The 144,179-nt window shown below is 33.0% G+C and overlaps 3 protein-coding genes, 2 long non-coding RNA genes and 2 pseudogenes across 5 annotated transcripts; 4 read left to right on the forward strand and 3 right to left on the reverse strand.

The window, feature by feature from the left end:
- Positions 1-16,565: 16,565 nt before the first annotated feature.
- On the reverse strand, positions 16,566-26,432 carry LOC127712795 (uncharacterized). Its single transcript, XM_052219409.1, has 10 exons — positions 26,269-26,432; positions 24,656-25,102; positions 23,763-24,069; positions 23,105-23,313; positions 21,595-21,870; positions 20,889-21,093; positions 20,423-20,517; positions 17,990-18,161; positions 17,132-17,236; positions 16,566-16,585 (listed from the first exon to the last, which is right to left on the reverse strand). Exons 2-10 carry the CDS (start codon positions 25,058-25,060, stop codon positions 16,566-16,568), a joined length of 1,794 nt encoding a protein of 597 aa, XP_052075369.1. The 5' UTR covers positions 25,061-25,102; positions 26,269-26,432.
- A 16,381-nt stretch (positions 26,433-42,813) lies between these two features.
- Positions 42,814-73,529, forward strand: LOC127712797 (uncharacterized; annotated as a pseudogene).
- Positions 67,470-69,881, forward strand: LOC127710622 (uncharacterized). The gene is made up of 3 exons (XR_007986244.1): positions 67,470-67,589; positions 69,469-69,563; positions 69,769-69,881. It is a non-coding gene; the product is annotated as an uncharacterized LOC127710622 (long non-coding RNA).
- Positions 73,530-78,375: 4,846 nt separating the features above from the next.
- On the forward strand, positions 78,376-85,000 carry LOC127712798 (metalloproteinase inhibitor 3-like; annotated as a pseudogene).
- A 2,808-nt stretch (positions 85,001-87,808) lies between these two features.
- On the forward strand, positions 87,809-101,500 carry LOC127710624 (uncharacterized). The gene is made up of 5 exons (XR_007986246.1): positions 87,809-87,926; positions 95,173-95,282; positions 96,597-96,699; positions 100,054-100,196; positions 101,376-101,500. It is a non-coding gene; the product is annotated as an uncharacterized LOC127710624 (long non-coding RNA).
- Positions 101,501-110,300: 8,800 nt separating this feature from the next.
- Positions 110,301-119,937, reverse strand: LOC127712799 (coiled-coil domain-containing protein 1-like). The gene is made up of 3 exons (XM_052219410.1): positions 119,895-119,937; positions 118,425-118,794; positions 110,301-110,346 (listed from the first exon to the last, which is right to left on the reverse strand). Exons 1-3 carry the CDS (start codon positions 119,935-119,937, stop codon positions 110,301-110,303), a joined length of 459 nt encoding a protein of 152 aa, XP_052075370.1.
- Positions 119,938-138,832: 18,895 nt separating this feature from the next.
- LOC127710610 (heavy metal-binding protein HIP-like) lies at positions 138,833-140,005 on the reverse strand. The gene is made up of 2 exons (XM_052216562.1): positions 139,858-140,005; positions 138,833-139,254 (listed from the first exon to the last, which is right to left on the reverse strand). Exons 1-2 carry the CDS (start codon positions 140,003-140,005, stop codon positions 138,833-138,835), a joined length of 570 nt encoding a protein of 189 aa, XP_052072522.1.
- Positions 140,006-144,179: the final 4,174 nt, after the last annotated feature.

Below are 144,179 nucleotides of genomic sequence, written 5' to 3' on the forward strand. Positions count from 1 at the left end.
ACAGCAATATTGGAATACAATGAATTCAAAATGTTGTCCTGATCAATTTAGATTGCCAGCGTGTCCTCTTTTTATTCAAAATATTGTCTCGCAACAAAATTTTAGTACTTTTGATACCTCAGGCTGACTCGTACAACAAAAATATTTTAACTCATCAACCAAAACTGACAATTGTTTCACTTTATTATGTAAATCTATATAGCCGCATAGTAAATCAGCAATATTTTGACGTCAGGTTGGATTGTATAATGATTATGACAGCAATATTGGAACACAATAACTACAAAATTTTTCCCACATACATTCAGAGTGCCAGCATGTACTTTTTTTATTCAATCTATTGTTACGTAACAAAATTTCAGCAGTTTTGATACCTCAGGCTGACTTGTACAACAAAATTATTTGACCGCATCAACCAAAACTGACCATATTTGCATAGCCGCATAATAATTGAGTAATATTTTTATGTCAGAATGTATTGTATAATACAAATGAGAGCAATATTGGAACACAATGACTACAAAATGTTGTCTGCATCAAATAAGGGTGCCAGCATGTCCTCTTTTTGTTAAAAAATAATGTCTCACAACAAAATTTCAGTAGTTTTGATACCTCAGGCTGACTCGTATAACAAAATTATTTGACCGCATCAACCAAACCTGAGCATATTTGCACTTTATTATGCTTATTTATATAGCCGCATAAACAAGTCAGAAATATATTTGATGTCAGGAAAGATTGTATAATACAAATGACAGCAATATTGGAACACAAAGACTACAACATTTTGTCAGCATCAATTTAGATTGCCAGCATGTCCTCTTTTTATTCAAAATATTGTCTTGCAACAAAATTTCAGTAGTTGTGATACTCAGGCAGACTCATTTAACAAAATCATTTGACCGCATCAAACAAAACTGACCATATTTGCACTTTATTATGTCATGTATGTATATCTATATAGCCGCATAGTAAATCAGCAATATTTTTATGTCAGGATTGAATGTATATATACAAATGACAGCAATAGTGGAACATAATGACTATAAAATTTTGTCCACATAAATTAAGAGTGCCAGCATGTCCTCCTTTTGTTCAATATATTAATACGTAACAAAATTTCAGTAGTTTTGATACCTCAGGCTGACTCGTACAACAAAATTTTTTGACCGCATCAACCAAAACTGACCATATTTGCACTTTAGTATGTTTATTTATATAGCCGCCTTAAAAAATTCAGAAATACTTTTATGTCAGGTTAGATTGTATAATACAAATAACAGCAATATTAGAACACAATGACTACAAAATTTTGTCCTCATCAATTAAGATTTCCAGCATGTCCTTTTTTTATTCAATATATTGATACGTAACAAAATTTCAGCAGTTTTGATACCTTAAGCTGACTCGTACAACAAAATTATTTGACCGCATCAACCAAAACTGACCATATTTGCCTTTAATATGTAAATCTATATAGCCGCATAATAATTCAGAAATATTTCTATGTCAGGATGTATTGTATAACATGTATAATACAAATGACAGCAATATTGGAACACAATGACTACAAAATGTTGTCTGCATCAAATAGGAGTGCCATCATGTCCTCTTTCTGTTAAAAATATTGTTTTGCAACAAAATTTCAGTAGTTGTGATACTTCAGGCTGACTCCTATAACAAAATTATTTGACCGCATCAACCAAAACTGACCATATTTGCACTTTATTATGTTATGTATGTAAATCTATATAGCCGCATAGTAAATCAGCAATATAATACAAATGACAGCAATATTGGAACACAATGACTATAAAATTTTGTCCGCATGAATTTATAATGCCATATTTATCCTTTTGTTCAAAATATTGATACGTTACAAAATTTCAGTAGTTTTGATACCTTTGTAAATCTATATGGCTGCATTATAAATCAGAATCAGAATTTTTTTTTGTGTAAGGATGGATTGTATAATACAAATGAAAGCAATATTGGAAAACAATTAATGCAAAATCTTATCCACATCATTTTAGAGTGCCAGCATTTCATCTCTGTATTCATAATATTGAACTGTCACTAAAGTCGACTCAGTAGTTCAGGATCCTGTATGAAATATTCCACACAGAATGTACACGGAATATAGTAGGAATATTGCATTGAATTCCTACCAGAAAAGAGTGATAATCTAGTCAGACAGTAGTAGGAATCCACACGGAAAATAGCCGAAATATTTAAATTAGCAGGAATTTCATAGTAGAAATATTGTATATTCCTACCAGGAATATTTAAATTAGCAGGAATAATTTGGCGGGAAAATAAAATTCCTACTAGAAAACCTGGCAGGAATTTTTCAAAATTCCACATAGAAAATAATATTTTCTAGTAGGAATCTATAAAATATACAAAATGTAAGTGTAATATATTCACAAATACACAACTAGGTCAATCATTTAAGTTTGAATCTCAACAACAAAAAAACAAAGGAAATGCATGGAATATATTCATTTAAAGAAAATTGACTTTTGAAATGTATGAGGAAGCTGTGATATATCCAAACATATCGGTAGATGGGCAAACATGTTGATTCTAAGATGAAATTAAAGAGTTATGAAAAATGAATAAGTAAAAGTATGCACTATTGCTGAATTAACTGATTACTAAATATATTGGCAAACAGTTAAAATATTTCACCTTAAAAGTATAAAATTTACCTTCTATCTACATCAGCCATATTTTCTCATATTTCAATATTGTAGTTGTATAACCCTTTCAGCATATTGTGTTCCAAAAAAACTTTTCATTCTCCTACCCTCCAACTTTTGAATTTGTGAACTGGAACGTGTTTGCATTTAACACAGCAAAATTTGTGTCATTAGAAAACAGGAATCCAGTTTAAGATAATTAAAAAAGATTCCATGTAGAAAGATTTTCTAGTAGGAATAACTTAATTCTGGCAGGAATCTTGTAGTAGGTTAATGAATAATCTTATCATACTTTCTGTCCAAGTTTCCACTTAAGATTTTCAAAACAGAAAAAAATTCATACAGACTTTTAAAATTCCAGCTAGATGGTAGGATTTTGCAAGTGGAGAAAATAAAAAATCCAGCCTGAATTTTGTTCATTTTTCATGTCCGCCTACTTTTTATATGGAATCTTTGATTTTAGGTGCATTCCTTCTACATTCCTACATGTGTCTAGGTGGAATCCTACTACTTATTTCGTACGGGATGGTTTGTATAATAAAACTATTTGACCGCATCACCCAACACTGACATGATTGATTTTATTTGTACTTTATGATGAAAAGTATGAGAAGTTCTCTTCTGGGAATAGTATACTGTTAGTATATTATGTCGGTTGATTGATTTTGTTGGTAGCTTAACGTCAAGTGGCAAATATTTCATTCATGTTCACAACGTACGTCTCAGATATCTTTTATAATCGGTAAAGACAAATCTGACGAAATTGACGAGATTCTTCATAATTATACAACACCTTATGTATCCGGACACTGATCAAACAAGATGAAATATCTATGTATAAATGCATAGAGTTAAAATTAGGACGAGACTGTAAAAAATGGGGAACGAAGCAACATCAACGATGATGTTGATATCCCATGAAATAAAAATATTGTTCCGATGCGTTGGATAACCTTTCTATCGGCCTTCTAATTAAAAAAAATAGCTGCATGTGATCACAAGTGTGTAATTGTATAGCCATTGATTAATGTATATAAGAATATGAAATGAAAAAACGAATTTTTTAATGTGTATAATATCTATAGAGTCTAACGAGTAAAGTAATTTCGCATCTATACTGGGAAAAAGAACAATGCGATTATTGTTTACATAATAAAAGTTCAGGTCTAATATGAAAAGTCTTAAACACGGAAATCTGTCATAAGCAGACCTGACCTCAGGTCTGGTCAGTAGCAGACCTGTCCACAGGTCTGGTCAGGAGCAGACCAGTCCACAGGTCTGGTCAGGAGCAGACCTGTCTACAGGTCTGGTCTGGGGCAGACCTGTCCTCAGGACTGGTCAATAGCAGACTTGTCCACAGGTCTGGTCTGGAGCAGACTTGTCAATAGGTCTGCAGCAGTCCTAAAAAAGCAGACCTATGTCTGGTCTACCAACGACGACGTTAACTTGCTTGTCTGCTTAACATTTCTCAAGTTAAATTGGAAAGCAGTAAACAAGTCTGCTCTAGGTTAACTTTTGTACAGGTTAGGACTGCACCCATTTGTACCATCATTTCGTCTTCCGTCATGACAAACTGTGTATAGTTATTGTTAAAGAAAATTGTAATGGGATTGAAAAAGAAATAAACATTCTTCGCCGCCCCTTAGAACAGTTTGATCCTTTGGCTCGTCCTGGAGTTATTCTTGCAGCCGGACTTTCACGTGCCAGGCATGAATATCTATATTCAAAAGTCCGTCCATATACTAAGAAGGAATATCAGACTGCATGCATTTTGTCAAGCACCAGGAGAAGAATAAACTTGTAAATGGCAGCAAACTAAAATCGACGACAAAATGTATGATTCAAACGTTATATTGATTTTTTACGTTAGAACAAATTTTCATGTGGAATTAAGATTAAAATTTCTCAACTGGTTTTTCACCGATCGTTGTCAATTTTTTACATTGAGTTGACATTAGTATTATCTGTTTAGGTAATAAAAAATCTGATAATACATAATGTTTGCCATAAGGGTCGTTTTTGCTTATCGGGCGTCATATATATATGATAAATAAAATACCATAAAATAATAATGAAATGAACAAATGTTAAGTATTTCGGATAACAGATATCCTTCATCAGTATGATCACGATGTGAAATGAATCATATCAATCTAGTCTGATTATAAAACTATAACAATCTTGAAATTTATACAATAAAACATTCAAAACTGAACATCATAGAGACGCTTGTACAATTCTAAATGTTTTAAACATGACGTAGGTTATGTAGCTATTTACAACAGATACTGCAAAGATATGCTTCAAATAAAAATAGTAATGTGCGATATGAACTGGTACAACTCTAAAATTTCAAAGGTGACGACAGTTGAGATGTTACAACTGCGATTGCGTGGAAATAAATTCCCAATAAACAGCACTGACCGATCCAAGCTAGTATAATATTTCAAATTTGACAACGGTAGAGAAATTAAAACAGAGGCTGCGTATTTAAACATCCCAAATAGATAGCAGTTTGATAATGATTAAAAAAGTAATAATAAATTTTGACTAAGGTTAAATAATTGAACGTGACTGCGTACTTATACATCCCTCCCAAATGAATAGAACCCTGTAATTTAAACTGGTATAATTAAAAAATTCCTTACAACTGTAAGAGTCCAGTACGGAAGCCTGAGTTACTGTAAACAAGTGATAGTAGGGAAAATGATATATATTGCATTCTCTAATAAAGATAAATATGACACATTTTTATAGACGATGGGTTACGTTTAGCAGTGACGAGAATACAAAATAAATCATCGTGTAATTGTAAGAGTTTATTTCAATGAAATCATCCTCTATAGGTTTAACGATTGAAACAACCCCGGCTTTGAAGCAACCATTGACAAAGTCCAGCATAAGACCAAGACCATTGGCAAGTCACATTAACGATATTTAAATTTATACATATATGTGTTCGAAATTTGAGAAGGGAAAACATTAATGTATCAGCAAAGCAACAGCTGAAAACAAGTATATGTAAAGAAGTCATCATTGCCAGCAGACTATTTATCACTATAAATAATGACTGCAAAAATCTAGACACTTGACAAAACCTTATTATTACCATAAAAGATGCACACAGTGAATATTTGGTATTAACATAACATTCTCTGCACCCCTTTAAACTGCACCAATATCATAACCGATCAATGCTATGCATCCGTAAATAATAAAACACAATACATTTGCCTTGCCTAATTCCCATGGATGTTGTAGAACTGATAAACAGAATATGCATCCGCCTGACTTTGTTCTCAAAAGAAAATATAGCATTAACCATATAGTCGTATCAAACATGTATGAAATATTTGCCATTGCATGATAAACAAACATCAATGAATTAATGAATAACAAGAATGTGTCCATAGTACACGGATGCCCCACTCGCACTATCATTTTCTATGTTCAGTGGACCGTTTAATTGGGGTCAAAAATCTAATGTGGCATTAAAATAAGAAAGATCATATCATAGGACACATGTGTACTAAGTTTTAAGTTGATTTGACTTCAACTTCATCAAAAAATCTTGACCAAAAACTTTAACCTTGAGCGGGACAGACGGACGGAGGGACGAACGGACGGACGGACGAACGGACGCACAGACCGAAAAACATGATGCCCATAAATGGAACATCAAAATAAAAAATTCAGCGAAATATCAAATTATACGCATTCAATTTAATGTACTCTAATGTTTAGAGGTCGTATCAATGGAAACTTTATTTAGGTAAAACAGATGAAAAAGACGTTTCACGTATTTAATTTAATTACCAAATATGCTACATTAGATCTGTATTATTGGTAAACAAACAAACCATATAATCATATTTCACTGACTATTGCATATTGTTACTACAGCTATTATTATTGGATTCCCTTAAGGAGATTAAAACTACTACATTTATATTAATATATATATAAATCGATTTAGGGGCCCTCATCGTATAAAACCATTATAGTGTTCAATCAATTTTTTGAATGGAACTCAAATAAGGTTTTATTTATTTTTTTCTACAAATAGACTCATCTTATGCATATATAGCTGTTATAATCAGTGGACTAGTTTCATCATTTACGCTTATAACAGCTTTCACAGCACTGAGAAAGCTCATCAACACAACGAGTAGAATCAAACAGGTACATTTTATTTTCCTTTGTCATGTTTATAAGACACAGACAGAAACACACGTACATATATACATCTTGACCGATAAAATTAGGGTACAAAACGAAAAACGACTAAGAGACAAATGATTGCTACAGAGCTCTTCAGCGCTCTACAAAAACAGAAGATCGGGCAACACAACCCCACCAAAATCGGTGTTAATATCAGCTGTTCCGAAAAGGTGAGAAGCCATATTAGATATAAAAACACATTACCCGATCCCTCCTTAATTTTCAAGGACATTTGGAACAAAACAAAGACTTTTAAATTTATATTTTCGCGTCTCCACTAAGCACTTGACATGAAGGACTTGTTAGTTTGGTATCATAATATATTAGGAGCTACTACGTAAACAATTAAACACAATGTGTCAGTCTGAAATAAAGTACTTTACAAAAGACTCATTAATATGTTATTGTCCTTCAAATGAATGGGATGTTTGTCACAGAAAATTAAAAACTTATAAAAAAAATGCCTTTATGAATATGATAGAAATGGCAGGTCCTTTGTAAATTAAATAATTACATATGTAGTTAATAAATTATTAGTCTGTTTAATTAATTCAAATTTTGTTAAATCTGAGGTTTTCATAATTGACGGTTGTGTTTTAACCTGTAGATTTCGTTGTAGTTTATCCCACATCTCATGTAAAGATAAATTTTCTGAATACGTTATCAGAACATTGAAAATCATTGTAAATCGGCTATAATGGTTGATTCCCTTTACTTTGTGTTATCCCGTGCACAAAAACATCTTACAACAATGTTGTATTGCGATACTTTGGTGGTTTCAAGATAATTTATTTTTTATTGTAAATTTTCAACCTTAACTTCATCAGTATGTGTTGTGCTTATTTTGGTTGCAATTTAACTGTACGATTGAATTCAATAATAAACATATTTTCAACTGATTTTTATAGTTCGTTTTTATGTTGTACTGTTACACCACTGTCCCAGGTTAGGGGAGGGTTGGGATCCCGCTAACATGTTTAACCCCGCCACATTCGGTATGTATGTGCCTGTCCCAAGTCAGGAGCCTGTAATTCAGTGGTTGTCGTTTGTTGATGTGTTACGTATTTGTTTTTCGCTTGAATTGTTTTACATTTGTCATTTCGGGGCTTTTATAGCTGACTATGCGCTATGGGAGTTGCTCATTGTTGAAGGCCGTACGGTGACCTATTATCTGTGTTATTTGGTCTCTTGTGGAGAGTTGTCTCAAATCATACCACATATTTATATAGGAAACATTTTCTTTTATTTAGTCAGACCTGACTGACACTGAAAACAACAACACAATCAATGATAGTATCGATTTTTTCACAACAATACACTGTAATGAACAGATGGACAAGGAATACAATAACATCCCACCTGAAATTCACAAGCTTCTGTCTTCGTTCATATAATGGTTTCAGAGAGAAATTAAACCAATGGAGAAAAGAGACATATTTTATGTTAAAACTTCCAAACTGTAAACTTGTAAACAAAACATGCATGTGTTTAATATTGGAATTGAACATTGTAATGCAACTTTTTAAAGCGTGTGTGTGTGTTTGTATAAGACAGTGTGATATTATAAATCTTTAGAAAATAGTTTTGTTTGTATTTCACCAAAGGCAAAAAAAAAATGAAAAGCGACAGTGGTTGATCTACGTTTAAAATATCGTACATCGATAAGGAAGGGACAAATAAAGGTTACAAATGAAATCTGAGGGAATTGCATTCACTCTTAAAGGAGCAAGAAATACGGTTGTGTCGACTAGGTGAGCGACTCCTGCTACGGGTGCATTCCCCGTCATGTGAATTCACAATAAAAAAAAGTTGTCACATTCGGGAATATTAAAAATCCGACTATATTACTATCTAACATGTCAAAGACTGCGGAGTCTTGCTCCAGTGAGTTTTTAGTACTTCGGTACTGGCATGAAAATACGGATTTTGTGTTTTTAAATTTGCTGTTTCAAAATTTTTTAAATTATTTAGAATTGAGGAATGTATCTACCTAATGCAAAGCTCTGATTCCTTTCTAGGCTTTGGCTATACTTTTTAGTTCTTTTTGGTTTATAGCTCTTTATCTTTTTCATAAGCTTTGGATTTTCAAATATTTTGGCCTCGAGCATCAATGAAGAGACATTGATTGTCGAAATGCACATCTGGTGCAGAAAATTTAGTACCGTTCATGTTACTGAGTCGTTGACACTTCTTATTGTTTAACAATTTTTTTCATGATTAGCTGAGATATGTGAACGCCCTTAGAACATAAGGTATACTACTGCTGAGAAATGCTAAGTTGACAATTGGAAAGTTGAAAACATCACGTTTGCCATATATTCTGCTTTGATTTCGTCCATTTGTGTCAATAGCGAAATATCAAACAGATTTGTTTTGGTAGTATTCTTAATGTCAAGCTCACTTAGTTAAGCACGCATTGAAATGATGGTTATTAATTGACAAAACATCATCAACATAAAGAAAAACATAACAAAAACATGATTATTTGCAATTGTAAAAACAAATGATCAGATCAACAATATATTAAGCATACGCGTTGTGCATGTTATTTTCCATCTTTTTGTACAATTTGCATAATGTATCAATTTCTTTGAAAATTCACGAAACAGATAATGTTCTTTAGATAAACAAACTCATCAAATATATAAGGTTTATGATTGTGTTAAACCGTATATATAAATAAGTTCGTATGAAACAGTTCTATTCCCGAAGGTGTCCGATCCCGGATTTGCTGGTATCATTAGTATTAATTTATCCAAAGTTTGTTGTGTTCCGGCATTGGGTTTGTATTTAATATATATATTTTTTCCATTTAATCATTTTTTATCGCCTCATTGTTACAACTATCCTCTTACGGTATTGTGAAAAATAACACGAAAAACATGCTTCAATGTGACATGTAACATGAACATACATGTATATCGTTTTATACATTTCTTGAATTAGTCAGTTCGACGACATAGGTTCTATGAAACACATTGTAAAAGATGAAATATAAATTTTTGCATGATACTCCACTCGTAAACAAATACAATTGGAAGGCTAAATAAAAAAGAATAAGATGAAAATAAAACTACGTGTTCCTAATTGTTCAACTTTTGATTTGCGGTAAGTTTGCATAAAATTACGGTAAATGTATCAATATCATTGTATGTCAACACGTTAAATGTTGACACTGGGTTTGTGATGTCGATGCCATTGAGGAAAAAGCATGCAATATAGTTGACCAATTAATTGTTTTCTCATTTATTTCTTCTTCATGACTTTACTACTGCAGTGCACACATTATTAATTTTCATATTAAATTTGCATTTGTTTGTTGTTTTGCCATCTCATATCACATGTCATGTATTATAATATAGGTTCTTATGGTTGTGGCCTGTTATCTATTTCTTCCATGAATAGATAATTCTCGAATCACACTGCAAGGAGTGTGATACGAAAAAGTCATACGAAAATCTGCTTTAATTTGATTGGCTTATCCAGCATCGCAAGAGGATATTACGGCATTTCCATTGGTTATTCGTTAGGTCAATGATGACTTTCAAAGGTTAAGACGATGTACATTTCGTCCATGGCAACAGATATTATGATTTCATCAATAAAGTACAAAACACTAACACATTTCACCTGACAATCTTCTTTTTGTCAATTTTTATTACATTCTGGAGTGTACAAAAAGTCTTAAAATGTCTGATGTTAAAGTTTGACACTGGAAAAGGACATATGACGTCATACAAGAATGTGCAAAAGACTAGATCAACATTTCGCTGGATTTTTTAGTTTTACACATTGAGAGTGTTGACCATAAGAGAAATAGGTTTAACAACTTGTGAAAATTGGATATCGCTTGATATCAACTCTCGTTTTTAATTTAAATAGTAATAATAAACTCGCCGAAGGCTCGTTTATTATTATATTGAAATTAAATAACCCTGGTTTGAAGGGTGTAAAAGCCAAAATGATAAATCAATGTGTTTCAGATCACCTCAAAGATACAATTTTACATTCCGCAATAAAGTACATAAAATGTATTGCATAATAGAAGCTTCAAAAATACCAGGCTAACATCATTTGAAAAGTTACAACGGGTTTGATGAAGAATTATTAGGTTTTCTTAATGGGGTACAGAACACAAGTAAGTTTTATAAAAAAAATCAGCAGAGTATTTTAATCACATACATTGTTTGTGTACTATTAGTAGAGAGAAATCAAGCTCTTCAATGATAAAAACTAGTTTTTGTCAAACTCAATTATATCCAATGAAGTTATTCCTGAAAATTATGTGATTCAAATTAAAAAAAAAGAGCATGAGTCAAAGTAAATATTTTGTAAAAAAAATGGGAATTAAACGAGCTAAATCTATTTTAGTCAAAGTGTTGGTACCCCCTTCATGCAGCCTATATACTTACATTTCTAAATAATATTAGGACATACACTTTCAAATTTTTACATATATATGAAAAAGTTTTATTCGCCCCATTTAAATATATTTTTTATGTTTGAATTATTACACGATATATTTGGTTTATCGAGGTAAAATACATTACATTCATCTTAGTTTGTATTGAAAAAAGTTTAATCACAAAAGTACCGAACTCCAAAGAAAATTCAAAAATGGAAAGTCCCTTATCAAATGGCAAAAATAAAGCCCAAAAACAACAAACAATGGAAAACAACTGTCATATTCCTGACTTGGTACAGGCATGTTCTTAGGTAACAAACAAATGGGAACTAAACCTGGTTTCTAGTCCGTTTCTATGTACATGATGTATGTTGACGTTTGTTTTTGTTGCAGTTCAGTATTTCTGTTGTTCTGTTATTTTCCTCCTATAGCTGATGTGTTTCCCTCGGTTTTAGTTTGTATCCCGCATTTGTTTTCTCTTTATCGATTTATGACTTTTTTTTAACAGCGCTATACTTCTGTTGCCTTTATTTATTGCTATATCAACCTCTCACTTGTATGACAGTCATATAACAATACGTTTTTATAAATCATTATTATACATGGCTTCTTTGTTACATGTGGTAGTTAAAATGATGTTGTTTAGATTATATAATGTGAAGTATGAAAATTGAATGCATGTAACTAAAAAATATCAATACTAAACTAAACAGTATTCAATACATTTATGAGCAGGTAAATATTAGTTCGCTACTATTTAATTCTAACTTTATACGTATACGAATATCTTAAAATATTGATATATCTTAGAAGGGAAAATATTTTCATAACTTATAATCCAGGTGATAGACACGTAGAAGTTTACGCCTTTGAGTTAGATTAATCAATGTTTGCTGTAATTTACTTTAAATATCTGGTATATTCACGTTTACATAAACAACTACTTGTACGGTCATTAACTTGACATGACTTGAATGTGTAAGAATATGTCTTGGGTTATTAGTAATATTTTATACTTATTGACTGGGTATAAGTGGAATATTAAGTTTATTGTCCCCGAGGTCCAACTATTGCTCTGAGAGGTAGCCGAGGGCAAAAGTTGTATCCGAGGGGACAATCAACTTACTATTCCACGAATATCCAGTCAGTAAGTGTTTTATCATACCGAAAGAGACAACAGACAATTAATGTCGGGGCTAAATCATTAATCGAAATTTAAACAAGCTGAAACACAACCATAATGTCGTTTACTTTACGCGACGTCATAGAAAATCATAACTGACGTATAATAAATCATCACATAACAGAGCTGCGAAATCTTCAAAAACACGAAAAGCGAAAAAGTATTAATGAAACGAAAAATCGAGAACCACATTACAGTATCAAACACAAATAGGAAAATTGACATTGTCAAAAAAATCAGCCTGTAGAAAATAACAAATGAGCAACTCTGCCTGAATTAAAAGTAAATACGTACACATCAGGAATACATAGTTAAATTATAGCAACATGTTAAGTAAACATCAGCATAAAGAAATGCAAACCATTAGCATGCTTAGGAAATAAGTCATTGGTAATGTTGAACGATTCTCAATTTTACATATGCAATGAATTTAAGATTTATTTCCACGCAACAATGTTAAATCTGCAAATTTGTGTTCTTCCCTAGCCGGAATTTGAACTCATGCTATTGGGATATCGAGACAACACCGCCTGCACTGTGTGTAGCGCTCTACACCACTCTTCCACCTACAATTTAGACTGAACTACGAAATTCAGCTTCTTGTGGCCTAGTGTTACCTTTCCTCGACAGTATAATCTAAAGTTGTAACACAGTACATGATATATATATATATATCATGTTAAAAATCGTTCTTTAAATATTGCTCTCTAGTGAACAAATCTTCCAACATTATATTAGACTTAATATATTTTCACATATTACATTAAAATCTGATTAAGTGACACGAGGTTGGTGGAGGATTATTATCGTAAAACGTGTTTGTCATTTATTTACGTATGATCGTGCTGTATAAGCAAAGGTCGATTTTAATCGTGAAATAGATTACTTTTTAAAAGCCTACGTTTTGTTTAGAAACAGATAACATTTATATTCGACCGTCTTCTGTGCCAATTATCCGATATATTTTCCTCTGATTTATTTCAAATATTGAAAGATATAAAAATTCAATTTTCCTTATATATGCTATATATTGAATCAATTGAGAAACAATCAGTTAGAATGATTAAGAAAGTACTACAACTAATAATTGTTCTATCATGGATGAAAACTTGTGTACAAAGTTGTTATTGTTCTGGTGGGGACCACCCTCAAGTTCAATTCTGCTCAGCTGATTACGGTAAGTTTTATTATGGACATTTACATCAAGGGCCATGATTAATTTTTTTTTTTGCAACGAACAGGATTTGCATTTTTGCCATTTTAGTTTACGCTTAATCAAAAATCAAAATTTGAATTTTCTCAAAAACTTGCGTGATAGAGACATGAAAACTATATCATGTTTTAATTTCAAATCCTGTAGTTTAATTGTTGACATGTTTAAAGTCAGTATAGTGGATGTTGATCACACGTGACCTTTTCTGGAAAGCATGTGTACAGCTACATGAGCAAGGCATACGGGAATAATTAAGAAAGTTGAACGTGCAAATCATGTCTTATCCATGTGTTATCCATCTACAAGCCTGTTGAATGAGTATAAGAAATACCAAACCGTTGAATCAAATTCAGTTAAAAATTGTTTCCCTAATCTGCTGATCATGCTGATATATGCCTAAAATAGACAAAGCTACGTCGACATCGCCATTGTTTGTAGAAAGTACTTCGGTGTTGACATGAATATGAAGTATATGGTCATTTTTATAAATGAGCTGTTTGCAAAAGTATGAATTATTCGAAATACTAAGGATTTTCTTATCCCAGGTATAGATTACCTTAGCCGTACTTGGCACAATTTTTGGCATTTTGGGTTCTCAATCCTCTTCAACTTTATACATATTTGGCTTTCTAACTATTTTGATCTGAGCGTCACTAATGAGTCTTATGCAGACGAAACGCGCGCCTGGCGTATCAAATTATAAGCCTGGTACCTTTGATAACTATTTGTTGTCAGGTCGATGAATAAGAAAATGCTTGCTAGACTTAATAATGTTCTCGTGAAAGTCTTCCGGACTATTGCAACGGTACAAGCAATTCGGTTCAACTATTGACCGTCACAGTTTTGGCCTACCTAGGATGCCTACATCCGGGTACTCAGTTATGAAACCTGACCGTTAGAGCATCAGATACAGCATCATTTGACCCAGGTCTCCTGTCGAATAACGGCATAGACATTCTGAAACCATATCTTTGAAAACCGCTTAAGCGATCAAACGTCTTTACAATGGCACAGTACTGAGACGCCTACATTGAATTGCAAAGGGCAGAAAGTGTAGCAGATTAAGGGTCTGGTAAACCGCAATATAATCTGGCTAAGCGATGCATCAACATTCATTCTCATTATGAGGCGATATGGCCGTACAAGCGTCAAACGACGCCGCTATTAGTGGTTCCACAAGGAACTGTGTCCTAAGGTCCTTGATGTGGACAATTTTAGCGGAAAGATCAATACTAGTATATGTATGAGCTTTTGATACCACAAACACTGCCCAAAATGAACCTTAAGCGCGACAATACACGGTCGCACACAGCTCGTGCTACTGTATATCCTCTAGCCAACGAAAACGTAACCGGGGCTCCCTGGCCGTTCATTTTCGAAAGATTTGAACTCAATAGGCCATTTATGGGATGATTTGAAGAAACCAAAATAATAAACACGTGCACAGTCGTCATCCAGCGCCGCAGATTGTACTCTTGAACATTTATACATATATGCGTCGTTTGATTGCGTACTTGCCGACACGGGTCCGTCTTGTGTTACAGGATTATGGTGTGTAAAACACATTTTGACTTTATAGTGACGTCATCTAAATGCTATGGATTTTACAGTCGTAAATTTTGACGTTTTATCGAACATGAAAGTCTGAACAACTATTTTGCTAAGTTTCAGTGTAATATGATGCCTATATATTTGTTAATACTACATATGGTGTAGCATTCTACTGTTTTCATTGGATATTACAATCACGTGTTTCAAAGGTTATTTTACGTATCCGTAGCCATATTCCTATTTTTAAGTATATTGACGTTATGTTTCTATTTATATGTATATTGGTGGTTAGCATAAAAAAATCTTGCTAAATTTAGATTTATGACGTCATGACGTCACAGATAACAACCATAGAGGAAGCGCCGCAGCAGACAAACAAAAAGTTTATCAGGATATTTCAAGAATTTTATGTTAAATGCAGACGCTAGGAATACAAGAAAGCTAATGCAACAAGCTATGAAGTTGTTAAAAAAAATATTGATATTTTCAATAACATATTAAAATTCTTGCAAAATACACCTTAAAAATACACAGAAAGAATATTGAACGCCATTTTCCTAATACTTTATTTACATATGTAATATAGAAATTAAGGACTTTCACTCATTCAATACGTTAGATTATATAGACACTCGGACTTCGTCCTCGGTCAATATAATCTAAACAGGTCCATATATAACGTATTGACCTCGTGAAAAGTCCATAATTGATAAATAATCTCTTGACAATGGTGTTGAGCATATAAGTGTATTTTTCACATGTTGCTTTTCTTTTTGGGGGAGAATAGTATATTCCTAAAATTTGCTTCCCTATTTATTATTGTTTAACTAGATTGTTAAATTCGACTTATGAGTTTGAATGTCATTCTGGTATCTTTCGTCTATCTTTTTCAACAAAACATGTAATCATTAGTTGCTAGTTATCGAACATTTGATTTTCCATACCACAACAACCCATATGTTTTATGACACAAGTTAATTCATATCACAATGACTCATTTACACCAAAGAATAGAGATACCCAATTCTTAGATCATGTGACCTTTTAGTAAGAGAAAGATACAATATACCAAAAGGGTATTCGAACTCATAAATCATAGACATATGCAGTGTAAAACCTTCATAACGGTATTACAACAAAATTATTGAACTGTATATTGGTGAAAGTATCAGAATACGACAAGACTCTCGCAAAATTGCCGTTCTTTAAGGTGTGAAACAACATGCATACATGAAACGTATTGTTGCATACAATATTATGTAAATGTGTACATCATGTACATGTTTGGTTTCATAGTAAAAAATCCTTGACTATTGTTATAATATAATATATAATATAAGTATTATATTTATTTCACATGTAAGCAGTCAATGTCGATAAGCTGAATAATTCTTTGTAGAAATAAGAAAATCTGGTATGATAGCTAATGTTAAAGATATCTACAAGAGTCCAATGACCTGGGTGTAATCAATGATATGCCACCATACGTCTGTCATTAAAGGCCCTGACCTGACAAACTATGAAACAATTCAAACGGTAAAACTATCGGCCTGTGTTATGTTAAATCAATTGACAAATCCCAAATATGTATTATTATTAAAGAGTATTTTTAAAATCGCATTATATAATGAGAAAATCACCCTAAATAAAGGCAACAGTAGTATACCGCTGTTCAAAAGTCATAAATGGATTGAGACAAAAACAAATCCGGGTTACAAACCAAAGCCGAAAGGAAACACATCAACTATAAAAGGAAAACAACGAAACAACAGAAATAAGGGCAATAAACACAATAACATTTCCCCAATACAAGTATTTACAATAAAACGTAAGCATTTTATTAAAACTTGCATTACCTTCTATTTCCAACAACTGAGGAGCTGCAATTGTCCAATCAACTTTAACCAACAGATTGGTTCTTTGCTCTGTGGTTCCAATGTTGTCCCATGATATTCGCTTTCCTTCAAAAAATTATATACTAATTAGTCACAATTTCCTATTGTCAAATTGTTACAATCTCATTGTTTTGCAAGAACTAGTTCAAACTTCAGTTACAGAAATACTGTGACAAAATTTGTGAAAATCACTCATGAAAGACAATTTATATTTGAACAGTTGCTCCATAGTTATCAAGATGAAAACAAAGTAACCACTTTAGTTGACATTACTTTAAAAGTATAAAAAATAGATCAAATTGCTTACACTGATAAGTTTCATAACCTAATGTTGTTTTGGTATTGAAGAAATTGACATGCATACAGGAGCAGTATACTGATTTTGATTTAATTTTTGATTGTTGGTATTTTAACGCCACTCTTAAGCACCACTTTAGGGCTATTTTGGGGTGACCAGGTTTAATTGATGGAAGAAGCAGGGGTGCCCTGAAAATACCACTGACCTTCGATAGGAAAACTGACGATCCTATTCAATAGATTGGTGTCTAATGCAGTCCTGTATGATCGGGGTATGAACTCACAACCTTAGTGATGACTGGCTAGTGATTACAGTAGCAACCTAGACCAACTGGCCACCGAGGTCCAAGCAGTAAACTGATGAAGTTTCACCACTATATTGTGTTTAAGCATGAAAAAGTACAATTAACTAAACGTACACCTTAACCATGTTAACCATGGTAAACAAGCAGATAATATCCATTGGGACCTAAAACTCCACTTGTTAGTTTCATAGTTCTGATTCATAATTCTGGTTAATACCTTCTCCTATTCCATATGCCTTCCAAACTGTTATTCCATTGACATCAAATGAAAAATTATGCAATTGTGTAATTCCAGTTATTGGTTTTATCTTTGACTTCTCTGCATCCAAATTAGTTACAATGTCAACGACTCTAACCCTGAATGATCCTTTCTGTTTAACCTCTATAGCCTGTAAAAAAAACAGAAATGAAAAATAGAATTGCTATGCTTATAACTGTGCATAACTTCTTGGGTTTGCCAAATGAATACCAATTCTCTTATCATATAACTATGAATAAAGTCTTGGCTAAAATTAATGCATACCAAATCTCAAATGATACTTTGTGTCCTTAGTGTATTGTTTGTTGTTCATTATGTTGTTCTGATGAGGTATGTCCTTTTTAATTGAATTTTACTGTAGTGTACACACTTTTGATGAGCTGTGTTATATACGAGCTGTAACAGGTTTAGGGATGAACTCGCACTAGCAAGCAATGTTAAACCTTGCTACATACTATTTTTGCCTGTTCCAAGTCAGATGCATTGTTATTTTGCTATTTTTTGGTGTTGTGCATTAATTACCCAAACAGAAAAATAAATGAACAAATTGCTTTCAAATCGTATTCAAATCTCTTTCAAATCGTGATTCTGCGATTTGTTAGTACCATTTGCTTGTGATTCATTAAACAAATTATAAACAAATCAGAATTTGCCAAATTCCCTAAAACTGATTTCTTTGTGATTTCTTTCAATTGTATGATTTGTAAGCAATTTGTTTCTGTTTTTGCGTGATTTCTTTATGATTTGTTTACTTAGAATATTGTATGAAGTGATTTGAAAGAGATTTGTTAACTTTGTTAGCTAAAATGATGTGATTTCGTTATGATTTGTTTACTTAGAATATCATATGAAATGATTTGAAAATGATTTGTTAACTTTGTTAGCTATCATGATGTGATTCATTGATGATTTGCTACAATGAATAAAATGTAAATGCATTCGAATTTTCTTTGTTTATCTATCTCTCTGACTTCCGGTTGAGATCAAATTCAAATTTCAAATACTGTTCTATATTAACTGAACAAAGAAGGTTGCAAGATGAGGAGTTGTACTATCAATGATGAGAGTGGTAAGGAATCTCAGTTATTTATTTATAATTTCACACATTCAATTAATACTATTTAACATGTAAAAGATGTAAAATTTTTAAATTCAGAAACTGTGCATTTAAGAATCTCGATTTAATTTTGTACTGCCAGGATTAATTTTCAAAATAAAAATGTGTAAAAGATGTGTAAACAGATCGAGACATGCAATTAAAGACAAGCTTCCCGAGCCAGCAGACAAAATTCACTGGCAAGTTTCATGTTTTAATTTTTCATGTTTACTGGCCAGATCCCGGGCAGTAGGGGCAAAGCTACATTAGCAAATTTGGACCAAGACTAAGACTCATCACCTATATATATTCGACATGCATCCTTTTAGTACACGTGGTTGCCCAAGTTTTGTCAAATCTCGTTAGAGTCAAATTCGGATGAGAAGTAAGAGAAACCTAAACAGAGGGAACGATTCGTCCCTCATTGCAACCAAAGATAGTATTCCTTTTTACAATTAGAGGAGTAGCTAAGGTAAAATGAAGGCAAATGCACTTCAAAGTTTGGCGGTAGTCAGGGGCAGAAAATATTTTTGATCTGGATGTAAATGATTTAATCTGTGAATTGATGATTGATGCAGATTTATTGACGATTTGCTTGTGATTTGCTTGAGGTAGAAATATATGATTTACTTGTGATTTGTTAAAGATCTGATAACGATTTGTTTATAATTTCTTCATAATTTGAAAACAATTTGTTTGTGATTTGCTTGAGGTAGGAATATGATTTACTTCTGATTTGTTAAAGATTTGATAACAATTTCTTTGCAATTTGAAAACAATTTGTTTGTGATTTGCTTGAAGTAGGAAAGCAATGATCTCTGATTTGTTAATGATTTCAAAACAATTTCTTGACAATTTGTTTGTGATTTGCTTATGAATTGGAAGCAATTTGTTCGTGATTTGTTGTTGTGATTTGTTAGCTCATTTGCATGTGAAATTTTATCACTTTCAAATCATAAAGAAATCATACGATTTGGTTATCATTTGTAACCATGATTTGTTCCTCAATTTTTTTTGTTTGGGTAGGTTGTAAGTTTTCTTAAGGTGTTTATAAAATGTTTTTGTACTAGCTTCAGCCGTGTTAAAGCATGCAATACCTTAATGGCTTTAGCTCTATTTTGAAGGTCATACAGTGATTTTAGTTGCTTATATATCTCTGGTGGAGAGTTGTCTCATTGACAATACAATCACAACACATTATATTTTTTTGTAATTGATATACTTCTTACTCTTTAGCTTTGCATATAAATTGTCATTTACTGAATTTTTTAAAATACTCTTTTATTCAGACTTACCTGTTTCATCTCCTCTGCAGATGTGACATCATGACCCTCATTAATGTATCTTCTAACATATGCCTTGATATGTGAAGCCCTGCGGTCACATGGACCTGCAAAAATGTGTAAACTGTCACTACATAGAATTCAATGGTTGCAATATCAATATTTATATACATTTATTGTGTATGTGAGAAACTACTAAAAAAAAAAGAGTTTTTCTGCATACTAGCCTTTCTATACAAATGCAATGATCCAAATATCAGAAACAGAGGGCAAGACCTTTAAAATTGCTTTAAAATAATTGCCATTGTACATGTATACCATTTGGACAGTACAAAATTCATTTGCAGGTTACAAAAATTAAATTTTGATTATTCTTTTCCCATCTGAGGACAACAAAAAACACAAAAATCCTTCAATCAAAAGCTGACTTGAAAGATTTTTCTTTTGAATAACTGAGTTGCAAACTATGACAATTTACCTTTGCCATCCTGTGCTTCACTGAAGTTGTACGTTTTCAACTTATCCCCCAGTTCAGCTCTAAGGGCTACCATCATCATTGTGTTCTTGTAGCATCCTGCATTATCTGAGAAGAAGTTCACCTCCTGTATGTTTGGTACTTGTTTTGTCAGATCATGGACTACATCACACAACACAGAAGCAGTAACAGAACCATCTTGAGATATCTAAAATAGATCATGACAATGTTATATTACTTGTAACAAGCCATTTGAATCAAACTTAATCTGTGTTGTACAGTGGTTCAAATTTGGTATTTTAAATAAGTTAAAAGAATGCAACTTTGATACAGAAATAAAGAAAAGGGAAATCAGGGTTTATAATTGATTGCAGCAAAAATAATTTATTGTAAATTCAGAAAGTAATTGCCTGCTTTTATTATGAATTATTGTGATAAAATAACCCGGTCACATTTTTGCAATAATTTTTGAATTTACAGAAATTAAAATAGATTACAAAATTTATTTGAAAGTTTTGATATTGAAATTAAATATCTATTAGCCTAACTTATATGCAATGAATATTTTCCAATTATCAAAAGATTTCTGAAAGTTAATAAAATATCTGAAGGAATTCTTTTTCAAAAGCTGAAAACTTGAAATAATAGATAATTATATCCCTTAATAGTTTTGTTCTTTACAAAAAACCTAGCAATATCTTTTTATTACCTGGGATGAAAAAATGTGTACATGTGTTATTGTCTTTAGTTCTTCCCCTTGTTTGTACAAAGTTACTGAAATGTGCCAGTTGATTCCACGTTTGGCAAACCAGTCACTCTGTCCTTCTCTAAATTTGCGTGGTAGAAATTTCATTGCCCAGTCACATGTGATAAGTGCTTGATTTTCATTTAAATTCTTTAATAGATCTAGCCTTGCACCTTCTTGATTCCTAGCTCTCATAGCATGACTTTTCCAATCTTTTATAGCTTCTACAGCATTTTCAACCTGAAAATTTAATTATGGTATAAAGAAAAGTGGTTAATACTTAATTTACACACAGTCTTCCTCTTTTAATACAATTCAACAACCTAAGCCCTTACATACATGTATACTATTGATGTCAGGGCAATTCCACTGGTCATATATTCTTTTCGTGTCTATCAAGGGAGGTAACCGCATTTTATGATGGCTATTTGGAGAAAAAGGAGTTTTTAAATTATTGTTTGTACTAAAATGTATTTGTTTTGGCCAAAGTATTGAATAATTTGCTAAGACAAATAAAAATTTCTTAGTATACTTCTCCATTTAATCAATGAAGTGGAAATTAATTGATAAAAATTACCTGGAATACAATGGAATCTTTATTGTCCCATGTACCATCCTGTGTTAGAGTACTTATTTCAGCTAACAAATCTGCCAAGTCAATACACTGTACACAACTGTGTTTATGCTGGGTGTTACAACTTTGGGAGAAGCACTTTTCACTATCACTTAGAGCAAATATTTGGCAATGATCTGGAACAGCATTCTCTTTTTGGATATGTACCTTTTGATAAAAAAAAATCTAAACCGTTAGAAAGATTTGTCACAAACTGAAGAAAGAAAAAGGATAAACAAAATCATCATAAATCTGTTGTCCCATGCACAACATACAAATAGATCATCATTTGAAAAATGATGAGCAGTTAACATAAATGAAATAAATGCATATTAGGAATTGAGATAATAATAAATTATCCTGAATACATGTACTTGTTTGAAAAATAATAATTTGTCTCATAAAGCAACAATAACTATATAAAAATACACAACTTTACATGACATTTATAAATCTTGTGATGTTTAATTTAGTATCTATATCATTGATACATCCAAAAAAATAAAGAGATCACATGTAAATTACTGAGTAACATATGGGTTAAATTATTAAACACATAGATCATCAATAGCGAAAACAGGAGTCTCTATTGCTCAACTGAACAATGCATTGGTTAAAAGTCCTAGTTATTTTCAATCCTACCAGTTGAAGTGAACTTGGATATTTTTTTATTTTTCAAAGAAGTAATTCCATCCAACATTGGTTCAAATGTGCCTTATGGTATCAATATATAGACAGTGAGGGGTGACAATTACAGCTAGCTCACACTGTAGTTCACTTAAGCTAAAATGTCACAGACAATTTGTTTAATTATAACGTTTCCAATAACATAATTTAGACATTCAATGTGTTTTCAAATACCTTAAAATCTGACTTTATGTATCTCTTCCCATTCAGCAATTTTGACTTCAATTCTTTCTTCTTTTCACTTGATGCACTAAGTTTTTCTATGATTATCTCAAGATCTTGAAATGCCTTTCCACCCTCTGCAACGTAATAATCAAGTCCCTCAACACATTTTCTAACGGAAGCAGCACAGTCATTAAGTATCTTATACATTGTACTTCTTCCTACAATTACAAATTAGTCATGTACACTTTTAATTGATATACACATATAAATTTCAATTTGATAACACACCAATTTTTTTAATGTTATTATGAATAAAATCATATATTAATGACTGCGACATCATTATTTTCTGTGAAAAATCTATATTATCTTTTTCAAATCAGCACACATTAGCTGTCAAGGTTTCCCCATGTTTCTTGTAGCCACCAATACTAGAGTACTAGTTACATGCATATGCAATTTACTTTTCTATGACTGTCAATTTCTTTTCAGCCCTTTATTTTTAATTATTTAACAGCTGTATCTGTGTTAAATACTTATCAAGGGTACCAGGCTTATAATTTTTCCTACGCCAGATGCGAGTTTTATCTGTACAAGACTCATCAGTGACGCTCAAATCAAAATAAATTGTATGTTTAAAAGTGTTTATTTATCTTGATAATCTTACCTAAATGACCAACATTTTCGGAATCACAGAACTGGATGTACTGGTTAACAAGGGATGACGGTGCAAGGCTTCGTATCAAATTTGGAACATTGACTATTTCTCCAGATGTTAGCTTCATAGTCTTCATACCAAAAGGCAGATCTTTTACAACATCTGAGCTGACGATGAAATCTATGAAGTGTTCCAACTCTGCTACGTCTATCTTGTTTCTTGTTAGTTTTTCTCTGGACACTGGGAGGCCACAACCTACTTCATCACTGTGCTGTTTGGCAGCATAAAATCTGTACTTTGTCAGATCCGGTATCATCTAAAAAAAAAAAAATATTAAATAGATATAAAAGCAACAAAAATATTATCAATAAAAAAATATCTGAAAAATTTGGTAATAACTATTAAAATTGAGAATGGAAATGGGGAATGTGTCAAAGAGACAACAACCCGACCATAGAACAGACAACAGCAGAAGGTCACCAACAGGTCTTCAACGCAGCAAGAAACTCCCGCAACCGGAGGCGCCCCCCAGCCGGCCCCCAAACAAATATATACACCAGTTCAGTGACAATGAACGCCACACCAAACACCAAACTGCACACAAGAAACCAAAACCAAAAATAACACAAGACCAACATAGGCTAGAGGCTTAACTGTATTGTATCCTAAGCTTGGCATTCGTAAAATGTAGATTTTACTGTTGCAAATTGAGTTTGCCTAGCAACGTGTAGAGGAGCTAGGTAAACGGATATTTGCGACAGTAAAATTAAGTTTTACGAAGGCCAAGCTTAAAATACAATACATTTATCTCCATTCTAATGCTATATATTAAAATAAATTCCATGTAATAAATATTTTGGCTTTAAATGACATAAATTACTTGCAAAAAAGATGCAGCATACCTCTCTGACCTCATCAAAGCTGTAATTTCTGGATAAGACTGATAGAATTTGTCTTCTTAATGTCCATGTTTCTGCAGAATTATATGTGTCCTTTAGTATTAGTGCTGTTTCATCAAGTGTAGAGGACTTTTCAGGTTTATGTGCCGAAAATACAGACTTAAACATCAAATCTTTCAAAGTGTCTCCCTCTCCAGGGCAGATGGTTTCACATATTACTGACATACACTGCAGTGCTTTTGACACGCATCTCTGCTTGGTTTTATGTGTAGATTCTAATAATGGAATCAATTTTTCCTTCACAGGTGATACATCTGATGTTGCCAGGAAAGAATTCAGCCTCTGTAATTTGTCCATCATACAAACTGATGCCTCCGAATATTGACTGTCACCTGTCTCAAAGCACATACTTTCACTCTCTGTTTGACTATTACCATCTGTTGTTGTTTCCTAAGAAAAATATGCTTTAAGTTATATATATTCTGGATTGGTTGTCTAATCATACATAAAAAACTCAACAGATAACTCACCTTGAAACACTTTTGCAAATGCCATATAACAAGAAAAATATGTCCACAGTACACTGATGCCTGGTTGCAATTTCATTTTTTATTTTTATGATAAGGGAGCCAAAACATTTGGGTCAAAACCCTTATTTGGCATACATTTAAGGAAGAACACATCATTAGGAACATATGTACTAAGCTTCAAAATCTTGAAAATTCAATGTCATTAAAACTGAATCTGGATGGACAGACAGACAGAAGGACAAACAAACAAACAGACAGATGAACAAACGAATGAACAGACAGACTGATGCACAGACCAAAAAAACATAATGTCAGCCTCTACTATCATAGGCAGGACATAACAATCAGTCTAGATTGATAATGTTCATAATAATTAAAGACACATGAAATATATTCACAAAATCGAAATTCTATTAATTTAATGACTAGCTAGCTGCCATTGCTAGTGGTCTAAAAATTACATTTCATTTTTTTTAATATTCTAGCTTTAAAAGTATATATACTTGGACTTCTTTTAAACTGAGTTTTACTGTGCGTATTGCTATGTGTTTCTTTATTCTACATTGGCTAGAGGTTTATGGGAGGGTTGAGATCTCACAAAACATGTTTAACCCCGCCGCATTTTTTTGCGCCTGTCCCAAGTCAGGAGCCTCTGGCCTTTGTTAGTCTTGTATGCTTTTTAATTTTAGTTCATTTATATGTTTTATATATACTAGTACACAATTTTATTTAGGGGCAGGATTTTCTTGCTGCATTGAAGACCCATTGGTCGCCTTCGGCTGTTGTCTGCTCTTGCGTCGGGTTGTTGTCTCTTTGACATATTCCCAATTTCCATTCTCAATTTTATGCAAGAGAAAACTTCTGGAAACTTATAATATGAATAGACTGACAATCATAAAATCTTAAATGAGTATTGTTTATATATGTGTCTGTTTATTTTTTTTCTTCTCTGTAATGGTTATGTAGTATCATTGATATGACTTCATCTTATTGTGTTAATCCAATACACTTCCATTCAATATTTTAAAATTTATTGGTTAATGTTAAAGATTAGATAATCTGATATAATGTTAAAATGAAAAGTACCTTTTGGTGATCATTCAAAAGTTTTTTACATGAATCTGAACTATAACATTTGTCTTCTCTTTTCTCTCTATTAATGTTTAAAGCTAAATTGTTGTCATAGTCAATCTGAAAAGATAAAATTACATATAACAGTGATAATGAAATGAGAGCTTCATTAACATAATTGAACTAAAAACTCTACATATTTGTACTCAAAATTTTATTCACATATTTGTTTTGCTATTGGTATTGTTCATGAAAAACTTGACTTGGCTGCACGTGACAAGGAACCTTTTTGCCTTGGGTTTCTAGAAGGTCTGTGCTATATTCATTTTTTCAGTTTTCATTATTATTTATGTTTAATGCTATTGATTTTTACATTAAGGTAGCTCAGGTGTTTTCCTCCATCTTCGATTTTGAAGAAGCAGATAACAATTGGTCTAGATCTTTAATGAAATGTGCAAATTTTGAGAGTAGTATGTAATTCATGTGTAAGACTTTTAATGTAAATATAGAAAATTATGTGTTTTATCATATTTACGGGCTGTATAATTTCTAAAAAAAAACACCATATTTGTGTTTGATTCATTTTTCTTTCAACTTTGCCAAATAAGGGGAGATAACTTAGATAGTAGGGAGATAACTCAGATAAAGTAGTTTTATAATAGAAAGTGTTGTGAATTTACCTATTTTAATATGCAGCAAGAAAACAAGTTCGGTAACCCCATTTTTTCTTTTTCTTATCTGAAAGCATGTTATAAGAGCTATCTTCTCACATTTTATCTTAACATTCTATGGACAGATGTAGTTTTCTTTTTATCACACAAAATTGGATTTTCCATGCATAATCTATACAAAATCTGACAATTATGCACAACCTGTAGCGTGAAAAAAAGTCCAGTGACCTATACTTTTTATTATATTTTTGAAAAAGGCATGATAAAAACTTCATTTTGACAAATTATTAAAATATTCTATGGATTTTAATTAAGACGCCCCAGCCACCTTAACTAGTTTAATGGTATAGAGTAAAATCAGACAAACATAAAACATTTACATATATATGTATATATATATATATATGTTTTATTTAAATCTGTCTATTTTTCTTGTATGTAATATTTTGCTCTGTGTTGAAAGCCTTATAGTATAACCTTTACTAAATATAATGTTCTTATCAGACATTTGGTTTGAAGTGGTGAGTTTTCTCATTTGCAATCCTATCACAATTCTATTGTACTGTTACTGTAATACTTTTGAAGCAAAGATACTTTAAGAAATACATATATATATTAATAAGAAGATGTGGTATGATTGTCTCTTTGAATATCTACATCAATTCATTCACTAATTCTTTCAAGTTCCAGATGAATTCAAATATCAAGATTATTGAGTAAATAAATATCAAAAGCGAAACTGATACAACCAAATACTGAGTTTATGTCATTATGTCTGGTATAAAATATTGATAACATTATTAAGTATTTTTAAAGCTCATCCATATTTTTTACTATATGTTTTGGTCTAATAATAATACTTAATCAGAAGGTTTTCTAATTGAATTAATGTTGTCTTAATAGCATAAAATGCAATTATATTAAATCAAAAATTATTTATCAATATATATAATATACTATAATAATAATATACAAAATACCTTTAACAATGGCTCTACAGGGATTTGCTCATTTGGCACTGAAACTTCAACATGTTCATCTGGTTTGCCTGATGATAAGTGTTTTCTGCAGTTTGAACAGATAGCTGTTTGTAAAAAAAAAAAAAAAACATGTTACACTCAATAATTTAAGAAACATATATAATATATTCTGATACATTTTATTGAAAGTTAATAAATATAAGCAATAAAACTCAGCAGTGTTGAAAGTTGACTTGATAAATTGTTGCTTCTTATTGTATTAAAGTTCAAAATATTATATGCACATACATAAAATTGCAATAAAAAATCAAAAAGTAAAAGCACTAAGTATGTTAATGATTTAAAATTATTTAATAAGGGAATTTGCTTCCTTAATGGTGATTTACCAAAGAATATCTGGACTTTACACATTTTTATCAAAAATTTCCATAAAATATAGGGGGCGGGGGGATTAGCCCAAAAGTAATAGTATGTAAGGAGGCGCAACAAATAAATTTAATTAAGCTTTTTGTGTTTCAGTTAATAGTTGAGTGCAATTATACTAACTCTACAAGGATTTATTCATTATATAATACAGAAGACAGATTAATTGCTTGATGGCTTTGCCAAATGCTATGGTATTGTTAGCAATTATATTGTTTATCAGTGAAACTCATCAACTCACTGTTTTGTGATGCAGATAATGATATGTTTCATTAGAATTGCACATAATCACATCTATGGAAGTTTAACTATAATATACTTTTTATCTGAAACTATTTTAAGGTAAATTATATTTGCATGCTAGAATAATATTCTAGCAAAATTTTCTTTAAAAATAATTTTTTTTATCAAATGCAATGGTTTGAAGTTTGCTCAATATATTTTATGTCAGTTAAAAGTCAGAATATTTTTATATAACAAAATTTAAGGGAGGCAGCAACAACTTTTGTTAGCCTAACAATTTTTTAAAGGGAGGTAATTTGTTCTAAAAAAATGTTATATCTATGTTTGTGGAAGTATTGTCAGGTGTGTTAATCAATACGCTGAAGCCTTAACTACTGTTTTACAATTTATCATCTAGTATCTTAATAAGTGTTAGTATCACTGTCGGTTCATTCATAATTTCCGAAAATATTTTTGGTGATTCTTCAAGATCTGTTGCCGTGTTGGCGTTGCAAGATGAAATGGGGTCAGAAATATTTATTTAAAATGCAGATCATCCATATATATTATTATTTGAATATTTTGATCAGCCAAAAATTGATTGGTGTTGAATTTTTATAATACTTACGGGTTCCAATAGCCAGTACAATACCAGTACTGCTGTGGATCTTCATCATTGCATCCTTTGTTATGTTTCTCTCCGCCCTTGGAATTGTCTTCTTATGGTGTGAAAGCAGTGTAGGAATAGCACATCGAACAGATTTATTCTTAGACCGGTTTTTAACCAACATTTTCTCCAAATGAACATTGCAAACTGAAAAGTTTCTTGTTCTTTGACAGAAAAGCAGACCAACTTCTGACAATAATATGTCTGATGTTTCCCTATCTATGTCACAGAGGCTTTCAAAAGAACTACTACAACACACAGATGTGTCAAAAAAACTGAAACTACAATTCATCTCACTCTTATCTGATTATTTCTAAACTAGGTGCATACATATTACCATCTTGTGTCGTCTGTTATGTTGTTATGGCTATGGATTGTTTTTGCTTCTTATTAGAAGAGGCAATAAAAGGGAAGTAACTATCTGACAAAAATGATGCTTAATTGAAAGATTTCAATGGTTATTGTAAAAAAAATAATGTTTACCCCACCAATTTTTTTTTTCTTAATTGATTGTCTTTGGTTGCTTATTTTAAAATATCTATACTACAGTTAATGATGTTTGGTGCAATTAATATATTTTTCCTGTGAAAATTCCTAAGTTTTTTAAGAAAAACATCGAAGGGTCCTATACAATGAGCTCTCATACTATCAATCGGACCTCCAAGGTAAATGAAGACAAATAAATATATTCATATGACCATTTCAATATTATTTATTTAGTGCATATTCATTTAATTGAACAATGTCTTTGCAATTTGTATCTTTTATCAAGAAACTGATTTTTTAGTCTAAATTACATTATTAGAAATATGACATGATGTTACCATAGCAACCATAGCAACTCTTTCAGATCTGAACACATTTTTGAATTACTATTGCCAGATGAAGTGTCCCTACAATTTTTTTTAAAAATCTGTGAACACTCATGTCTTCATGAGTTTGATCCTTAGGGAGAACTGGTGTTAACACATGACAAATAATCACTACTAACTTTTACCTAGATGAAAAAGATATCATGTTAAAAAAAATCTGATTTAGAATATATTTCTTATAAAATTATACTATATGAAAAACTGATAGACCAACACAATGTTGAAATGGACATGGAAAAATAAGAGCCAATAGAAATCAAAGCTTTTACAGTAAAAAACAGCACTGAGCGAATTATTATTTTATATCGCAATATGTAAGAAGTTGAAAGTATTTCTAGTTTATTTTGTAAGATTATGGAAATGCATTTTAAAGTCAGGAATTACCTCAGTGCTTGCTGATTACCATCTTGTATACTCATTAATCTACGATCTTAAATATGTTCAACTCTGGATGATTTTGTGTGTGTGTCATAAGACATATTATATTGCACGTGTTATTCTGGTTATGGGATATGGTTATGTTGCACCATTCAGTGGCGGATCCAGAAATTTTCATAAGAGGGGGCCCACTGATTGCCTAAGAGGGGGCCCGCTCCAGTCATGTTTCAGTGATTCCCTATATAATCAACCAAATTTTTCCCAAAAAGGGGGGGGGCCTAGGCCACCCCCTAAATCCGCCTCTGCCATTTTTTTAAATACTATCACCTGTAGAAATGTATAGTATTATGCTAGAATTGTTCAAATTTCCCTTTGGACGAAACAATGGTTTATGTCAACATCAAATCAATTATCTGCTATTCAAATGCTACTAAAATCATAAAGACTAACTAATCAGCTATGATCAAAACGCATGAATCGTTTTTAAATGTGTAAAGGAATACGATGAGCAGTTTAAAAAGAATCAAAAGTCTTTTATTGCAATTACGAAAATCAAACTTTCATTGAAAAGTGCATAATTCTCCAGTCCCAAGATATGAAACTATTTGTTTAGTTGCATAAAAACTCTTCTTCTGATTAGTTGAGACTTTAAACTGTAATCATAATTATCATTATTTTCTTTATTACATTAATGTTACCAAGTTAATCATTTTGACAATAAATGTATTCTCAGTGATGTCCGATGTAAAAATATTTCAAAAACCGAATCTAATACAAACGCTCAAGAGTAGATTTAACCAAGAAGAACCTAAAGCATAGTCAAATCCTGACCGTGAATGAAAGCTTTGGTCCTTTCCAATCGATATAAAAAGAATTAATGAAGTTAAACAAATTGATATAAAAAAAATCCAACTCTCAGCTATATCGGTATGCATTATTTCATGTATCATGTGTATTGGTCCATTTCGTTTTGAAAGATTTATAAATAAACTTAAACTGCACCGAAAGTTCTCAATACTAAATTAAGGTAACATGCATAGTTTATCATTGGAAATTAATTGACGAAAACATTGATAAAAACAAGCTAACTACATACAACTTTTGTTGTCCTAATGACAACCGAAAATCAAATATTAACACCTTGTTGATAGGTATAAAGTTTAGAAACACCAATACATTGTGATCAAAAGCTTTCCAAATCTGAAGTTTGTTCAAAAGAAACTTGAAAAAAACTTTTTTATTCGAGGGTCTTGTACTTTGAACATGTTGAAAATCATCTTAGTTTTACTTCGTTTTATTGATAAAGGACCAGTCTGAAGAACATCTTGATACGCCAGTACAAAAAATGTTAGTTATGATGTTTGTATGACGTTATTAGATATAAACCATGGTAACAGAAACATATAAATTCAACTTAATTTATATATTTGACATGTTTGACGTAAGCCATAATGTAGCAAAATATTTACAGCAAGGTTAATTCTCACATCAAGTATGAAAAACAACTTTTCATATTTAAAAAAAAAAGATACTTAAGCAAAATCATGTTCTAGTTAATTTGGGATTAATACATACATGAATGCATACACAAGTTTTAGTATCTTAAAATGTTAGATCTTCAGATACTAGAAATGTTATATGAATTTGTTAAATATTTTACCCTTCTTGATTGCCGAAATAAATGAATCAAAAAGGCCTTATTCACCCTTCTTATCTGTTATCTGTCTGTCTGTATTTATAAGATTATGTAATAATTCCATGTATTGTTTTACAAAAGCATCATTTGGTTTACAATATCGTATGCTCTTTCAGTATTCTACGGCAAAGCTATCAAGGAGAAGCTTATAGCAAGTCCACAAAATGATTTTTACAATAATTTTGCGACTTGGGAATATACATTTAAAATTGTTTTCAAGATGAAGGTAAGTGTCAGTATTTAAATGATTTTCAAATCAAAATTCAAACTCACGAAATTGTACATGTAATATAAAAAAAACAATAGTGGTATGATTGTCAATGAGACAACTTTCCACCAGATACCAACTTACATAGAAGTTAACAACTATAGGTCAAGAACTATCATGAAAATAGACGTACGTTTTTATTTCTTGCAAATTCACTGGAATATGACTGGTCATTAACACAGGAACCACTCGAAATACAGTTTGCCGAATATCTTTATTCTAACAAATTGGATGAACTATAGGCAAATGACATAGTTGTTTGTTAGTTTTTTGTTTGAGTTTGAACTCTGTTCATACATGTCATTATAAACAAATAAAAACTAGAAATTTTCGTTTTAATTGCCTTATCATTGCTTACAAATTTAAGTTGGTGTTACTTGCATTTAATCCCTTGCATTGATGGTATTTGGTAAACGCTTGTACAATTTAGGATATACAACAGTATAAAAAACTAATGATTGCCTTTGAAAACATTGCAAAGAGTAGTCTTTATTATTAACACGTCTACTAGAAGAAGATTTTTTTAATTAGATCGGACATATACGATTTGGAAAAAGATTTACAAATTGGTTAGAATCAGCAAACAATAACACTTTTCTATTTATTTACACTAGCCAAAATATCTTAAAAAGTAGTTTTTTGCGATGAATATTTTTATGCGAGTTATATTAAAGATCGCAAGGAAATAAGTGAGCCTAAAATTGACTTAACGGTTCCAAATATAACAGGGGAAAGACCAGCAATTAGAATCTTCGTGTTACGGCATTCGCGCTTGTCTATAAAGTCAAGAACCAATCTAAATGCGTGTGTATTGAAATATAAGATTACTGAGTACAAATTATAGAAGGTGTTTAATACCCCTTCGTTAAAGATGTTGTGTATGTTGATATATTTGCTCTTTAATTAGAGAGATATGTCTTTTTTTAATCTTTCGTTATACATGTTATAACGAAGTAACTCTGGAATGAGTTTCGTCTTCAATTCTTCTCATTTGGCCACTTAAAATTGTCTTGACGACATTTTCAGCAATTAGATGATTTTTCAGCTACTGTAGAAACTTAAGATTAAGGAAAATCTACAGGAAGAAGTAGCGTTCCGTGCAGTTCTTTGCGTGGAGACGATTCATAAATATTGATCTGGCGTAAATGCGAACATCGAATGACAAGTTTGGATTAATCAAAATAGTATTATGGGTTTGAGTTCTAGCATAAAAATATCATAATTATTTTTATCCGAACCGGTACAAAAATCAGGTAAAAACTAACTCTTTTTAATCAATCAAATTAAACATGTTAAACATAACCATGTTTTTGGCTTAAGCATATGTGCTTTAAGTAAAACATACATGTGTTCCATTGAAGCTTTTATATATAAATACATTTCCTATTATGATTTATGCATTGCTATGCGCAGAAAAGCGTAAAATAGGCACTGCACAATTACAAATCTTGTACTAGTCTCTGTAACAACTTTAAAGCGACAGATTCTCTTCAGAAGGACGGGACTTTTATTACCAAAGTAAGATACCAAATTGCTTTTAAATAAAACAGGATTTCTGAGTCACAATTAGAAGTCAATGACTGTTCAAAGACAATTCAAGATATGAAAAATTATGAAATCTTTTAAATCTGATATATGTTATGTTTTCAATAATCTGAATTTCGATCTGTATCTCTTTGTTGAAATGGATTTGCTTTTGGAAGACTATGAAATGCATATATAAAAATTTACATCTTTGAAATCCTGATAAAAGTAACATTAGAAAAATAAAATTTAACTCTTTTACTGAAAAGCTTTTGTAAGTACTTGTTTGAACTAGGATAAATCATTGTGCTTTTTGTGCAACATTTTAGTCAGTCTTATGAAATGAATGCAATACACATGATATATTTTCAAATATATATTTTGAACAAATAACATTTTCTTATGTTAGATATAATGTATTCACAAACACATTATTGATTACGTTGATTGAAAAGAAAGAATATTTGACAAATGGCAGTATAAGTACTTTTTTTAAAGTGTACATATTTCATATTAATTGATTGAATTAAGCAAAACCCAACGTCCATGGATTCCCTCCTTATCTTCACTTAATTGCTGTCATTTTTTGTAGAAAAATTTAGTAAGGATGGTTGTTTTGGTGTCCGACATCTCTACAGTTTCCCTGCATATTCTTTATTTAACAGGACAGCCCTGCATTCCAATAAAATTTCGCAGAAGGGAAGAATATTCATAGGTTTATCCTTCTCTGGACTTAGCTATGGCCAAGTTGTTGTTAATGATGCTACTTCAATCTCTAACCGCTGCGGATACCACATCCGTGAAATCACCTTCAGTCAATAGGGTCTTTAAAGGCATTCTATGATGGAGAAAAACATGTTTAAGTCTATTAGTTTCAAATATCAATAGAATGGCAGCGGAAGTACATTGTCTTGTACGATCTTATAAATTTTAAAGGTGAAAGGAGGACTGGCGAATTTGACAAATGTTGCAACTTGATGGAAACTCTTGCGGTTGAAATAATTTTCAAAGTTGTTTTCGAAAGTTATCGGATATAATATGGTTCAACGCGGTTCATCCATAAGTTTATGAAGAAATGCATTAATCTGCAATATAACCCTTAAAAAACTGAACTTTAGACTATATTTTGACGACAGTGTTTAATGGTCAGAGGTCAGATAGTTTATCATACTAGTACATCATTTAAAAGGTAAACACATTAGCAATTCTACAAATATATACATATTTTTAATATCTTTTAGTATGTTTCATTTTACACAGTTTAAAGAAAGTACAAGATTTTACATTTTACTTTAATCTAAACTTATATTCTTAATATCCTTGCTACGGCAACTAAGGAAACAGTCACACAAAAAAGAATTTTGTTTAAATTTTATTGAATAAACAACAAAATATCACAAAATTAAGAAAATCTAAATATTGTCGTGGCCAAACATGTTAATGCTTACAGATAATGCATCATTTCAATAAATCAATCAACACAATGAAATGCACTTCTCACTAAAAAATTACAATTTATGATTAATATCAGGAAAATGCTGAACATTACGAATGTCAATAAAAGTGATTGTGTACTAATGTGCTTAAAATGATTGACAGTTTCTGTTTCACTTTTAAACATGTTAAAATAGTATGTCCTTTCAAAATCAAAATATCTTCACTGATTGAATTATATATACTGCTATACATTTACAATACAGGGATTGACCGAAGGAGTTGGACAAGATGTTGTTATAGAGACAGAAGGAAATGATGCACATTGCGGTGTACGCTTTACTGTCGGACAGTCTTATATTTTAATGGGTAAATACACAGTTCATTTATAAGATTTTTGTTTAAAGCAACTAAACGTACACGATTTATTTGTTTTACAGTTTGATTTAGAAGAAATACCGACATAGCTAGATAGTACAATTAATTATCTAATTACTAACACAATTATATATTAATATTCATGTAATTGTTATAAAATACATCAAATAACATTATTACAAACCTGATCTTGGACTATATAAAATTTTAAGAAATTTACCCGTAACGTCACTTTTGTGGCGTTGACGGTCCGTGAATATTTGCGTCCATTCGTTTTTCATTTTGAAATATCAAAAATAAAAAACCAAAAACGAGAGTGTTTTCATTTTTCGTTTTAGATTTCTCAAAAACCAAAACGAAAAACAAAAGTGTTTTCATTTTTCGGTTTTGATTTCTTTAAAACCAAAACGGAAAATGAAAGTTTTTTCATTTTTTTGTTATTGATTTCTCTAATACCAAAATGAAAATCTAAAGTGTTTCCGTTTTTCGTTTTTGATTTCACTAATCAAGAATTTTGTATTTAATTTTAATTATTTCTCGTTTTATAATGTACAATGTTTTCCTTTCTTGTTTCACAGTCATTGATAGTAAATAATGCCAATGTAAACACCCCGGTGTTCTTTCAACATAATGTAGACAAAATAGACCGCCTGACTTATGAATTGAACTACGGTGATAATTGAATCAAAGCCTTTCAAATTACCTTGTTTATATCTTTAATAAAAAATAAATTATTATATTTAAATATTAAACGAATCATAAATTTAAATTGTACAATACAATATTATATAAAGATGGTACAAATAAATAGATTTATTACAACATCACATTAACAAGGGAGGTTACTTCTTTTTAAAACTTATAAGAAAACTACCCCGGTCGTTAAAGTATACATGCACAGTCTCTGTGGTTATCATATCTTTAATCGGAGATAAGTCGACGGATGCAAAAGACTTTATCAATCTGAACAATAAGGGTGCGTGATCTTTACTTTTAAATTTAGAAAGGTTGATCTCAGATGATTAGAATTCATGACCAAGGTCCATTTTACGAACATTCACGACGATAATGTGTTTTGCTTGATCAATTGATTGAAAAATAAATTTCCGCAATTTCACAGTTCAAACGGGGATTAGCATTCAATCATTTTGTAATTCGGAGCCTACTCGGTATTAGTTTTGCTTATTTTTGAAAGCTATATGTTGACCTTAACTAGAGCCTGTGTGTGGATGGGGGTTTTCGGAATAGAGAATGTAGGGCAAAAAATATGAATAATAGAGACAATGGACCAAGAAATAAAAAAAAATAGAATAATGAGGTGTTAAAATATAAAGAGAACAGAATAATTAGCAAAAAGTATAAAGAAACAAAGAATTGAGAAAAATGGCCAGAAACACTGATTAAAGAATAGAGAAAATCGGCAAAGAATATCTAAGAATACAAAAATGAAGAACCCCGTATCCAGACCATCATCCTACATTTTGTAGTTGCCTAAACCAACATTATTTTGTCTCCGGTAGATTGTTATTGGTTATCATACGTTTTCTTTTTATTGCTATGCCTATCAATTAAGACATGAGCTTTCATAATTTGCCAGCTTATTACATTATAAAAAAAGACTAAGCCGAACATCACTCTGGATTTTTTCTCAAGTAGACCTCAGCTACCCACCCTACCACACCATTACCGAAAAGTTAATAAAAAAAATCTACGGCATTACTTTTGTCCGCACTAGGTGCAAAGGGAAGCTGGGTACCTGAGGTCTTCTGGAGAAAAAATCCAGGGTGTAGGATAAAGCAAAACATTGTAATCCACATAGCCAAGTGTGTGGTTGTTGTTTTCAGGGTATGAATGGTTCTTTTCCTCGTTGAAGACCCTCCAGCTACTTTCAAGATGAAGAACAGGAATAAAAGCCCTGTTCATTGATAATTTGTATTTTTTCTATGTATTGTGTGCGATTTTGTCCCATGCACATCTCTTTATTTTCTATTTTAGGGCCTAAACACGGCTCAATGCAAGTTTAGCCTTTCAATATTAAAGGTCATATGTTACATTTTTTTTTCGGATAAGAGTGAATTTGGTACCTATTAAAACGTTTAAACCTGCTGCATTTAATCGTGCCAAGTTAGGAGCCTGTGGTCCAATGGTTGTCGTTTGTTGATGTCCGTCATATTTGTATAGTCAGGCGAGAAACAAGATATAAACAGACTTGGCTTGGTATAAACATGTATATTTAGTAAATTCGTATAAATTCAAGTCAAATTAATATTTCAAAACAACATAAAAATATAAATGTGTAAAAAAAAATTTTTTTAATAAATCTTGAAAATATTATTTTGTTTGTGTGTAGCCATGGATAAAGGCATGTTTTTCAGTCTGGGTTAAACAAAAATTTTGACTTCGGGTACAAATCCCTGCCCCACCCCAGAGAATCAAATGGTTGCTTCCTTGGGAACAATAGAGATTGAAGATGTTGAGAATGAAGATCAGGTAATAATTTTATGTTCTGCGGCGACGTTAAAGGAACACCAATCAGTCAATCGATCTTTATGACTATGGCTTCCGTTGTGTAATATTCCTTGGTGTAAAAGTTCCTTTTCTGCTTTGTGTAGACTTATTAAGACCTGGAATAGATCTACGATGACTAATGAACGGTCGTGTATGGTTTGGCAATTTTACATGCCTACCGATAATAAAATTGACAGTGGAAATGGGGAATATGTCAAAGAGACAACAACCCGACCAAAGAGCAGACAACAGCCGATGTCCAGATATGATACCATGCTACCGGACATAGAAAAAACTGTCCTTTTTCATGGAAAATTAAATTGTTACAGTATATTAAAGAATACAAAACTAGCTCTGTTTTCTGTAAATACAAATAAAAAAGCTGACATGGGTGAGATTAAAGCCAGAAATCCCAATCTCCCAATTCACTTAAAAAGACCATATATAGATGTAAGAAGATGTGGTATGAGTGCCAATGAGACATTTCTTCATCCAAGTCACAATTTGTAAAAGAAAAAACATTGTAGGTCAAAGTACGATCTTCAACACGGAGCCTTGGCTCACACCGAACAGCAAGCTACAAAGGGCCCCAAAATGACCAGTGCAAAAGCATTCAGTCTCGTGCTTTAACTTTTTTTTGCCACACAAAACTGTTTTGACAAAACATTCTACTTCTGAAACAGTGGATTTCGCTTACTTATGATTCGACGAAAGGTTTATTTTTTGTACTCAAAGTATGGTGGGCAAGGAAATTATTTATTAGCTTTAAAAAATAATCCGTGCTATACCCAAACTGGGAATTTTGATCAAGTAGGCGCTAGGTCTCTAGCTTACGTTTGCATCTAGTGCGGAAAAAAGTATTGCCATAGAATTTTTGTTTGTTAATTTTTCGGTAAGGGTTTGGTAGGGTATATGACCTCAACTGTGGACCTACTTTAGAAAAAAAAACTAAGCCGAAAAATACCCTGTGTTTTTTCTACTGTAGACCTCAGCTACTAAGCTTCCCTTTGTCTTAGTGCGGACAAAAGTATTGCCTTAAAATTTTTTTTATTAAATTTTCGGTAAGGGTGGGGTTGGGTGTCTCATTGGCACTCATACCACATCTTCTTATATCTATATATGGTCTTTTTAAGTGAATTTGGAGATTGGGATTTCTGGCTTTAATCCCACCCATGTCAGCTTTTTTATTTGTATTTACAGAAAACAGAGCTAGTTTTGTATTCTTTAATATACTGTAACAATTTAATTTTCCATGAAAAAGGACAGTTTTTTCTATGTCCGGTAGCATCGTATCATATCTGGACATCGGCTGTTGTCTGCTCTTTGGTCGGGTTGTTGTCTCTTTGACATATTCCCCATTTCCACTGTCAATTTTATTATCGGTAATAATATAAATAGAAATTGAATGCATGTAAATTAAAAACGATCAGGATAAACTTATCAATCCTTTAAATAAACTTTAAAAGGTTACCAATTGAACACTGTAAATAGATCTTTGAATATTATTTTTATTGGTATAAATATTAATTTTGTAATCAGTAACTTAAAATTATACTACATATTATTGTTATAAACATCAAGGTACTACAATATGTTGATACCTATGATTTGGCATTGCACAAGGTCATGTCTTTCTCTGACTATTAATGACGTCTTTACACTAAATCCATTGGATGTTGGATGTGAACTGATTGATATTTTAGTCTTAGATACATGATTTTTGTATTAGGTGTTATTGGCTTTAAACTAGTTGTCAGTACTGCGATTACTCTCAGATCTGTACTTTGCGTCCTTTTTTTGTTTGTAAAGGATGTATAAATACCCTGCCACGTCCGGTCTGTGCTTTTGTTAGATGTTTTTTTCTGTTTTGTATCGATCTGATATGTTAAGCCCTTTTCAACTGATTTTTATAGTTTGTTCTTATGTTGTTCTGTAACAAAACTCGTCCCAGGTTAACGGGAGGGTTGAGCGCTCACTTGCATGTTTAACCCCGCCACATACTGTATTCCGTTTTCCTCTATTCTCTAATAAATGTTTCAGGCCATTTTTCTCTATTCTTTATCATGTTTATTTCTTTATACTTTTTGCCAATTATCCTATTCTTTCTATATTTTAACACCTTATTATTCTATTTTTTTTTTTCATTTCTTGGTCCATTGTCTCTATTATTTATATTTTTTGCCCAATATTCTCTATTCCGTAAACCCCCATCCACACACAGGCTCTAGTTAAGGTCACCATATAGCTTTCAAGAATAAGCAAAACTAATACCAGTAGTCTCCGAATGGCAAAATGATTAAATGCTAATCCCGGTTTGAATTGTGAAATTGCGGAAATTTGTTTTTCAATCAACTGATCAAGCAAAACACATTATCGTCCTGAATGTTCGTATAATGGACCTTGGTTATGAATTCTAATCATCTGAGATCAACCTTTCTAAATTTAAAAGTAAAGATCACGCACCCTTATTGTTCAGATTGATAAAGTCTTTTGCATCCGTCAACATTACCTTCGATTAAAGATCTGATAACCACAGTGACTGTGCATGTATACTTTAACGACCGGGGTAGTTTTCTTATAAGTTTTTAAAAGTAGTAACCTCCCTTGTTAATGTGATGTTGTAATCAATCTATTTATTTGTACCATCTTTATATAATATTATATTGTACAATTTGAATTTATGATTCGTTTAATATTTAAATATAATAATTTATTTTTTTATTAAAGATATAAACAAGGTAATTTGAAAGGCTTTGATTCATTTATCACCGTAGTTCAATTCATAAGTCAGGCGGTCAATTTTGTCTACATTATGTTGAAAGAACACCGGGGTGTTTACATTGGCATTATTAACTATCAATGACTGTGAAACAAGAAAGGAATACATTGTACATTATAAAACGAGAAATAATTAAAATTAAATACAAAATTCTTGTTTAGTGAAATCAAAAACGACAATCGGAAACACTTTTGATTTTCATTTTGGTTTTAGAGAAATCAAAAACAAAAAATGAAAACACTTTCTTTTTCCGTTTTGGTTTTAGAGAAATCAAAAACGAAAAATGAAAACACTTTTGTTTTTCGTTTTCATTTTTGAGAAATCAAAAACGAAAAATGAAAACACTCTCGTTTTTTGGTTTTTTGTTTTTGATATATTCAAAATGAAAAACGAATGGACGCAAATATACACGGACCGCTGATCCAGTCATGTGACAGATAATGCGTGGTTCTGTTGTGCTGTTTTTATGTGCTGTCCTAGGATGTCTTACGTGTTCGTTTTTATTCTGTGATTAGCATGTCGATATGTACCATTGTATTGTTTATTTGTGTATTTCTCTGTCCTGAATGTTCTTGCATTTATTTGTACTGCATTCCTGTCATGTAATGTTGTCATTTTAGTGTTATATTTAACATTGCCACAAAAGCGCGAGGTTTGTCTAGCCACAAAACCAGGTTCAACCCACCATTTTTTCTTAAAATGTCCTGTACCAAGTCAGGAAAATGGCAGTTGTTATCTTATAGTTAGTTCCTGTGTATGTTGCATTGTCGTTTGTTTTTTGTTGCACTTCAGTGTTTCCGTTGTTTCGTTGTTTTCCCCTTATAGTTGATGTGTTTCCCTCGGTTTTAATTTGTAACCCGGATTTGTTTTCTCTCAATCGATTTATGACTTTCGAACAGCGGTATACTACTGTTGCCTTTATGATACAATATGACACTACTTCAGTTTAAGGGGTACAGTCACGAATTGGTTGACCGATATAATATGTCTTTATCTCAACATACTAACGACATGTCGCGGTGTTAGATCTTTACATACTAGAACATTTTTTTAAGTATACTTTTACCGACTGTGTTCTTTTTCCAAATGTATTAGTCTTGTCTAAAGATAAACGAATAGCAATTACCTGTATGTTTTGATGCATGCATAGCAGGAAACACTAACCAAGTCAAAACACTCGATCTCGCTCCTTTCGGGATACATTCGAATTACTCAGCTTTTGATTAAGAAATAATTGATGCAAGCTATACTTTATTGTAGTTTAAACATGGGTAGGCATTATAATCGTGATTATTTTTGCCCGAGCGATAGTGAGGGCTAACATATTACGAATATGATGCTTACCCATGTTAAAACTACAATAAAGTATAGCTTGCATCAATTATTTCGATTCTGATTAAGACAATTACGGTAATTTCTATGTCCGATGTGTATAAGTGTAGAGCGTTTATGTAGGCTCTTCCATGAACCTCCCTTTGTTGTTTGTAAACAAGCAGACGACATGCAATGTGTTTTTGAGAGGTAGGGGTTTTAAACAGCTAACATGTGAACGTTGCCGTATCTAGGTCAAATATGTCAATTGCGAATTGTAACACATTATAGTCATTGTATATGTATTAGTAAAAACTTGTGCATCATTTAAGAGTTTGAAAGTGTTTTAAGTTAATGAAATATATTAAATGCTTGCCAATTTGATAAATTCATTTTTCTGCAGTAGTCAATATACGCATGTGCAAACAAAATGTTATTGGATTTCGAGCATGGGTTTGTTTTACCTTAATTTATATCATCTCACCTGATTTGTGGGAAATTGGAACATTGGAAAACTACTTTTGCATAAATATTGTTTCCATAGGAACGATCAATTATATATTGTAACGATGTTATCTTTTTAACACATATAAGAAACTAAAGTTTACAGACATGAGGCACGCTACATGTAGCAAGAACCGGGAATAACTCAGACAATGTAATCATTCATGACACAAAAGATGTTATTATGTTGTTGAGTTGGTATGGGTTGTTTAACGTACCACACATCAAATTAATACTAAAAATCAAACAGTATTCACGTTGTTGATTATTGATAATATTTGTAATAGTTAGACTCATATGGAATATCTTGGGTTGAACATCACTGGGATTGTATACATTTACAAATGGATACGTATTTTAAACACTATTGGTGTTATAACAATACATACATACACTTTTGTTATAAGTTCAACATTTAAACAACCTATAAAAATTGAAAAGTCAACGAAGGAAAGTCCATCACTAACACGAACGCCTACTGGATTGAACACTACGGTTAAAATAGATCACATAAATAGTAAGCTGTTCCTTTTTTGTTTTGTTTATCAAAATGACATTCGTTCTTTCTATTTAAACAATCAAAATTCAAGCAATCGTTTTCGTTCTGTTTCTTTTAGGAGCAAACAACACCGATGGAACGAAAACAATTTATACATGTGATTATATAAAGCAACTCGGCGACATATCACCATATCAAACGTTTTACCTGTTTTCAAGAGGTTCTTATTCGTACAATAGAAACTGTAGGAGGAGATGCGTAAGTAATTTACTATCAAGCTAGTATGTATATATTTGTACTTGGTTTATTTTTTTGTCATTTATTGGTAGCACCTTTTACAGGAATGAGCTAAGCTGTATTTCTTGTATGCATCTTTTTGTTAGTCCCTTGATTTACATGTATAGATTAAGTTAATTTTTAAATTATGAAGGCAGCAACCTCGTTTCTTGTTATTATATGTCAAATCTCAATTTTCAGTTGTTTCTAGGAGAATTTGTTTTTGATTTCAAATCTTTAACATTTTTTAGATAATTCAAAAACAACATTGTGTACACTCCGGACACCTAAAGAGATTTATATAATGAAGATATACTCTGTGCATTGAATATCTTAGCACACAAGTTATAAATAGGTGTCGGGAATAGACTAGGTTGTTTTAGGTCTTAATCTTCAGTGATCAGTCCTAATTGACTGTATAAATAAGATTTGAAAAAAAACACGTATTTCAGAAACTGAAGTCTACATCGTCTGGAGAATTCGAGATTTTGTCATTACTCGGATCAATCTGTAAAGGACACGAAATTGTTTTACTTTAGCATAAGGATATAAATTGTTCATTTAAAGAAAACAACGTTTGATCATTTTGTTTTGTAAAATTGTCGATTATACATTTATCACCAAAACAAACTATTTAACATCTGAAAATCAAACGAACATTTAGCCTGTGTGTTAAAGTTTTTAACATGAAGTAACGCAGTATCATTGCTAGTGAGAAAACAACCATTTAAACGGAATTATTACAAGGTGGTCTTTCCCAGTCTTTATGCAGGATTGTGATTATTCTTAAATCATAATGTCGTGGTTTGTTAGAAACAACAAATCAACGACAATTGAAATCATGCAAAAAATAAAAAAAATCGGGTTACAAACTAAAACCGAGGGAAACACATCAACTATTGGAGGAAAACAAAGGAACAGGAACACGGACGTGCAACAAAAACAGACGCCAACATACATAGAAACGAACTATTTGATACAATCTGCCATAATCCTGATTTATTACAGGACATTTTAAGAAAAAAATGGTGGGTTGAACCTGAACATACAGGTAACACGTTTATGCCGGAAAAGACGATTTTGCGCAACCATCATATCTTTTGTATCTTTAAAATATAATGACATGAATGATATACATTCAAGATTGAGCATATCTTACAGAACGACAGTAATGTTAAATAAACGCCTTCTATTTTCAGGAAATTGGTCCAAGGTCAACGGGTTGCAGATATGTGTACATACTTTCAGATTATGAGACTGCCATCTGCCTTGCTAAGAAAGCACTGTGTCAGAGAGACAGAAGGGGATGCCGTTGGATTAATAATGAAACATGTTAACGTATTTATGTCATTAATACGCGGATGTCAATGGCTGACTGAGTGCACATGGAAATCATTAAATAGTCATGCAGATCGACATGTTTACGATACTGTTTATTTAATGTGTTTGCCTATTTCAAATGTGTAGTAGTGATCAGTTTTAGAATGTGACTTTTTTTACTCAAGATGATCTTAGCATTTGACTCTCTATATTACACGAACTCTATTATTTTGGTAGACATGTCAATTTATTGATTACCAACGTTTTGTTTTCTAGAAAATTCAAACAGGGTTCTGTCAGAAACACGTGTGTAGTGTACAATTAGATAATAACTGTCTACATATCAAATTTAAATACCAAAATTCAGTAGTTTATATATATTTAATGAAATAATTGAAGGTATAAATGTAAATTTACTCCACATAATTGAAATCATTAATTTCCATATAGTACTAAAATTACACTTTTTTTTTTATTTCACAAAACACAATAACAACCTCTTAAATACAGTAGGGACTTGTTATGTATTCACCAATCTAGATGAATAGAATAATCAAGATTTTATCAAAATTTTAAACGAACAATAATGGGTAGTTTAACAGATTTAATCTACATTTTTGTTTCTTTTATTAAAATACTTTAAACGTTGTTTTTTTAAAATTTTTTATTATTATTTACAATATTTATATAGCGCATTATCTAATTTTAATTTCTATAAGCGCTTAACATAAAACAATCAATGCAATTAAAAGAGGTGTTTAACATTAAAACAATTAATGCAATAAGAATAAAATAAAACTTTGGACACATATAAAAAGGAAACAGAAGAATTCAAAAAAAATAAATAATAAATGATTATAAAGGCATATACTACAACGAAAAGAACAAAGTTAAAAAGTCACTGTCAGTATAAGAACTTAAATGTACATGTAATTACTGAAAGCGAGTCTAAAATAGTGTGTTTTCAAATTTTTCTAAAGTATTTCGATGGAGTGTTCATGTCTTACATTTGTCTTAGATAGCTAGGAAGATTGTTTTTAGAGGCTAGCAGTAGCTTTGTCGAAACGTCTTTCTCCGTAAATTTTGGTGCGTACACGATGTTGTATTAGTCGCATTGCATTTTCCGATCTAAGAGATCTTGATGGTTGATAGGCGCTAATAAGTTCCTCAAGATAGACAGGCGATAGACCATGTATGATTTTAAAAGTATACCAATGCTGTTTATGTAGTATTCGGTACTGCACCGGGATCCAATGAAGTGACTCATGAACTGATGTAACATGATGGTGTTGCTTGGTCCGTGTAATGAGCCTAGTTGTAGTATTCTGTACTCGCTGTAACTTATTGACTTAACTAGCATTTACTTCATATAGCAGAGCGTTGTCGTAGTCTAAACGTGACGTGATAAGCGAACAGACTAAAGTTTTACAGGCATCCTCGGTGATATATTGCCGAATTCGACCAATGTTCCGAATTTGGAAGTAGCACGACTTCGTGACGGCATTGACTTGCTTTTCGTTGCTCAATGTCCTATCAAAATAAACACCAAGGTTTTTGACCACATATACATTACTAACTATTGATCCATCAAATGACAGATGACAATTCGAAAATTCCTTCACACGAGCTTTTGGTGTAAATAATATCAGTTCCGTTTTGTCTTGGTTCAGTTTCAGCATGTTTAAGCACATTTATTTACTAATGTCAGCTAAACAAGTCTCTATACGTGTAGATATGTTTTCCCAATTATCGAGTGGTTTGATAACTAGGTAGACTTAAGTGTCATCAGCATACCCATGATATCTAAAGTTGTGTCGCCGACATATTTCACAACCTCTTAGCATGTTTAGCATGCTTACATTAATTAAAAACTCCCAAAAAATTATTTTATTTATGAATCATTTTCTAAATGCACTTATATTTGTTCATTTTTTGAATTGATTGGTGCATGTTTGTAGTATATTTATCAATCTTGATCAATGCATTAATGGAGACAATTTAAATTAGGTTTTCAAGATTTTTTCCAAATTAACTGTTTCCAAAAGTATGAATTATTCTAAATACTAAAGATTTTCCTATCCCATGCAGATAACCTTAGCCGTATTTGGCACAACTTTTTGGAACTTTTGGTCCTCAATGCTCTTTAACTTTGTACTTGTTTTGGCTCTCAAACTTTTGTGATCTGAGCGTCACTGATGGGTCTTATGAAGACGAAAAGCGCGTCTGGCGTATTTAATTATAAGCCTGGTACCTTTTGATAGCTATTATTTGTGTGTTTCTCTGTCCTGTATGTTCACCCATTTATTTGTTTTGTACCAAGTCAGGAAAATGGCCATTATTATATAATAGTTCGTTTCTGAGTGTCTTGCATTTTAGTGTTGTGTTTTTGTTGTGTCGTGGTTCTCCTCTTGTATTTGATGTGTTTCCCTCAGTTTTAGTGTGTAACCCGGATTTGTTTTTTTTTCTCAATCGATTTATGAATTTCGAACAGTGGTATACTACTGTTGCCTTTATTTACACCAGTGTTCCAAGTACGGGGAGTAAGTGGTTTGGCGCCAGCAAACATGTTTAACTCAGCTAGATTCTGTATGTGAATTTTCATGTTTGGAGCCTGCAAGTCAGTGGTATCTTATATTAGTTTTTCATCTTTTGTTTTGTACATAAATCATACCGTTATACATGTATTTCTCGTTCAACATGTTATGAACATTTATCATGTTGGGGCCTTTTATTGCTGACTATGCAGTTTGCGTTTTGTTCATTGTTGAAGGTCGTACGGTGACCGATTGCTGTTAACTTCTTTATCGTTTAGTTTCTGGTAGAGATTTGTCTCATTGGCAAGCATACCTCATCTCCCTATTTTAAAATTACTCATAAAAACACAACAACTGAAATATTATTTGAAAAAGTTGAGTGATTAAGACATGCAAACATGTGTAAATTTATATGTCCAATAACTCAATTCAAAGTACCGATAATGGCTTTCATTCGCACGTGACTTAATTTTATTTCAGCATGTAACGCTACACGAGAAAGGCTAACGACATTAATTGGGACAGTTGCAACCGTGAATCGTGCCTCATTAATGTTATCTATAAGCGGCTTTAATGGGAATAAAAAGCACGAATTTTCGTGTAATAACATTCTGTCTTTCTGCGATATGGCTAGACTAGACACAGTATATCGGAGCATTGTCGTTGTTTGTCTGGAGGCCGGTGAATCACAATAATTTGCAGTCGCTATACATTATAGTGTTGGACTATTGCAATGGTATCAGCAATCCGGCTCACCTGCTGAGGGTTAGAGTTCTGGCTTAACAAGGATAACAACATCAAATCCAAAATATTTCCTCTAGGTGCTTCACATAAGAAACTTGACTATGAGAGCATCATAAACAGCATGATACGGCCTAGGTCTCCGATGAATCAAATGTTCAGCGTTATTTAAGTCCAAAATGTTTTGTATAAAAAAAGAAAACGGCAATGTGTGAAGATTTTGGTTGCTATTGTCATTCGTATGTTGATCTGAATGTGTCGTATTTGGGGTATATGTCATTTCGGGTGACAAGGGGAAACCTGCCATACAAGACGACACCGTGTCCGTAGTGACATCTGTTGTAGAAAATTTTTATACTGGATGCGTCCGAGCTAGTATCCTGTTTGTATGATACTTAGCGTATGATGACCACGAGGAAAAAATATCCAATAGCATAAACATCGACCGAGTATTTGTATTAAAATAGAATGCCATTGCATAGAAAAAACAACCTTAAAAAGATGAAAAGACATACACGATAAATCAAAACAAAACATAGAAAACTAAAGACTTAGCAACCAATACGAACCCCCACAAAAACAGGGGTGATCGCAGGTGCCTCGGAACGGTAGGACAATCTGATATTATGTAATGAGGAGCTTTTTATATCTCAAGATTTTCCGAAAGAGAAAAAACTATTTGATTCGATGTTATTTTTCTATTTTTCAAAGAGAAGTCGTTCTTCAATTTTGTTATAGTTGCACAATCATTTTAGTTTTATTGATAAAGAAACATAATGAAGAATATCTTGACCCGTCTGCGCAGAACATGTTAACTTATATGTCATTTCGTCTCTAGTGGAGAGTTGTCCGATTGGCATTCGTACAACATTTTCTTATTTTTCATATTTACATGTGTTGATATCTTACAGATGTAACATGAATGTGAGAGATATATAACACTTTGTGATTCTCGAAATCAAGGTATTAAAAAGACACCTAATCATATCTTCTTCCTGATGTCTATTGCATGTATTTATTTTCATGTATTACTGTACGCGTGTTCTGTTTTACAAAAGCATCATATGCTCAAAAATATCGAATGCTTTTTCAGTATTCTATGGCAAAGCTACCTAGGATCAGTTAATACAAGGTCCACCAGATGATGATCAAAATAATTAAGCGACTTGGGAATATCCATTTACAATTATTTTCAACATGAAGGTAGGAGGCAATTTCTAAAAGAAGTACGTTCAGTTTTCTCGAAAACTCCTTGATATATGACGTATGCATAACACAAAAATCTTTATACTAAGAAATTGGGTAGAGTAAAAGGCAATTTATGTAGATTTTTGTTCGTCTTAACAATTTGCAATCTTAAATTGATTTTTTGCTTTTCAATTGAGTATTGTGGCTTAAAAATTTAAAGATACCAAAGAGATAATCAAACTCAAAAGTCAAAAATAAACTGACAACGACAGAGCAAAAAAAAAGAATGATACAAATAGACACAACAGTTTTTGTACAATACATCTCATGTACATAGAAAACAATAGACTGAGCAATACCAAACACCTTGGGATTTCAGGTGGCCGGAAGGGTAAGCCGATCCATTCCACATGTGACACCCTTTGTGTTGCTGAAGTAAGTACAAACACGTTGATAAGTTGCTGTTCAACATAAAGCTATTAAACCGAGAGTTCCAAGTAGCAAAGTTGAAATCATCCCTTCGAAATTTTACGGACGGCACTTTGAGTTGGTTGTCAGTTACGGAATATCTGTAATTCACAAATCCGATGGAAAACACAATCCCACATTTCAATGGTGACATTCCTATATCTGTTGTATCCTTTATATAAAGTTCGAAAGGATAGACGCGTTCAACATAGTCACCAAAATTTTAATTATTTAGTGAGAGGATATCATCTTTATAGCGGAAGTAAAGTTAGCTTACTCTTATATAATTCATAGCATTTTTGGAATCAGATTAAGGCTGATGATATCAAAAATATACAACAGTACCGTCAACGAATGGTTGCCTAAAGAAATATGTTTTTGTTTACGCGACTACCAGGAGAGGGATATGATGACAAGACGCTGTCAGAGTGACAGCAAACCGGATTTTCCTACATGAAAATCTCATTTGCAAATCTGGACCCCCAAATAGGATCAATTAAACAAAAAATAAATGAATTTCTGTAGGGCTCAGAAATTAGAAGGCCAAAATCAATCTAAGTATCACTTTTTCCTACATAAAAGTCTACAAAACAACAACGATAAAAGCTAAAATCGTAAAAATCGCTTTATACCTTTATTTTGTCTAAATTTGAAAAGATTTCGTCAAATAGTTTTCAAGTTATTGCACGGAAAACGCTAGAAGTATCACTTTTCACATCTTAAAGGTCTACAACTCAACAACGATAAAAATTAAAATCGAACTTGACCTTCATTTAGTCACATGAAACAGCATATCTAAATTTGAAAAGATTTCGTCAAAGAGTTTTCAAGTTATTGCACAGACAACGGTCTAAGTATCACTTTTCGCTACATAAAGGTCTACAACTTAACGACGCTAAAATCGTTAAAATCAAACTTGACCTTCATTTAGTCACAGGAAACAACACATCTAAATTTGAAATCATTTCTTCGAAGCGTTTTCAAATTAATGAAAGGACACTGTTTGTCAGTCGCCCGCCCGGATGAAGGATGTCCGCCCGCCGTACAGCCTAAAATCAATAACTGATCTTTCCATCGGAAATCCTGTTAAAAATATGATCGAACAAAAAAATATGGAATAAATTAACATAATCGATAATTTAAAAAGACCATTTGCATTTGCACTTTATTTAAAAGAAACAAATTGAATTTATTCATAATTTCGAAATATCAAAAAACGAATTTTTATTATATTGATATAGATTAACGGCTTCAGAGATTTAGTTCAGCTAATACGTATCTAATACGTCACACTTATACATGTTCACATTATACTTTGAGCCATCTTTGATTTAATCAATTTTTCCATCTCCCGTGTTTCTTAAACAACTAATCATCTACCTCAGATTTAGCTACGGCAATACCCCACCTGATCGTAAACAGTGTAAGGAAGCCTACTTCTTTGTAGTGCTGATAATTGATACTCTTTGTGATGGAAATATAAGTAATGTTTCAAAGCGTGTGTATGTTCAAAGATCAACAACAATAAACATGATCTAAAAAATAGGTAATTCGTCCCGAATGTTAGCTAACTATTACTATACATGATTCTGAGGTATCTCTAACATGAAAACAACATTCCTTGTTTTCGAAATGACAATGATCATCTCACCCTGACCTGTATTCATCAGTTTTGCACTTTTCTAAATAAGATTTTGTGTATGTATATAAACCGTCTCAAATAGCGAAATCGACTAAAAAAAATAATCCTGGAAAAACCTGCATAGGCTAATTAAGACATTCATGCTTATCTGACATTACTTAAACTACAACAAGTACAACTACTATAAGCATATTTGCGCACAAAACTTTATACCATTTTTCGTGTTATAGATTCTTTTTAAACATTGAATTATCAATTTCTATGAGCTTCTTCAAGATCAGATCAATAAGATTATCGTATTAGGGACAAGCAATGCCAGCTAAAGTGTGTGTCTATTCCATGGCGTAAAAACATCCTTTAATTCAAAACTAAATAAATAATATTGGATAATTGATAAATTGCAAAAAATATTTTATAAATAGAGAAAACACTTCGCACATTTAAAAATAAATACAAAGAATATTATATAATAATACTAGTACTCAATTTTACAATACCAGCTTAAATATCTTTGCAGAAACTTGAACCACGTCTTGACTAATTCAACATTGTTTTATATGCTATTGTCATTTCAGCATAAAACCACCACGCCCAAGGCCACGTATGTTCATTGACTAGAGGCCACCGCACAAGGAGACCATGATTGCTACAATATTCTTAGATATCCTAAGATAGCATAGCCTTGTTTTAGACATATCAAGCGATGTAGTCAAAACTGGCACACAAATTAAATATTTTTGGCACAACTAAAGGGTCTCTAGCTTAACAAGCTATATGTTTAGTATATATCGTCACAAGCGATATTGATTATTGCCTTGATTCAAACTTTGGACAACGTTTCATTTCCACTACTTCAGATTCAGCTTTCAAAAATTACTGAATTAAACCTCATATTTTTTTCTGTTCAAACGCTAGAAAACTTGTCAATCGAAAAAAGGACCCCACAATTGATTTCAAATATTTTAAAAGTACGCTTCTTACACCTCAGTGCTCATTATCAACCATTTTATTGATACGTTAAGATTTTCATTTTATTTTCTAGGAATCCATTAAATATTAAAGGCTATTTATTGCTCGATACAAAAAAAAAATAATCTGTTTGATTTTCATATGATAAAGACATTATCTTTCAATCATTTTAATTTAGGTGTGGAGTTGGAATGTTTGTCAAAAGTTAAATAACAAAAATACTGAAATCCGAGGAAAATTCAAAACGGAAAGTCCCTAATCAAATGGCAAAATCAAAAGCACAAACACATCAAACGAGTGGACAACAACTGTCATATTCCTGACTTGATACAGGCATTTTCGTATGTAGAAAATGGTGGATTGAACCTGGTTTTATAGCGCTAAATCTCTCACTTGTATGACAGTCGCATCAAATTCCATTATATTGACAAGACAACGATGCTTGAATAAAACAAAAAGACATAATAGGTAAAAATAACTGCTAGTAGGCCTTTATTAATTCATGTATCATTGTTATTTTGCTTAGTTTCTTCTGTTACCTTTTTTCATATCGGACTCGGATTTCTTTAGAACTGAGTTTAACTGCGCGTATTGCTGTGTGTTTGTTTATTCTACATTGGCAAAATATGTAGGAGAAGGGTTAAGAATTCACAAAACATGTTTAACCCCGCCGTATTTTTTGCGCCTATCCCAAGTCAGGAACCTCTGGCATTTGATAGTCTTGTGTGTTTTGTTTTTTTTTAATTTTATTTCATTTATATGTTTCTGAGTTTAGTGTGACGTCCATTTTCGCTAATCTCTGTTTTACTTCATTTGGGAGTTTATTCCTTTATGTATGGCAACTAATGGTATAGTTTTATAAAATGTAATTTTTTTTTTTTTAATTTTATTGAATAATCAAAAAAAATAATAACATTTAATTGATAAAATCTGAAGATAGTCTAGGTCAATAATTTTAAAAAGCTTATTAACACAGTACAGTGCATTTTTCTCTAAAACAATACAAGTTATCAAAACAAATTAATATTAGAAAAAAACTCATCTTAGATACAAGGCTTATGATTTTGTACGTCTGTGCGTTTCGCCTAAAAAATTTATCAGTGGCGCTCTTATCATACAGTAAAAAAAACTTAATAAACATAAATGATGAGCATAAAGGACCAATACGTTCCGAGAGTTTTATAAGATAGCCTTTTTTTAAGTGGGTACTGAACATTGTAAATATCAATTAAACTGAAGTGTATATATATGTTCTGTTTTACTTTGAAAAAAAACTCTGTCCTTACAAATTTAGCTGATTGAATAATATTTAAAACATACATTTTCAATATAGGGAGTGACAGAAGGATTTGGTAAAAATTTAATTACAGAGGCCCAAATCTGCGGAATATGCTTTACTATCGGATAATCTTTTATCTTAATGGGTAAATATAATTTATGATACAATATTAATTATCTGTAAACAACCGTTGCCTTAATATAATTCAAACAGACACTAAATTTGGAGCCAAACATTCATAGTACACATTTGCGACATGAACCGCTTACAAAAACCTTGAATGAACTAATAACCTCGAAATGGGCTACCATGTACATGATGTATGCTCGAAAACTCTGTTAAATGTTAGAATTGCAAGACCGATTGTTAACTAATTTGATAATTCTTAGGGTTAGATAAAAGTCGATTACCAGTCCGCTATTTTATGATGATTTACCACATTGTATAGCTTATCGACGTATTTTATATCAGTAACACGACGTGTGTCACATGAGAAGCAGAAACTATTAACCATTCAGGAACACATGAGATCACCCCCGTTTTTGACGGAGTTGGTGTTGCTCTGTCTATAGTTTTCTATGTTTTTTTGGTTTACTATTGCTTGATTTTTTTTATCGTTTTTTTTTTTTTTTTTCGCCATGTCATTGACGGTGTTCGGTTATGAGTTTTGAAAACTCTTTCGTATTTAGTAATGCTCGATAGCAGAAGAAAGTCACGGTGTTGCCTTCGTGGTGGTATTGGTGATATTTCTCTGATACTGATTATCCTGAGTTGATAATCACTGACATAGTACACAGTTGGAAATGGAAATCAATTTAGTTAATACTTTTTAAGAAAACAATTTTCTTTCATTTATTCATTAGTAAAACTTTTGAAAAATTAAAAGAAAGATAAGTCAAAGATGGAAGTTTCATCAACAGATTAAAAGCCACTGAAACATGAGGTTGAAGTAGAATTACATGAAGTTTTAGTCCCTTTCCTTAAAATAAGATGAATATTTTTCATAATTAGAAAATCAGCAAATATTTTTGTTTTCTTAAAGGAGAAAAAAAACGACAGAACAAAAACAAAATACCAGTGTGATTTTAGGAGACATTTCGACGATCTATCCCCATACCAAACTTTTTACCTGTTTACATGAGGTCTTTATTCGTACAAATATAACTGTAGAAAGAGATGCGTAAGTATCATATTGTTAAACTATTTACCATATATTTGTCAATAATAACATTTCAAGAATGTTTCATTAAAATACGATATATTGATTGGCTAACAGCAATCTCGCGTCATTCTAAAATAAACATTCATTTCAAAATGAAATGTAACATTCATGATGACACGAGCTTCCACAATAACGTGCACAGGTAAATAAAAGAAAAACTTGATAGAAATCGTTTTCATGAACATAGCAAAAAAATGTAATTATAAGTATTGAATGGTTCTTTTAGTAATTTTACAGGGTTGTAAAGCTTTGATCGTGTGTACATTTGTAGGATGAAGTTCCGCGCTTCATACAAAATGTACTACAATCAACGCTTTTACACCCCAATAAATTTACAAAAAGAAGCATTCAATTCTTAATCATATGTTTATTTATCACCTATTATGTTGTTAATGTTATTTTCACATTCTATACTGTACTGTACAGCATCTGCATATGGAATATATATCTCCCAATGGATAGACTGCCTTCAACTTAAATGTACACAGCTATGTTTATTTTGTGTATGCATTACTATAAAGTGATGACCAAAACAAAATATTAAAATGTTTTAAACATGTAAAAACAAAACGATTCTTTAGCCTAAGCGTAAAATTTAAATATTAAATAACTCTGCATAATTGTCAATGAATCGAGAAATTTCATATAGATGTCATCCAGTCCTTATGTTTATTTGAAGGGGACATTGACTTTAATATCCATAGACTCAAACTGTAGATTCACATCTTTATCATCATTTTACACCGAGTGAATAGCGATTTAAGTTCTCAGTAAGATTACACGTGTGCTAGCATACTTATGCATTTTTGGTCTTTGTATATGACTGAAAACTAAAACAATAATTATTACTTTACAAAAAGTAAAGGATGCAAATGAATAAATCTTTCACTTATTTGTATCTGAAAACCAGTCTTGTCCTGATTTCACTGGCAAGCATTACAAGATTTGATGATAGTGATATATTGAGTTGAAATTGTTTGTATCATATTTAACAGTCAGGGGCATTACTTAAACAAGTAATTTTTAAAATTACCTCTACAAGTAATGTTGAAATCGAGGCTATTTTAAATATTACTTATATAAGTAACTTTTCTAAATATTATTTTTATAGGTGTCAAATTTAACAGATTTTACTAGTTTTAACAAATTTTCACAGTCATCTGGTTATTTTTCCGATGAAATATAAAATCTAATCCTTCTGAAACACTAATTGCCTTTCTGACGCACTTTACTTTCATATTGACGCTTCAAGGTCAAAGATTTGCCTCTTGGGACTATTAAAATATCATTTTCCTTGAAAGTCTTGAAGGTAGACAGATATAAATAGATAGAAACCTGTGCATTAATTAAGACTTGAAGTTATTTATAATTTGTAACCCCAAACAATTACATATGTTCCTTAAATAAGTGTTATTACTAATTCTTTCAAAGATGTATAAAATAACTTATTCAAGTAATATTTTTGTCATTATTTTTAAAGTAACCCTTTATCTCTATACTCCTCTCAAATCTAACAAATTCTTAATTCTATGATATAAAATGATGTAAAAATTCATGAAAACTACATTTAGTCCATGCTTCTATCGAAATTTAAAATAACTCTTTTGAGTAATTTTATAATTTTTAAAAACAAAAATTACCTATATAAGTAACTAAAAAAAATTACTTCTTTAAGTAACGCCCCTGACTGTTTAAGACTAGAACAAATTACCATTTACATGTAATGCACTTTATAAATTTACAATAAAATAATTGCTGTTGAGTCAACATTTATCTTTTTTGTCTTTACAGGAAGTTAGTTTCCATCTCCGTCAATCAAAGAAGCTATATATATATATATATATATATATATATATACAGTCTAAATTGAAAACAACGTTCAAACCTTTGATTGCGTTGGATAAAAACCGCAATTTCTATACGTGTGCATGTAAAAAAAAATTCTACGTAGAGAGGTCTAAATACAGCACAAACAACATTTTCCAAAAGACCAAAATGGTGAAAAAGTATATTTTAACAAAACGCATTTGACTAACAGGTCGAACAACGGATGTTCTTCAACCCTGCTGACTGCCATTGGCGATTGCCAAATAAATTGATCACTAGTACAAAATGGATCTTAATATTAATTTAATACCAAACAGAAAACACTAAACTTGTTGAAAAGATGATTTACCACAAATATGAGGTGCACAAATTTTTATACACCATATCCGGATTTCGACAATTAATGTCTCTTCAGTGATGTAAGGGATCGAAACGGTATTTGGAAGGCCATATAATTTACCTCAATTTAGGATAGACTCTTGAATTTTAAAGAGTCAAAATAGGATGAACGGATTATATAAACCCGAAGGAAAATATAATACAAGCCCAAACGGAAAAGTATAAACAAGTCTAAATTGAAAACAACGTTCAAACCTATTATTGGGTTAGATAAAAACCGCAATTTTTATACGTGTGCATGTAAAACAAATTTCTAGGTAGAGGGGTCTAAATACAGCACAAACAACATTTTCCAAAAGACCAAAATGGTGAAAAGTATATTTTAACAAAATGCAAATGACTAACAGGTCGAACAACGGATGTTCTTAAACCCTGCTGACTGCCATTGGCGATTGCCAAATAAATTGATCACTAGTACAAAATGGATCTTAATATTAGTTTAATACCAAACAGAAAACAATAAACTTGTGGAAAAGATGATTTACCACAAACATGAGGTGCAAATATTTTTATACACCATATCCGGATTTCGACAATTAATGTCTCTTCAGTGATGTTAGGGATCGAAACGGTATTTGGAAGGCCATATAATTTACCTCAGTTTAGGATAGACTCTTGAATTTTAAAGAGTCAAAATAGGATGAACGGATCATATAAACCGGAAGGAAAATATAATACAAGACCAAACGGAAAAATATAAACAAGTCTAAATTGAAAACAACGTTCAAACCTATGATTGCGTTGGATAAAAACCGCAATTTTTATACGTGTGCATGTAAAACAAATTTCTAGGTAGAGGGGTCTAAATACAGCACAAACAATATTTTCCAAAAGACCAAAATGGTTGAAAAGTATATTTCAACAAAAGCATTTGACTAACAGGTCGAACAACGGATGTTCATAAACCCTGCTGACTGCCATTGGCGATTGCCAAATAAATTGATCACTAGTACAAAATGGATCTTAATATTAATTTAATACCAAACAGATAACAATAAACTTGTGGAAGAGGTGATTTACCACAAACATGAGGTGCAAACATTTTTATACACCATATCCGGATTTCGACAATTAATGTCTCCTTAGTGATGTTAGGGATCGAAACGGTATTTGGAAGGGCATATAATTTACCTCAATTTAGGATAGACTCTTGAATTTTAAATAGACAAAATGGGATGCACGGATCATATAAACCCGAAGGAAAATATAATACAAGCCCAAACGGAAAAATTAAACAAGTGTAAAAAAAATTAAAAACAACGTTCAAACCTATGATTGCGTTGGATAAAAACAGCAATTTTTATACGTGTGCATATAAAACAAATTTCTAGGTAGAGGGGTCTAATTACAGCACACACAACATTTTCCAAAAGACCAAAATGGTGAAAAAGTATATTTTAACAAAACGCATTTGACTAACAGGTCGAACAACGGATGTTCATAAACCCTGCTGACTGCCATTGGCGATTGCCAAATAAATTGATCACTAGTACAAAATGGATCTTAATATTAATTTACTACCAAACAGAAAACAATAATCGTGTGGAAAAGATGATTTACCACAAACATGAGGTGCAAAAATTTTTAAACACCATATCCGGATTTCGACAATAATGTCTCTTCAGTGATGTTAGGGATCGAAACGGTATTTGGAAGGACATATAATTTACCTCAATTTAGGATAGACTCTTGAATTTTAAAGAGTCAAAATAGGATGAACGGATCATATAAACCGGAAGGAAAATATAATACAAGCCCAAACGGAATATATAAACAAGTCTAAATTGAAAACAACGTTCAAACCTATGATTGCGTTGGATAAAAACCGCAATTTTTATACGTGTGCATGTCAAACAATTTCTAGGTAGAGGGGTCTAAATACAGCACAAACAACATTTTCCAAAAGACCAAAATGGTGAAAAAGTATATTTTAACAAAAAGCATTTGACTAACAGGTCGAACAACGGATGTTCTTAAACCCTGCTGACTGCCATTGTCGATTGCCAAATAAATTGATCACTAGTACAAAATGGATCTTAATATTAATTTGATACCAAACAGAAAACAATAAATTTGTGGAAAAGATGATTTACCACAAACATGAGGTGCAAAAATTTTTATACACCATATCCGGATTTCGACAATTAATTTCTCTTCGGTGATGTTAGGGATCGAAACGGTATTTGGAAGGCCATATAATTTACCTCAATTTAGGATAGACTCTTGAATTTTAAAGAGTCAAAATAGGATGAACGGATCATTTAAACCCGAAGGAAAATATAATACAAGCCCAAACGGAAAAATATAAACAAGTCTAAATTGAAAACAACGTTCAAACCTATGATTGCGTTGGATAAAAACCGCAATTGTTATACGTGTGCATGTAAAACAAATTTTTAGGTAGAGGGGTCTAAATACAGCACAAAGAACATTTTCTAAAGACCAAAATGGTGAAAAAGTATATTTTAACAAAACGCATTACGAGTTTGCCGTAGAAATAAAACTGCTAATGGCCAAAACAACATTTGCCCAACGACTGCATACGTTGCTGGTGGTGTTACAGTATGGGGTTTCTTCTCATACTGTTGAAAGGTGGGTATGCATATTCTGCAGGGTTACATGTACATGAACGGACAGACATACAGAGATTTTGGTGCTTAGAAACATTGTAGTCCCTCATTTTGATAATCCTTCACTTGCTTCAAGGCCCTTGTGCATGTACGACAATGCTAGACCACACAGGGCAAGGATTGTAAACGAGTACAAAGATTACAAAGAGCAAGAAGCCGTTGACACTATCTTTTGGCCTTCCATGTCTCCAGACATGAACCCTATCGAACATGTCTGGGATGCCATTGGCAGAAATCTGAATCGCAGAGATCCACCTTAAGTTTGCAAAATCTTAGCGATTTAAGAAGCGCAATTGTTGCTGAATGGAATAAATTTGCTCAACTAAAGTTCAGAAGACTTGTACAGAGTATGAGACTCTGTGCTATGGAACTGTACCGGAAGAGAGGGTGTTACACATCCTATTGACTCAAATATTGACATTAAATTTGCCGAACATACCAAAGATTATTTGTAGAGGCTTTTAATGATATTGGGTGATTAATTGTTGTAAAAAAATAAAATCACAGTGAAACTTAAATTCCGTTTCTGATTTGTGTAATTTTAACTATTTCTATGAATGCAAATTTCAAATGCATAGAACCTGCATACGTGAACAAACTTAAGTCTACGGTTTGTTTATGGTATATGTTAGCAAAATTGCTACATGAATATTTTCTCTTTTTTGAGGATTAACTGATTTTTTTAAATGAAAAAAATTTTGATGCAATAAAAATAGGTGGTGCTTAACTTTTGGCGGACTGTATATATTGTATTAGGTCACTAGCACACTATGTAAAAAAAATATCTTACCGACTATCTTAAGATGTGGTATTTAGACTCGTGGCTTATCAAAGTGATCAAGCCTTCAATACCGTTAGTATTAAGAACCTACTTCCATTGGTCTATACAAAAACAAATGCCAACAATAACAACTTGTTAACTTAAAATGTGTTTTATGAATATATTTCAATCGTTCATCATCAATTTCTTCGTCTGTTGAAACCTTTCAGATTTTTCCTCAACACTGTGCTGTTCTTTTTATAAAGCGACGTTACACGACTACTAACCGTGTATTGAAATAAGCCCCGCCTATTATCCTATTATGGAACCCTACTAGCCAAATATCAAATATACTTGGTCCCCATGCGGTTTCTTTTAATCAATCATATTCCTAGAAATGTATAGGAGGTAAGATAAATATAAATCTCCAGTAGACTCCCTAATGGTATTGTTAATATTTCAAGGGTGAAGATATTTTCACCCAAAAATATGATTTTAGTCAGTCAAATTGTCGTTGAAACTGAGACCTAAACTTGCAGGAAATGTGTCAAATGTATTAAAATGATATATTTCAAAAACTTTTCCTAGGGATTTTCTAAATTTGAACTGAATTCGATGAACGAGTTAGCAGTTATTTTATCTTTCATACATATTGAATGATAAACTTTACATTGTTTTTTATCATAGTTTCTGCTTCACTGGTAAACTAGTTTTATATAGACAAAAGAGTATACTGATTTCAAAGAGTCATAATTCAATTAAGCAAAAACAAATCCGGGTATCAAACTAATACCGAGAGGAACACATCAACTATAAGAGGAAAACAACGGAACAACAGAAACACTGAACAACAACAAAAGCAAACGCCAATATAGAAACTGCCTGTAGACAGCTGCCATATTCCTGATTAGGTACAGGACGTACGAAGAAAACATGGTGGTTTAAACATGGTTGTATGGCTAGCCAAACCTCCCGCTTATATTTTAATGTTAAAAATACCGCTATAACGACAACACTTCTTGGCAGGAATACAGTACAAACGAGCGCAAGTACACTCAGCACAGATAAATACAATTATAAATAATAAAGTTCTTTATTAAAAAATGTAAACCCCAGAATAACTATGGACACCTCCAATGATTTTACGACTGCAACATAGACACCACAAACGACATATTAACTCCGCGTCACATAAATGGATTTAGGACATAGAAAAGATTGTTATCAATGCAAATTTTAAAACCTTTTTACTGTTTAAAAACGCTACTTTTAATATGCTATACATTTATAACACAGGGAGTGACAGAAGGTGTTGGTCAAGAACTAGTTATAGAGACTGCAGGAAATAGTGGGCTTTGTGGAGTACGTTTCACGGTCGGACAGTCATATATTCTGATGGGTAAATACATGTATTATGTAGAATGCATTGGTTCACTTCTATATAATCTGCAATTGAATAACTCGTTCGATACATGTATATGTACTAATAACATTTATTGTACATCTTTAGTGAGGAAATAAACATGATCAACCAAGATATAAAAGCGAAGAAAGACAAATAAGGCAAACAGGACAATGGTCAATAAGCAAATAGACGAACAATTGTCAAGTTATCACAACTGGATAAACTTCGACATGAATCCAAACAAAAAATATGACCTCAAGTTAAGTAAAGATTAAAATTACGAAGACGAAACTTTTTTTCAAGATACAGGTTGTTCAAAATGATTAAAATATATATATATGTTGAAAAGAACACAAAATAAAATAGCTAAATGCCCATTACATTCCGGCCGTATACATAAGAATTAGGTTATCCGAGGAATTTCACTTTATATATAGCAAAGTTTGAAATAGATATCTTATGAAAAAAATTTTTGTTCATTTTGTTCATGTATATTTGCATTGTTTATGTTTAAAAACAATCGTGATATTAAAATAAAGCGCATACTTGAACAATATCACAAACATGGCAAAGCTATTACATTAAACTCTCACAATTTGTATATTTTACTAAAAATTTAGACCGATTGTGTTCTGCTAAAATATACTACTATATCATGTATATGTCGTTAACAACAAATTGATACCTGTTACTTGTATTCAACATTTAATGCTATTCGACGTATTTCCGTTTTCTATTTCTCAAATATGATATTCGCTGGTGATTTTATTGTAAAAATAATAAAAGCGAGACTCTTATGCCTAGGAATTATTACGTCAGATGCGAGTTAATATATGTGCAACTACAGGGTAAGCTGTTCATTTTGCAAATGAAATCAACTGGTAATTGTACGATATTTGTCTATAGGGAGAAGCTCCGATGGAAAGAAATCTATTGGCTCCTGTGATTTCATCAAACAATTGAGCAGTCTGTCACCTTACCAAACGTTTTATCTGTTTACAAGAGGTGTTAATTCTTACAATTTAAACTGCAGAAGGAGATGCAACGTAAGTAACTTAAACTTAAGGTATGGACTTGTTAATTCTTTGTGTATATTTGTTACTAACATATATTCCTGAGGTGACAATTGAGCTTTTCTCATCACTTGGCGTCCGTCGTCGTCGACCGTCGTCGTCGTTAATGTTTTACATTTTGAACTTCTTCTAGAAAAACCACTGAATGGAATGAAACCAAACATGGCATGAATGTTCCTTATGAGCTGCTGACCAAGTGTTGTTCCTTTGTAGCCGATCAATCTTCCAAGATGTCCGCTAGCAGGGAACTTCGTTTAACATTGGACCCTATAGACAATACATACAATTTTTTTCTTTTAGAGAACCACTAAATGGAATGAAACCAAACATGACATGAATGTTCCTTATGTGGTGTTGACCAATTATTTTTACTTTGAAGCCGATCGATTATCCAAGATGGCCGCCAGAAAGGGACTTAGTTTAACATAGGACCCTATGGGAAATACATACAAATTTCTTCTTTTAGAGAATCACTAAATGGAATGAAATAAAACATGGCATGTATGTTCCTTATGAGGTGCTGACCAAGTGTTGTAACTTTGTAAGCGATACCTCATCCAAGATGGCCGCCAGAGAAGGACTTAGTTAAACATAGGACCCTATGGGAAATACATACAAATTTCTTCTTTTAGAAAACCACTAAATGGAATGAAATAAAACATGGCATGAATGTTCCCTATGAGGTGCTGACCAAGTGTTGTAACTTTGTAAGTAATCAATCATCCAAGATGTCCGCCAGCGGGGTACTTAGCTTAACATAGGACCCTATTGACAATACATACAAATGTCTTCTTGTAGAGAACCACTGAATGGAATGAAACCAAACATTGCATGAATGTTCCTTATGAGGTGTTGAACACCTGTTGCTACTTTGAAGCTGATCCATTATCCAAGATGGCCGCCAGAGAGGGACTTAGTTTAACATAGGATCCTATGGGAAATACATACAAATGTCTTCTTTTAGAGAACAACTGAATGGAATGAAATAAAACATGGCATGTATGTTCCTTATGAGATACTGACCAAGTGTTGCAACTTTGTAGGCGATCCATCATTCAAGATGGCCACCAGCGGGGGACTTAGTTTAACATAGGACCTATGGACAATACATACAAATGTCTTCTTTGAGAGAACCACTGAATGGAATAAAACTAAACATGACAAGAATGTTCCTTATGAGGTGCTGACCAAGTGTTGTTACTTTGAAGTCGATCCGTCTTCTAAGATGGCTGCCAGCAGGGGACTTCGTTTAACAATGGACCCTATGGACAATACATACAAATGTCTTCTTTTAGAGAACCACTAAATGGAATGAAACCAAACATGGCATGAATGTTCCTTATGTGGTGTTAACCAAGTATTGTTACTTTGAAGCCGATCCATTATCCAAGATGGCCGCCTGAGAGGGACTAAGTTTAACATAGGACCCTATGGGAAATACATACAAATTTCTTCTTTTAGAGAACCACTGAATGGAATGAAATAAAACATGGCATGTATGTTCCTTATGAGGTGCTGACAAAGTGTTGTAACTTTGTAGGCGATCCATCATTCAAGATGGCCGCCAGAGAGGGACTTAGTTTAACATAGGACCCTATGGGAAATACATGCAAATGTCTTCTTTTAGAAAACCACTAAATGGAATGAAATAAAACATGGCATGAATGTTCCCTACGAGGTGCTGACCAAGTGTTGTAACTTTGTAGGTAATCAATCATCCAAGATGGCCGCCAGCGGGGTACTTAGCTTAACATAGGACCCTACGGACAATACATACAAATGTCTTTTTGTAGGGAACCACTGAATGGAATGAAACCAATATTGCATGAATGTTCCTTATGAGGTGCTGAACACGTGGTGGTACTTTGAAGCTGATCCATTATCCAAGATGGCCGCCAGAGAGGGACTTAGTTTAACATAGGACCCTATGGGAAATACATACAAATGTCTTCTTTTAGAGAACAACTGAATGGAATTAAATAAAACATGGCATGTATGTTCCTTATGAGATACTGACCAAGTGTTGCAACTTTGTAGGCGATCCATAATCCAAGATGGCTGCCAGTGGGTGACTTCTTTTAACATAGGACCATATGGACACTACATACCAATGTCTTATTTTAGAGAACCACCACATGGAATGAAACCAAACATGGCATGAATGTTCCTTATGAGGTGCTGGCCAAGTGTTGTTACTTTGTAGCCAAGCAATCATCCAAAATGGTCACCAGAGGGGAACTTAATTCAACAAAGGACCCTATGTGAAATACATACAAAAGTCTTCTTTTGAAGAACCACTTAATGGAATGAAACCAAACATGGCATGAATGTTCCTTATGAGATGCTGACCAAGTGTTGTTACTTTATAGCAATCCATCAACCAAGATGGCTGCAAGCGGGAGACTTAGTTAAATAAAAGAATCCTATAGGAAATATATCCAACTGTCTTCTTTTTGAAAATGGCTTAATGGATTGAAACCAAACATGGTATGAATATTTCTTTAGATGTGCTGACCAAGTGTTGTTACTTTGTAGCTGATTTGTCATCCAAGATGGCTGCCAGCAGGGGGAGTAAGTTTAACATAGGACCCTATGGGAAATACATACAAATGTTTTCTTCTAGAGAACCACTGAATAGAATGAAACCAAACATGGCATGAATGTTCCTAATGAGGTGCTGACTAAGTGTTTGTTTTTTTTTGTAGCCGAACCATTAACCAAGATGGCCGCCAGCAGGGGACTTAGTTTAACATAGGACCCTATGGGAAATACATACCCCTAAGATTTTTTATGAAATTACGGGGCCAATATTAAACCAAATTTGGCCTCAATCATTATTAGGGTATCTGTTATAATTTTTATTTATTTTTACATGATTTCCAAAACCAAAGTAGAATCAGGTGAGCGACACAGGCTCTTGAGAGCCTCTAGTTATTTTATATCCAGGTATTTTAACCCTCTACCTATGCATGTGCCTTGGAGAAGTCAGAAGCTTAGACATCGATTCTATTTAAAATAAAACTGTAACATAAAAACTTCATAGACTTTGTGAATTCATGATCCTAACAAAAATGTTTAATCCAACAGTGTCATTTGGTCTCTTATGAAAAGTTGTCTCATTGACAATCATACCGCATCTTCTTTTCATAAAGTGCGAAGGAAGGCAAAACCAGTTGATAAGATCTGCATTCTTTAATATTGTCAAAAAATTTATGTTCAAAAGTATTCGTATTAGTTAAATGGCACTCAATCTGAATTGATCAAAGCTGATTAACAATGTAATCAAAATCTACAATGAACAATGCGCGCATTGGTTTTACACCTTATGTTGTGGATGCTTAATTATATCTCTACGACGATCATAGTGTTTGTCTAGCAGAAAAGCTTTTAACAATCGTATTGTAATATCTCACTTAAGAACTTAGAATACCTCATTTACCACTACATCGATTTTTTTGTTTTAGACCAGGCATGCAAAATGTTGACACGAATACACATATACACCCAGCGGGCACATGACGTTGTTTCAACGTTGAAAAATCGTTGAATTTTGGTTGAGTTCGTCATCAACGTTGAATCAACGTTGATTCAACGTAGTTATTTTCAACGTCGAATATTCAACCACAATTCAATATTGATTCAACGTCTTAATTTCATCGTTGAAATTTTAACAGAAAGTTGATGTTGATTCAACGTCCTTTTTTCAACGTTGAAATTTCAACAGAAAGTTGATGTTGATTCAACGTCTTATTTTTCATCGTTGAAATTTTAACAGAAAGTTGATGTTGATTCAACTTCACTTTTTCAACGTTGAACCAATATATATATGAAATATATGATATGCATTGATCAACTATTCAAATCTGTTTTACTAATGAACTAAGTTTGGAAATTGAAGCAGACAGTGGGATCAACCCCCCAATCCCTTCTTTTTTGGACGATAAATGTATTTGTCAGTGGCGGATCCAGAAATTTTCATAAGTGGGGGCCCACTGACTGCCTAAGACATGTAAGAGGGGCCCGCTCCGGTCAAGCTTCAGAGATTCCTTATATAATCAACTAATTTTTTCCCAGAAAAGGTCAAACCACCAGAACCGTACCCTCCCCCTCCCCTTTCCCCTTTTTGATCCGCCAATGAACCTTGCATGTTTTCTGATAATCATTTCTACAAAATAAAATATATTTCTTCCATATAAAGGGTTATAAAAATATCCAAACCATTGTAATAATTTAAGATAAAACAAATTTACGGAGATATATATATATTTATTTGAAATAATAATTTAAACTTTTCCCGCTCTTTAAACTTTGCTACTCGGATAATTACGGAAATGCTTCCGAAAGTTCGCGCATGTCGAGTAGGGCCTTATTCAAAGAAACAACATTTGTTTACCGCTCGAGAGAAACTGAAACAAGAAAAAACTATTCTACAACGTTAACAGCAATAGCAGATGGTAGCATGAGACAAGAACACAGAAGTGAACAATCTGTACGTTATGTTATTGTTACAAATTTTTAAATACATACGCACTTGTGTTTCTATCAACAGATCGTACATGAATATAAATCCATGCAGTGCCCACATCATGGCACATGAACACGTGGTTTACACATAAAAAAGTATTTACTAATTGAATTTGAGCACATACCTATAGGCTATTTATAATTGACATGTGCAGATAAAACAGTTGAAGGCCGGAAATTCGCTTCCAGTGTCGTATCCAGTATTTTTTATAAAAAAGGGGGGAGGCTGCTCCACATGTATATAAACCAAATGTTTCCCATGAAAGAGGGGCCCTGACATTCTGGATGTACCTATTTTATAAATAGTCGTGTCCATGAACCAATCCCAGCAAAACTTACTAATGCCATTGTCTATAGATTTTATTTCTTGTCTGTATCGAGTTTCTATAATGATTTTCCATGTATCGCTGTGTATACTTTATATGCAATTTTATATGCATTTAAATGTTTGTCTTCAATTACAGGTTTATTCTGTTATTGCTCTGTTTATGCATGATTTGGTGATTCACATATATAGCATGTTTCGCTTATATATATTTACTTTAAATTATATATATTATCTGTAACTGTTAAAACCTGATTTGACCTTTTCTCGGTAGATTGTTCTGTGGTTAATTATAAACTTTTACACATCTATTTGTTTGAAAGGATTTTCCCAACGTAAATGATCTGTTGGTAATCAACTGGTCGTCTATGAATTTCTTTAATTTGATGATATTACACATGGTGTTTCGGATATCATTTAGGTCAAGTTCGACCAAGGCCGTTCATCCTCGTCAGGGGCCCTGGCCTAATTTATTTTTATTTACTATAACATTTGATTATAATTACTTTTTAATTGCTATCAATATGTTTCTATCGTGTAACGTATCAAATGTAGTTACATTTTGGGGGCACTACACATGGTAAATCTGTAATACACTTATAGTTTAATGCCCATTCTTTATCTAATTACTTTATAATTTTGTCGAGGTCAGGTACTCCTTAACATTCTTGTGTTTACGATAAGCAATGATAGGCTGTCTGGGAAATAAATGTTTAGCGGTCTCGTCATCTTCAATCAAATGCCAGTGTTTTCTTATTCGTCGTCCCAACTGCTTAAATAAAGGATTAAATTTCGTTGCTATGACTAGTGGATGACTTTTCTGTTTGTTTTTTGTTTTATAACATAATGTGTTTTGCCTACTTTTTCGTAGTGCTTTATTGACTAGTGGATTGATTTAATTTTCCTTGTGTCCCCTAAGTATAAGCTTGTGTTTAAATACTTTGATTTGAGTGTCGAGATCATCTTTGTTATTACACGATCGAATGAACCGTGTAACTTCGCCAATTACAAATCCCTTAAATACAAAGGCGGGATGAGCTGATGATTTATCTAAATATTGGAAGTTATCCGTAGGTTTGCGATATAATTTGATATCAAATATTTGTTCCGTTTGATATGTCATTTCTTTTCCACATATGTCTTTCCTGTAAATTTCTCCTTTCTTTTGTACTTTACCAAAATTAAAAGGGATATGTAAATAGTATCATATCAAAAGTAATGTATCGTATTTAATCACAACTATGGATTTGGAAACACAACATTTTCAACAATTATACTTGTATCATCCTGATTATACCCTTTTTTTATTTTCTTAAAAAAAAATAAGTTAAGGAAACTATATGATTTTGAAACGGGTTACAAAAAATGTTCAGGGAAAGACTACAAGCCAAGAAAAGAGTTAACACTACAAATGCAAGAAAAGAACATGTAGAAATTGAAATTAACGAGCAAATTTTAACAGCAAAAACATCCAAGATGTCTGGTATTTTTTATTTAGATGCATATATAATTTTTTCAGGGTCCTCCATAATTCTTTGATGGCCAAAATAAACATCAGCGGGAAAAATGGCAAAATTTCATTTGGTGCCTCAAAGTTGTTCACAATAATTCTTGGTAAGTTGCATTATTTTAAATTCTATATTAGCAAGTAACTTGCAAAATTCACTTGAAAATAAATTTGAAGCTCTGTTCATCCTATCCAACTCCAAGACTACATTAATTTTTAATTATCCTCAGTAGCTGTATGAACTTTCTATGTGAAATGAATAATTTTTGGCTATTTGTGTTTTAATTGTTACTTTGTTTTTTTTACAAACAGATTGTGTCTCAGAGTCCTTTCCTGAGTCGGTTGAAGCAACAGAAACTATGATGAAGAGTGAAATGTCCAGGTTCCTAAAATATGCCCCTGAAAGGCACGGAGGTGGAGGGAGGGGAAAAAAAGAAAGAGGCAGGAAGAGGACATTTCAAATTCCATTCCGGATGCTCAAAATAAATAAATGCTCTTTTCATCTTGTTTTTAATGACTCATATTGACTAAATAATTGTATGGCAGGTTAGGTCAAACCAAAGATTTTAAAAATTGGTATTTGCCGCTTTTCCGCCAAACATATAGCATTTAGGAGTGGTTAGCCTTGAGTCAGAATAATGTATCTGGGTAAGGTGACATGTGTGAACTGTTAGTGAGCTAGTACATTTAAAATCCTGCTCGGCATGTCTGCTCTCATGTTTGTCCTGAATATGCATTTGACTTTCATCCTAATCAAATATTTTAATAAATGTCTTTCAATCTTCTTTTTCTCTAAAAAGTGTGTGGAGCATTTAACAAAAATGTGTTTTATTTACATATGAAAGAGCTGACCAACTTGCACCAAAAGCGTTACAGTGTACTGGTTGTTAGTCTACCAAATTGCTTCGAGCTTTTTGAATAATTAAAATTTAACTGTTGAGAGTGGAGAAATATTAATTACTTGAGTTAAAGTGTCCTAATCTGTTTCTCAAATGATTTTTATGCCCCACTTACGATAGTAGAGGAGCATTATGTTTTCTGGTCTGTGCGTCTGTCCGTTCGTTCTTTTGTCCGTCTGTCTGTCCCGCTTCAGGTTATAGTTTTTGGTCAAGGTAGTTTTTGATGAAGTTATGGTCCAATCAACTTGAAACTTAGTACACATATTCCCTATGATATGATCTTTCTAATTTTAATACCAAATAAGAATTTATACCCCAATTTCATTGTGGCTTTTTGTCATGTCGTTACACTAGGCAAATTCAGAAGAAACCAAAAAATTTTGAGGTAATAATTAAATTTCAACCAGTCATTTGCAGAGAATAGATATTTCACTAAATATTTTTCTCACACTGACCAATAAATGTGAAAATAGCACAAATATTAGAGAAACTAATTATCAACATTCTCAACGTTGTATCAACTATGAATTTTCAACGTTGAATCAACGTTGATATCTAAACGTTGATGCAACGTTGTATTTTCAACGTTGAAATGACCTTTCATTTTCAACCTATAATTCAACGTTGATTCAACGTTTCAGCATGACGTTGTTTCAACGTTGAAGCAACGTTGATGTGCCCGCTGGGCAGTGATGCATTTAGTGAACTTATTTTTCAAATACATTTCACTTATATAAATTGCATATCTACAAATTCTTGTATGTGATTGGTCCGTTATAATGTTGTTTTTCTAGACTACAATTCGAAAGTCAAAAATCAATATAAAATGCAAAGATCAGAGGTATTTTAGATTTGGCAAACAATCGGGGAAAACTCGTCGAAAAACAAATGGTGTTGATAAAACCAGTGTATCTTCGAAGGGTAATTGTCCGTTTCGCGTTCTTGTGTTAGTGCTCGCCTCGAGTGCAGGTGGACGTGAGTTCGGGTCAAATAAAGACTTGCAATTTGCTGCTTCTCTTATATGCACACGGCATTAGGGAGTAAGAGCAAAGACTGGTAGACTCGGAGTCCAAATAATGTGCCCGGGTAATGTGATGTGTCTCCCTGCAGAAAAAAGTAAAATCACAAAAATACCAAACGCCGAGGAAAATTGAAAACGACAAGTCCCTAATCAAATGGCAAAATCAAAAGCTCAAACACATCAAACGAATGGATAACAACTTGGTACAGGCGTTTTCTTATGTAAAAAATGGTGGATTAAACTTGGTTTTATAGCTAGCTTAACATCTCACTTGTACGACAGTCGTATACAATTCAATTTTATTGACAACGATTTGTGAACAAAACGAACAGACATAATAGGTAAAACTGTCAAAAATTGGGGTACAGCTATCAACATAGTGTTAATATCTTAAGGTGGTACCTTACACTACAGGGAGATAACTCTGTAAAAATCAGCTTAACGTTTTAATCACGTTGTACTGTTAAGGAAATATTAAGCTTCTCAATGATCAAAATTAGTGTTTGACAAACTGCTATGTAACCAATAAATTTTTCTGATAAAGTGGTTGGTTCAAATTTTTTGAAATTTATATTTTTGTCAAAGGGTCAAAGTAAACATTTGTCAAAACTTTATGAAAATTAAACGAGCCAAATTGATATTAGTCAAGTTGTTTAATACTACATAAATCAATATAATAACACAGAAATATGTAACAAAGAAACACAAAAAGGCATATAGACAAAGCACATTAGCTAAAATGAAAGAAAAGAATACAAGAATTTACCATTATACATAAACACAACGACAGGATGTATAAGTACAGAGCCACGTCATATGTAAGAAAGAAACTCACAAAGGCATATACACAAAGCACATTAGCAAAAATGAAAAACAAGAATACAAAAATTTACCATAGCACAATAACACAATGACGGGTTCTGTATAAGTACGTCATAACCAAAGAAACAGACTAAAAATTAAAGTATACTCATAGACAAATAAAAGAATACTATAATAAGTTACTAAGATCATGAAGATGATTAACAACGTCAGTACCCAGAATCTTTACTTCAAGACCATCGTGTATTTTTTGTGAAGTTGATACGGTATATTTATCAACAATGTCTTGGTACCTTCCGATGAACTCTTTTAGAAAAATAACAAGACGTTCTTTGACATAACCCTGGCTCATCAACTTTCTACTCAGACACTGTTGACGTTTTACAAAGTCTGAGTAGAATCTGCAAGCTCTAAAATAAAGAATAAGTTGGGAAATATATATCCCATATGCAAGAGAAGTTGGCAAACCTCCACCAAGGTGGGGGAAATTGATGATTTCAATTAAAATCGTCTCGTTTGTAATAGACTCTGGAACTGAGATGACCGTGTTTGTCAAATTCGAGGTATAAGTCTAAAAATGAGGCGGAGACCGTGTTTGTCAAATTCGAGGTATAAGTCTAAAAATGAGGCGGAGACCGTGTTTGTCAAATTCGAGGTATAAGTCTAAAAATGAGGCGGAGGAAGCCGTGTCTGTTGTTTCTTTAATTTCTAGTTCTGGGGGATATATTAATGAAACCTAATCAGAAAATTTTGGATTGTTAATGGAAAGAACATCAATATATCTGAATGTGAAATTAAATGACCTGGCTTCTTTGATCTTTTTTTAACGAGTGTTTGAAGGAACACCGAATCATATGAAAATAAAAAAAAGTCGGCAAGGAGAGGCGCACAGTTCATTTCCATAGGAATGCCGACAATTTTTTTGAAACAGTTTACCTCCAACTTCAATAAAAATATTGTCAATAATATTAATGAATATGACCTTAGGCACTAGCACGTTAGAAATCCGGCTCAGGGTGCGGATCTAGTACACATCAGGGTAACTATTCATATTACATTAACATGTTCTCGTCCTGATTATGCATATTCATTTGCACTGGACGTTAAGCAGCCATCTATCATTATCATCGAAAGGTAATTATATGGACATATTTCTGAGATCTAGAGGTAATATTTATATATTCAATTCTCATTTCCAGAAAATAGGTCCAGATTCAACAGGTTGTAAATATGAGCCTGTACAAAATGATAAGCTTACCATTTGCCTGGCCAAGAATGCTCTGTGCAAACGAGAAAGAAGGTGTCGTTGGGTTAATAATGAACAATGTTAGCGTGGCAATGAAATCAACCAACCTGTACGTTAATGATTGATCAATATATGAACCTATTAATCAGACTTTCTGGTGTTTTTGTAAATGAGTATTTTATCATTAAAGGTATTGTTGTTTAAATGTTTTTAAATGTCAAACTAAGATTGTAATTTTCTAAAGTAAAACAATATAAAAAATACCGAACTCCAAGGAAAATTGAAAACGGAAAGTCCCTTATCAAATGACAAAATCAAAAACTGAAACACATCACACGATTTGAAAACAACTGTCATATTCCTTACTTGGTACCGGCGTTTTTTTATGTAAAAAAAGTGGATTTAACATGTTTGTTTAGCTGGAAAGTAGATCTTCAATATCAGGGTACCTAAAGTAACAATATTTCACAATTTAGACACGTGTCAAATGTGATTTAGAATCTAATAGCCTTCCGACGCAATAACGGTATTACAACATTTTATTAAAACTGTTTTGGTGACATTGTAAAAAGAAAAGACTCACGAATTATTGCCGCGAATTAATGTGTGATACTGTATACAGACTGGAAACATACGGTTGCATACAATATTATGTAAATATGTATATGTTTGGTTTTATCGTCAAATATTCGTTGATATTAATTTGACACAGTTGTTGTATTTTTTTAATATATTATAAAGCAGTCATTATCGATAAGTTAAATAATCCTTTATACAATATTATAGAAATAAGGAGATCTGGTATGAGTGTAAAAGGGGCATTAGCTGTCAAACTCATGTTCACCGATTTGACTCAAATTCTCATATTAAATTTATAACAATGCAAAACATTTATCCAAATTATAAAAAGTCTAAAATAAACAATTTACAGGGCATGGGCTCGATAAGATGTAGCTTCGTTTCGTGTGTATTTTAGTCTAGACGCCAGCTAATTTACTATCGAGATGACCCCGAAAACAACCGACGGTCACATAACACGATATAAACATAAACATAAATATAAATAGATATATGTACCTCGTGCAAACGGATTTTTCTATGTCTGTTTGATTTCAATTTTAAAGGTTTAAAAAATTAGTTAATTTTCGATTTTACATGTATAATGATGTTTTTTGAGGATCGAATCAGTCAATCAAATGATTTACTTTTGTTTCACATTTAATGTTGACATTCTTATCTTTTAAAAGCCTAACACGCATCCATCATGCATAATCTGTCTCTAGCTAGCTAAGGGGTTAATTTGAAGTTCACATGAATATGACATTGGTACCTTTTGGTAGTCAGAACCTCTTATATAAGTGGTTGCGTTATTTGTTCTCTCTCATATTTATAATTCTTCAACTAATTGATCATAAATCGGGTCAATTGCAAGTGAATGATTCATCATCGATGTTTCCTAGCTTTTTTGACAAAATTGAACCATACTGGCTGCTAATAGCGAATTATTATTTCACTATTATTAGCTAGTAAATATTCACTGGCCTGGATGTAAGCAACTATGGGTCACTGTACATTCTTCTCCAAAGAGCATAACACAAACCGTAAAGTCAAAATCAGATATAAAACATATAAAAAAATATTAAAATGAGAAAAACAATTGGCCCGATTTATGATCAATATGAAGAATTATAAATATGACAGAGAACAAATAACGCAAACCACTTATATAAGAGTTTCTGACTACGAAAATGTACCAACGGATTGCTGTGGGAGAAGACAGGTTTAGTTCGTCACTAGTCTTTATAACAAACAAAAAACACCACTTGCACTTACCGAAAGAAGTATTATTTTATGTTCGAAATAGTAAGTAGATTCCAGTATTTCTAGTACGTTTATGTCAGAGGCGTATGTATCCATCCTATTCAGAAACGTCATTAGTGGTTACCACTAACCATATTACATTCTAACTAAATTATGACTTTACACTTGGATTTATTTGTGTTTTTTCCGGTGTCAGGATTACAATGTTATTGGAGTATACCCCATATTACGAGTTATTCTACCTACAATTAATCTTTGTAGAAATGTAAACTGTTATGCTAGAATTGAACAAATTTGCCTTTGGGCGGAATAAAATTTAATTGAAAACATCGTATCGATTTTCTACTATCCAAATGTAACGAAATTTTAAATACTATTTATTTAGTGATGAGCAAAATGTTTGTATCGAAAACTTTATATGATTATGCAGTTGTAGGGTATGAAACCAATCATTTTAGAAAACGTAGACAACACTCTTCTGATTTGTTCTAGACTTTTGATTAAATCAGCTATTCTCTTTAGTATAGTCCTTGCTCATTCGTGTTGAATAGCTCTATGTATCCTAATGATAAACAGATTGTATTTAGGAAACATATTACCAGTATACAGTTGTGCATTCATACAACATTTTATTTTGACAGATTTATAGGCGAACGTTAACTGCAAAGAAGAAACCCAGTTCCAAAGTTATATTCAGTTTTCTTTTTGGTATTAAATGATAAAAGGATTGATATACTTATTATATATCATTTTCATTTAGCCTTTACAAATTATGTATAAGTTAAATCAACAACTGACAGTATCAACATATTATTAGTAAGTACAATGTGTATAGACAATGATACACTGTATCTCTTCTGCTTCCATCGTCTTCTTTATGTATTTTTCTCCAGGGTTGCCGGACAAACATCTGTTTTTTTTTCTCTCAAAAGGATGCAAATAAAATCATATGCGCAATACATGAATCCAAATTAAAATGCAGTACACAAAGCCTCTGTTTTATCAGGTTTAAATGTATAAGTACACGAAAGGACATTCTTTTTGCACGACATTTCACAGAGTTTCGCGTCCTAAATCAACACACTATTACCTTTTTGTTCCTTTACAACTTCACAAACAATCCTTCAGTTGTTATTTCCAAGTTAATTGTGAAAACATAAAAAAACAAATCTTCTCGAAGCAAATATTTTTCATTTAAAAAAAAAAATTGGGGTAACTAATTAAATTTAAATAGAATTATATGCCTATGTATAGTTACTTCTTTCAGAAGAATCACCAAGGACGATACCAAGTTTCAATGAAATATGATTCAAGAGATAAAATAATGAATTGTAAAACATTGTAAAAGGTCATAATTTTCCTTGATTAAAATGCAAATTATAATTATTTTAACATTTAATTCGCATAATTTTTATCGTTTGATGTTGGTGAAGGCAGAAATAATCCTTCGTCCGTTTATTAGATTGCCTTACGAAATAAATCGTCGTGGACGGATATCTTAACTTTAAAAACAAATAATGTGAATTTTGTACTGTTTTTTTGTCATGATATGTTGTCTTATTAGCGGTATTTTAACATTAAAGATTAAGATATAAATAAAGGCAGCAGTAGTATACCGCTGTTCAAATGTCATTATTCGAGTAAGAGAAAACCAATACAGGTTACAAACTAAAACCGAGGGAAACACATCAACTTTAACATGTATAAGAGGAGAACAACGGAACAACAGAAACAATGAACTGCAACATCAATAAATGCTAACATACATAGAAACGAGCTATAAGTTAACAACTGCCATATTTCTGACTTGATCCAGGACAGTTTGAGAAATAATGGTGGATTGAACCGATTTTCATGGCTTCTCCAACTTATATGGCAATGTTAAAAAAATTACGCTAAAATGACAAAACCAACACTTCATGACAGGAACACAGTACAAACAAACGCAAATTAATCTCAAGTTCAGTTGGATATATATATATATTTTACGTATATGAGTGCCACTGAAAAGGGGTAGTGTATGACATGACATCCTCAATATGTCTGAAATATGTAACGTGTGAAAGTAAATGATGGAACTCTTCAAATTGATATGATTTTATCTCCCATGACATGATTGTGTAGTAATGTTGTTATTTTTCGACAAGTCACGACACGTATTTTTCGTTATTGTGTTAGGATATATGTCGTTTTAAGAGTTTAATTTTTTGTTTCATGGTGTGGCCCTTTACAGCTTACTTTCCAGTATGGTTTTTGCTCATATCATAGGCCCCCTACGTTGACCCATAGTTCCTTACATTCATGTCATCTTGATTCTGGTATTCAGTTAGTTGTCGTATTGCAAATCATATTACATCACCTCATTTCTCGATTAAATAGCTGCATGATATCAGGATGAGCCAGTGATTGCGTTGGAAATTGATCCTCCAATTTACAGATATCGTGATATTTTGGAAAACAAGAGAGACAAGACGATATGTAATGGAACGAACTTCCATCAATCAATGGACCAGTTACATTTAATTTAGTAAATAATAATAATCCATAACTTATCATACAGAAACATAACTAGTGAGAAAGCAATTATAAATATGTTTAAATAACATTTGAATAAGTTAGATTAACAAAAACATATCTAAATAAAACCTTAGGGTAATGGAAGATGTGGATGAGTTTTTAATTGAACATCTGCAATGTACTAGAGGTATATTTACATTTACATGTACTTTATTCACAATCCTATTAATATTGCTCTTCAGTGAACATAATTCGTCGAACACATTTTACTTGATATAATTCCACACTCAATTAAAACGTGATTATGTTACACGAGGGAAGTGAAGGGTGTTTATAAAGTTTATGCTATTTATTCGCAAGATTAAACCTGCTGTTTACCCAACAATCGAATTGCATTGTACACGCGGTCACACCGATTTTTCAAGCTTCCATTTGAAATGAAAACATGTTTATTTCATGTAATATGTGCACTTACCCATCTTTTATCCCCTGATATCAATTTTACATGACATTTGCAGTGCAAATATTTAAAGACAAGAGAATTCAAATAACCGTGAGTAGTACATTTTTAACTAAGGAAAGAAAATGTTAGGATGATTCAGAAAGTGCTACTTCTGTGTAGCGTCCTCACTTGGATGACAAATGATGTACATGGTTGTTCATGTTTTGGTTTACAGCACCCCGAATCGCAATTTTGTTCAGCTAACTATGGTAAATTTAAAAATTAATATGTGCATGAAAGGCCTAATTTTAGGTTTTTATAAAAACCAAATTAGTCTGAAATCTTATGTTTTTAATTCCGATTGAAGTTAAATTTAAATGTATGGTTAGCAATGGCCAAGCCAATTAACTGCTTGTTTGGAAAAAATGTTGACGTTTCAATCAAAATGTGTCATCCTCATAAATGGCCTTCAGCATTCCTGACTTGTTTTGATCTAATATTTTGTAAACACACTTGGCTTTTACTACATATGGAATTTATTACACCCCATATGGAATTTACTGACCAAATTTATCTTATGGTCAGCACTCGCATTGTGTAGATAAAAATATACACAAATCATTGATCTATTCTTTTGAAAATATCAGTATGACGTCATATAGCCTGTTCCGTCATCAAACTTTAGCATCAGACATGTTAAAACTGTTTGTACGCTTTAAGAAGTGAACAAATGACAAACAGTAACCAATGACCAAACGAATAGCCGATAGAAATGTGGTTATATCATATCATGATGCTGGATAAGCCAATCAAGTTACGGCATTTTTCGTATTTCACTTCGTGAACTTTTATACGAGAAATATCTCTTCATGTAAGAAAACGGTAACATGCCACAACAGTAATAGAACATACTAATATTACAAAGTAGAATATTATTAAAATTTAGTAACTGAAATGTCTGATGAAATCGGGCACTCGTGTTTATTCCAACAAAATGTTTTTGCTAAATATGAATCCCTGCCGCATTATCTTGACGCATTGCCTCTTTGTGAAAAAGCCAGCATCAAACTATGTTGTGGAGGTGCTCAATTTTTATTAAAAACCAATATTGTCAATCGAATTAATATATGTTTTTGTTTTTGTCGTGTATCCTATACATGGTATATAATGGTCATGTTTAGTGAACGTTTATAATCTAGTGTTATATTTTACAATGCCATAAAGCGCGAGGTTTGGCTAGCCACAAAACCAGGTTCAACCCACCATGTATTCTTAAAATGTTCTGTACCAAGTCAGGATGATGACAGTTGTTATCTTATAGTTCGTTTCTGTGTGTGTTTCATTGTCGTTTGTTTTTTTTTTTTTTTTTATTTCTGTTGTTTAGTTGTTTTTCTACTTATAGTTGATGTGTTTCCCTCGGTTTTAGTTTGTATCCCGGATTTGTTTTCTCTCAATAGGTTTATGACTTTCGAACAGCGGTATACTACTGTTGTCTTTATTCATCAGATATTATTCTACACAGGTTTCGGAATATTTACTAGAGACTATCCGAACTAATTTCGGCTAAACTACGCTATACTTTCAAAAAACAAGATATTCGTTTAAAAATACCCATATAAAATTATGATATTTGACAGACTAGTGGTTTTTGAACATTTCAGAAATCATATTTGAACAAAAAATATAACTTGTTACGAGTTCAAAATGCAAGGGATCAACCGGCTTAAACATTTGTTTTTATCGGTTGACTAGACTTCCTATTTGTTTTAAACTTTTGTACAAATTTGTGTCCTGCATGTTTTACAGACTTATAATTTTTATTATGTTTTGTGCAAAGCTGTTTAATATCAGTTCTTACCCGGTCAAGTTGGCTTTTTGAAAATCCTCCTCGAAAATCCAATTATTTCCTCCCAAATATTACTATACTGTCATAATAACACCGTCTGGTCAACAATACTGCATATTTTCCAGTATTCTACGGCAAAGTTACAAATGAGACGTTAATACCAGGCCCACCAGATGATACTGCAAACAACTTTGCGATTTGGAAGTATACATTTAGCATTATTTATAAAATGAAGGTAAGGATAAATACAATTGGAATGTTAATTGTGTGAATTTAAACATTGAATTATATAAAATTTTCAAATGCAAATGGTTCAAATAAAACATACATTATTGGAACCACTGCTTACATATACTTTGCAAGAAACATGTATTCTTAAACACCGAATGGAGAAGAACTAGCAATAAACGTCGTTTATATCCAGCTAACTCCACAATGTAATACATGTAATTAGTGTCATTCCCGTGGTAACCTGCCTCTCAACACCGTTTTGTTAGTCTAATAATAGTTGGTAAAAAGAGATAACCTTGTAGAAAAAGTGTCAGGTATAACCCAATAATATATTTTAAAGAATTATTCTTATAGGTTTTTAAAATTTGAATACAATTTAAAAAAAAGAATGTACAGTTCTTTTGTTTATTTTTATCATTCATACACATTTAATGGTAACTTTTACATTTTAACCCAAATTTTTATCACAGTGTCTGCTTCACTAGATTACAACATCAAAATATGACAAACAATGCAAACTAAATATTTGTAATGATCATGTTGATCGAAAATGCGACTTTCATGCTTTACATTTTCTATACAGGGAGTGACAGAATCTGTTGGTCAAAATGTTGCTATAGAGACAAGAGGAAATGGTGCGCTCTGTGGAGTACGTTTTACCGTCGGAGAGTCTTATATTCTAATGGGTAGATAAATTGTAGAATGTAAAAATCATTGAGGAATGATATCAAATAATTTCAATTGATGTTAAAAATGTGAAACATAAATATGTTAACTAAATTATGTGAGCCAGCTCTTCAAATACATTATAAAACGGTACATGTATCTTTCGAAGTATTGCAAATTAAAGCGTTTTCGCTTATTTCCAATGGGGTCTTTTAATGTATTTCGTTTGTTAATAACGAACAAAATGGCACAACTTCATAAGTATTAGACTTTATGCTGTAATAAAGAATATTAATCAATTCACACTGCAACTATTTCTAAGATATATTATTAACGTGGCGTTAAACATTGTTTCACTCCTATATTATCTAACATAAAAGGATAACTCATACGATAAATACAACAATCTATATATTGTACATCTAGTGAAGAGTAAGGAGATACACATGATTAAACCAGCGGTAAAAGCTAAAAAAGGCAAACAAAATAATAAAAAAAAAAGACGAACAACTGTCAATAATTTAACACAACAGATACAACTAAGAATGTGAATCTTAAATAAATGTTGGCCCCAATGGTACAATGTAAAGAAGGAATATAATGGCAAATAAGCAAAATGACAAATAGCTTTCAGAACTCATTAACTAAGAATTTAGCGACATTTACATAAACAAATGGATATAAAACCTCATATCCTGGACATGAAAACGCATTACTTTATTTTGTTAATTCAAGTTAATTGAATATCTAATTAATAAACAAAATACTTGAAATGACATTTTGTTGAGAGTAAGGAGATAACACGACCTATCAAGATGTAAATGCAATAACAAATGAATAAGATAATAGTTAATTGCAAAACAAAATAGATGAGTAACTATCACATTATCAAAACTCTTAAAACCCTGACATGGATAGACCAGACCTATTACTTCATTTTGTGAATTCAGGTTAATTGAATATTTGATAAAACAAATATTTGGAATGACATCGACAGTTCTGAGAGAATTATAACAATCATACCTTTCTGAAAACGAAATTAATTTACCTTTCGTAATCGGGTATAAGAAGATAAGGTATGAGTGCCAATGAGACAACTCTCCATCCAAGTCACAATTAATATAAGTAAACCATTATAGGTTAAAGTATGGTCTTCATCACAGAGCCTTGTCTCACATCGAACAGCAAGCTATAAAGGGCCCCAAAAAATCTTTTAACAGTAAGTCTAACATCGGACTCTTACTTCTGTTGAACAGAGTGTGTCTGTGCGTGTTGCTATGTGTTTGTTTATTCCACATTTGCTAGATCTATAGAGGAAGGTTGAGGTCTCACAAAACATGTTTAACCTCGCCGCATTATTCATCATGATACAAGTCAGAAACCCCTAAACTTTGTTAATCTTATTTTTCTTCTTATTACGGTTCATTTGTATACATCAGACTATAGTGTGACGTTCATTTCGCTGAACTATCATGCATTATTGTTTAGAGGCCAGTTAGAGCACGCCTCCAGATGCGGATTTCCTTACTGCATTGACGACCCTTGTGCCGTTTTCTGCTATTTGGTCGAGTGGTTGTCTCTTATTCACACTCCCCGTGGTCATTCGCCATTTTTTTTTGTTAGATGTCGTTTCATTCTGAAATATATATGATGGTAATATACTCATGATATAATCATGTGCATTGGTGAAAACTTTATCCTAGCCACTACATGCTTCACGGTCATGTGTGACGTTCGGTTCACATTTACGGACCCGCAATCTTCTTATTTATTCATAGTGCGTATTATGAAGATCAAAGAAGATCGTCACCACTTGCATTATATTTGATTCGGTAGTGTGTCGAATAACAAGACGCATCAAACTTCACATTGGAATAAAATGTCCACTTTAGAGAAGGACGAGGGTTCTCAATGGGTGATTTTGTTGGGTTTTATTTTTTAAATCAAAGATATTATAAAAAACTACTGTTTAAAAAAATTGTTGCTGTACTATTCAACTTGGCTGCTTATATGTCATGATCAACACTCCCACGTTTTTATTTTTTTTTTTTTTTTTTGAGTATGGGGGGGGGGGGGGGGGAGACTTTAAGGTTTAAATCTCCCTTTTGTTATATTCCACCTCTCTTTAAAAAAAAAAGTCCACGACATCCCGAATTTTCAAGTGCAAACACATTATTTTGTTAATAAGTTCAATAAATATCCAATATGAAATTATCAGTTTACTTTCCAAATGTAAATCCTATTATCATGATTATTACAATGCATTTTTATTCAAGATTTAATATTCAAAATCTACGATTACAGAATGATGTTATTTACACGCTAAATTAAGATTGATTTGGTGATTCATGTTGGTCATGGCAAATGAAATCCTTCTCAAAATATGTATACATGTATTGTATTAAATATTTTATACCAGTTGCGAACTATTATTTCACAGTCCAAGATGTCTATAACAACAAATTAATTTACTTGTGTTATAGGTTTAACAATTTTCTTGATTGTTCCGTTTTGAACTTCTCAAATTCGATGTTCGCTGGTGATTTATTATAAAAATAATAAACTTAACTCTTAGGCTTATGAATTAGTACTTCAAAAGCGTGTTAATATATTTCCAACTAAAGGTTAAACTGTTCCTTTCGCAAATTATTTACACTAGTAATTGTAAGATGTTTGTGTTTAGGAAGAACAGGCTCCGATTGAAAGAAATTTATTGGATTGTGTAACTATATCAGACATCTGAGCAGTCTGTCATCTTACCAAACGTTTTACATGTTTACAAGAGGTGTTAATTCTTACAATTTAAACTGTAGAAGGAGATGCAACGTAAGTAACTTAAACGCAGGCCATTAACTTGTTAGTTCTCTTTCATAGTTGTTTGTCATTTGCTAATATTCAAGAAGTTACTATTTTTGTATGAAACTTTTAATATTGCACTGATTGGGACGAACCGGAGAGGATTGATATCTCATAAAATTAGTTTAAGCCTTCTACCTATTCATGTTTCTTGGAGAAGTTGGCAGCTCAGTAAATGACTCTATTTTGTTTTATCTGAATTATCCGTTATCTGTTGTTATTCCTAGCATGGTGTGGAAGTTTATTTTCAAATCAGATATCATTTTCTAGCTTCAGAAACTATGTTAACACTAGTATGACAAGCGTAATGTATTTACCCTTAAGAAGTTGGGGCTGCACCAACTGTCTGTGTTTGTTATACGAAGTAAAGTAACAAAAACATCGACCTCCAACGAAAATATAAACGGAAAGTCCTTTATCAAATGGCACAAATCAAAGCTTGTTTAAAATATTGTAGAGTAAAGAAGGCAGAAATGTTTCTTAACATAATCGTATTCCGATCATTTAAGAAAATTCATGTTGTAAAGTTTTCATATCACAAATCAACTCAAAATCCTTTATAATATTGTTTATTCCTTTGACTACAATTCGATAATCTGAGTTTTTGAAACTCATGTGCTGAAAAGGGTACATAGATATGGAGATAAGGTTGAGGAAAATACTACAATATTTAGATATAATCAAACAACAATATCAAATGCAAACGGCAGAAGTATTAAAGAATGAGCAAATACCGTATAGCGGGTAAATTTCGAAAGCACGAAAAATAAATTCTTCGAAAATTTATGCACACATTTGGTGCTTTCTAAAAGCTAATTCGTTTGAAAAACGATCTATGTAAATATTTTGTCGTATACTTTGTTGCTCCTAAATCGTAAAATTTCACAACTGCTAAACGATAATCGGGACAAAACTCGGGTTTCTTCGTAGGCATATACATTGTTATAAAATAGTATTCGAAAGCATACATTGTTCTGATATAAAATAGTGTCAATAATCTCGCACATATAATATGTATATAATATGTGTTTTCCATTTTCAGAAAATAGATCCAGATTCAGCCGGTTGTAAATATGAGGCTGGTAAAAATGATAAGCTCACCATTTGCCCTGCCAAGAATGCTCTGTGAAAACGGGATGGAAGACGGTATCGTTGGGTTAATAATGAAACAAACTAGTGTGGTAAAAAAATCAATCAACTTGTATGTCAATGATTAATCAATTATATATAAAACTATTAATCAGATTTTCTGAACTACTTGTAAATGAGTATTTTATCATTAAAATATTGTTGTTTAAATATTTTTAATTGTCCAGCTTATATTGTAATTCCATGAGGTAAAATAAATATAAAAAAAACATATTTCAAGGACAATTCAAAACGATAAGTCCCTTATCAAATGACAAAATCAAAATCCGGAATTTAGCAAACTATTTGAAGAAAAACTGTCATATTCCTGACCTGGGCTCTCGGTCATAAAACTTTACTCAGTACTCGGAGTACAAAAATTGTGCTCGAAATACCAAATCCATGATTTTGATTGGTTGATTTCTGAGTCTGAGTACGAAAATCGTGCTCGAAAGTTTTATGACCGCAAGGCCTTGTACCAGTATTTTTTTTTTAGAAAAAGGTGGGTTTAACATGTTTGTTCAGCCTGTGAAGTAGATCTACAAAAAGTATCACTAAATTAACAATATGTCACATTTTAGACACGTGGCAAATGTGTATCATGTTCTGATAGCCTTCCGGCACACCTTATACCACCCCTGATTGTTGTTTTGATTCTTGTTACTCAGTTTTTAATGTAGTGTTATGAATACTGTTGTTTTCTTGCCTTTCATATTTTTGAATGATTGTGTCGGTCTTTCCTCGTTGTGATTTTTCTTATGCGTCTTCAGCTTCAATTATTGAATACATGACATTCACAAAATATGTAAGTTTACTAATTAAATACTTATATAAAAGTTAATCGGCTTAAATTGTAAAATTAGACAGTAGTTCTGAATACAGCACTATATTCCCTGATAAATCTTATCATAAAACAGTCGATTTAATCAATAAGCTGTGACATTGACCTTCTGTTTGTTTCTATTTGACCAATACTTGAACTTAGACATGTTTATCATTTCGCAAAAAATATCATCCTTGTTTGATCAGCTCCTTATCATTTGGTATTGTTTTTTTTTTTTTTTTTTTCTCTTTTCTATATAGATTTAAATCTTACCGTAGCCATGAAGTCGCGTTTTTTTTTTATTTGTTCTACGCCATCTTAATCTAGTCAACAAGATATCGGGGTCCACCGATATCTTGATGAAGCTAAGAAATTATTGAAGGATCATGATTCAGATGAAGTCTTAGAGTTGCAAATAAACTACTGGGAGAGAGAATAAAAAAACTAAAAACAGATCAGCTGAAAATACGCATTACAGAGCTAAAAGCAGACGTTGATGTTAAGGACACAGAACATCATAAAAATAAATCAAGAAGTCAAAGGGTGCAATTACTCTTACAAAATTCTTATAAACCGAATAAAGAAGTCAATGAGGGATTAAAGAGGTTAGAATTTGACATTGACACATATTCAAGCATATTCAAGTCTCAGCGCGCAGATATTTCAAAAGATTTGAACATAACAAGTAAAAGAAAAAATATAAGGGTAATAAGAGCTTTTGCAAGAATTAAACAAGACAATTAAGCTAACGTTTCCGTTTCTAAAACTAGTCATCATAAAGGAAAACATTCTGTATCTCAGAATGTACGAGTTTGCATGAAGATGGAACAGTAATACTGAGTTTCAATCTCAAACAAATTCCAGTTCTGAGGATTCATCATCAGATAACGAATTGTCAGCTACATTATCTTCAATGAAAAAGAGTAAAAAGTTAAAGTCTTACAGTGAAATCTGTAGACAAAGTTATTAATCTGCAGATTTTTTTACAGTACGAGTATGCCAGACAAGATTTTGGGTTCAAACAATAAATTGTTTTAAATAAAAAAAAAACTGAAAAAGAAGCGCGTTTTTAGTTATTATAGAAAATTGCCTATTTTAGTTCAATTTATCGTCATTTGCAGTATTTCTCGTTTGTCATCTGTAATAGAATGTTATGCATCATATTTAAGACTTATTGAGTAAGGTCGGACATGATGGTCTTCTGACTCACAAATATTAAAAAATGATATGTTAAGTGATCACATTTTGCTAAAAGAAGTGAGGCAAGTTAATTTTATATAAATCTCCAAAAAGTAAACTAGTTCAGAGCAAATGTGGTTTTGTGACGAATATCAGCGTAATAAATGTAAACATAGAAATGTACCTAATACAACTGTTAGAGGCATAACCAGAACTGTGCATCATATATGTGTTTCCTGTTGACAAAAAAAAATAATATTAAAAAACCGCATCCAGAGTGTTCACTATGTTAATATATCATACTGCATTAATAGATATTGCGAATATTACATGAAATGTAAACCTGAACGGGATTAATGGTTTTTATGAACGATTTGCAATTTCTATATGCACATCTGCAATGTACTTAAACTTATTAATACATTAAGTATTTCCTTTTCAAAATAATCCTATTATATTGCACGTCTATGAAAGCTTTGACGCATTTATTTGATTTTGCATTATTCTACGTGTTTATGTTCCATTAAAATGCAATTAAATAAAAACGATAGACAAAATGATAGAGGTGAACAGTTAATTTTGAATAACGAGTTCTGTAAGTTTTTTCACCAGTTTTATTTATGCATGGGACAAAGTGGCATTGTATTGTGAAAATAAGTTATAATAAAAATTTCCAGTTCTTCTATTGCAAATAAGTTCCAATTTCGTCTTCCTTTTTTTTTGTTTTTGCCACATATCATCCTTTACCATCCCCTGAAATATGTCGGCACATTTTGTTAATCCAATTTCTTAAGATAATAGGATGTACTTTACTCTTTGCTGTAAATTAATTCGAGAGAGTAAGGAATGGTTAAGATGTCTTTGAAAATTTTCCTGCTTGTTATTGTTCTATCTTTTGTGACAAGTGATGTACACGGATGTTCATGTTTTGGCAATCCACACCCTCAAGAACAATTCTGCTCAGCAGCTTACGGTAAGTTTTACAAAATGAAACGGGTCGTACATATAACTTGGCAAGGCTAGTAAATAGTAAGCTTTAGAAATGTGCTTTTTTAGTTATGATGTTAATGCAATGATATACGACCGATTTAATTATTTTTTTTACCAAGAAATGAGGAGATTCCAAATAAAACCATAGTTGAAACTTCTGTTATTCAGAGCTAAGAATATATACATGTACGTAGATTTCAAATTATCACACCAAAATTACTATATATTCGATTTAATGACAAGGTAGTGTGTCAGCGAGGTTAGCTACAAGTTATTTTAGTTCATCAACTGTAATGTTCTATCGTCCGTTCTTGGATATGCTGAAAGATGAATCTTTCATCGTCTCTCGATCAATTTATTTTCCTTGTTCCTTGCATGTATAAAACATAGCCTGAAATTTAAGGATTAAACTGGTGGGCATTGAATCATCGATGCTAGCATAGTTTATTTGAAAGATTTCACTATCAATTTTTTCAGTTTATAAATGCTGTACTAAATCTATGGTGCAGAGACAACATGTTAAACTAAACAGTTGATTAAGACTGCTGTGCTGGTAAAATCTACTTGACTACAACAGTTTAACGATAAATCCTTTTTTTTTTTCTCTCGTTTATTTGTGTGTAAATTTTAATATCACCTACTTCAACAGTGGATAATCAACTGTAAACCGAAAGCTCAAAAGAAAATGTCAAATTGTGCTAGTACTAATAAATGAGTAGACTTTGGCAATCGTAAAACTTCATTGTTTTAAATTACATTCAGTCTTTCCACTTTCGAATATAAAAAGTGGGAGAATTGATAACTCGCAAAACCCTTATTAGACTTGCACCGCCGCATTAGGCTTTTCTTCGTTAAAATAAAGCCCTTTGTTGTGGATGAGTATATTTTATTTATATAAAAAAAGATATATCGTTGGTCTATTCTATAGTCGGAATGGTGAAGAACTTGACTAGTACACGTAGTATTAATCTTTGCCAATTGTTGTCATATGGAAAAGTAAAATAACAAAAAAAACCTAGTAAATTTAAATGACTAAATCAAAAACGTAGACACATTTAACGAATAGATAACAACTGTTATATTCTTGACTTGGTATGAGCATGTTCTTATGTAGAAATTGGTGAATTAAACCTTGTTTTAAAGCTAGACAAGCCAAACCTCGCACTTGTATGACAGTCGCCTAAAATTCCATATTATTACAACAATGTGTGCACAAAACAAACCGACATTAAAGGTAACTAAACAAAATGATCCGCCCACATCTATCTCACAAAAGAGCGAATATTAATAAAAATCAAAACTCTGACCACATGCACACCTTCAATATATGTACAAACAGACAACAAAGTGAAAACTTCTTAGGATTTAAACTAGGAAGAGTTATGCGGAATAACTATATACCCATAATGGGACGGACGGAAGGACGGACAGGGGTAAAACAATGTCAAAAATAGGAATACAGCACTCAACATTGTTTTTTAATCTTCATCACTATAAAAACAAACAAATGTGTCAACAAAGAAAAACATAAAAACACATTTAGCAAGCAAAAAGACAAGAATACACAAAAAAATACGATTTCACAATAACACAATGAAGGGATGAATAAGAATGGAGCCACGTCAAATAGATAATACTAAATAGAATAAACAGTAAAATAATAAGAACACTATAATACGTTATTTAGATGATAAGCAACTTTGGTGCTAAAAATCTTAACTGCAAAAGTATCGCGTATTATTTGTGAAGTTGATATGTTTATCAACAATGTCTTGGTATATTCTGATGAACTCTTTTAGAAAATGAACGAACCATTCTTTGACATAACCCTGTTTTATCCACTTTCTTCTCAGGCACTGATGACGTTTTACAAAGTCACAGCTGCAAGCTCTTGCATACCGAATGAATTGAGAAAATGTATATCCCATATGCAGATGAAGTTGGTATAATGACACTAAGGTGGGGGAAATTGATAATTTCAAAATCAAAATTGTCTCGTTTGTTGACTGTCCCTCTGGTATCTTTCGTCCCTCTTTTGTTATAGATCCTGGTGTTGAGATGACCATTCTTGTCAAATTTGAGGTATAAGTTTAAATATGAAGCCGTGTCTGTTGTTTTTTTTTAATTTGTATTTCTGGAGGATATATTTATGAACCCAATCAGTAAAGTTTGGATTGCTAATAAAAAGAAGGAACTCCGACTCATGAAAATAAGAAGAGGTCGGCACGAAGAGGCGCACAGTTTATCCCTTACGAATGCCGACAATTGGCAAATGATTGGTAGAAAAATTCTACCTCAAAATTCAACAAATTTGTTGTCCATACATACCTCCAGCAAACTGAATACTTGTGCCTCGGTATTGCATGTTTTACCTTATTGTTCACTATTTATAAAATATGCCGTATGGTATCCCAAAGTAATTACTTTAGAGCGTATGCTAGCATTTTTATGTTGTAAAGCATTCTAGATAATTTCTTTTAGGCTATTTTTAACTGGATTTTCGAGAAAAAAAATATCGGTTATTGATTTGGGGATGTACGGCGGGCGGGAGGTCGGTCGGGAGGTCAGGTGGGCCGGCGGCAGCCAAATGTCCGGGCATTTACTCATGAACCGTTCAATCAAAGCTTTTAAAATTTTAATATGTTGTTACTGACAATAATGACGATTTTGACTTTTACCGTTTAGGCGTTATGGTTCTTGAAAGATTGAAAAAAGTTAAATTACAAAAATACTGAACTCCGAGGAAAATCCAAAACGGAAAGTTCCTAATCAAATGGCAAAATCAAAACCACAAACACATCAAACGAATGGACAACAACTGTCACATTCATGACTTGGTACAGGCATTTTCTTATGTAGAAAATGGTAGATTGAACCTGGTTTTATATCGCTAAACCTCTCACTTGTACGACAGTCGCATCAAATTCCATTATATTGAAAACGATGCGTGAACAAAATTTCACAAATAGGGGTACAACAACAACACGAACCCCACCAACAACTGGGGTTTATCCCAGGTGCCCCGGAAGGGTAAGCAGACCCCGCTCCACTCGTCGTGTTCATGTTATTATAAAGCCGTGAAAAGGGAACGGGATTGTAGTTACGACATAAGGAACATATCTTATATCATCTGTATAACGGATATTCCATAACGGTCAACCAACTCGTGATTGCGTTCGTAAAATTTACGAAGTGATGATTTCAACTTCACCATTTTGAACTTTTGGTTTAAAAATTCAATTGGGAAGCTGAAATCATCTCTTTTGTAATAAAGTTTTGTTTTCAACCGACCCTTATAGTCAATTTCTAGATATAAGTCCTAATCAAATGGCAAAATCAAAAGCTCAAAAACATTAAACGAATGGATTACAACTGTCATATTCCAGACTTGGTACAGGCATTTTGGCATGTAGAAAATGGTGGATTGAACCTGGTTTTAAAGCGCTAAACCTCTCACTTGTATGACAGTCGCATCAAATTCCATTATATTGACAACGATGCGTGAATAAAACAAACAGACATAATAGGTAAAAATATAAAATAGAGGTACAGCAGTGAACACCGTGTCACAATCCTAATCACAACAAAAACGAACAAATATTTAACAAAGAAGTACAAAAAAGCATTTATTACATTTAACAACCTCGTTCATTGCTTACTTTTTTTTTGTATTTTATATATGTATGCCAAATCAACCCATAAAGGATCGAGGGATTGTAAGCTCTGGGACCGAATCGTAATTTTAACATTAACTCTGGCGTAGAATAGCGTGTTTGACGTCAGAATATAAACGTCACACAGGTAGAGATATAAATTATTTTGTCGTTCAAATTATGCAAAAATTATAACAGAACAGAAACAAAATGGCGGGATGTTTAAGTACACAGACACGTCATATGTATCAAAGAAACATAAAAAGTCACACGGACAAAGCACACAAGTAAAAATGAAGAATAATACAAACAACACAATGATGGGATGCATAAGTACAGAGCCACGTCAAATGTATTTCACCAAAAACAGACCAAACAGTAAAAGTAATATTAATAAAGACAAATAAAAGACACTTTAACACGTTATTAAGATGATAAACAGCGTCAGTACGCAGAATCTATACTTCAAGACTATCATGTATTATTTGTGAAGTTGATACGGAATATTTACCAACAAGGTCTTGGTACCTTCAGATTAACTTTTTAAGAAAAAGGACGAGACGTTCTTTGACATACCCCTGGTTCATCAACTTTCTGCTCAGACACTGGTGACGTTTTACAAAGTCTGAGTAGGAGCTGCAAGTATATCCCGTAAGTAGGTGAAGTTGGTATATTGCTAAGGTGGGGAAAATTGATCATTTTAAAATTAAAATCGTCTCGTTTGTCATAGATTCTGTTACTGAGATGACTGTGTATGTCAAATTCGAGGTATAAGTCTAAAAATGAGGCGGAGGAAGCCGTGTCTGTTGTTTCTTTAATTTCTAGTTCTGGGGGATATATTAATGGAACCCAGAAACATTCGGATTGTTAATGGAAAGAACATCATCAATATATCTGAAAGTGAAATTAAATAATCTGGCTTCTTTGATCTTCTTGTTTTTGACAACAGTCTGAAGGAACTCCGATTCATATGAAAATAAGAAGAGGTCGGCAAGGAGAGGCGCACAGTTCGTTCCCATAGGAATGGCAACATTATGTTGAAAAAGTCTACCACCATATTCAACAAAAATGTTGTCGATAAGAAACTCCAGCATACTGATCACTTGTTCCACTGTGTAGCATGTGTTACCCTTTTGTTCGCTAAATGGAGTTTCCAGTCGTGTCCGTGGATTTACTCATGAACCGTTCAAACAAAGCTTTTCAAATTTAAATATTTTGTTACTGATGACAAAATGGAGGTCAAGTTCAGTAATGGCAGTTTTCACTTTTCGTGTTCAGGAGTTATGGTTCTTGAAAGATTGAAACATGGCGTTTCCAGTCATGTCGTTGCATTTACTCATGAACCATTCAACCAAAGCTTTTCAAATTTAAAATGTTGATACTGATGACAAAATGGAGGTCAAGTAGGATAATGACGATTACCACTTTTACCGTTCAGGAGTCACGATTCTTGAAATATTGAAAAAAAATGGCGTTTCCAGTCGTGTCTGTGCATTTACTCATGAACCGTTCAACCAATGCTTATTAAATTTTAATATGCTGTTTCTGATGACAAAATGGAGGTCAAGTTTGATATTGACGATTTTCACTTTTACCGATCATGAGTTATGGTTCTTGAAAGATTAAAAATTGAGTTACGGTTCGCGAAAGATTGAAAAATTGTGTACCATAACTCGGAAACGTAAAATCGAAAATTTATTAAAAAAAGCAAAAGGGAGCTCACGTCAATAGATATAAACAGTTCACCAAAGTTGTATGCAAATTGGTTGAATAATTTTTGAGTTAATGTCCGACATGTTGAAGACGGACAGACGGACGGACAACGGTATACCATAATACGTCAGGTAAACGGCCGTATAAAAAGTTAAAATTAAGATAAGATAAGTTGCAGATCTATATTAGTATGTTACAAATGAAAGAAAAAATATTTGGAACTATCAACTATATATATAAAGTTTGATTTTGTTTATACACTAAGTGATAAGATAACAGACACGTCTGTTAATTGTCAATCCAATCATCCTATTATAATATGAGTGACAGATTTATTAGAACATTATTGATTATATTTGATTATAATTTAAAAAAAAATAACATCATATCTTTTTACATCATATCTAATTTTAAAGTCTATAGTTAAATCATATTTAATTTTAGATTTACATTATTGCTTCATGGAAATAAAGTTTGAGTTATTTCTATTTGGACAGAAATGGTTTAACTAAGAAGTATTTCATCAAAAATTGAATTCTTGTGGTTCTTTGATATGCTGATTCTAGCAATGTATTTTAATTTAGATATAGGTCCATAATAGGTAAATGTTCAATTTCAACTTTTTCAGTTCTTATACCACTTTTATTTCGTGTCACAAACCCATGCTGTATCAAATATTCAACCACAATTCAAATTCAGAGCTGTTTTAAGCTTAAATGTTGTGTCTATACGTGCTCAACTGTTCATGGTTTGACCTCTGCAGAAAAATCCGGTTTCCTGTCTCTCTGACAGCCTCTTGTACAATTTCACATGGGGAATGGTGGTATATAGGGTTGAAATTTTAATAGAACTAATTTCAGAGCAAGATCGTGTTTCAACATTATCAAGAAGTTCTTGATTTAATTAGAATCCACATATGGTTAATACCACTACGCGAGTAAACAGTTTTCAGTATTTTTGAAGATCCTCTTTCACTGCGGACAATTTTTTTTCAATCTTATTTATAATTCTTTTGTCGAACATGTAAATGAGAATTGTATACGTCTATCATCTGTTCATGATAAGTATTTTGTTGCGGACAAAGCTTCAAATAATATTGTCGTGATTGTGTTGGTATGTAACTCGTACTACATTGAGTGTCTTGTTAAAGAATTGGGGAAAAAAGTACTCCGGTAATCCAATGTATAAAAACATATCATTTGACAACGAAAATATTTTGGCGAATCATGTCCTTCATAGCTTGAATGAACTTTACATAGAACAGAAAATCGGACGACTTACCTTGTTTTTATTGGATACTTCAGTTTACAAATTCGGTACAATCAATAAAAATCGTATATTTTGCAACTTTATCGAATGTGTTCTATTCCTAATTGGGGCATTTTGACTGAGTTTGAATTGGAATGTTTGCTGATGATTGCATATCAGGAAATGCTTACCATATTGACGCACCATGCATCACTACATTTGGAGTTCTTGCGAACCACTATTTTTTGTTACCAGGATTCGTCTTCTCAATCGATTGTTGAGTTAACACTTCGGTAAATATCTGCTGTGTAAATATAGCAATATTAACATAAAAAGACGCAAGAAACACATGCAAATACAATTTTCTAGATAAAATTGAAAGCGTTTGTTTTGTTTCGGTCTCCGGCGTTATCACGTAAGTATTGTCAACAAGATAAAAACACACTAAAATATTTGATTGTCAACTTATTTCCCTCTAGAGGAAAGGGTTTTTCAATATCTATTTACCTAGCATTATAATAGCTCCTGATTTTTATTTATTCTTACCAATAGTATTTCCCGTGCTTGTGTAAAAAAAAGAACATCGTATGCTTTACCACTGGTTTATGCTTTCAGTATTATATGGCAGAGTTATCAGGGAAACATTCATACCAGGACCACCTGATGATATTGCCAATAACGACGCGATCTGGAAATATACTGTCAGCATTCTCTTCAAAATGAAGGTATGGATCAGTATTTTTTTTAAAATTCTCAAATGGAAAATCTTTGGCTTTGTGCAGAGAACATTTTAGCAGCAACTGCAGAGGGACATTCAAACTAATCATTCTACTTTTATAAAATGTGACTTCGATTGAGAGTTTTACCACATCTTCTTATTTCTAATCAGTCGAAAATAAACTGACAACGCTATGCCTAAAGGAAAAAGATTAACAAACAACACAGAGAACTAAAGACTGAGCATTACGAACCCAAGGAAAAAAAAGTGCTCCGGAAGAGTAATCAGATATAGGTACACATGTGGCACGTGTCGTGCCCGGTAATTATCCTAATTAGGTAAGAGTGTGTTGATTTAGCACTAGCGAATATTCTTATGCAAACGAAACAAGAGTATGACGTGCTTTTTGCAACCAGGCATCATACACGATGTTTGTTTATGTACGGGAAATGAAACACTGCTTTTAGTTGAAAAAAAAATCAAAGACATATAAATCCGATCATAGGTAATTTGACATTCTTTACACCAAACCGATGCCGTTTTTACAAAAAATATAACGGTGAAAGAGAGACTGTTTCTTACGATTTTTTGTTCTTTTTTCTCTATTGATTTGTATTATAGCAATCAATAAAACAAATACGAATATATTAGGTATGCCGGGAGGGGAGATGTAACAACAAAAAAATCATGCGACGCCCGTAAGAAAGGAAAAAGGGAAGAAGAATACTAAACTCCGAGGAAAATTCAAAACGGAAAGTCCCTAATCAAATCTCAAACACATCAAACGAATGGATAACAACTGTCATATTCCTGACTTGGTACAGGCATTTTCTTATGTGGATTGAACCTGGTTTTATAGCTAGCTTAACCTCTCACTTGTATGACAGTCGCATCAAATTCCATTATATCAACAACGATGCGTGAACAAATCAAACAGACATAATAGGTAATAAAGTCAAATATACATGTATGTCAAAACACACATAACATGCATTATTTAATGTGATTTTTCATTGCAGTGCTTTTATATATATATTGATGTTTGCCTTTTATTCGGGTTTTTTACAGATATTCGTTTTGTAAATGAAGAGATATACGAAAATTAAAACAAACTTTTCTGAGAGTTTCATTATCTTGTTTTAAATAAAAAAAAATTAACAAAGTCTTATAGGCACACACTTACTGTTGATTATTATTTAGTAGTTTTTGTTCAACTCGTTAAATCCATATATCAGTGCCAAAATACGCTTGTTCTTGTCGTTTTAAACTTGTTTTTACATCATGTTTTAACATTAACAATTCATTAATACATTTATGACAGGGAATTACAGAAAGAGTTGGTTCTGAGGTAGTTATAGAGACTGCAGGAAATAGTGCGCTCTGTTGAGTAAGCTTGCACGTCGGAAAGTCATTAATTCTAATGGGTAAATAACTAAATATACTATAGAATTTAAATGCAATGCGACTTGTTTCACTAGAGTACTATCTTACGATTAACTCATTCAACTTTATTGTTACATGTTGTAGTAATGACGTTACCATAAGAAAACCACACTGATTATTTGGTCATAATAATTAAAATAATAGGCCTAAGTGGTACATCACCAGCAGTATAACACTATGCAAATTGAATGAACATTTAATAAATTTCTAGTGTCCGTACATTTTTTTTTTTTAAAGATTAAACCACATCAGGAATGATGGAATGGCCAGTTTTAATTATTACGTTACGAGGTTTGACCAAACATAATCTTAACATAATATATAGAAGAGGGGCGAAAGATACCAGAGACACAGTCAAACTCATAGATCGAAAATAAACTGTAAACGCAATGGTTAAAAAAACAAACAGACAAATAATAGTACACAGGACACAACATAAAAAACTAAAGACTAAGCAACATGAACCTCACCAACAACTGGCGGTGATCTCAGGTGCTCCGAAAGGGTAATCAGATCCATTCCCATATGTTCCATCCGTCTTTCTGCTCGTGTTATTACAAAACCGGTAAATAGTCTAATTCAGTAAATCACATTCGTAAAAAGGGAAGGAGATTGAAGTATATACATCATGATCACAGTCTAATATATTCCCGCAAAAAGGAAAATTCGATTATTGCAACTGACACTATAAGAAATCAATCCGAAATTTGCATAACAGTACATACAGTCCCGTTTACTAACTGCACAGGAAATTGTGATAAACTTTTAGTAATACCGAAAGTTAAGAAAAAAACAATCAGAGAAAAAAATTCGAAAGGAACAAAGAAAAATCTACAAATTCACCTCCAGACGATGAAAGCTCAGATGACAAAGAAAACACAAATAGTGGCTTAAATTGTGCAATTTGTAACAGGCATTACTTTGACGACACCATATATGATGATGACTGGATAAAGTGTACAAAATGACAAGACTGGTATCACGAGTCCTATACTGGAAAGTTATAGAATGATTTGAAACAATTCAAATGTAGAAAGCACCAAGGTTTCACATAAACACGTTTTATCAAAGTTGGTTGCGAGGAGAATATGCAGTAGCTTGAATAGATCTTATGGTTGCGAGATACCAAGGTTTCCCTATATTGATTTCCTCCTAAAATATTAGGAAGTGAACAACTTTGTGTGGATAGGTAGAGGGCCAATAATATAGGTAGTGTGCTTCTTATTAAAATAATAGTGCGCACACTGGCCTTAAATTGAGAGAATGATGTGGCAGACATTCATTTTTTTTTACATCACTCCCTTCTCTACATCAATCCTTTTCTATTCCGAGTATTTCATCTTTCATCTTCCAAAAGAGGGGCGAAAGATACCGGAGGAGTAGTCAAACTCATAAATCGAAAATAAACTGACAACGCCATGGCTAAAAATGAAAAAGACAAACAGACAAATAACAGTACACAAGAAACAACATAGAAAACTAAAAACTGAGCAACACGAACCCAATACATAACTTAGTTATTTTCTGTAAAATCTCATCATCTGGATATCTATTTTGATTTTTTTATTCTACGCTAGTACTATCCTGAACATATTTCACAAATAATGAAAACCTCTTTTTCACCCGTAGTGATAAAAGGATTGCGTTTTGATTACCTTGTCATATTTGTTGACCAATTTATTATTTTGTATACTATATCATGTTGCTCTTGTTGCACACAATGTGTCTTAGTATATTTATAAACTTGTCTTGTCTTGTAATCTGTATGATCAGTTGATCTTGATTTGAATAAGTAGTTACATTTGGAGTTTTCAATGTTCTGACTTTTAAATGCCTTATTTTCATGGCGACGACAAAGGCACGTTCTCCTGTTTCAATATGATGCTAACACGTAATTTGATGGCAGACATCGTCTCCAACAAAAACTTCTAATTCAGATTAGATTAGTAGTCTTTTAACACTCTTTTTTTGCCTTTTCTTTTTTCCGTCTTTTTTGTTGTCTCGTTTATCAGCTGGAGGACACGTACTACTATCGTCCCACTGGAAGCAGGTTATTTCTTTTTAACGAAGATCATCTTTGGCGAACTTCAGGCAGGTCCGGATGTTTAGTCGGATAAAGAGTAGTTCTCTGAACTCCTTATTTGCTGTATGCATAGGACTTGAAATTGTAGTTTCCAGATTTGTCTTATTATCTTTTTTTTCCTTTTGCCATTCTCATTTGTAATTGTTCAGTTTAACGTCTTTGCAACTCTTGATCATTTTCTTGCATTTTTTTTTAATCTATTATGATAAGCTTTGGCAACTGCTTGGCTTGTTTTCATTCTCGTTAGATATTTGTTTTTAGATTTCTGTAAGAAATTCAGCTTCACTAGCAATTCAAGTTGTTGTACATGTTGTGCATGGATTAGCAACACTTTGTTTCTTTCAATTTGATACTCCGGTTTTATTACAACAACATTTTCCCATTTCTCGTTTTTATGTAGATAATAGACAGTTGGTTTTCCTGTTTGAATTGTTTTTTATACCAGTCATTGTTGGAGCCCTCTATAGCTTGCTGTTCGGTGTGAGCCAATGCTCCGTGTTGAATGCCGTACTTTGACCTATAACGGTTTACTTTTTTACAAATTGTGATTTTAATGGAGAGTTGTACCACATCTTCTTATATCTACATATCTATTTTACAGATTAAATGATGCAATAAATTAATATGCACTATTTACCAATTTGAATTATTTTAAAGAAAACTCTAAAATTTTACAAACAAACAGAAACTTTGAAATTGTGTGCCAAAAACAACTATTAAAATGGTAATTAATGCTACTCCTTTCATGTTTTTACCGAAAGTAACTTATTGAGGTGCATATTGTATCAGACAAATTTATTGACACCTGTTTTTTTTACCCTAAAGGCCATGAAATTGTTTGTTTTTATACGATAAGTAGTTGATGCTCCATTGAAAGCTCTTCTATTTTTCCTTTTACGAAGGATATTCAGATGAGATGTATAATGGATATAACTAAAATATTTCTGTATAGCAATACAATGATTGCATATAACGCCGGAATAACAATAAACGCCCTAGTGAGATAATCAACTGAAGAAAACAAATGTCAGGTTAGCGTCAATTAGACATGTACAGCAATCATACGACAAAGCTGGTTGAAACTAAACTATTTGAACATGTAAGCTAAAAGAAGCATAGCCAATAGAAATGAGCAGAATGACACTAACTACATCTACTGTATCAAGTATGTGATGAACCAATGTGCTCAAAAACGGGTTAAGAGTTTCAAACAAACATATAAGGATAATTGTCATATTTCGTTCACTAACAGGTGGAAGAGGTGACAATGGTGCTAAAAATATCAAATTTTGTGATTTTATTGGAGAACTCAGTAATCTGACATCATACCAAACGTTTTACCTGTTTTCTGGAGGTCCTTATTCGTACAATTTTAACTGTAAAAGAAGATGCACAGTAAGTTATCAATATACAATATGTGTTTGTTTTGAAGTGATTAGGATTATAACTCAATGTTGACTGATGTACCCATATTTTTGACTGTTTTACCTATTGCCTGTTTATTTTTGTTCACACATTGCTGTCAATATAATGGAATTTTATGCGACTGTCATACAAGTGCGAGGTTTGGCTTGTCTAGCTTTAAAACAAGGTTTAATTCACCATTTTGTACGTAAGACAATGCCTGTACCAACTCAGGAATATGACAGTTGTTATCCTACGTTTGATGTATTTATGCTTTTAATTTTCCTATTTGCATAGGGACTCTCCGTTAGGACCTTTCCTCGGAGTTCGGTATTTTTGTTATTTTACTTTATACAAATTTAATTCTAGATCTACATTTTTGCAGAAAATTTTCACCATATTGATAAGAAAATAACTAATTATCATTTTTATATTTGATTAAAGCAAACGGATAGTTGAACAACAGCAAATCGTATCCAATACACATGTTGAAAGTTAAAAACACAAGATTGCTTTCCTCATCTCTGCTGATCAGTAGCCCCTTTTAATACCTATTCGTGCAGTGAATATTTCTATGATGGTGCAATTAGATTTAAATCAAAGTGAGGTCTTCATATCGGAAGCATCGACTTTAAATATAAAATAATTTATTTGTGGCAATCATCTTTTGTCTCCGTTGTCTTTCTTTGCATATGCATCTTAGCAAAATTTTTATGATGTAACATAGGTATTTATATATATATGAATACTTTCGAAGTTTGATTTCATGGGGACACACCCTAAAGAAAATGATACATGTACTAGCAATGTATGTATTGGGTTCAGAGTCACACTAGCAAACTTTTAACTACTTGTACTTAAATGCGGAAGTGTACTTCATTTGACAAATCAATTAATCTGTATGTGTGTGCCATAAGGTAAAACAACTTAGTAAAACAATATGATATACCAAAGGAGAATAAAAAAAAACCATGACAAACGAAACATAACACAAAACAACCAACAGACGTTATTGACACAAACAAACATTGAGCAGTCTCGACCACAGCAGACTCTTAAGATTCAGCTCTGGGGACTTCTGTTTGTTCCCCTTATGTATACTTAAAGGCATATCTCTCAGAACAGAAATAATATTATTCTACTTATACCCAGTTCATCTGTCCTTTTCAGAAAATTCGTAGCAGGTCAGGAGGTTGTAGATATCCACCTAAAAATGAGTTTTGCCTTTCACAGAATGCATTGTGCAAAAGACAGGGAGGAAGATGTATTTGGTTTAATAATGAACAGTGTTAACTAGATGATGTAACAAATGTGTGGGAAAATGTGAATTAAACACGTCATGCATACTCTATACATACCAGGTTTTTTTTCAATAGCCATTTACTCTCTTCTCCGGTTTTGTGATCAAGTCAAGATTTTCATTACTTCGATTAGTTTTAGAGTTTTGTTTTGTTATGAATAGAAACAGTTTTATTATCAGTATAGAGCGTTGGTCAATAAGCAAGTACGTTCGCACGAAGTAACCAATTTCATTCGAATTACGACACCAAACGGTAATATTCGACTACCGTTAGCGTCTAAATGATGAAAAGTTTACTGTGATTTGTCAAAATATCTATAGTAATTGCTGTTAGGTCTTAAACACTGTTACCGTTATTATAAGTCAAAATTTATTATGATTTGTCGAAACAATCGTCATGAAAAAAATGGAACCCGCAGTTTTTCATGTCCATACCAAATAATATAAGTTACCAACATGTAGCTCATATACACCTTATCGCTATTCCCGCTTGACCCGAGAATCTGTCCCGCTCGAACTTTTGACGTCATACAACAATCACTTTTCCATTGTGGCGTCAGACATTTTTTATTATGACGTCAAAATTTTACGGGAACTTGTGTGATGTCCAGTAATGGCGGACAAATAGCGATAAGGTGTATTGCGTAAGCAGGGACGTCAAGTTACTAGTAGAAGTAAGAAGTTGTTAACCTGTAGACGTTTTAGCCAGTGTAATCTATATGACGCCCATCAATCAAAAGCAACTTTTTTTTTGCATTTGACGTCGTGAACGGGAATCAACCCTTATAGTTAATAATTTTATTTTGGATGTCACGCGTCTTCTTATTGGTTGACAGTGTTTTGTCTGTCAGCTCATAGACATAATTTTGTCATATGACCGTGACATCATTACCGTTTTTTCATGATGTAATGGCTTAAAATGGAATTAACAATTAAATTATAAGGAATGACTTATAATTTTTCAGTCTATTCGAAATAGCATAAAACAATGTGGTACGTTTAAGCACTTACACATAAACCTTTTCAGTGTGTACCACATTTTTTATGTTATTGCTTTATAGACAGAAAACATAGTAGGCATTCCTAAAAATGTACGACAAACCGATAAATGTAACGTTGCAACGAAGATATCTGCAACATAACGCTACCAGTCGTGTTGAATAGCATTTTCCCCTTATCTCTTAATACATCAACCAATCCCTGTTCCTAATTACCACCACGTGAAGACCATGCATTTCTTTTTCCCGGTCACTGTTTTAACAATACCTTGTCAACGGTAGATTTATCCTTCTTTGCCCACAGCAAATTACAAAATGGCGACAAAACCGTTCGCTTCCATAACAGCAGACGAGATTGAAAATGTTGATTAATGCAAATAAAACGATAAAAGTAATCAAAAGGCAGCACGAGTATTTAAAGCACATTTGAAAGCAACTAATCAGGAAGCAAATGTTGAGGAATTTGACGCGTTTTGGGACACTTTTACATGAACTCACGTGAACATTACAAAGCAACATCGTTTGAAAACACCAGACATGCCTCTTAACAGACATCTTAATGGTCACTGGTGTTAAACTGATAATCGTAACTATAATTACGACGATCCCAATATGGCGACGGCAGAAATAGGTTAAATCTTTTCAATCATTTTTCTCAAATGTAGCATGTTGTTGTCAAGAGTTACTCAGCTGCAAGGTTGTTCTATACCATTACCATCATATTTAAATCATAACGGTGCACTATAATTGTTTAAGCGGTTAGAAAATTGCCGTCGAAAAAATCAGGGTGATACTTGATATTCGAAAAAAAAGATAATCTTAATTCTGGTAGTAAACAATTAGAAGGTAATCGTAACTAGATAGTGTTTGATTGATTTTGATACTAAATACGTCTGTATGATAGCATATGATGCAAATATGGTAATGAATTAATCACGAAAATGTTCCAATATCTTACGACATTTCTTTTTGTTCATTTCGCGCAGAATTTTAGTATAAACGTTCAGTAAATAGCACACCCCTCCCCTCCATTTTCCTTTCTCAAAATTTGGGGACTCAATACTGAATATAAACAAAAGGGGACTCAAAACTGGCAGCGATCTTATAATAAATTAGGCTTTTATAGGGCACAGGGGAGGAATTGGGGGTCCCTTCTGGCGTGCTGCTGGAATTTAAAAAAAAACATCCTAACTCATATATTGCTGAAGACCAAAAATCTGATCAATTTTATGACTTATATATTTATATAGGAAGTAACCCACAGCCACCCCGTTGTATAGAGTACATTGGGATAGGGGAGGTTAATTTGCCCTTTTTATTGATTATGTTGATTGGATACATGCGATAATTGAGGCAAAACATATGGCATATTAAAATGTAGTATACGAAACTTTCATTTGGAGCAATGAATTGAAAGGATTGCACTTTTGGGATATGGGATATGGTTCCCTGAATCACCCTATTGTCCCGTAGAATCTTATGAAAAGTACATCAGCAAACTTCATCCGTTATGCACTAGTCTATGGCAGACCAAAGTAAACATTCAATGATGACGATACAGTTTGGTACTATAACTCTCGATTAGGGGAAAATACCGTTGGCAAAATTCATGACGAAATTGAGTAAGAGGACTAAACTTTCACAAATTTACACAAAACATCCCATTCGTGCGACTAGAGCAATAATATTGACAAAAAACATGTTTAACCTATCAAATAATGGTAGTGACAGAACATATTTTTGTTCAGTCTCTCACTGAGAACTAACACTGAAGAGAAAACTGCAATAGTCGTGCAATGCAAAAAAGTCTAGCCCCCAAAAATACTCTTAGTACTTTGTATCTGTAAAATAACATATTGCCGATTCGAAATTTAAACATAACTTGATTTCTTTGATAACTTTGTTATATTTTTCATAAAAACCTTTCAACTTCTTTTTTGTGACAAACCATGTATATGCATTCTGTTTTATGTCGAATAATTTGAAGGAAAAAAAATAATATATAAAAATATTCCACACATCATTCAGTCTCATAGTGCCATTATATTTAATGATGCAATACATTTTTTTTTGTATCAATCTTGTCCTATATATAAACAATAAAAGTTTTTTTTTATTCAGAACCTAATGATTTACTTAAAACGAGTAATTTTAAAAACTCATTCCTCGAAGTAATTTTACTTTTCTTCAATTGGAACGAATAATTGAAGTGGGTAATCACACGAGAATGTTAATCTGAAAGAAATCCAATAGATCAGAGAAGAGGGCTCGACTGATTTTTATATTTCGTGCTTATGTTGTACTGTTACACCATTGTCCCAGGTTAGGGGGAGGGTTTGGATACCGCTTTCATGTTAAACTCCCGCCATATTTTGTATGTATGTGCCAGGAGCCTTGTAATTCAGTGGTTATCGTTTGTTTATGTGTTACATATTTGTTTTTCGTTCATTTGTTGTACATAAATTAGGCCGTTAGTTTTCTTGTTTGAACTGTGTTAAATTTGTCATTTCGGGGCCTTTTATAGCTGACTATGTGGTATGGGCTTTGCTCATTGTTGAAGGCCGTACGGTGATCAAAAGTTGTTAATTTATGAGTCATTTGGTCTCTTGTGGAGAGTTGTCTCATTGACAATCATACCACATCTTCTTTGTTGTATTGTCTGCATTTCCTAGTCTTCTTGGCCATGTTTTAAAGGAAAAGAACTATTGTACTTCACAATAGTGGAAATTTGATATTTGTATTAACCGCAAAATCCGTAAAATACTTTTGTAATTAAAACAAAAAATCACTTTGCTCAAATGAAAAAAATCAGAGAGTATTTTTAAAACATCACAATGTGTGCAGTGCATTAAAAACTATTTTACAAATTATTTAGCATATACATGTAGATGTATCATTGTCCGTTGCAGATGTCTTCTTCGTGAGGCGATTAATGTTCTACAAGAACTTACCATAAACACACGCAGAATATTGGGAGAATACTCTTTTATGCAATTCAGTTTCTGACAATGATGTGTTATCTGTAAAATATATTCGCCTTCAATGGACCAACATTCACAAGAAGTTCCATTATAATAGAACAAGTGGTTCTCCAGGTGCTGGTGAAGATCTGTCCACTTTTATGAGTATCATTATCCAACAACCCGCTTTGAATCAACCAAACCCAATTTGGAAACAGTTGTGTCTTACCAACAGCAGAATATGAGAAAACTGAGAGTTCAAACGATTGCTTTCCCTATAAAAGCTACCGATGAAGTGCAGCAGTCAACTTTGGACATTACAAGCTTAGACATGTTACAGGAGCATGTGGGAGACTATCAGAAATTTAAAAAAAATGAAATTTAATATTCAAATTTACAAAATGAGGTTCAAACTCCACGTGAAAAAAATTATTTCCACAGCAGGTTGAAGGCTTACAAGCAATGGCAGTTGATAATAAAATAGAAACATCAGAAATGTTCAATGGGGGAAGATACAAAAGAGAAATCAGGCAATTATATATGAATTTAGTGGGCCATGATGTAGCCATTGGAAGTAATAGTGCGATCCGTTCTAAATAATATGTTAAACATATTCGACGACGGACTACCAAAAAAAGTTATCCTCAGTTATGGCTATTGAAGCTCGTGTTCTTTCCAAGGCACAAACAGCTACAGCTATGCTGAAGCATGTAAAGCATACCAATAAATGCAACTGCCTACTCCTTGATGGCGCAAAAAAAAGTATGTTGGCTTCTAAATTTCTACGGAGGAAGGTTCATACTCTTTCAGTCACCTGGTTATGCTATCAGGTGATGAAGAAAGCTATATGCAACAAAACAGACGTTTACAGAACTAGCAGAATCCCTTTCTGAAAACATTGATGAAAAGCAAAATAGACAGCTGCACCGTAAGCGCACGATACGCCCCTGTCGCTTATTCAAAGAATAAAGTTATATGATAAATGTCATATAAGAAATTCACGAAAAACTAAAGGGAGGTTATCTTTATAGATATAAACCAGTCATCAAAGTTTCATGAATACTCCTAAAAAAAAGAAAGTAAAATCACAAAAATACTGAACTCCGAGGAAAATTACAAAGCACTTTAAAAATATTGTCCGAAAACTGGAAAATCAACCCTTTTTATGAATAAAATCCAATAACTCGGAATCATAAAATCTAAAATTTAAAAAAATAGCAAAGAAACTTACACCAATAGATATAAACAATTCCCCAAAGGTTCATGAAAACTGCTGAACGCATTTATTTCATTATTGTACGAAACCTGAAATATTCCCTTTTTTTAATGAAAAAAATCCACAACTCGGAAACTTAAAATCTAAAATTAATAAAAAAAAAAAAAACTATATGGAGTTAACGTCAATAGATATAAACAATATTCATCAAACTTGCATGCAAATTGGTTAAAAGATTTTGAGTTATTGTCCGACATGTTGACTACGGACGGACAGGAACACAAACGGTATAGTACGTCCCTTAAACAGGTGTATACAAAGAAAGCAAAGCTTTTGCTTAGCGTTAAAAATATTATGACAGATCGTCATATTGTAAATTAAAATTACAAAAAGTTATTAGAGGCTGAAAAACTTGGGCCCAGTTGTCAAAAGTGTCGTTAAATTTAACGATGATTAAGCCTGACGAGTCGTTAAATCTTAACGCAGTCGCTAACTAATCAAGGCGTTAAATATTGTTGTTCAAAAAATGTTAACGACAATATTACTTAACGCAGTGTTAAAATTTAACGATGTGATAAAAAAAACATCCCACAAGTCTAAGAAAAATTCAACTTCCTGTATTAATCAACATGGCTGAAAATATGTCTGCAAAAAATACAATGGAGAGGAAATTAAATTTCACTGCTACTGAGAGCAACCTCAATAGTGAGATGGTTACGACACACCTAGACCTCCTGCAGGGGAAACGTTCCCCAGAACTGATCAATGCCAAAACAGGAAATGTGGCTGGATATCACCAGCAAGGTTAAAGCCTTGGGGGTCTGCCTCAGGACAGAGACAGAGGTGAGGAACAGATGGAAAAACCTAAGACGTGATGCAAAACAAAAGTTTACCAATGTGCACAGGGAAAGGTCACAAATTGGTGGTGGTCCTCCTCCTTCCCAGCCTTCCCAGGCAGAAGAGAACATAATAAACTGCATGAGAGACACTGCCTATTTCCGTGGAGTGTCCGGTGGGCAGTATACTGCCATTGAGGGATCAGAAGGTAATAAATGTTTAACATGTTTTCAGATTACTTTAATAATTCTTTTATACTGTCTTTTTATTCCCAAATTCACATGACATATTTATTCAAAACGCTTCTTATCGTCTGCAATGTTTACAGGGAAATCCCAAATAGTGGCCCTGACCTTCGAAATAAAAATAGATGCATTTTTATTGTAACAATATTGAGTTGTAGACTGCGACAGTTTCAATGACAGTCCTGTGTGCTTTCTGAAATAATAATTTATATAAGACAAATGTCCTGCAGTTTGTGTCAAAATCTCACTTTATGTAGCTTATTTGTTTACCATTCATGACCCCCCCCCCCCCCCCCCCCCCCACCCCCCCCCCCTCCCCTTTTCAACTTGGCCGTCCTTGGCGCCGAAAAGAAGCCGCTTGTGTCATAGCAAAATATTAATGGGGTGTTCAAGGGTAATTTTTGTGCAATGTTGTTTTTTATTTGATATGCATCCATTTTTGTGTGTTCTGTTCTGCTTGACATTCATCCCTGCAAGATAGGTTTTGTGCATGAACTTATTTCCTGTTCATCATGAAATGCGTTTGTTTAAACATTCTCCCGTGCACGTACCCCACCTCCTTTTACCAACCTCATTCCTGTTTATTTTGATCTGAGCGTCACTGATGAGTCTTATGTAGACAAAACGCGCGTCTGGCGTATTAAATTATAATCCTGGTACCTTTGATAACTATTGAGTTAGAATATGAATATTGCAAAACAGCTTGCTTTCATAGCTATAACCTGAGGAACATTATTAATATATCAAGGATTTTTTATAGTGATATATACTATAAAAATCCTTGTTAATACTAAGAATAATTTTAGGTTGGTCTAAGTAGGCAATGCCAAGTTCTGCAGCTATTTGAGTGCCTATATTCAAGTTATAGTTCAAGTATATACTATTTTTTGCATAAATACAGTTTCTCAATGGAAATAAATGTGTAATATGTCCTTCAGGTAGGCCCACTACCCTCGTAAATAAATCAAAAGATATGAAGGGTCAAAATGAAGAATATCCTCAGAATTACCAGCCATTACAATCATTGCCAAAAGTAAGAGATAGCCTGTTAAATGGTTTTGTTGACAACACTAAATGCATCTCTGAGGAAGAGAGAGATGAATTAACTTCATATCTCAGCTTGAAATACAAAGACATTTTCAATTTATCAGTCAGTTCTGACATTCTGTCTATGATGCACAACACTATATATATTTGATTCATAATTGAGGCTGTGGATGGGGGTTTTCAGAATTGAAAATAATGGAAAAAAATTAATAGGCAAAATTGACAAAAAAAATATGTAAAAATCGAGTATAACATGTATAATGAGCAGAAAAAAAAAAAGAAAAGAGGAAATGGCCTAAACAATTTTAAAATACAGAAATGAAACCCACCCATCCAGACCATCATGATTTTTTTTTAATCTCGGTAATACCGATACAAATATCTTTGATTTAAACGCTGTGTACTTGTTCAATACCGTTCCAAAAAAACTTTGTTCTTGAAATTATCTGAAAGATAAACAGTTAGCTTCTGCTAACAATAAAAAACAAATTATGATTTGTATTTCCATTTAAAATCAGAAGGTAACTAACTTTCTTCTTGAAAGTACATAGTAAAGCCATTGGAGCCAACTATGTTTTGACTGCATTTTTCAGAGATAAAAAGTAATTGGAAGTAAAAAATAAGTGTGCAGAAATGAACATTCATCAAAGAAAATTGAATGAAAGATTTTATGATTTATAGTTTGTTCTAATGAGTACACATACCTATTTCAGACCAATTAGAACACACCTTGCAGTCAAGTGTAAATAAGGAGATAGAGGCTGTAAGGAGGAACCGCCTTGACATACATTTTAATACCATTGATTCCTCAGTGCCTGCAGCAGCCCCAGTGACAGTTGTAAATGAGATAGAACAAAACAGGACTGACCTAAATGTTAGGTATACTCTTGAAGTGCACTGACATTTGACATTACAAGGATATAAATGTTTTCTCCGTTTTTAAAGTAGACTACATCTACATCCCCTTGCGATAATATATAGTGGCATTTAAGTACATATAGTTTTGTTTTTCTTTTGCTATTTTTATTTATTTCCAGTTTTTACATGCAATTTATTATTACCAGCGTTAATACTTTTGTAATAACTGGAACAAATAACATTTAATAATTTTTACAACCTGGAATTTACCATGTCAACAGAAGAAAGAAATCAACTACATATAGATATAAACTTTATTTGGTGATAACCTGCAACAGAAAATATTATTGACTTTATGAACATTACTTTGAACTGCACATACTGTAACATTTGTATCTTTTAACTTTTTCCATTTTGTCTGGCAAGTGCCCCCTTCCACTTGTTTACCAGACTCGTTTTATTTGATAACATATTTTTTAAAGATTGTAAGGTGTCTGGCATAAATATTCATATACGTGAAATTATATTTCAACCCATTATAAATCCTGAAAGGGTCTAAGTAAGGAAATATTTAAGATTTTACTATCGGTCAAAACCATGTTTCTCGTTTCTCTGTGAAGAGCCATTTTACTGATCATGTGACCGCAGTAGGAAATATTTTTGTGGTTGTAACGTTATACCTGAAATATCAAAAGTAGTCTTTAAGAGTAAGAAATAAGGCATTGTATTAATAATTTTATTAAAGCTTCAATGTTTATACCTGTAAAAAATAGTTTATAGGAATTATATTGTTAACCAGTTTACCGCTGGAATTTAATATAAGTACTCCCGGTGTCTGCTAGTACTACGCACTGCTAGAACTTGGAAACAAGTCTAGTTACAAAGTTTTAAGCTTCTAACTATAAAGTTTAATAAAGAAAACGTTAAGACTATGTCCCATCCCTTTGATAATTAATTGACAGGCATTTTGATGTCCTGTCCCTTATTTTCGATTGGCTTTCAGGGATCTCCAAATAGTATAAATAGGGCTCTGCTCAGTGAAATGGCGGATAACTTGTTCGCTCAAGCCTAACTAGTAAGCTTAACCATCTTCTTGAAAGTTTATCATTACCAGACCAATTCCAAACAGAAAAGCCAAACAGGTTAATATACTTTAATTCATTATGATAAGATGAAGTATTTTTAAGGAAAATTAAATGTAGCGGCAGTTATCCCCCACCACACTGAGTGACCTAAATGTCCCGAAAATGATTACTAACTAAGGCGTCTGCATTTGTGTGTATATATATATATATATATATATGTAAATAAATACAATATACGTTAGAACTTTATTTTACAACTCAACTATGGAGTATAATGAGTGTATTTCCTGGCATCCATTCGTCTTCGGAGGTAGAAAGTCAAAGATGCAGTATATTCCTGACGAGAGCATAATGGGCCCTAAAATTGTCAACAGACCCTTCCACAATTACTCGGCCTGTGGCGGCGGTTTGTTACACTGGTGTCAAAAGTGGGATGTCAATTTTTCCAGACATCGCGTGATCGTACCCATAGCCAATTCGGGATTATTTTAGCTTCGACGTGTGGTGGAATATGTAAATCATAAATTTGTAAATAAGGTTTCCAGTAAATTTTTATTGTAATTTGCGTTGATCCGTCACCGTTGTATTTATAAATTAAAATTAAGGTGGACGTTTCAATGACCGTATTTCAACCCTGTATGTAATCAGTTTTATAAAACAAACACAAAATAATGTTTGTTATCTTTTTGATAAAGCAGCAGCAGAAATGTCAGACTTTGAATGTGATGATAATGAGGCGCCCCAATTTTTAAAACCTCGAGAGGAATTTCCCGACCGAGAAATCATGTTCAGACGGAATCTAGGGCCGAGTTGCAGCGGTACCGCCGGGAACGACGACGAAGCAGGTCAAGGTGACGTACCGATAAGAGACGAATACCGAGGCGTTGGCGAGAATTTTTACCGTAAAGAATACCTACTTGTACAAAACCAGAGAGATTTCCCAGACAGAAACCCAAATATCCGTGGCATAAATCCAGATTTTGACAACTAGATACCGGTAGGATTTCCAAGAGGAAGTATAAGTGGAACTATCATTAAACCAGAACCCTACAATGGAAAGGACAGTTGGGAAGAATATATTTCACTCTTTGAAAACTATGCAGACCTTGGAAGATGGAAAGAATCTGAAAAAGTTCTTTTGCTTGCTGCTAGCCTACGGGGACCAGCAAGGACATTCTATATAAGCCTTTCCAGTACTGAGAAAAAATCATATTGTTTATTAGTCAGAACCCTTGAGCAGAGATTTGAACGCCAGACATCAGAATAGATGGCTTTCAAGATTTGAAACTAGAACCAGACAACCTCAAGAGCCCATTGCAAATTTTGGAGATGACTTACGCCAAATGGTCCAAAAAGCATACAGTAACCTAGATACAAGGACTCAAGAAGTCCTTGCCCTTAACCAACTGTTTAAAATTATTTCCCTTGAGATGAAATGTCGTTGTATAGATAAATATTGTCGTTCAGTTACTGAAGCAGTAGACCTAATAGAGAGATATGAGGCTCTCTTGGGGGTCCTAATGATAGAAAAAGGAGAAATATACGACAAGTTTCAGACACTAAGACTTACCTAAACACCCAAGATACTGACATACCAGTCCAAAGCCAAGAAAATGAATTAATCCTACAGCAAATAATTAACAGAATAGATAGACTAGAACATGGTTCAAACAGTAGCCAGACCCCTCAAAGAGGCCCAAAATCTTGTTTTACATGCAACTCTCCTGACCACTTTTATAGGAATTGCCCCTTATACAAGAAACAAGCTGGACCAAATCAAGCCTCCCCACCAAACTCAAACTGGGCGAAAAACAGTCCTAGTTGTCAAGGACAAAAAAGTGGAAATAACCAACAGAACCAGGGAAACGGTTACCCGTCAGCTCACCAGACCGGGGCCAGACGAAGTTAGAAGGGTCTGACATGGATAGAGAGAGTAATGCTGAATTTAATGACAGAGTAATACAAGTAGGAAAACATTTAGAACATTGGGACAATGGATTGTAAACAAATGGTACAATTTCTTGGAATAAGCTAGATTTTCTGATAGATACTGGTTCTACAGTGTCTCTTATATCAAACCAAGTTCATAAAGATATTTCCCAGTCCAGTCAAGATGTAAATCAGGAATAACTATCAAATGGTATCAAAACCAATAGTTTTAATTTCCCCAATATTGAAAGTCCACAGGAAGCCTACAGTCTTCAAAACGTAAATGGGACCAATTTAACTACATATGGAATGGTACATCTGAAGTTTTCCTTAAGAGATGCCATCTTTCGTCACCAATTTATTGTATGTGATATCACACCTGATGCCATTTTAGAACAAGACTTCGTACCTAAACATGCGAAAAAGATTGACTACAGATCTCATATAATCCAAACAGAAAATTCAGATATTGAATGTTGGGTAGGGGGTGAATTTAGAATGACCTGTCGTGTGTTAGCTAGAGATACTGTTGTTGTACCATCAAACTCTAGTATATCCTTACCTGTTAATGTTCCTAACAAGGAGCATATTACCAGCATAGCTATAATAGAACTCTGTAATCTTTTATACGAAGAGAAAAATATCTCTGTAGTTAGTGGTATAATAAATTCTAACGATGAATGCCCGTTCTTCCAAGTGGTTAATTACAGTGATTCAGATGTTAAGCTTTATCCTAACACCAGGCTTGGTACTTGTGAATCTGTAGTAGCCTTACCTGAGTTTAGACAAGACATATGTGCAGGCGTTAACATAATTCCAAGCAGGCAATTAGAAATGGTGACAATGGGGTACCAGAGCACCTCCAAGACCTTTTGACAAGATGTGGCACACATTTGACACCCATAGAAAAGACGACTCTTGAATAAATTCCAAGATGTATTCTCAAGGTCCCCAGAAGACATTGGAAGAACTGATAAAATTAAACACAGCATTGATACTGGAGATGCTCGTCCCGTTAGAGTACCACCCAGGATACTACCAATTAGTAAGAGAGAAATAAAAAGGACAGAAGTTTCAAAAATGTTAGAACGTGGCATAATTGAGCCCTCAAACAGCCCCTGGAGTGCACCTCTAGTCTAAATAACAAAGCCGGATCAAACTACAAGAATATGTGTGGACTTCAGATCCCTAAATCACTTATCCAGAGTCGATTCTTATCCGGTAGGACGAGTAGATGACTGTTTGGAGGCTTTATCCAACTCTAAACTGTATAATTTAATGGACTTAAATTCCGGATTTTGGCAAGTGGATCTTTTGGAATCCGACAGCAAGAAAACAGCTTTTTCTACCAGTCGGGGCCTTTACCAATTCACAGTAATGTCATTTGGGTTGTGTAGCAGCCCCAGTACCTTTCAGCGTTTAATAGAAGATGTCCTCAGGGGTCTCAAATGGAAAGAATTTTTAGTTTATATGGACGACATCATAGTACCTAGATCAACATTTGAAGAATGTGTCAAGCAACTTGAACATGTTTTTGAACGCCTTTTAGAGGCCAATCTATAACTCAAGCACTCAAAATGTAGTTTTTTTCCAAAAAAAAGCAAAATTCCTATGTTACATTGTATCAGAAGAGGGTATAAACAATGATCCAGGAAAAGTAGAATCTGTTTAAAACTGGCAAGTTCCCAAAAACCGTCAAGCAAGTTCGTACTTTCCTAGGCCTAGCTTCATATTACAGACGATTCGTGGAAGAATTTGCCAAAAGCAAATAGCCCGCCCATTAAACAAATTATGAGAGAAAAGGGTAAAATTGACCTTGACGGACGAGTGTAATGACTCGTTTCAGACCCTGAAAGTGGCACTTACAACGTCACCCATTCTTGCTTATCCTGTACCGGACCAAACTTTTATTCTCGATACTGATGCCAGTCAACAAGCTGTTGGTGCTGTACTTTCAAAAGAACATGAAAGAAAGGAGCATGTGATAGCTTATATGAGTAAAGCTTTATCAAGGCCTGAACAATCTTACTGTGTAACTAGAAAAGAACTCCTTGCAGTCATTTCAGCTTTAAAACATTTTCATTCATATTTATACGGTCAAAATGCACTTTTAAGAACAGACAATGCCGCAGTTAGTTGGATGAAAAATTTTAAGAAACATACAGAACAGACTGCAAGATGGCTCCAGGAGCTAGGTACATATGATCTGAATGTTATTCACCGCCCTGGCCTGAAACATACTAATGCAGATGCCCTATCCAGAGTGCCTTGTACAGTTATCCCTTAATGCACCCCACTTAATCAAATAAGAGCTGTAATCCGATCCAGACAGGTAAATTCAAGTGCAGAATTAATGAAAATTAAAGACCTGGTGATAGATGGTTGGGACCAGGCCACACTGAGAAAATCACAATTAGATGACCAGGAGATATCTGAACTTTAAATGAAAATAGAAGACAAAATGCGCCCAGAGTGAAACGAAATCTCCAATCAATCCGCTGTTATTAAAACCCTATGGAGACAATGGGATCGACTGGAAGTACATCAAGGACTTCTTTACAGGACGTGGATAGAAAATGAGACAGACGAACTATTACAACTAATCGTACCAACATCAAAAAGACAGGAAGCTATTAAATATTTTCATGATATCCCAACAGGTCACTTAGGCATAGATAAAACCTTAGATAGAATTCAGAAAACTTTTTATTGGCCCTCAATGAAACATACTATTGTCGAATACATAAAACGATGTGAAAACTGTGCAGCCCAAAAGAAACTACAAGCAAGAAAGGCCCCTATGGGAAAATTCCTCACTGGTGAACCCATGGAGCGAGTTGCCATGGATATACTTGGTCCTCTCCCAATGTCTAAAAACATCAATAGATTTGTACTAGTTTTATCAGTTCTGTTCACTCAGTGGACAGAAGCATATCCTCTCCCAGACCAAGAAGCAAAAACAGTGGCCAAGGCCCTAACCAATGAAATCATAAGCAGATTTGGAACACCTCTCCAACTATACTCAGACCAAGGTCGGAATTTTGAGTCAAAACTTTTAAAAGAAGTATGCAGCCTGTTACAAATAGAAAAAACAAGAGCGACCAGTATGAAGTCACAAGCAAATGGCTCTGTGGAAAGATTTAATCGCACATTAGTATCCATGGTTAAAAAGTATTGCAAAGAACATCAAGACTATTGGGATGAGTTTATACCCCAGTTGATGATGGCGTACAGGACATCAAAACATGCAAGCACAGGTTAAACACCAAACAAAAATGATGTTAGGAAGGGAGATACCTCTTCCAGTCCAAGCCTTTATCCCAGAACCAGAAATAGAAAATGAAAACATGGTTAAACCCCATGAATATGTAAAACTACTCCAAAGTTCCCTTATTAAAGCCCATGACCATGCAAGAAAACACCTTAGAGGAAGTCAGGAATATCAGAAAAAATATTATGACCAAAATGCCAAGAAGAGAGAATTAATTGAAGGACAACCTGTATGGCTACACGACCCAACCAGGAAACCTGGTGTGTTCAAAGTTATTGCCTAAATGGAAAGGACCCTTCATAGTTTTGAAGAAAATTGATGATCTGATATATATGGTGAAAAAGTCACCACGGCAACCAGCAAAAGTTTACCACATAGACCGGCTTATACCGTACAAGGGCAGAAACCCACCAACCTGGTACAAGGATAAAGTAGAAAAAAAATATGAGAAATGAAACTTGTAGCTATTGGCAGAAGATTTGACACATATGTATATACTGTTTATTGTTAATTTTGTATTAAGAAGAGAGACAGGAAGAGTTACTGGTGACGTTGCACACTTGCCAGTAAATGTTTTTGTTATAGATCCTGTGACGTCTAGACTCATTGGATACGTGTGGATAATCTTTTATTTTTAGAGTGGAATTATGGGATTGGCCATCCTAGGAATTCCGCTAAATATCTTATGTTATTCTTAATACTCCTGAAGGTAGAGAGATGAAGAAGAGAAGTCCTGTCTAGTCAGCAGAGAGACTGCTGATGATGCATATAATCAGTTTACCAATGCCATATATAAAGATAGCTCTAATGTAATCCTTGTACCAGTGTTGAAATGTGACAAAAGAAATACAGTTATTTCACTTGTTTACCTGAATGTGTTTTGTGTGTATAAAAGGCCTGTCCTGTCCAAGCCTCCTTTTTAGCCAGGTACTCAGTGTGGATATACTGCCAGTATCCCTTACAATAGTAATACCTTTGTGTGCAAATATTTAGATGTATAATATATACCTGTATCATTTACCAGTTCCCAATGAGAAGTAGCTGAAGTGCTATATTATACATAAACAGAGAAAAAAAAAAAAAAAACTAACAAACAAAACCAAAACCCTGATGCTAAACCATCCTATTACCAGGATTCCAGTTGTTCCAGTCATTTATTTTCCATGAGTTATATTTATAATGAATATTATAAGAAAAAATTGGTGTACAGTTAAGGGGAGATAATTGAGAAAAAAATATGTAATTGCTGCCGCATAGAAACCACTAAGTATACCGGCCACAGAAGTTGCTAAGAGAGACCAGTACCAAAATAAGAAACCATGATTGCCTACCTAAAGAAAAATAACCATACCTAGTAATAAGATAGACTATAAGAAGATATTTATGTATATATCTATAACCGATTGAAAACTTAAACTTCATAAGTTGACACAAGAACTAAGAAATAGATATCTTACTGTTCCATTCTAAAATAAAATACCATGTAAACACCCTAACTTGCCATCCGGTTCAAATCTATATCTTTCAGAATGAGACCACTGAACCTAGACGAATGTTCGTTTTGTTAGCAGCAATTCCCTGACCAGAAGACTTTAAAAAGGCATTTAGCCAGTAAGGGAACACATGGAGGCCGCCTATCTGTTGTTTGTCTGTGGTGTTTCTCATATGAGAAGAGGTTCTCGCGGATCAGTGACCTGAAGTGCCACATGGATGAGAAACACCCAGATATAGGACCAAAACTGGAGAATAACTTCATGTCAGAGGCAAACGAATACTAGTTCAATGTCTTCCCAGAAGACTACAGGAGATTGGTCACTAAGTTAACACCAAAAGGAAGTTCTGCTGCGGTCCAGGCACGGAGCAACGTCACCAGTTGGTTGGGTAAATGTAAATCCATTCGAAGATTGAGACAGAGTTGGGTAGAGGACTGGGCAAACCATCCAAGAGATTCGGATGTGGTGGGAACACATACACAAGGAATCAGGGAACCATCTGTGGAGTCAGCAGTGAGTGAGTGGGAGTAAGATTAGCCCACCATAAGCTTGGAAGAAGACGCACCAATGGAAGAGTATGACCCACTGTTGCCATCGGTCCTCACTCTCCACAGCATCCAGATGAACGCAGATGGACCCCTGATAGCCCTCTTCATTGTAAGGTCCAAGGAGATGATATGGTACCGGATAGAGATCGACCCGGTGATAAGAATGGTGAAAAGTACCATGCTGCATTAAAGAGGAAAGCCAATACCATCAGTACAACCGACATTTCCACCATGTCCCAAAGCGGAACACCAGTTTATGGGGAAGAATTTTATATAAAGCAACAGATGTGTGCTGACACACTTAACATCTCCCCTTCCTTGATAACCAGGATCGAAAGACGACCAGACATCTTCTCCTCCACACCAAAATCACCAAGACCGAACCCACCATGGCTCCAAACTCAATCTGCACTCCCTACCGTACCAACCAACCAGTCTCTTTTATTATCATCTTCATCATCAGAGCCAACATCATCTGCATCCAAGCCTGCATCATCTGCATCCAGGCCATCATTATCTGCATCCAAGCCTGCATCATCTGCATCCAAGCCATCATTTTCTGCATCCAAGCCAACATCATCTGCATCAAAGCCATCATTATCTGCATCCAAGCCAACATCATCTGCATCCAAGCCATCATTATCTGCATCCAAGCCAACATGTTCTGCATCCAAGCCAGCCTCTTCTATCTCCAAACCATCATCTTTGACAACCAAACCATCATCTTTCACAACCAAGCCAACATCTTCTGCATCCGAGCAAGCATATTCAGCATCCAGGTCAGAAACTTCAACCAACAAGCCTTCAACAAATAATGTTTATCACAAAGATACACCCAGCCATCCAGTCGTCCTACAACCTTCAACAGATTTGACAGCCGCAGAGGAAACCACTACTCAGAAGAAAGCCAGGGAAATCATAACCCTGGGTTCCATGCCAGCTATACCACCTGACAGAAGGGATTGGAAATCAACATCCATTAAAATCCTAACTGGAGCAACATACTTGGAGTGGCCACCTAGGGATTGGGAAACCCTCACACCTGATCGCAAGCTGTTGCCCTAGGAATTTGCGGCTTCCCAGTTGGAGTATCACTCCACTGTGAAATTTCCACAACTGGACAGAGTGGATTTATTGGATAAATACAATTCCATGGCCCTTCCTGGCATAAAAGAACAGAAGATAAAAGACAAAGAAAATCTGGTGAGGAAATGTCGGTATTACAATTATGAAATTCTCAAAACAATCATCAATAAAGACAAGCCTGAATTCCAAGTCAGAGTAGACCAGCTGTATACAACAAGGGAATTGAGGAACACTTCAACTGACAAAATTATTGAAATTTGCAACCGTCACAAAATTCCGTTACGCCTATTGTAAAAACTTACAACCTCTTCAGCTACCTGTGCATCAATCGAAATATAATGATCATGTCAATAGAGAAAACCTTAAATCTACAGTGGAAGCCATATTTATTTTTCGTCTCTAAATAATACTAACTGTATATCTAAAATTCAGCAGAATTTTCGTTTCTAAGGAGGGGTAAGTGTAATAACTGGAACAAATAACATTTAATAATTTATACAACCTGGAATTTACCATGTCAACAGAAGAAATAAATCAACTACATATGGATATAAACTTTATTTGGTGATAACGTGCAACAGATAATATTATTGACGTTATAAACATTAATTTGAACTGCACATATCTTAACATTTGCATCTTTTAAATTTTTCCATTTTGTTTGGCAAGTGCCCCCTTCCATTTGTTTACCAAACTCGTTTTACTTGATAACATATTTTTTAAAGATCGTAAGGTGTCTGGCATAAATATTCATATACCTGAAAACCCATTATAAGTCCTTAAAATGTCAAAGTAAGGAAATATTTAAGATTTTACTATCGGTCAAAACCATGTTTCTCGTTTCTCTGTGAAGAGCCATTTTACTGAACAAGTGACCGCAGTAGGAAATATTTTTGCCGTTGTAACGTTATACCTTAAATATTAAAAGTAGTCTTTTAGAGTAAGAAATAAGGCATTGTATAAATAATTTTATTAAAGCTTCAATGTTTATACCTGTAAAAGAATAATTCATAGGAATTATATTGGTTACCAGTTTACCGCTGGAATTTAATATGAGTACTCCCGGCGTCTGCTAGTACTACGCACTGCTAGAACTTGGAAACAAGTCTAGTTACAAAGTTTTAAGCTTCTAACTATAAAGTTTAATAAAAGAAAAGTTACGACTAAGTCCCATCCCTTTAATAGTTAATGGACAGGCATTTTGATGTCCATTTTGTATATAATTTTCTTAATGTGCAGGTTTTCCTGTCAGGCTCCTATTTTGTCCGACATTTTCCTGTCAGTCCTGACAGGGTTCTCATTGGCCCTCATGGATCCCTGGCTAGATCCCTTATTTTCAATTGGCTTTCAGGGATCTCCAAATAGTATAAATAGGGCTCTGCTCAGTGAAATAGCGGATAACTTGTTAGCTCAAGCCTAACTAGTAAGCTTAACCATCTTCTTGAAAGTTTATCATTACCAGACCAATTCCAAACAGAAAAGCCAAGCAGGTTATTATACTTTAATTCATTATGATAAGATGGAGTATTTTTAAGGAAAAGTAAATGTAGCGGCAGTTATCCCCCACCACACTGAGTGAACCAAATGTCCCGAAAATGATTACTAACTAAGGCGTCTGCATTTTTGTGTATATATATATATACAGAACTGTTCTAACGTATATTATATTTATATATATGTATGTGTAAATAAATATAATATACGTTAGAACTTTATTTTACAATCAACATGCTCAACTATGGAGTATAATGAGTGTATTGCCTGGCATCCATTCGTCTTCGGAGGTAGAAAATCGAAGATGCAGTATATTCCTAACGAGAGCATAATGGGCCCTAAAATTGTCAACAGAACCTTCCACAATTACTCGGCCTTTGGCGGCGGTTTGTCACACTATATAGCGTAAATTGCTTGGAGAATATTATATGTGTACATACTAAAAATATTCAGTTTCCCATGAAAATGTAGGTTAAACTGACCTCATTGTTAAATGACCTTTGTATACTACTAAAGATCTTCTATTTGTTCAGAATCATTGTTATATTTTGTCCAATCGTACATAAGAACATATTCACAACAACCACAAGTCGCTCAAGCATAAAATGATGATTAAAGTGGTCCAAGACATAAAGCATCGATCGTTTCACCTTTTAACTGAATTTGGTGAAACATAAATAGTTTCTGAAAGGAATTGAAAATAGGGGGAGGGGAGGGGTTAAAAATTCACTATAAAAAATATTGCTCTATATGTTATGAAAAAAAACATTTGATTAAAGATAGTGGAAATGATAGTTCAAGGAATAACCAAGTCACCCATCCCCCTTAAAAAACATTAAAATAAAGTTGAATAGTTGATGTCTAATTAGTAAGTGATAGTAAAAGAGGGACGAAGGATACCAGAGGGACAGTCAAACTCATAGATCGAAAACAAACTGATAACGCCATGGCCAAAAATAAAAAGACAAACAGACAAATAATAGTACAGATGACACAACATAGAAAACTAAAGACTAAGCAACACGAACCCCACATTTAATATTCCCAGGTTAAGTTTCGTTTCATTGCAAAGCTATAAGTAGACCTTAACACGAGAACATACACAAGTTTATGAAGCCTGAACAGACATAGATAAATAAATGTTCCTGATATACTTTTATTATGTTTTTATATGCTATCCTCTTGTACATGTTGAAGTGTAATAATTAAGTCAATGAAGTTCAATGCATATACAAAAATTGGTCTAGTGGAATTCATGACATCTATTTTATGTTTTATCTCCTTGATTTCCAGATCCCATGAACAAGAACCACCACAAAAAAAAACCAAGAAAAAGACAGCTGCAGTGCCAAGTTTTGGAGAGACAATTATCCCCAAGTAAGATGCCACTTTCCCTGTTAGGTGTCCTTTCCATGTGTGTACATACCTAAACAATGTAATTGGTTAGTAAAACAAAACCATGTTTCAACTGGACAAATTGTCATGTAAAGTAAGGGATGATAACATGAAAAATAATAAAAGAAAAGAGTTCCAATGTCCGCTGCGTTGCACATATGTTATCTATTTAAGATACAATGGCAACAACTAAATAAAAACAATTTAAAACAATTTATATATCTCTTAGAAAAATGAAGGCTTCAAATAATGCAATGTCATTACCAATATAATTGATTGTTCTAAAAGGCATAACTCTTTTAAAAATTAATTGCTCAGTGCTGATTTTGAAACTCATCAAAAGTATTGATTATAAAAACGTACAATATAAACTTCATAAAAATCTGGCAAGTATTGTATACATAATTAAGGGCTATCATGGGGCAATTTTGCATTTTTAATCATTATTTCCAAAGGGCATTAGTATATGAAAAATAATTCATCGGCACTGATTTTTTAACTCCTTCAATACACATAAAACTATTTTTTGTCAAGATTATGCATAAATTTGTCAATGATACCAATAAAATAATGGAAGCAAGTTTTGACTTAACATATATGTATGATACCTGTAAAGTTCTAAAGATGTGTGCATCATGTGCATTTCTCGGCCAGGATGTGCTGAAATTTGTAAATTTTCCTGTAAAAGAATCTAGTGAATTCATTATAGAGCACATGCAATTCTCAACTATCAAAACCAGTTAAACAAACAATTAATGTTTTTCTTCCCATTGATTTCAAATTCAAATTCAAATATCTTTATTCCTAATCAAAGGGTCCATAAAGAGCATATCAATCAACACAAATTACAAAGTTCATACAATATCCACACAAACAACACGTGCAATCTAACATACAAACTGATTGTTAATAATAACATATGATTTAGAACAATATGGAAACATGATTATAGAAAATAAGTACACGATAGGAGAGAGCCAGTACAAAGAGGAAAAACTCTATTTATTTATCTTAACTTTGAATTGAAATGGATCACAAACACACAAAAAAAAGTACATCTGCAACTTAGTATATGAGACAGTCCCACTTAATATGCTACAGATTTGCCTATTCCATTGAACCTGGGGAAACTATTATCACTATACCAACATTCGTATATATGCGTATATCTTGTATTGTGAATGGTTCGAGTATGCAATGGTTCAAGTTAGGTACGAGTTGACAAGGTACGAGTTTGCAAGGAACTAGTTGACTTGATTCCCTTTAATATTTGTTTTTGCTTTAAGGGATATTACACTTTTGTAAATATACCATCTGCATCACACACGGCCTGCACATTGATGCTATGGTACCCTTTCCTGTTGACATAAGATGCCTCATCAGTGGTAGGTGCCTGTATTCTTACATGTGTACCATCAATGGCTCCAATTACATTGGGAAACCCTCCAATTCTGAAATTCCCAGCCTTAATTTTATTTTTGTCTGCGTCGCTTGTTGGCCATTTGATAAACTCATTCTGCCTCCTACACAATGCAGCTGTGGTGTCCCCAACAACCCTTGGCACTGTGCCTTTGTCCAACCCTTTAAAAAGTTTTTTTTTTTTTTATTGAAACCATGATGAAATATGAAGAATTTGGCAACATAGATATTGACGGTAATATATTGACATTAAAAACAAATAAATGAATACAAATATAATAATAAAATCAATTAAATTCTTACCAAGTGTGTCTCCAATAACCTGCAGGAAATTTCCACTTGCCAAAAATCTCAGGGTAACCATGACTTGCTGTTCTACAGTGAGTGCATCGTTTCTGTGTGCCCCTCTCTGTAAGTCATAACAATTAATAGTTTGTTGAAAACAATTCGGTTGCAAATATTATAATATATGAAATCTGCAAGGCATTCATTTCAATGTCTGGATGCCAAAAGTCTGGTGATGCGCTTGTTTTTATGATAACCTTGGATCTTTCAATAAGAAGAGTTACCTTGTCACATGTTTGTACACAACCAATTCAACAATGTTCAACATACTATTTGTTGATGGTGGCACTGTTTGTTACCATGGAAAGTACATCAACAAATATCTGATCTCTGGAAGATGTAGCAAGGCGAACACACTCATAAGTTCAATTGCCACAAGAATTCAAAATTAGACTCTATTGTCAGAGTGTAGGGCCCTTAGCATCATAAGAAAGCTCATTTGTCGTCAATTATTGAGAATTTTAGAAGATTAGATGAATACCTTTTGACAAATGTTGATTTTAAAACTAGATGAGCTTGTTCTAATGATGTTAGAGCCGACATTCTTAAAAAGGATGCTATATAAAAACAAAATTAAATTATGATCTGCAGAGAAATCTGTCCAATGCTGAAACGTCAGTTAAAAGACCAGGGGTCTGTTGTCGACCTGTCCCTAAACTTATCATATGATTAATGTTAAAGATTCGCTTGATTAGTTAATACAATGAATACATTTTGTTGTTCAACCTATTTTCATCATTGTATTAGTAATCACTGTATTAATGTTTAGTCATATGATTAATTTTGGGTAATACATGTACGCAAGTGTCTTTTACAATGCATAGTAAATCAGGGCCTCTATAACTTCCTGTTCTACCAAAAAAAAAAATGGCTGACCAAGCCAACCTCAATTCCTGCCCTACAAAGCTCCACAGACTGCGCAAAATCAGGTATTCAATTGCTGAGGAAAATTTGATCGAAAAAGAAGTCGGAAAGTATCTACAAATTCTAAGAGAGAAACATAGTAATGAGGTTACAAAATTTTTTAAGAAATCACTAAGAAAATAACCTCCCTATGCATAGCATTTAGAACTTCAAATGATATCCGAGACAAATGGAGAAACACGGTTTCTAAAGCTAAAAAGGCTTTCACTGAACAAAGAAGGGAATTAACAAAAACTGGAGAGGATCGTCCACCAAAGCCGGTACCATCACAATGTGGAGCTGTCATTGATATGATGAAGGACAGGTCAAGCTTCACTGGAATTGAAGGGCGAATTGAAACGGATATATTTGTTTCAGGTTAATAAATCTATTTGGTCCTACAGTTCTCATAAATATTGAATTTTAATCATATTTTGGCATTAACTTTCATCAAATACACATCAATATTCCGCCGTCTGCAAATGTCGTCTAGCGAAAAAACCCTCGTCTGTTTTGATAAATGTACGACCTTCACCCCATCTGGCATTTCTGACGACACTTCGCAAGCAGCTGCGGCTTACGTTCAACAGCAAAATGATGATAACACATGTATAAGTAATGAAGGTTTAGAAATAAACAAAATAGTCTATCCAAATGTATTAATCAAATTGAACAGAGTGAAATCATAAGTCATATACTTTCTATATGCGAGAACTGTCTAAAGCGGATAACGATATGTATTTAATGGGTACATTAAAATTAAAAGGCGTCGATAAATCCCGTTCAAGATATGGAGAGTGAAAGCGACCCAGATATTCGTAAACGTTAGATGACAGAGAGGTTTGCCGAGATGTAGTTCTGCTTATACGTGATATTGAAGATACCTTTTTACAATCTTTCTTTAAACATATGAATTATAATGGTTTAACGCAAAAAAAAAAAAAAATTGTGTGCCCAAAAAAAAGCCTTTTCATTTGAAGACATTTCAAACGTTGTCTAATATTTTATATTACCGCAAGCAGTCCCTCCCAAAAGACACGACTCTGAACCTGAAATTTTGCTACCTGCATGTAGATCAACCGTTTTGACACCTATGTATCGGCATGCCAGGCAACTGTTATCAAATCCGTTCACTTAACAACATTTAAAAATGTCTGGTTATCCCATTTGTCCGCATATAACACTTCCGTCTACAGTCTGGTGTGAGTATTAGTTGTAAAAAGTTACTAGAATCCGTAACTCTAACATAAATAGAAGAAGAAAAATTTCAAGGCTCACACATGGGAGCTACCAAGAGAGAACGTGAATTGTATAATGGGGAAGTAAGTTCGGAGTCTCCGAGAATAACTGAGGCGCACCAACATTAAAGGGGGTCGCGTGGAGGGGGTCTGATAGGGCAGCCTGCATATGGGATACACATTTCCAAACTTATTCCGTATTTAAGAGCATGCAGCAACTACTCAGGCTTTGTAAAACGTCATCCGTGTCCGAGCTAAAAATTGTTGAACCAGGATTATGTCAAAGAACGTCTCGTCTTTTTTCTAAAAAAAGTTCATCAGAAGGTACTAATATCTTATTAATAAATATTCCGTATCAACTTCACAAATAATACACGATGGTCTTGAAGTAAATATTCTGGGTACTGACATTTGAAGCATGCATCATCATAATAACGTGTTATACATGTTATAGTATTATTTTATTGTCTTTATTAATATTACTATTACTGTTTAGTCTGTTTTGGTGGTTTCCATTTCACGTGGCTCCGTACTTATGCATCCCGTCATTGTGTTAATGTTCTATGATATTTTTTTTGTATTCTTGTCTTTCAATTTTTTCTTATATGCTTGGTCTATATGCCTGTTTGTGTTTTTTTGTTTTACTTATGACGTGACTGTGTACTTATAAATCCCGTCATTGTGTTATTGTTCTAATAATTGTATGGTTACATTTCATGTTTGGTAATATCCTTTGTCAATATGCCTTTTTGTGTTTCTTTGATTCAAATGACGTTTCTCTGTACTTATACATTCCGTCATTGTGTTATTGTGCCAATGGTTGTTTGTTTTTATAGGGATTAAGATAACAACACCCCTATTTTTGACATTTTTACCTATTATGTATGTTTGTTTTGTTCACATATCGTTGTCAACAAAATAGAATGTTATGCGACTGTCATACAAGTGAGAGGTTTAGCTAGCTATAAAACTAGGTTTAATCCACCATTTTCTACTTGATAAAATGCCTATACCAAGTCAGGAATATGACAGTTGTTGTCCATTTGTTTGTTGTTTGAGCTTTTGATTTCGCCATTTGATTAAGTACTTTCCTTTTTTGAACTTTCCTTAGAGTTCAGTATTTTTGTTATTTTACTTTTCGGTAGTAATACTTACAACTGCCAAGGTCAGTTATACAACGATTACAATTATAAAAGAGTATAACAAACCATTACATTGTAATATGAAATGATCGACTTTTTTTTTAAAGATTAACTCATACCGAAAGAGACACATATCAAGTGCCTATTAATGTTGAAAAGCACGCAAATCTAATAGAGTTGAAAATATCATTTAGTGTCCTTCCTGGGGACCAAAGAGAGATCACAAAAACAAGTCTTTAAAGGTAGTCATTGAAAATACATCGGCTGAAAGGATACCAGGGCAAAACCGAAAAAAAATGTCATTAACATTCAACAACAATGGACGAGCAATTGTGCTACGACATTGGGAATTCTTAGGACGGCAAAACACACACATTAAATATCATATAATTAAAAAAAAGAGTTATGTACCCCCTATTTATATATCACCAGAACCAGTGACTTTCCGGAATCCGTGACATATGAAGAAAGTAAAATCACAAAAATACCGAGCTTCGAGGGAAATCCAAAAGCTGAAACACATCAAACGAATAAATATCAACTGTCATATTCCTGACTTGGAACAGGCATTTTCTTAGGAAGAAAATGGTAGATAACACCTGGTGTTATAGCTAGTTAAACCTCTCACTGTAGGACAGTCGCATAAAACTCCATCATATTGATAACGATGTGTGAACAAAACAAACAGATCTAAAAGATAGATGTCAACATTGTGTTATAATCTTAATTACTATAAAAACAAACAAATATGTAAAAAAAAAACACAAAAGGGCATATAGACATTGCACATAGGCAGAAATGAAAGACCAGAATAAAACAAAAATTACCATAGCACAATAACACAATGACGGGATGTATAAGTACCGAGCCACGTCAAATAGATATCACCAAAAATACACTAAACAGTTATTGTGAAAAGTACACTTAACAGTAATAGTGAAAAGTAAAATCTCAAAAAAATTGAACCTCGAGGAAAATTCAAAAAGAAAAGTCCCTAATCAAAAGGCAATATCAAAAGCTCAAATACATCAAACGAATGGATAACAACTGTCATACTCCAGACTTGGTACAGGTATTTTCTTATGTAACAGCCGGTGGATTAGAAATATTCTTAAAGACGAATAAAAGAATACTATAACACGTTTTTCAGATGATAAACAACGTCAGTACCCATAATTTATACTTCAAGACCATCGTGTATTATTTCTGATGTTGATACGGAATATTTATTAACAAGGTCTTGGTACCTTCATTTGAATGTCCTTCTTAGTTGTGAATTGTAGAAATATAAATACAAGGTATGCAAGATAGAAAAAATACTGAGAAAACCATTTGTGTCCGAATCGTACCTCATGACCAACCTACACCAGGAATACTCACAACTAAAAAGTCAAAAACTGGATGACGGGATGCATATATACCGAGTTTCAACAAAATTCATTAGACAAAAGAAACATAATAACACTAGTCAGAAATTGTCCATACGTCCAACGCCTGTTTTGTCAGACAATCACCGTAGGACGTGAGAGCTCGTCCAAAAAGTGGATATTTGCCCGTCCGAAATGGATGGGCCGTTTCGATGCTTCAGAAGCCGACTGACAGCCTTGGATCCATACAAATCGAGCCTTAATTTGTTCATTTTTCATCCAAGGATGTGTATGTGTGCAACAACTGCACAGGATTAATAACATCAATAAACAAAAAAGCGGAACAATTAGGGGAGACAGAATCAATGCTGAGAGAAGTGAAATTAGCAGGGGGCTATATTAGCTCCCCATAAAAAAAAACCAGCCACACCATTTTAATTTAGTTTCTCTAAAAGGGAGAATACTGTCAAAACCATCCCCACCCACCAAAAACTAAAGAAAAAAGAAACAACTGACATGTATATGTACCTAGAAGACAAAAAATAGAGGTCAGATCACTTCCTCCAAAAATTGTAAGTATAGTTTAACCCCGCCGCATTTTTGCGCCTGTCCCATGTCAGGAGCCTCTGGCCTTTGTTAGTCTTGTATCATTTTTAATTTTAGTTTCTTGTGTATAATTTGGAGTTTAGTATGACGTCCGTTATCACTGAACTAGTATACATATTTGTTTAGGGGCCAGCTGAAGGACGCCTCCGGGTGCGGGAGTTTCTCGCTGCATTGAAGACCCATTGGTGGCCTTCGGCTGTTGTCTGCTCTATGGTCGGGTTGTTGTCTCTTTGACACATTCCCCATTTCCATTCTCAATTTTATTGTTTTATTATTTTATTCCATTTATAATAGGAAATCACATTTTTTAAATATCTCCATAACTATATGATAATCGATCAAGTTTTAAATATGTGTATGCATATATATCCTTTGAAAAAAAGAGGGGGTGGTGTAAATTAACTGTTTTAATAACAATTTAGAAACAATGTAGGTGTCCCTGCGTGCAAATCTGCTATACGTGTATATTATGCACATTTAGAATAATGTTAGAGAAAACAACCAAATGCAGTTATGTGAGATTTTAAGGTCGGCCAAACATGAAGTGTGTTTCCTATTTAAATCTATAAAAAAATAGGTAGGAGGGAAACAAAAATGCTTCTTGCACAGGACACTCTCTAGTAAATGTAATTTTGGAGTAACGAATTAAAATTGAGTCAGTCATATGGTGTCATTATTGATGAGTACAATACTGACATTTAGTGGTCGTAAACATCTTGTATGAATTGGCAAATACATACATTTTAGTATTTCAAGACTTTCAGTTTTTCAAGGCATTCAAATTCCAAATGTAATGCAGATACAATTTTCTCTTCTATTAAAACATACCTGAATGACAGGGCTGATTTGAAATTACAAACGATGACATAATTTGCAAGTAATAGACCTACAGTAATGTTAGGTAAAAAAGCGGGGTTTTCACAGTTTAAAGGGGACAATGAAAGTGTTGTTACAGTTCATTATATGCACCATATAATGCAATACGCATATTTAAAAACCTTCACAACTTTTAGAAAAATAGAAACAAACAGTTGGACTATCAATACAGTACAGTAAAATTAGGAAGTCTTGGATCTATTCAAAAGCATCTAAGGAAAAAACTGGACTTGAAACAGAAAATTATTTGGTTGTAACAAATGTTATCCACCAAAAGGTGGTTGTCAAATGAAAAGTCTCTTCAAACAGTGAGAAAATTATATTTTGACATTTCTACATATTTGGAAAATACAGTACGTGAAGGTCGTGATAAAACTAAAGCAAACAATCCTGCCATTATTGCATCTTCTTTACTGCAGTTGATGAATTCGTATGAGATGTTGTATTTCATACACTTTCTTTGTGATGTATGTGGCAGAGTTGCATCTCTAACTCGATTATTTGATAGGAATGTAGTTGACTTGTCTGTCATTGAACCAAAGCTTGGAGCAAGAAATGATGTGCTGGAAAAAACGTGAGTGTAGTTGCTGTAAGTTTAATAACAGCCCTGTAAATATTCAATACACAAACAAGGTGAAACACAAGTTTCTGGACTGTCTCGTCAGAAAAATTGTGTTGAGATTGGAAAATCCTGAGATTATTACACATTTGTCTGCTTTCAATCTAAGCTTCAGTTCTGGAGAGTCAAATTCCTATTATGGGGATTCATACATTAGTTTTTAGTTCAACATTTTAAATTAAATGAAGATCACACATTACTAGAATAGATTGAAATTAAACAAATTTTAAAGTAAGAGAAGAATGCTCTGCAAGATACATGTATATGTTTTCAACATTGTCACAAAAATCACCGGTGTTGACTTTTCCGATCAATTACTATTACTCCCAGTGTGTGAAACCTTGATTATAACTTCAGAAATAATACATGGTGGTCTTAAAGGGAAATATGCTAGGTACAGACGTTGTTTATAAATACGTGTCAAAGTGTTATTGCATTTGTCTTTGTTTTATATTAACCTCTATTTGTTTTTGTAATATCCTTTGGACGTGGCTCGGTACTCATACATCCTGCCATTGTCATTTTTTTTTTATTCTAGACTTTCATTTTTGCTTATGTATTTATTTTAAAATTGTAGATATGGTATGATTGTCAACAAGAAAACCCTTCACAAGACTCCAAATGTCACAGAAATTAACAAGTATAGGTCACCGTACGGCCTTCAACAATGAGCATAGCACATACCGCATTGTCTGCTTTAAAAAGCCCCGAAGTACAATATATTAAGAAAGAACTGTAATAATCAGTTGAAAAAGGCTTAACTCATCATATATCAAATGGATACACATAGAAATTCAGAGTGGACGTGGCCGGGTACTTGAACATCCCAACAACAAATTCTTAGTTTTTTATTAACCTCTATTTTTTTGTAATAGCCTTTTGGCGTGGCTCGGTACTCATACATCCTGCCATTGTCATTTTTTTTGTATTCTAGACTTTCATTTTTGCTAATGAATTTATTTTTAAATTGTAGATTTGGTATGATTGCCAACGAGAAAACCCTTCACAAGACTCCAAATGACACAGAAATTAACAAGTATAGGTCACCGTACGACCTTCAACAACGAGCACAGCACATACCGCAATGTCTGCTTTAAAAAACCCTGAAGTACAATATATTAAGAACGAACTGTAATAATCAGTTGAAAAAGGCTTAACTCATCATATATCAGATGGATACACATAGAAATTCAGAGTGGACGTGGCCGGGTACTTGTACATCCCAACAACAAATTCTTAGTACAGATCTGAGAGTACTCACAGTAACTGACAGCTAGTTCAAAGCTAATTACAACTAAAAAAAACCCAGCTAAGACTAAATTATCAATCAGTACACATCCAACATCAATTATATACTACATGTATCTAGTGTAAACATTTCATAAACAGTCAGTGAAAAACATGACCTTGTGCAATGCCAAGATACAGGTATCGACAGATTGTAGATCCATGAAAGTGCATATTTATATAACATTATTAAGTTTGCAGTATTAATTTACTGATAACAAAAACAACATTCAAAGATCTAATACAGTGTTGAATTGGTAACCTTTTAGAATAATGTTATTTATAAGAATGATAAGTTTATCAGGATCGTTTCTAAATTTTCGGACACGGTAAACAACAATTAATAAGGATGTGATATAACTTCAAAACTACATGTATGCCATTTTTTTTTTTCTTAGTTTCTTATAACATGTTTTATAAACACCTTTACGACAGATAACACATATATGTTACGATCTTTTCCTGCCTACAGAAAAATTTCGAACCGAACATACAGTCCAATCTTTCTGTTAGACATGACAATTTTTTCGATTGTTGGATGTTTCTTTCATCATTCAAGACCACAATATTGGCACGATTTCTTGTCATATGATCTTCGGAAATGGAGACGAGCTTTACTATTTTCGGAGTTCTGTTAACGTAAAGTATATGAGTTTACGACCATCCTGTGCTTAATGTTAAACAAGCTCTCCCATATTTTCGTTGATTTTCAGCCGCCTTCGTAAACTCTAGTGAGTAAGTCTTTCAAATCGATGCCTCCCAGTTATATTTATTGCACCCCGTTATCATTTTATGGTTTCTGTTGCAAAAAGGTCTGCATTGTTATGACTAGACAATAGTTTGATATTTTTGCCCTTTTCTTTTTCTTTAAACGTACATACCAAACTTCCCTGCTGTCGCATTTTTAATTTTTAACGTACTTTGGGAAGGCGTTACATTTGCCGATTTAGTCAGGTTTGTTCACAGCGATTACAGTTCAAGTTGCATATGTATGCAAGTTTTACCATCATTTTGTATGGAACGCTACGACTGCCTTATGTCGATGATCATTATTATATGCAGTGGTCACAGCATTATATGCAGTGGTCACATCATTATATGCAGTCGTGACATTATTATATGCAGTGGTAACAACATTATATGCAGTGGTCACAACATTATATGCAGTCGTGCCAACATTAAATGCAGTTGTCGGAACATTATATGTAGTGGTTAAAACATTATATGCAGTAGTCATAACATTGTATGCAGTTGTGATAGCATTATATGCAGTTGTCGGAACATTATATAAAGTCTTGCAAACATTATATGCAGTGGTTAAACATTATATGCAGTGGTCACAACATTATATGCAGTCGAGATAGCATTATATGCAGTTGTCGGAACATAATATGCAGTGGTCACACCATTATATGCAGTGGTCACAACATTACATGCAGTCGTGCAAACATTATATGTAGTTGTCGGAACATTATATGCAGTGGTCACAACATTATATGCAGTCGTGATAGCATTATATGCAGTTGTCGGAACAGTATATGCAGTGGTCACAACATTATACGTGTTTTGTTGATGAAGGTGATGATCAGTGATGGTGATGATGATGATTGATGTATGTGATGGTGGTGATTCAGATTCGGTCAACTTCGGAGATTTTGTTATCGGAAATTACCGAATCGAGTCATAATTGATTATGCCCCGCAAACAAAATGAAACAGTTATTGAAGTCATGTTATTATTTAGGCAATTCGATTGAAAACTTTCAGAAAAAATAACGCCTGCTATTGTCTGCAAATTGGACAGAAATTGTTTTATCCATTTAGGGGTAGTTCATTCCGATGAAATGGTGAAACTAAGAGTTGAAAGCATTAATTTTAGTTATATTTATCTTAAGAAATACGCATGGAATAATGTAATTAAAAATAATGAATGATAAATATGAAACATTGAATGGCATTTGTATACTATATGTCTCGAGTTCATTTCATATTAAATAACCAAAAGTTATAAGCCACTTAAAGTCTTTACTCAGTGTTCAGTGCCATATTTCATATATGTAAGACTCAGATAGACGTCTACCGGGAACCTATGATCGAGGTCCGTTCATCAAATCATGTGGTGTCATGACTGTACACCAAAACTAATACTGGAAGTCTCCTCCTCACTATCGTTTTGTTTTCGTATAATGCTGTCCAAATATACAAATATTTTTTTAGTATTTTATACATATCATAATGGCTTATGTAAAGGAACAACAAATGATAAATCATCCCGTCGCAAAGAATGAACTAAAGCAAATTAAAAAAAAAGAACATGGATCATAATGACAACCAGTCAACCACCGACAGCAGATTCTGCACTTTGACAGGCATAATTTGCGTACACGAAACACGTCGATCCACTCAATCTACGTACGATGTCTCATTCCTTTCATATGCATATGAAAAAAGGAGATATGGATATGCATCAATTAGGCAGCAATGCAACGACAAAGATAACCGTACCTCACTGGCGTCTTACAGTCGGAAACAATAGACAGCTATCTATACAATGTATAAAACTCTGATTGAAATAAGGAAATTAAGAAGTAAGATCAATTTACTACGAATTTATTCCACAACAGGGGCATTTTTACCTTTTTTTTTAATTTTATTTCGATGATCAGTATCATCATATTCACAATTTTATATGTTTATATTTAAGTATTTAAAAACATATATATAATTGTGCATTTCTGATCATTTAACCCTAAATAAACATCTTCAAATTACTCGGGAATGCAATTTAGATATATCATGACCCAGTATTTTTTCAAGGAGAACCAAATATCTGTCCGAAGTAAACTATGCATTGCATGTTGGAAACAATTTCATTTATGTTGGTCAGCGATGTTATTCGAAATAAAATTTTACTAAAACATATGCGTAACGTCCAGTGGCAAATATTTCATGCATATTTAGGACGATAACAAAACTGTAACTAGTCCGAAAGGTTGGTACTGTAGAATGCGTAGAATAGATTGATGATGGTATTCATACTGCCACTGGCAAGGGTTGTGTTGGATAGGGCCGAAATTAAATGTTACACCAGCCCACCATCGGATTCCTCATAAAGGTGTTGCAGGGAATTTTAACGTGCAGCTGCATGACACTTTGTCTATACGATGCATCGTATTACACTTCCTTATTCCGGCTGGACTTGACAGCGTATTTTATACATCCCATAGAGTCAAACTGGGCCCCAATGTTTAGCATATGCTTACGGATGTACGACAAGACTGTTTCCCTTTTATTTATGTCAAAATATACCGTCACCAAGACTATTATAGTAGACTAAATTATCAGTATTTGTGAATTTCATTGTGTTTTTAACAATCTGAGCGGATATTATATTTAACTGTAAGTCAGAGTAACTACATATCAGCTGGTTTTTTTTAACTTAAAAAAATCACTTTATGAAGTTACTTTTCTGCCTTTAACATATGTCATATGGGTCTAGTTTAGTCCTTCACTTGTTTTCTAAGTGGTATTTATAAAGGAATATAATAATTGGGGCTTATGTGATTTCTTTATGGGATTTGGTTGAATATATTTACACTTTTTCATTGTTTTAACACTTGTTTATTGGGATTTTCCCAAACATTTTAAATTCGAGACCCCCAGCCACATTATCTGTCACCATCCCTGATATTGCATTTATACTAATATTTAGCTCAAGGAACCCAACCCGAAATAAATAGAAATCACGATACTGTTTTAAACTAAAATTGTATATTAATGGCATTAGGTAGGGAATTTCACTTTTAAAACATTAACAATATCAAATATTATACTTCTGTATATTTTTCTATGTAAATAAATGAAATGTTTGTACTATTTTATTCTACAGACTATTTGCAAGTCAATAGTTTCAAAGACTATTAACCCGTTATTAGATTTAAACAGTATATGTAATAAATATGTTCCTGATAAAACACTGAAATATCGAAAACAGGAAGTAAACATCAGACGTTCAAAACATCATTATAGTATGGCAGGTACAAGATTTTTTTTATTAGAACATTGTAGAACCCGGAGATCTGTCAAAAAACTTAATGACAGAGATTCAAAAAGTACAAAAAATGTTATTGGAATGGCAAACGGATAATCTGGTATTAATTACTTGAGAAAGACGGTGCATTCAAAACTATCGAAGGATGTTGTTAAAACACTCTGAAAGTTTTATGGGGAGGTGAGAAAATCGAATGGAACAGTATATATGCTAAAAAATGCCTCATCACTCTTAAATTCATATTACAAAAACATTTCATTGAAAACATTAGTACATTAATGATTTTCCAGAATATCTTGAACACAGCAAATTACGACTCTTCGCTGATGATAGCATTATATACAGAGAAATTACATGTCAACAAGACTGCATAAAACTACAAACAGATCTTAATGCAGCAGCTAAATGGGAGGCTGATTGGCTCATGGCCTTCCATCCAGGAAAATGCACAATTTTAACCATCACACAGAAAAAGAAACCATTCAAACACGATTACATTCTGCATAACCATATTTTAGAACCAGTAACATCAGCAAAATATCTCGGCGTAACCTTACAGTCCAACTTAAAATGGAACAATCACTACGACAACATCATATCAAATGCAAATAAATCTCTTGGCTTTCCGAGGAGAAACTTAAAAGTATCAAACACCAATATCAAATCTCGTGCATACCAATCCATAGTGAGACCAAAACTTGAATATGCCTGTAGTTTATGGGATCCGCACACAGCAGAATATAAAAATAAGCTAGAAATGGTACAGAGGCGTGCGGCCCGTTATGTATGTAACAACTACCACAACACCAGTAGTGTTACATCCATGTTAAACGAACTACAATGGCCCTCACTAACTGAGCGTCGCCTCAAAACCAGACTAATCATGTTCTATAAAGTAATACATGGACTCATCGCAATTCCATCACTAGTCCTTATACCATCAGATACTAGAATAAGAAAACTACATACCCAAACATTTCGGCAAATATCCACCTCTAAAGACAGTTACAAATGGTCATTTTTTCCGCAAACAATCATCCAATGGAACATGTTACCACAAGTTGTAGTAGCATGTCAAACAATTAAAACCTATAGAGATCAGTTGACACAAACTGTTCTCCACAACATAAATTAATTCTATAAATACCAATGTACATATTTTTAATCACTTGTTGTCTTTGTTTCATGTAAATATCACCAAGTATTCTACAAATTTAAAGATAAATTTTTGTTCTATATAATTTTAATCATATACTCCGCGCATGCAACAGTTCGTAATCTTCAATATAAATGAAGCTGTAACTGTATACCAGAAGAAGAAGAAGAAGAAAACAGAAAAGATCAAAGACATTATTAATAGTGAAATGTTTAATACTGCAAATGACATGCTAAAGGCAATGATGGTTCAGATGAAAAAAGAAGGAAAAGCTGCTGTTAACCACAAGGAGCCTATTTGTCCCGAAGACTTACAAAAATTGTATAAATAAGACAATTTTTCTTTAAACACCTGAGTCCTTACAAAAGAGAGTGTTTTTGAATATTTATATTACTTTTGAAAAAGAGGAAGGGAAAATATCCGTAATGTTCAAAGTTATGATTTTGAGATGAAAAAAGATGCAAAAGGGCTGCGATATTTTAGAGAGAAGGTGGTGAGGCCGTTCAAAAATCATAGAGGGGTAGACTTCACTAATGTTGATGATAAAGCTGGCATTTGATGTGTCAGATGGTATTTTGAAGATTTCTTTGAAAGTTGTGTTGTTCAGTATAATAAAACACTTAATGAATGGTTGTGACGGTAATAGTAAATTTGTTGTCCCTTCGCATACCAACTATTGCCCTCGGCTTAACCTCGCCTCGAGCAATAGTTAGTATATTAGGGACAACAAACTAGCATATTACCCTCACATCCAATCAATAGGCGTATACTGTGTTAAAAAACGTTACGTACATGTGTTTCTACCAGCATAAACCCAAGAAATGTATGCTATTTCCCTAAATTTTTGTTTCAGAACTATATCAATAATTATATATGTGCATGTCCTTTTACAGGAACCTGTAATTTAGTAATTGTTGTGTGTTGATGTGATTGATTATTGGCTGCTTAACGTCAACTCGCAAATATTTCATGCATGTTTAGAAAGAGAACAAATTAACAGTTATAAATATAATAGGTACAATGTATGTCCAGTAAAAGAGACCGTTCGGACTGTGGAGTGCATGTTGCTCAGTCTTTTGTCACTATGTAGGGTTTGTGGACTTGTTGGTTTGTTTTTTTTGTCATGACGTTGTCAGTGATACGTCGACTTGGTAGTTTTGAATGTCTACTTTAATGTTCCAACTCTTTTTCGTCAGTATTTTCATTTAAATTTTTTTATATTTGTGATTTTGGGGCCTTTTATAGCGGACTATGCGATATTGGGTTTTCTCGTTGTTGAAGGCCGTATGCTGACCAATTGTGTTAACAAAATTTGAGACTGCCGGAAGAGTAAACATGGGATCAAGAAAAACCGTTATAATTGAAGTTTGAAATATTTTCAGTCTATTTTTGTAATGTTTAAGGTTTGAATTGTTTTACATTTGTCATTTTGGAACCTTGTCAGTTTTACGTCGACTTGGTAGTTTTTAATGTCTACTTTAATATTCCTTCTCTTTTTCGTTTAAATTGCTTTTTATTTGTCATTTTGGTGGCTTTTATAGCTGGCAATACGGTTTTGGTTTTGCTCATTGTTGAAGGCCGTACGGTGACCTATTGATTAACAAAATTTGAGACTGCCGGAAGAGTAAATCATGGAATAAAGAAAAAAGTTATAAGTGAAGTTTGAAATATTTCCAGTATTTTTTACTTGCACCCCATCAACCGACGACAAAAAAGATGAACTTCGTGGATCAATATCATAGTGACTTTAACTTTACTTAAATTGGACCTTTTATATTTTCTCGTGCCATGTCAATAACATAAACGAATCAAAATACGCATTTACACTGTTATAATTCATTTATTTGTTAGAAAACCCTAAAACCAGAATAAGATGTAAACCAGAAATCGTGTATTTGTTTTGCAGAATTTCCATTGCAACGTTGCAACATTGGCTTTATCGCCTTTCTTGAGTTGCACTACCACGGTCTTAGTTGTTGGTTGATACTCGTTGTCGTTGTGAGAGCTGGCAAGATTTCCTGCCACAATTTTACCGTTGACTACAAAATCACTCTCAAAACTGCTATTAGGGGAAGTCATTGCAGCCCAAGTAAAACTATACACACCATCCTCGGGACAAGTAAACAATCCGTTTAAAGTGTTGTAAGCCTTTCCAATGTTGAGAACGATTTGGTCAACTACTACAACTGCTTTTGGACTCAAATTTCGTAATGTTGTTCCGAGATTGGCACGAAATGCAACATTCTTTTTGCGAGTACCACCGAATTTACACGTGTGATCTGCAATGAAAAAGAAGAATAAAATTACTTTCTGCTTTTGTTTGTCACACAATTTTTCTTCCCAGATAATCAATAAAACCATTTGTGCCTTCCAAATAAAAAGAAGATCATTCATGCATTACAAGTAGTAAAAAATTGTGAATCAAGTCAGTGTAAGATTTCTGTCCTCATTCATACTTGCAGGGATTTCTCGCTTAACATGGGTTGCTACATGTAAATCGCCACTTATATATATTAATTCAAGGTTTTAAAAACTGCCCTTAAACTCTTCTGATCATATTTGATTTCGCTTTATGCTCTTCTTTAATCATGCTAATATTTTCGATATCTGTGGGTTTTGTTAATATTAATGAAATAATCATCTTCGTTGCAAAAAGTTTCAGTATGATACGAGAACAGTCTCTTTTTTGTGAGATACAGATAAAAGACCATAAATGCAACGATAAGATAAAGTATATTTGCCACTAACTTGACTAAGTCATCTCGTGTTCAAGAAGTTACACGGTTTGCAACAAAATGAGTTCAGTACATGGAATATATTTTCTGTATATAACAAATTAAAGTAGATGCTCTATGATTATCTTTAATTTACAGAAACCTCACCATTTTCTCTATGTTCTATTTCTTCTAAACGGTGTTTCACATTTGCAAGAGGTTCTTTTATACTTAATTTATGACTATCGCAACTCTTTTCCGAAGCTCTAGCAGACAATACGCTCATAACAGTCACAAGTAAGCCTGTTGTCTTCATCTTAAATGATTATAAAAAGATGATGGATTTAGTAATAATATGTATTTATTATGTATTTATTAAGATTGAAGCTAAGTGCCCAAACAAATTTTACATTTAATTAATGAAATAGGGTCTGGGTGGGGATTACAGAATACAGAACAATAGGCTAAACTACATAAAAATGTACCAACAGATAAATAATAGACAAACATAGGCCAACACATTGAAGAATAGACAATAATGGGGTGCTCAAATACAAAGAATTGCGAATAAAGGGCAACATTAATGTATAGAGAAGAAAGAAAATGGCCGAAAAAAATAAAGAATACAGATATGAAACCCCACCTTCAGATCCTTATAAAAGTTTAATTTGATACAATTTTTGAACTAGATGTACAATATTATTGTAACTTCGCACTGACAATCTTTTTACGGACTACGAAAATTAAGCTATAAAAGAGAGGCAAGATATATCAAAGGGACCTTTAAACTCAATAGTGGATATATAAACTGACAGTACCATGTAAAAAAATTAAAAGACAAAGAACACTTCATTTACAAAACACAACAAAAAACCAAAGACTGAGCAACATAAACCACACCAGACACCCGTGGGTGATCTCAGGTGCTCCGATAATGTTAGCAGATCCTGATATTTATGTCCACCGTCATGCTTCTCCTACAATGTATAACATATGAGTTGCGACAGATAGAAATTACCGTATGCAATTCGACGTTAAATAGAGTAACGTCACGATAAAGTTGCGCATCGACGTTATTTTGAATATGTTGTCATTTTTCTCCAAATTTGTATCACATTTCTATTGTGAACTCCTAAATAGTGTTCCAGTGTTATGAAACTAGAATGTTTATTCTGTGTTCTACGGAATGCATATGTGTGCCTCGTATTCAAATTATGAAACCAAAAGTTGATCTATATAAAACGTGCTGCAAGTTGAGGGAGTTAAATATTTTGGAAGACGCGAAATTAGAGAAAACACAAATACTAACTGATCATATGCAATCTGCGCGAACAGAGCATGAATACTATGAACTTTACACAGAAAAAGCACGCAAAGAATCAAAGTTGGATGAATATCCAATAGGAAAGTATAACGCTCCTTGTTCAACAAATTTTGAAAAGGTTCATTACACTTTTGACTTTTCATAATATGTAAATTTGACACATTAATCTCAAGATGTTTGAGCACTTTACTTTGTAACACCACAAAAGGTTCAAATATTTGAAATTTGTCATGATTATCAACAAACAATCGAGGATGATGAAAGTCGAACACATGAACCCAATGCCGTTTAAAGCATGAGCAAAAGGTTTACACAAAACAAGTAATTTGCATTTCATGATTGCTGGTATGTGATGCAATTTTTGGCGTATTGAAAAAAAGAAATTTAGAATATCCGACGTAAACCCAATGTGAATGTCATGACATTAACGAGCAACACAAAACCTCGAAGCCTAGATATTTTTTTAAACATAATAGAGCATTCTAAAAAAGTGTAATTGCGCAGAAACCAATTTGAAGACATAACACAAATGTTAATAACTGTTTGACATGAATAATATCATAACACATCAGTAAAATCATAGAAACTGTACTGACAATAATTTTAAATTGATGGAAATTAAATTTATAAAAAAAATTACCAACCTGTTTTGTGTCCGGAACTATTTATATGAAGAGGATAATTGGGTGTAAAGATACATTAAGGCAATATACAAAATGATTTGCAGAGTGAAATAGTATAACTTTGACATAACAATAGACATCACTATTTTGTCAAATTCTACACTTATCAGGGAATATAATAATTAAGGAAAATTAATGTACCATAATTGTAATAAAATTGGTCTTAAAACGATTTTAAAAGCATGCATTCCTTTTTTCACAATTGCATAACGCAGTATGTTAATATAATGTTTGATCACAGAACGCGGTTACTCGGCAACTTTCTATATTGACATTTGTAAACTATTTTATAATATCTCAAATGCAAGAATTGATAAATGTTTGTACAAAAAGATTAATTTCATAATTGTTATATTGACTTATTACAAATGAAACGACTTTTATTATTTTTCTCTTTCGTAGCGAAGCTGCAACTATCCTTCAATGCATCATCCAGTGGCTAATATTATATGCATATCAGGTCATGTACACGGTAATAATCAATCAATTAGGTAGGTTCTGCAAAGCGATCATATGCAATAAAAGATTTAACTTGCAATGGAAAGTGAGGGGAAGGGGTAAAAGGTTTTGCTTTGCAAAAGGTTTCCAACATCTTCCGAAGGAGTTGTTGCCGGGGTTCTTTAGCGTGCTAGGATCGCGACATGCTCCCTAGTTCGAGGACTGCATGATTCATACTTAGTCTTCAACATATAAAGCATTTTTAGCATTATATTTTGTAAACTTCGACAAAATAATAATATTGACTTTGTACTAAGGAATACAACCATAAGGATTCTCCCCGAGAACCCAATATCTAAATGGATTTCAATTACAATGAAATTGAAATGATTGTTCAAAGCGCTACAACTCAATAAAACAATAATTCCTGATGAAATTAGATCACGCAGTTTTGAGAATAGATTGCGTATTAATGATGACTGATTGACTAAATGTTACTTTACGTCCAGTGGCAAACAATTCATGCACGTTCAAAGACCAAATTACATTAAATTCAACAGGTAGGTCCTGTCATAGAGGACATCCGGGATGAAGATTTGGGAAATGTGAACTTCCTGGAAAGTTATGATATTTTGGACAGAGACACATATTTTGCCTTGCAACAGGCCACCCAGAAACCCCTCGAAGTGTTGTTGCAAGAGTTCCTAAAGTGAAAGGGCCTAGACACTCTATTTATCGGAGGCATTTAATGCCCCCGTTTTGACAAGATGTGACTATGTACTTGTACATCCCGCCTAGTTAAACAGATGACCTAATTCGGCGAGGGTTTTACTGCCAATACATGTACATGTAGGAATAAGACCAAAATCACCATACTTTTATTACCCAGTCAACCTTGAAGAGTGTAATAATCAGACATATCGGTCTATAAATTTTACCACTGCTTCTAAATATTTAAATTTGCACGGATATTCAAACTGCATCGGAAATAATTTAATATTTATTTCTGTTGTCGAAATTTGAAGTTTCAAGTTGGAAGGAAATGGTTTAAAAAATCGTAGATTTTATTCATTTGAAAAAAAGGAGTAGACAATATATCTTCTAAACATCGAAAAGTGTTCTTATAATATATGAAAACCAATAAATCATATGATAAAGATGTTTTTGAAATTTGATAAATACTTAACGAGCTATAATTATACTTTTAAATCAGATTTTCATAACTATATTAAATCCAGCTATGTGACGTATCATAATTGACTTGACTTGGAATGATACTGCTTTCATCTTAGTTATATGTATGTTTTATCATTTAATAATACATGTAAACAATAGAAAAGAAAACATCAATTTATGTTTTAATATAAAGTTTCGATTGCAAACATGTCTCAGTAGACTTCACTGTAGACTCAAAAACATAATAGTTATCAAAGGTACCAGGCTTATAATTTAATACGCCAGACACACGTTTCGTCTACATAAGACTTATCAGTGGCGCTCAGATCAAAATGGTAAGAAAGCCAAACAGGTACAAAGATGAAGAGCATTGAGGACCCCAAAAATCCAAAAAATTCCAAATAAGGCTAAGGTACTCCTTGTCTGGGATAAGAACATCCTTAGTTTTTCATAACGGTACCAATTTATGGTGCACCGGATGAGCATTTCGACAATTAACGAATCTTCGAAATCAAGAATGATCGTAGCCAAATTACCAGAAAGTATACAGCACAATGCATACGTTAAAGATCATATAAAACCAACATAGACGAACAATAAGTATAAACTTCGAAGGGAATCAGAGCTATGCAGGGTGTCATTCGGTTTATTGATGACCAAGTCCGATGATATACAAACACACAACATTCATTTCCTAAATTAAAAGACTTTAGAGAGACAGCTTGAACCTGAAAGTAAAACTTTAAACGTAAAACATTGTTTGAAATAGTCTAGTGAGATGACAGCAGTATCATTCCATGTCAAATCAAGCATTAGACGTCAAACATGTCAAAAAGATGGAATTAATATAATTTTGAACTTCAAGGTGT

Source organism: Mytilus californianus, unplaced genomic scaffold (assembly GCF_021869535.1).
Source record: "Mytilus californianus isolate M0D057914Y unplaced genomic scaffold, xbMytCali1.0.p SCAF_8, whole genome shotgun sequence".
NCBI lineage: Eukaryota > Metazoa > Mollusca > Bivalvia > Mytilida > Mytilidae > Mytilus > Mytilus californianus.

What these genes read in the sequence shown, in the direction of transcription:
- LOC127710610 (XM_052216562.1), bottom strand. Translation starts at nt 140,005, where the DNA reads ATGAAGACAACAGGCTTACTTGTGACTGTTATGAGCGTATTGTCTGCT. An exon ending in AATAGAACATAGAGAAAATG is followed by an intron (nt 139,255 to 139,857) that starts GTGAGGTTTCTG and finishes TTTTCATTGCAG; the next exon opens with ATCACACGTGTAAATTCGGT.
- LOC127712799 (XM_052219410.1), bottom strand. Translation starts at nt 119,937, where the DNA reads ATGGCTCTTCACAGAGAAACGAGAAACATGGTTTTGACCGATA. An exon ending in AAACATGGTTTTGACCGATA is followed by an intron (nt 118,795 to 119,894) that starts GTAAAATCTTAA and finishes TATTTGTTGAAG; the next exon opens with GCTTGTTGGTTGAAGTTTCT. An exon ending in GATGATAATAAAAGAGACTG is followed by an intron (nt 110,347 to 118,424) that starts GTTGGTTGGTAC and finishes TTGATATTTCAG; the next exon opens with GTATAACGTTACAACCACAA.
- LOC127712795 (XM_052219409.1), bottom strand. Translation starts at nt 25,060, where the DNA reads ATGTGCTTTGAGACAGGTGACAGTCAATATTCGGAGGCATCAGTTTGT. An exon ending in ACATAAAGTCAGATTTTAAG is followed by an intron (nt 21,871 to 23,104) that starts GTATTTGAAAAC and finishes TTAAATTTTCAG; the next exon opens with GTTGAAAATGCTGTAGAAGC. An exon ending in GGCATATGGAATAGGAGAAG is followed by an intron (nt 17,237 to 17,989) that starts GTATTAACCAGA and finishes AATTTTTTGAAG; the next exon opens with GAAAGCGAATATCATGGGAC.